Below are 119,555 nucleotides of genomic sequence, written 5' to 3' on the forward strand. Positions count from 1 at the left end.
GTCTCTGTTCAGTAGCTGAAGCTGGTGTCTTGTAGCCCCCTTTCTCTATTTTTCCAACATACTAACAATCCTTTGGTGTAAGTTATTTCTTTAGCTGAGAGTGGATTAGAATTTAGGTCTCCCCAATTCCTATCCAGGATTTTTGCCAGTAGGCCACAATTGCTCTCAGTACTCTTGACATCATTGCAATCCTTCATCCTTCATATAACCCATCATTACATCATCATAACTGAACACCCTTCACAAATACTACATTTCTGCAGATCAGTTTTTCAATAAGGGCCATTCCTGACACCTTTGCATTCCCCATCAAAGATGTGATTGGCAAGGTTGAAACCTGAAAAGTTGCCCGCATTATGCATCCTAATGCACCGTTCACATTATCTGACAGTTGGTATTTGCTTTTTCCTTGATATGCTTACAGCAAAATACAAAATACAAGTGTGTATAAACAGTTACAGGGTGTTCATTTAGTAGAACTCATCAGATAAACTGTACCATTATGGAAATATAATGGGACATATTGTACAAAATTAGCAATCACACTCACAGTGGTAGACTCTTTTCCAGTTGATTTCAGAAGAGCAATGTAACAAAAGACTCTGGGTGGAAAAGTAATGGAAATGTATTTTATACTAGTACCAAATACCTAGATTATTTTGGTCAAGTGTCCACCACATTAAGTATGGGGAGACATAGATTTGTTTTCACCTTCAGGAAAACTCATTGGATGCCTTTGGGCCAGTCATGCTCTCTCAGATCAGCTTATCCCAGGACTATTGTACTAGGAAAAATATTGGAGAAGATACCATTATCCATGATGCCTTGAGCTCTTGGACAAAAGGCAAGATATAAGCCCAATCAATATTCTTTCTCAGATGATTCATCTTATATGCTCTTTTATTTCTCTTGTATGCTTTTTGATCAAGCAGCTTTGCCTGCACCCAAATTGCTTGTTTACTCCCTATACCTGTTTTAAATGCCAGTTGCACATGGGACTCCATACATGACTTTTTGAGAGCATGTTTTGTGTAGTGGTTAAGGCATCAGGCTAGAAACCAAGAGATTCTAGTCCATCTCGGGCACAGAGCCAGCTGGGTGACCTTGGGCCTGTCACCAGCTGCCTCACTTTCAGCCTTAAGAAGGAGATGGTGGCAAGCTACTTCTGAAATCTTGTCAAGAAAACTGCAGGGACTTGTCAGGCAGTCACAAAGAGTTAACAGGCTACACAAGCACATATACAAAAAGAATATTTATGTACATGTAGGTCCATCCAAATATAAGAGTTTGACTACTGGATCAGCCTATCCTGATGCATTTATTTAAATATCCAGTAATTAACACTTAGGAGTCCTTGGTGCTCTCTGAGCTTGATTGTTTTCTTACACACATTTCATTACCCAACTAGGTAACATCATCAGTGCTAGCAAGAGAGTAACAAGGACCTCATAGTTCAACCCTTAGCTTCAGATATTCTTTTCTATTAGTGAACACCTTCTTATTTGTTAGTCAAGCAGGGTGACTTTTTCAGCAAAAACATTAAGACAAATGCTTCACTTCTGTGCAGAAAGATGGTAGGTGTACATCAGCTCCATCAGATCCCACTAAATTCTGATCTTATGTACTTTTAACATATCTCCCTTTCCTAGCTTGACTCTTCCTTCATATTTTCTTCCATTTTGCTGTTTTAATGAGGGAGGTTACCTTTCCTTCACAAAGAGCCTATGTTAATGACAAAGTAACAGTGCAGACAAGATTATCATTTATTAAATGCCCCACATACACATAGGTGACTTTGAGTGGCTTACATCATTTAATTAATTCCCATCCATCCTATAAGACCTAGAGAGACAAATTTGATGACCATCATTTTATCATTGCAACAGATGTTTAGGGTCAGAGACAGCTTTTCCAAATATCAGTTCATGCTCTTACCTGAGTCTGTACCAGGGGTGAAATCCAGCAGGTTCTGACAGGTTCTGGAGAACTGGTAGCAGAAATTTTGAGTAGTTCAGAGAACCAGCAAATGCCACCTCTGGCTGGTCCCAGAGTGGGATGGGAATGGAGATTTTGCAATATCCTTCCCCCAGGAGTGGGGAGGGAATGAGGATTTTGCAGTATTCTTCCCCTGCCACGCCCACCAAGCCACGCCCACAGAACTGGTAGTAAAAAAATTTGGACTTCACCACTGGTCCGTACTAAAGTGAAGATTGCATTGCCTTTGGAGAAGTTGCTTATTTTCTCAGTGCTGATTTAATTTCCTTTTTTTGCTTCAGAATTTCAAGGCCCATAGCTGGTTAACGAGACAACTTTTTAAAGATATATTTCACAGTTCTTTATGGGGTTTCATATCTTCACAGTGGTTACTTTACAGATGCACTTCAGCATTTGCTTTGCCTGTTTCACAGATTACATCACTGTTTCCTTGCACAATGCAAGGAAGCAACAACAATGAATGGTTTGCACTGTGTATTAGGCTAGCTTTCCAGTGAAATAAATGCTGGTTTCCCCCTCAATTGCTAATGCTACCTGAGTTTTGGATCTGCTGGCTCTCTAGGCATAGCTGCTTCTCTAACTATATTTCTGTACCTCAGCTGGCTTTTACAACAGAGCCAATTGTTTTTCAGATAATTGAGATTTCAAGGGTGATGTAATATTTTTAAAACAATGAAACTGAATTTGATGGGTGCTCATTCTAGAAATGATCTGGAAATTAACTTTGAAAGAAAAGAAGACTGGCAATGCCCATTTATAAGGTTTGGGCTTCTAGGTAGATAGGTAATTTGTTTGACTTGAATATTATCCTAGTAATGCTTTATAAAATATGTACTATGGAGGGGGAAAGGGCACCCTCTGATTGGTATTTTAACTGTTGCCCTTTCCTCCTATTAGCTTTTGGGTCTTCAATGTATATTTTAGAGAGTTCCCATGAGGACATTTCAAAAGAGCCCACCAAGACTACATTGGCCGGGAGATTAAGGAGCCCGCACAGTGATCTTCCAGAAGGACAGAATTTGTGGTAGCAAAGCCAGCCTACCCCACCCTGCACTTAGTTCGCATGTTGCATCCCTCCCTTAATAAACACAACAGATTGCCATTTTTTAAAATGATTAAATATTTATGCTAAGCAGAAAACATTTTGCATGGTTTTTTAAACAGCTATGTCATCTTGCTCTTTTCATTCTCTAATCTTGCAGTTCTGAATCAGAAGTGAAGATTTTTAGCCTATTTACCAAGAAGTAAATATTATGATGGAAACATCAGACAGCTTAGTAGTGACTTTTAAAAAAGGCAGAGAAAGCATTTTCTGGTAGTGTGTTGTCAATTGCAAACATCCCCTGGGCTACTAATGTGCCTAGAATGATTTTGTTCTAGTAGTCTAATCTTAGCGTGTTTCCAAATAATTGGTTCCTAATGCTATCAGTCCAAAAGTATTGTGTGACTCTTTCCATCTTTCCCTCTTAAAGGATTCTTGGGTGGCAAAAGACAATAAAGACCACAAAACATGAGATGGTTTGAAATATGTCATTCTTGAATTCTTTCCATCTTCCCCTGGTAAAATTCCATCCATGAGACAGGACAGAACCTCATCACTTGAATATCTTGAGGATAATTATGTCATTTCCATCCCCTGTTCTTCAAACCCACTTTAAAGATGATCTGTGACCATCATCTCTTTCTACAATAAGGAGAAGGGTGGTATATAAATCTAATAAAAGATAAAGATAAAGAAAGAAATATTGCAGTGCTGAATAAGAGCAAACCTAACAATCCTAACCACATAACATTGAACTGAACTGCTATGGATCCCACAAAAACACCTACTGGACACAAAAAAGATATATGAATTGGTCACACATCCCTTTTTATCATCCCTATTTAATGTTGTATGCATCTGACTGCGTGCAAAAAAAAATTCTGAACAGTTCCTATAAAGGGGAGCTGCAAAGCCAACAAAATGTCTATCCCTTTAAAAGACCTCTTAGGGGACCTGAAGCATAGGAGATGAGCAACTGGAGGAACAGTTTTGCATATAGGTCATATAAAGCCTCTACATTTCAATGAAAAGGGAAATTTTACAGCAGTTTTATATATAATCAAGTGAACCAGAATTCAGTCAGTTTAGCTCTTAGTCATTACAATTGTTATGGGATTGTATAGTTTCAGAGCAGGCTTTGTCCTGTCTTAGAGTGCTTGTGTTTATCTCGTTCTGCTTGCCTATAATCCAAATCTGATAGTAATTGAGCAGTGGGAGAGCTACTACAGTCGTGATCCTTTATCCGCAACTCCAGAAGCTTCGGACTTGCAGAGCTCAACATACAAATGAGAGTTTGCACATTTAGCAAACATCCGAAATCAAAATCAAGGTAATTATTTGTAATGATAATACAAATTATCATTAGATAAGCTATGTTTCAGATCTGATGCTGCAAAGGTGATTTGCAGTGGAAGTTGGTGTACACATTGTATCTGTCAGCACTTCCTTGAAGAAGCGGTGTCTTTTCTTTTGCTTGCCCAGCATCCATACAATTCCAGGAAAATATGACTTTGACTTAAAAAGTGCCAATAGGTGCAACAAGATGCTGCCAGGTCCACTTCAAAACATGTTTTCAGCTCCAGGGCATGTCCATAAGAATACTTTGAAAAGTATTGTGGACCAGCATTACTGATCCACAATAGAAAGCGTCCTCACTCATTGCATTACGGTGTGGTATGCCAGCTTGACAGCCACGGATAGAAAGACAGTACAGAGGGTGGTGAGCACAGCACAAAACATTGTGGGCTGTCCCCTGATACCACTAGACGACATCACTAGGGCTCACTGCCTTAGAAGAGTGAGGAAAATTCTCAGGGACGACTCTCATCCTGGTTACCACTTCTTCATTCTCCTGCCGACGGGAAGGAGATTTAGCAGCATAGGCAACTGCACAAACAGTTTTTATCTGTGGGCTGTCAGGCTTCTGAATGGAAAATAACTTTACAACAACATAGTACAATTGACTTGCGTGGCCGGCGCAATTTCCTTTTTTTCCTGTCTTTCACTGTGATTTGTATTGGGTTGGGCGGGTGCACAAAGGGAGGCTCAATGTGCCAATCACATTGTACACATACAATAAAGGTTTAAATTGGTATGGAATACACAGCCATTTTCTTTCTGCATCTCCATGCAGCACGAAGGTCTATATTTGAAGGATACTTTTAAAAGCTCATTTGCAGGGGCTGAGAAGAGCCATTGGGAAACTATCAGAAGAGAACTGAGGAAGATTTTGGCAGAGGAGACAGATCAAAATAACTGTTTAACTGTGAATTCCCCATTCATAGAGTTAAAACATCAACATTGGGTGGGTACAAAATTAACTATCCCTGGTCTTGGCTCTCATTTTTTCTCCAGCTATTGCTAGAAAGAGACATTGGTCAGGTGGGGAGGGCAATTAATGTAGTAGTCTTGGATCATTCTTGTGAGATGCCATTGCCCTAAGGGTTGAAGACTATGGTAGAGTTCTTTGTGCCCTCACCCCTTGCAGTACATGTCCCTGGTACATGAAATAACTGTGACTGAATCTTTATACAGATAAAAGTACATAAATTGTACTGCAGGAATTCAGCTGAAAGATTGTGTACATGGAAATACCAAGCAAATTTGAGGAAAAAAATACTGCAGACATTTAAAAATAGACATGGGTTAAAAACAAACAAGGAGTAAAGCTGCATGAACATCCTGCCCTAGTTTGAGAGAATAATAAAAAGACTAATTGAACTTCAGGATATGTTATCCTCTTGGATGGATGGATGGATGGATGGATGGATGGATGGATGGATGGATGGATGGATGCAGGGATGCAGGGATGCAGGGATGCATGCATGGATAGATGATAGATAGATAGATAGATAGATAGATAGATAGATAGATAGATAGATAATAAATAGATAAATAGATGATAGATAGATAGATAATAAATAGATAAATAGATAGATGATAGATAGATAGATAGATAATAAATAGATAAATAGATGATAGATAGATAGATAGATAGATGATAGATAGATAGATAGATAGATAGATAGATAATAGATAGATAGATAGATAGATAGATAGATAGATAGATAGATAGATAGATGACAGACAGACAGACAGACAGACAGACAGACAGACAGACATAGACCTTTAGATTTAAGTCTTTTTCAGCTGGCTAGACAATAATTTAAACATGTTTTTTGAACTGGGTAGAGTAGGGAGAACTTTGCAACTACTGGACTTACCCAGAACCTGTGTTTTCAATATAAATATTATAAAACCATATCTGCACATAAAACCTGGCTTTGGTGAGTTTTTGACCATTATTTCTGTGACATCTGTGAATTTATTAATACCTTTTATGTGTAGTACTAGAATAACAGACATAGTAAAGAAGAGGGAGTCTTACACAGAGCCTCACTGCCAATTACAAATCTCTGCCATTCCAAGTTCTTGGAATGTAGTTATTAAGCTCCCTGGTAGAAGCCTTGTCCCTATGCCGCTCTTCTTTTTTGAATTCTTGGTTGCAACAGCTCAGCAAGAGTTAAGCAGGAGTCTTGTTGATATTTCAGAGTTGCTTTGAACCCCTGCAGTCAGAGGGAGGGAGCGCCTTGATTGGCCAAGTTCCTGTTGGTAGTAATAGCGGATCAGATATCAAACTTCTGTCTTTCCTAAGGACCCTTTAGGGATAGTCTGCTCCCTGCTAGACTATGACATCAGTCAGGACACCCGGTGATGTTGCTGATAGTAAACTTTGAGAAAGGAGGGGAGGGGGTGGATAGGAAGGAGGGGTCTGCTTGCTGAAGTTAACTAGCCCAACACAGTGCAAAGGCATGCAGTATGTTTCCGTGGCGGGTTAGTGCTGGATGAGACCAAACTTCCCAAACTCTTCTCCTGCTTTTTGCAGTCATCTATACTCCAAGGAGAGCTAGATGAATTGTGATCCTTTGGTTGTGGTCAGCTGCTCTTTTTGGTGCCGGTTTATGATTTGAACCGAGGGGCTTTCTGACCCTGGGAATTTTCACAAGGCTTCACCATGACACTTCTGGGGTCTGAGCACTCTATGCTGATTCGGAGCAAATTCAGATCAGGTAGGGCTAACACAGCAAGAATTTCTCCTAAAACTTTCCTTTTCAGTGAACCTCAGCTAGAGGCTGTTTCTCATTAAGCAGCATGCAAGTAAAATAACCAAGGAGTTGTAAAGCTGTCATAGGCTTGCTATCACAGAGGCTGTTCAGTAGACGAGGAATGCGTTTCTATCTGTCTTTTTTATCTGCTCCCTCTCTTTCTGTTCTTTCACTGTTTACAATTTATGTCAATAGTCTAGCTTACTAAAAAAAAAAAAAGAATTCAGCTATCATTCTGAAGTCTCCTAATCTAGGAGAAATTATATATATATATATATTGTGTGTGTGTGTGTGTGTGTGTGAGAGAGAGAGAGAGAGAGAGAGAGAGAGAGGGAGGGAGGGAGGGAGAGAGAGAGAGAGAGAGAGAGAGAACTGGATCAGAAATCCATAAGGCTGGTTGTTAAATAAGAGTATCTCCTCCCATCTGTTCAAGTCAGGTGCTGTCCTGTGTATGCCGGCCCTAATGCTTTATTCCAACGTCTAGGCAGCCAGCTTTCTTTCCTTTAGAGTTGTGACTAATTGGACAAACATGAATTGCAGAAAGGCATCATTTTTTTTAGAAGTACAAATAACAAATGGAACATGCAAAATATTTAAAATGACATCACCAGAGAAATAAAGCTAGAGCCAAGCGACCGATTGCCATTTTCTGAAGCTTTGCTACAAAAAACATGTACCAGATCTCCACAGAGCGTTGAAGCCCCATTCAGGGCTTCTTCTTTGCGGACCTACAACAGGAACAAAGGTGAGTGATGGTGAACAAGGACCAGAGACCGTCATTTGACTAAGTAGTAGCATCTGTAAAATAGCATCATGGTGATTTTGAGGGAGCGCATTATCATAGCATACAGGGGAAAGGAAGATTCTTCTGCACACACTTGTCTTGATATTTTGTTTTTATTGGCTGTGACAAAAACTATTACCACTTTTGAAAGCATTCCGTTCTTGCCACCCAAGGATGTCTCTTATGTGTGACCAGTGAATGCACAGCACACTCACATTCTGCATTTGTACGGTGCAATTCATTCCAGAATGTCACCCACTCGATATGGGAAAGGGAGATGGTGGCAGCTGGGTTTGATCTCTGCTACATCAGAGATAACGAGGAGATCAGAAGATTCCTGATGCTAATGCACTCGGGTACTATCAGGACGTGTGAGACAGCTGGGTGGTCAGTTGCAATGTTTGCTTAGAAAATAGAAAATTGGCAGCAGCTTAAAAACTCCAGAGAACTGTGTACAAAAGTAAGAGGCTTTGCCTGGCTCGGTTCTCCATGATTTGGGATCAGTGCTTTGCTGTGGTTTCTCTATCAATGTGATCTTACATTTCATGAGAATAACTCATTCCTCACAATCCATTAGTAGACTGTCTTATGCTAATGGTACAGAGCCATTCACTGAAAAGGAGAAGGCTTGATCTGTAACCCAGGAATCCCAGAGCAACACTGCCATCTTCCTGAAGCAAGCAGGAGAGATGGGGATAAGTCTCTGAGCCACCGCATTCCTCTAGAATGAGCCACTATTGTTTTTAAGAGTCATTTATGTGTTATTTTTAAAAGCGGGGGTGTTGGGGGTATAGAGATTACAGAGCTGATGATAGGATCACAGAACATAGTTTTCAAATGATTCCAGGCTAAAAGTAAACTTTATGACTCTTTGAGACCCATACATTTTGTTCCTTTTAGCTTTTCTAATGGAGTCAGTTTATGGGGCATGGTTCCAATCCAGATTCTCTTTCCAAAAATGTAATTACCCTGTACTTGTTTTAGGACAATGGCATATGCAATGTTGGGGTAACTGTGCCCATCTTATTTTCTGGAGAACTCTTTCTATGAGCTGTACAGACAACACCAATGAGCGTTTCTCCCTAAAGCTAATATTTTAGAAAACTAATGTCACTTAAACATGATGTTGCTGGGTCAGAAATGCTGTAAATGCATTTAGTAGTTTTTGTCATCTAACGTATTGAGGGGAACAATACGTATCTTTTCTTTTATATAAAGCCGAGAGTCAACCACTAGTTGAATCACAGTGCTTAAGAACTTAGCTATGAGGAGTGATTCTCCTCAAACTGAAGGAAAAGTGCTACCGACAGATTGTGGCTTGCTTGTGACATCCAGTTCCTGCCACAGGAAATGTAGTGAAGACACAAAGGTGAATGATGGTTCTTCTTTTACTTTTTTAAAGTGAGCTATAGAACTAAACAACTAGAGAAATTGTTTTCCCTCATCTCGGCTTTCTAAATTTAACAATTATTTGCATTCTTTGTGCCTGATACTGTTTTTATAGAATGATTGCATATCCACATAAATGAAAGAAGTTGTCAATAAGGCAGTTACTTGCTAAGAAAGTGTTTCATTTCTTGAAACCCCAAGTTGCTTATAGCGGCAAACAGCTTTGTCATTAAAACAGATCAACAAGATGGCATCTGTTTGAATGGCCCAGTTCTCCCTGGGGTAGAAGAGGTGTGTCAATGCTATTCAAGGAGGGAAGTTAGTAAAAATCAAATATCTACATCTAGAAATTTCTTTTTTCCTGATATCTAATTTCTAGGCAGACAACATATTACTCTAGGAGAATGCAGGCCAGGCATTGTGCAGAAAAGACATTGTGCTACCATCTCAGTGGTACTAGACTAATGTGAAGCACATAAGGTACACAAAATTAATTCAGTGTTCAGTGCTTGGATTCTTGGGAATCCTGTGATCGTCAGTGAAACTTACAAATCCTTAACTTATTGTAGTAGATATGTAGATGTCTATTATCTTGAGGAAAAAAACCCCACCCTAACCTATATCTGGTTGATTCAAATGAACATTGGATGGTTTTCCATCTGGATAGAAGAATTGTTGAAACATATGTTCCAACTTTACAATTTATATTTTTAATTTGTATATCTCTCTGAAAACTTAGTTTATTGGCTAGATTTAAAATGGCGATAATAAAAACACTCATAATTTATATTCATTACTTACCACATTGTGCTTATAACTGAGCATTTACAAATTCCTGTTTTCTTACCGCTGTCACTTCTCTATTACAGCTAATTAAGACTTCTGAGTTTCATTCATAGTGCTAACAGCTTGCTGGACTGTGCAATATGTTTTCTTATGAGGGAAAAGTAATAAAAATATATTGTAACATCGTACATTTTACAAAACAGTAACGTGTCCTGCTGTCTTATAAAATTTAAAAACAAATTTGTCATTGTTTTAGAGTACATCCTGAGGACATATTGGATTCTTATGATGATTAATTGAAATAATTACAGAATACAGACTTAAGTGTCAATTTTAGGTGGCAACCTCTCATTTTTGTAATTCCCTGTGAGTTCATTAAATTATTTATGCATTCCTTATTTATTTATTTAATAAATAATAGCCTATAATGGCATTCTCCTTTTACATGTGTGGGCAAGTCAGAAGAAGGGACAAATGGTTTTTATTTGACATGCAAGAAGGATATGTCGCCTGTATTTGACTAATTGTACACTTGGTTTTTAGAAAAGCATTCACATAGCAAAAGAAAAATGGCATTTCCATTACTCTAGTTGTTACCATTGTTTAAAAAGGAGTGATATCAAAATAAAAGTCTTGGACTTTTTCTGTCAATAATGTTTTGGCGATGGTCATTTTATCTACTTATGCGACCCCCACTCTGGTACCCTATTTGCTTATGCATTGAAGAATGCATTGGGATAATTATTTATGGGATAGTTCCTTGACACTGTCAATTATTTATGGGATAGTCAGGTTCCTTGACACTGTCTTGGATGTTTTGGTAATCTTTCAGGTGAATCTCTGTAATTATATATGTTATAGGTTGGATACCTCTAGTAGTTGAGAAGCTTCCCCAGCACAGAATGCATCAGTTTGAATTTGGTTGTCCATTCTAAGTAACCTTCCCTGTTTCCAGATCAAATTCAAGGGGTTGATCTTTCTTTTTAAAATCCTAAATAATAGGCAGGCATAACTAAAGAATAATTTTGTTCATAGATTCCCCCGCCTTGTTTTAGAGTCAAATGTAGAAACGCTGATTTAAAAGCCATCCCATACTCAGCTGAAATCATTTTCCCCTAATTGTAGGACTTCCTCTGGAGTAACACCTTATTATAGAATGTTCTCCTGTGACAAGTTCACCTGTCTTGGAAATTGACAGGAATAAATCATATTTTGACAGGCCTGTTGAGCTTTCCTTTGTTTCGCTCTTTGGTTTTTCTAGGACTTCATTCATAATAAGTTTAATTTTAATTGCTTCCTACTTTGATAATATTAACATGAACATTATAAAGCCAAAAATCTCATTACAAATAAATAAATAAAACGATAACGGTAGGTGGAGTTCTGCCAAGCTCATGTCAAGGAAAAAGCAAGCAAGTTTCGCTTACAGTGAGAAGTGCATCAAATGCCATTGGGACAGACTATCCACTGCTCTGAGTGGGGTATCAATCTGAAATGGACTCAGCAGTCTTGCAGGCATGGAGATTTTTTTTCCTGTCCTTCCATTTCCATAAAGTGAAGAAACTACGGTGCATGCTATTTTGTCTATTTTGCCAAAGATAAATAAATAAATTAAAAAACTCTGAGGTCATCCTGACAAATTTCACAGAAACAATGATTCTTTTGGCCTGGCTGCCAGGTTCCAAGTATCAATGTAATTGTATTAAATCAAATGGGACAAACATTAAGTGGTTGGCCCAAGAACCCTCCCCCTAACTGTTTAACTTTTCCTGGAGGTGGAGGGAATCATTCCAGAGAATTGTTGCTCCCAAAAATACATGTTCAGATAGTATCGGACTGCTGCAACTAGACGATGCAACTTGGGAGACTACTTAAGAGTTCATCTCTGATCTGCTAGCTATCACTGAGGGTTCAGGTTGGTGACTGGTGCTTGACTACATGGGAAGTTATGATATTTAGGCTTGCGGGTTCAGCCTTACTGGCTAAAGAATCTTAAGCAGTTGTACTGAAAATGGGTTGATTTGTCAGTGTAGGAAAGGAACATGCGTGTTCCTTTGAATATTGTATTGAGTATTATACTGTATTGAATTGAGCGGGTTTTGAGTACAGAGATAACTTAGTGTGGCACACAATGAAACACTGAAACCTAGATTCATTCAGACTATTTATCTTGTCTCTGCTTTGTTTGGATTCGGTGCTGTCTGAATGTATTTTATGTTCTCTTATGAATGGAGAGCAAACTTTTATCTGTTTTCCTGTCAATAGGTATGAAGCTGGAATCTGCTTTGTATGGAAGTTCAGGTGCTACTTAGAATGAGAGACAAATGAAAGAACTGGACATACTAGATTTATATTTTAACAATGCAGATTTTTGGCAACATGTTAGAAAATCCACCTAATGTGGTAACAAAGAATTGATAAGCTCCTGATGAAAAAAATGTTCAAATTCCAAAGCAAATGTTCTTTTGATTATCCCTCAAAAATTCCCAGAGTTGTGACTGTAGATTGAAATCAACATTGTCTGCTTTATATGCACATTAAATTTCATTAATTACACTTTTCACTGGGACTATTATTATGCCTTCATCAGAAAACAGACGTTTCTCCTGATTTAAATCTCAGATTTATCCTGCCTGCATTTGTTATAGTCTGTGGCATGGTCGTAATTGATCTAAAGAAAAAGGCAAAGAAGAGCAAACTTACAAATATCTGAAACTGTTTATTAATGCAGAAAATGAGCAGGTGTATTTAGTCTCATTGCTTGAATGGTGGTGAGAAAGATGCTTCCGCATTATGGGGAAATATTTAAAACAGACATAATGGAAATATTCATAAGCCGCCCAGAGTTACCCTGGGCGGCCAATAAATTGGATAAAGATATATTGAATTTCGTTATTATTTTTGATAGATTTGATAGATTACATATTTTACCCAGCTTTACCACCAAGTCTACATATGAATAACTACCTGACCAGTTTAGAAAACACCTGAAGAATTATAGTAACTTGTCATTTTAATGATATAGTCATTCAGTAAATCTCTAATCCGGTAAAAGGTTCTTTGTGATAGACTCCGGACATATCAGTTTTTTCACTAGTGAACATGTATTGGGATGGGGGGGTTATAAGAACACTATGCCAAAATTGGACTTCAGGCAGTGCTTTTTTTCCCCTCTGCAAAGATAGTTTCAGCTTTTCTATCTCTAGTGTAACCCAACGCTCTTATCTCAAAAGAAGGGAAGCTCAAGAATTCGGGACCTCGCTCAACAAACTGAATGGGGGGAAAAAAAGAGGAATATGCAGAATAAATTTGCAGCATGTTCATAATGTATAGAAAAAGTATCTTGGAAGGCACAAGAAAGTTTTCCAGATTGGTACAATTTCTGGTATCACCCTCAGAATATCACCCTCTGAAAATGCACAAAGGAGTGTTCACTTTCTAAGTTTAGGTCTTATTGCTAATTTCTGAAACTGAGTTCCATTTCCCTGACAGACAGTATTGGAAGATCTTAGATGGGTGAAATTCATTGGGTAAACAAGATTAATCGGTGCCTTTTTAATGAACTGTGAATAATTAAATACCTGTCCTGCAGTTTTGTTACACTGGAATAAATGTCACCTGTGAATGAACTTCCAAACAGTGCTACCGTTAGTCCCATAATGGGACTGCTATGTTGATTAATATACCATCGGGAGTATGGAACAATTTTCTGAGACTGGGAATTGAAAGTGTATGTGTGTGTGTGTGTGTGTGTGTGTGTGTGTGTGTGTGTGTGTGTGTTGTATGACTTAGATTATGCTTCCCTGGCTGCTCTGCTGCCCTTAAGTACAGGGAGGAGATTCCAAGGTACAACTGCCAGTCTAGCCAATTTTTGAATGTGCTTAAAGGAGGAAGTGCCATCTTCTGTCTTACTGAGACAGAAGGATGTCTTAGGCTATATAGGCTTTTTGGAAAACTGCCTCTATCTGTGTATTTGTAGAGTTATGTTAACTTCCATGGAGAGCTTACGTCTTGTAAACATAGGATAGATTGATGGCCTATCTTGTTCATTGTTCTAGCTAAATAGTTTTTCCTATTTCATGTTTCATCTACTGGTTCTGTAACTAACCAACGATGATGGCAAATTAGCTCAGCCTTTATTCAAACCATCGTTTGAAAGGTAGAGATAAAGTATCTCTAAAACTAAATGAAATGACTGCACAGTTTCTCAGTAGATTTATTTGTTAGTAGAATAGCACATGGTTCGTAAATGAATAGAAATAATAAGTCCATTTTTTTCGCAGATGAGTGATTCACTGTAAATTCTATCTCACAGTCACAGACACTTTTATTTAAAAAAAGAACAAAATATTCATAATACCAGTTGTATTATTCTGATATACACAAGACAAAAGTGGCTTCAATTTGGACTTGTTTATGAACATTTTGGTGTTGATTTTCATAATATATGAGTATTTAAACATTCTATTAGCTAATAATTAGTTGAAACATCATTGTCATTGTTTATGCAGTAATTGAAAGGCAAACAATAAAGAAATATTTCAAAAAAAAATCCCATTGTTATCACAAGAACATCATATCATGTCTTGTGTTTTTAAATTGGCTGTACACCGCCCTGAGTCCTTCGGGAGAAGGGCGGTATAGAAATAAAATAATAATAATAATAATAATAATAATAATAATAATAATAATAATAATAATAATAATAATAATTAAATACTACTATATGCCCAATTAGGAAATAATTAATATTCTGCCTTGACCATTAGTAATTGTATATGGCTATATAGCAACTCTTTTTATTAAAAAAGAGGGGGAAAATGTGTTAGACTTTTTGAATATCCATGGTTGTGATTTTCTGGTCTCCTGTGGGGAAGACTCCCTTTCTCTCCCATACATATGTGCTGAAGATGCAGATCAAGCATTCATACCATTCAAATTAAATAATGTAGATGCATTATAGGACTGCAGAAACTCATCTAATATTTTTTCCAGGATTGGCGCTTTTGAGCTTTGCTGTAAATGGGAAGTATTTTGGCATATCTGCAGTTAAGTTTTCGTGGTGTCAAAGCTTTGCATCTGGTTTCTAAGACCAGATGAAACAGGCCACACTTTCTGAATGTCCAGGTTTTTGGCGGCTGCCTCCCCCAGCTCTCTATCTCTTTCCTCCCATGTTCTCCTGCTGAAATGACTTCTCTGAAGTGGGCAAGTTCCTTGTCTAGTTCTGATTAAAGCAGCATGCAAACAGATGTTTTAATCCCTCTGCAGTGGTAAACCTGAGCAGGCATAAACAAATCATGAGAGCTTTTCAAGAGGGTGCTGGTGCCCCAAGGAAGCCATTTGTCTCCAGATCTCATTTCTTGGAGATTATTTGTGGAAATGGCAAGAGTTTTTTCCCCAGTTCCATCCAAATAAGAACTAGTCCCTGTCAAGAAGACAAAGCTCCATTCCCTTAACAGTTCTGCCATGATTTAAAAATTGAGACTGTTCCCCCCCCCCCAATAGCATTAATGAATTTCTTCACCAAAATAATGGATGTTGATTTTCTGAAGTATTTGAGAAGCCCTGTATGTAATTACAGCAAAAATACTTAACAGAGTTTTGTCTACTTGTTGATATAGCAGTCGTTTTCTTAAAGGTTAAAGGAAAAAAAGTAGATTTTGCAAAAGTGAAAGAGCAACATAATGAATGAATATTACTTGGAAAAAGAGAAGCTTATATATTATACAAGTTTCTAAGAAAATTGTTTCAAAAATTATTATAGGGAGACCTTAATAAAGTGCATGTACATTTGTCTTCAGATGAGTATAAGCTGAGATGAATATAAGAGGTGAAATGAAATTATTCACCATGGCAACCCTTATCTACTCACTTTGGTTTAGTAACTTTTCTGTTATCAATACTGATACAGTATCAATACTGTAATCTCAGATTTCTTGCTAGAATAAAAGGAAAGAAAGAAATTGAGATTTGAAAAAAAAATCTAATGTAAAAGAAAGTGAAGTGGCAAAGGCTTTGAATATTTTACTTTTACTTGACTAAATTGTATTTGGTCAAAACAAATTGGCAAGATTTTATTCTACTGAGTTTTGGATAAGAACTTTCCAAAAACGGCTGATTTCTTCATCAACAGGATGGAAAGAATATAAGATGTTTGAAAGTCTTCATATAGATTCATTTCCTAGTCTTGATTGTTGGTTCATCTTCTCTTGAAGTTTTGTGGATGTTCTCCTACTGCCGTTTGCCAGGCTTACTCACCTGGCAACTCTGTTTTGGATTGAAAATCAGTACAGACCCATCAGTATGTTGAGCAATTTTGAAAGATTTCTGCATAATATTTGTAATATGTAAATTGATTCTTGACTTGCTTCTTTGACAAACGGCTGAAGGTATCACATCTTCCTGTAGCAGAAAAAATATGATTTCTTCACTTAACATTCTCTCTGGTCTGCAGCATTCATTTCTCCTAATTCTTAAAATGTCATAAGTCCAAAATGCCATTGAACTTGATTTTCAATTTGGAAACAAATCTAGTGACTTGGAATTTGAACCTTGATCATTATTAAATGGTTGTTGGAAAGACAATGTAAGCTAAAGTGATGGTGTTCACCTTTTGACCTTCAAGATAAGATTATGTTATGTCAGATGTACCTTGTTATCCATCATGAGTGGAAGAGGAAGGAAGGAAGGAAGGAAGGAAGGAAGGAAGGAAGGAAGGAAGGAAGGAAGGAAGGAGGGAGGGAGGGAGGGAGGGAGGGAGGGAGGGAAGGAAGGTGTTTGCAGGTTTTATAAGTGGACTTTACTCACAAATGAAAGGAAGAACAAGTTGGACTTAATAAATGTCAGAAGTTTCAAGATTATTCAATTATTTATAGTCAAAGGCAGGCCTTCTCTGTAAGATTGCCCATACCTTCCTAGACTCCCTCTCAGTTTTAGCTACATCCATTTATTCAAAAGCCCCAAAAAACAAAACAATGCAAAGAAGAAGAAGAAGACTCCTTTTCATAACATCCTTCAGTAGTAGTTTAAGGCTGCAATCTCACTTACCAGGGAATGAAACTTACTGATTTCTAAATAAGATACATGCACAACACATTAATTTATCTCTCAATTTAATTTGATCTAGTTAGAATTTCAGTCTAGTAAATCCCATTCACGCTCTGTCAGAGAAAGAATAGCTATTGCTTGCATTCTCTTGTCATTCTTCATGTTCTTATCTTACAGATCAAAGTGATCCCATTCCTTTTCTGTATTTTCTGCTTCTTCTTGTAGGCCAACAGAACACCAAGTATCTGTTTGGCCACATATTCCATATGTGAAATAATTTAATTTTGCAGCTGTCATACTTTTCTTTTGTAAACTCGTGAAAATATTTTGTTGTTTTCATCCCTACCTAACATGAAAGGGAGCTCTATGAATCAAAACGGAAGCATTATAAATTTATTAAAATGGCATAATAACAAAAGCTCAATATTTTTGTCTGCCTAGCCAAATTTGTTGCTGTGTTATAAAATTGTCAACCTTTGCATATGGGAGTGAAAGCGGTAGAAGGTGGAGAAAGGATCCTTTGACCAAACCTCAGGTTAATTGGCTTAGTTTTAGAGAATATGAAAAAAAAAACCCGCATTTCAGTAATAGGATGAAGCTGTTGGAATGAGGGAGATTCTTTCTTGCGTGTGATCAAGTCCAGAACTCTTCCTTTGTAGTTGTAGAGTGGAAAATCTGAACAAATGAAAGGTTTGTGGTTATTTGGGCAGAACTTTGAGTTCACTTCTGAAAGGTGCACTCTCTCCTAGTTTTACAGTTGCGGTTACAGCAGCGAAGAAGCCGAGAGCAGCTTGCCAACCAAGGCATCATGCCACGTAAGTACTTTGTTTTGTTCTCCCTACCTATACTGTATCTAGGCAGACTTGGTTGAGGTCTGCCCTGTCCCCTCCACTGTTCCCCTGCTCTCCCAGCCCGGTCCCTGGAGTATTTCATTAGGATAATTACTGATTCAGAGCAGGGAAAGGCCTCTACAGGTGAATTGCTTTAGCATCTCCAGTCTAGAGCTATGCAGTTCCCTTGGAGGAATCAAATTTTTCACAGGGGAGGGTTCAAAAAGGAGTACTGTATAGAAAGATGTTTCCCATAGAAGGTGAATATACCAGTAGTGGGTTTCAATTTAGTTTGCTACCGGTTCGCTCATGAGTGTGCGACGCTTCTGCACATGCGCAGAAGTGTCTGGGCAGGTGGGTGGAGCCTCCTGCCACCACTACCAGTTCACCCGATTCAGGGCGAACCGGTAGCAACCCACCACTGGAAGATACGTGTCCCAGAATAATGTTGCAGGATTCAATCTGAATCAGTCACTGGGACCAGAGGTTTTGCCTTCCAAATGCTGGATCCCATCCTCAGGGAACATCTCTGTTTGGCTTTGGGCTGTTCTATGTGTAGTATTTGAATAGTGGCTGCTGTGTAGCTTCTTAGATGTATATTGGGGGGTTGATGGCTGGCTATCAACAACCCAATAGTCAGGCATCAATGCACAGAAAGACCCAGAGCACACAAAGAAACTCCCTGAGGATGGGCTCCAGATGATTCCAAAAGCTCAGAAGATAAAACCTCTGATCCCAGTGACCGATCGATATTGGATCTTGCAGAAATATCTTTTTTTCTCTACTCCTCATCCTGAGAGGAGTGGTACTCCTATTTTCTGCTGAAGTGATAAGCAGGTAGAAGGAGTTTCCCTGGAAATTATATTTGGGATTATTTTTTTTTAATTGCCAAGAGCAATTGGCAACCAGTTATTGCTGCCATAATAATTAAAATAAGGTATAAAACTTTAACTTGTACTTTTCTACGAATTCTAAAGAGCACTGGGTCCATGGGGGGGTTATATGTGCGGTAGACTAGATTGTATTAATTTGTTGCCAGGTTTGGGATGCCTTGCAAAACAACCCCTCTAAGGTAGGTCATTAGGTCATGATTATTCCAATTTTTTGCAGATGGGGAAACTGAGACTGAGAGAAATAACACCTTGCCCAAGGCCACCCAGTGAGTCCATGGTCAAACTAGGATCTGAATCCAGGTCTCCCAGCCCAAACACTCTATCTGCTGGATCACCCTAACTCTTAGCCACACACACCATTTCTGCAAAATCCGTTGGGTTTAGCATGTGGTTGTTAGCTCTGCTACTGCTTTCTTCTTGAGTCACAACTTGCCAACGGTTCTATGTATTTGGCATGGATCATCTGTCACTTCCCTGCAAATGGCGCATGCAGCAGCTTGGCAGTTTCATAGGGCATTTCAGCCTCTGTAGGACAGGTACAGCATGTAATCACTTCTGAGTGGATCCTCACGGACTGTTTATGCAATGCGTGGCCCAAAGTTCTTGACAGTTTTATTCCTATCCCGCTATCAGGCCAAGCTGGCGTGTTCTACAAAAATGAGGTGTCATTGGTGTTTGCCAACTGTCAAAGGATGCTTTGACACCCCATAAAAGTTCCAGTTTACCTCCCGAAAGGCATTTTCGGTCACAAAGAGAAGAAGGAAGAAAGTGACGGGGAACTAGAAGCAAGAATAATAGTTGTAGGTTATGCTCTCAGGCAAAGAGATCTGTACCACCTCCCAAATGTTCACCATACTGAGGGATAAACCTTGATCTCCCTGTCCTTCATAATCCAAAATGTATCTTCTTCTAGAAGACAGAGCTTGACAGTATCCTTCACATCCACTGAAGAGCAATAGACTTATTCACCCAGTTTTTATAAAAGCAGATAGGAGTGCAGCCATGAACTAAGGCATGGGTTTTGTTAGATTCAGCTAGCCAGATACAAGATAAATGGATTTATGCCACATGTCTTTGGCCAGTTTGTTTTTTCTACCAAAAAAAAAAAAAGTGGATCGGGAAAAATCTGAAACAGCCTTTACAGTAGTCCATTTTAAATAGTAGTCATTTATTATGGCAAGTGATGTCAATTGCCTTTTAATCTGATTATTCGCTTCTTCATTCAGTGATGATTTCTATAGAATAGGCAGGGAAATGGTGACCAAAAATGGTTGGAAATAGCTGCTGAGGCAATAAGATGGATGCTAAGTATATGAATTTGGACAGGAGATTCCTGGAAAACCCACATAGAGGAAGAGCAGAAGTATAAGCCATAATATTCAGCCTTCTTCCTCATTTTCTGTCAGTATTTACTTTATATAAACACTCTGTTTTTTCTCTGTGACTTTTCTTTCTATATTCCTTGCAACATGTTACACAGGCAAAACCCATAACTGAAGACAATGATTTAATTAGTGTTGTTATTTGATTCATTGGTAGAGTATATTTTCAAAAATGTATTTGCCTAAATTCTATTCTTCAAAGCATTTTCATCACCTCCTTAGTTCAGATCACATGTCTGGATAGGCATATTCCTTCTAAAACATCTCAAAGGAGGAAGGTGGTTTTAGATCAGTGAAGTTGGCACGGATCATTTTTACAACTTATTCTGCCTTTTCTCACACATCTTTCTTCAACTGCTGTGGCATTAGAAGATGTTCTATGCTACCTTTTATTTCACTCTTTTTCTTCTTTGTTTAGTTTTTGTGGAGTTGCTGTTTGTGTTTTGAGTGTATATTGGATGCATATATTTCCTGGGTCCTCTTAAATCTAGGGGATAAATAATAAATTAGCTTTTCCAATACATCGATGCAGAACGACTCACTTCTCTGACAACAAATTTCATTTGAAGCAGAGAAGCCATAACTGGCACGTGAAGATTGGATAAATCATTAATTAAGAGAAGTTTTTAACTCTCTTAATTTATTTTTTATAGTGAACGAAAGTAAGAAAAAAAAGGCTTGTGAAATTAAAAAAGCATCGTCTTTGATTTTTCTCATTGCACAGCTTGACTGAACACCTTATCAAATTGTACAAAGAAAGCAAACAATAATTTGACACTTACTAAAACAGGGACCTGAATTTTGCCTGCAAACTTTCTTTTTGGATTCTGGGCCGCACTTCAATTAATGAAATAAACCTCTAGGGGCTTTTGTATAGCTTTGGACTGTAGGAAGTTTTACTCTTTAACCCTTCTCTTCAACCTATAATAAACAGAAATGAAAAGCAAGGCTTAGAAATGGCCCGAAGAATTAGATTGAAGTCAGTCAAGACTTATGTGCCAATGGACCTTCTCTAACCCTCTTAAAATACAGGGGCAGCCTCCCACTTGATGAAAAACAGTTCCAAAAACAAGTTTATGGGGAAGAAATATTTCCTTATGAAAAATTCACTGATGTTTCAAAGAGCCAGATTGGACCACTTGATCAGTATTTATTTAGCTTTTAATCAGCACAGTTTGTCAGGTTTAAGATTTTGCAAAAGAAGATCCCTGCCTTCTATTTTTTCATTTTTAAAAAAAAAAAATGAAAATGGGGAAATATTTCTATCTCCATCTCTCTCTCTCTCTCTCTCTCTCTCTTCTTTCTCATTTTCTCTATCTCCAGTGAGATTACTAGATTAAGGATAAGTGTCAGATCCAGCATAAAATGAGCTCCCTACTGATTAAACCTTATATTCAAGCACTTGCAGTTGCACAAGGCCTCTCTCTCTATCTCACTGTTTGTGTGAACGTCCATTTCAGTAGAGGTCCTTTCCCAGCACAAACAAGGACCAAGGGGGGTAAAAAATACAATGAACCGAAACTCTTACATGCTGGCTTGTCTGCCTGGTTAAGTGAAATGGGATCTTAATTGTCCCAGAGCTCTCTGCAAATAAAAAAAAAAGATAAACTATGAAGAAAACACACACACAAACCCCAAAACACAAGGGAACTTTTTGTTTTTACTGTAGCCTGTTTGGAAGCAAACAGACAATTAGAGCTGGCCTGTTGCCTGTTAACTCTGGTCAATTTCACCCCTGCTCATTTTTCCTAGGCTACAGGACATGCAAGAAGAGTTTCAAGAAAGAGTAGAGGGGGGAAAAATCAGAAGCAAGCATTTTATGTTATGAAAAATCAGAAGAGATGGGAGATGGAAAAACAGATATTTCTGAAGTGCCCCTTGCCAGCAATTAATTTATTTTCAAAATATATTCTTGAATTTATACTCCACTTTTCTGTTTATTCCAGCATTTCAAGTGACTTACAGTAGCTTTAGTATTTTTTCATACTATAGCAGTGTTTTTCAACCTCGGCAACTTAAGATGTGTGGACTTCAATGCCCAGAATTTCCTAGTCAACAGGGGGAATTGAAATCCATACATTTTAAAGTTGCCAGAGTTGAAAAAACCTGCATTATAGCATAATCGGAATTGGATTCCATGTGAAGGACCTGCAGAGAAAACGAAATGATTGGATACACAATACTGGGAAAATTGAGGAAGCAGTTTCTGCCTCACACACTACAATTTCCCTGTCTGTTCTCCTGAATAAATATGTAGTTGCTGTTCACTGCTGGCACACAAAATGTTTTCAAAAGAACATTGCCCAAATCTGCCTTTTTCCATTGATTCTGGCTGGGCAACTTGATGGTCCCAAGAGGCTATGCAAGATACAACCCCCCCTCCATTATAATAATTTGGCATTTTTTTCCGATATATTTTGTTGTTGGCTTCTTAAAATGGTTTTTAAGCTGCCTGCTAAAATAAGCATTCTAAAATGGTTCGTAAAAGAAACACAACTGGGAAAATTGGAATTTAATGGATAACTAGCAGCCCTCTAAATTGAAAAAAGATAAAATAAAATGGGGGGGGGGGAGAACACATTTTTCCTTTTATTGATTTCTTAAGTGCTGATGCCAGGTGATGAAATATAGCTCAAGTGTTGCTAAAGGGAGACATTCATTAGCAGTCCAGTTTACAGCTAGATCTTCTCTGACTGATCATGCGGAATTCTCCACCGCAATCTGAGAAGCATGACCTCATGTAACAGTATTTAGAATTAATGTGCAAGATTATGAATGCATCTTTTAGACTGTTTCAGAGAAAATGCCCAGATCCTGGATAAGCTGTGCTTTTGTGTTAGCCTCCCTCACACCAAAATATCCACCACAAGAGGATCTCCTGCTTAGATGACATCTGTCTCTTTGCTCAGCTCCACCCTCCACCATTTTTCATGCCACCACCCGATCTATGATAAAGACGAGTGATTTCTATAAAATTGCAGATGTTAGTGCTACTGTTGTGATTATTATTGTTATTATTATGAAGAATGTGGAGCTGAATGTATGCTCTATGCATATTGGATTCACTGGGCTTCTGTCTGTTTCTGTTTGCAGCACTGAAAAGCCCTTCTCCCTTCCATGAGCAAAAGAAGAGCTTGGAGAGAACCAAGGTAACATTGGGGAGGCATTTGAGTGGGTAGATGGTGATGGCATCATTCTGGATAACAATCTTTTTAGGACTTAGAAAATCCCTCTGCGAAGCTGTGGCTGAAAAAAAAAAGCTTAATGACATATCTCAATGAAGGCAACTGTGCTGAACACATTGATGGAATGTTCAGCTTAGGCATTGGCACATAGCCATAGGAAAATGAATATTTGAACTCTGTAAGATGGAAAAGGTATTCAAGTTAGCTACACTTGATCATGCGAACCAAAGGGGTTGTGGGGAAATCCCAGAAGGAAAGCTTGAAAGCTTTTACTTGCCATGTACCACATTGTTCTTCAATTCTTATAACAATGTAAGGTTCCGTTGAGCTGGTGACCACCGGTGCTCTGTGTCTTGTTGTCAACAGCCCTTGAAGTGAGATTAGGCATTGTAAATCAAAGCTGGTGGAAAAGCCAAGATGGAAGAGCCAATGCCAAAAAAATTGCAATATATTCTCATATTTATCTTACTACAGATAGGCTCATTGGTTAAGCCAGATTCCTATTATGAAAACAGATTGACTTGTTTGGTAGCTGTTCACAGGCTTGGATAATAGAAACACCAATACTGCAGCAGGGTTGGAATTTTAATAATTTTGCTCACTGCCCACTTGCAAATAAATTATTTTGGGGAAAAAGTTTATCTTATGTACATTGGATTAAGGATTTCTTGTGTTTACTGGCAATTCAACTTGTCCTCCCACTCCCAACTGGGGTAGGTTCTCCTATTTTCAAAGACCAAAGTATCACCTGTCCTGCAACAATATCAACAGAACGATGTTCACTCCATACTGTTTGCGAAATACCTGATAGAAACAATTCTTTTGTTCAGACAAGATTCCATTTCTCTGTGCAGATATAATATGATAATATGGAGGTCTTTGTCTGCATGGAACAGGCTGTTTTTAAGAGATCTAGACCAACTAAGCCTTTTTTAAAAAAAAATAAATAAATGCATAAGAAGAACTATAATCCCACTGGAAAAAAAGATTTGTTTGTTTGTGACTGTAGGTTCAATGTCCTATATTTCTAATTTATAGAACATGACAGAATGGCTGGAAAGTCCTTGACCACCATAAATAATGCTAGGTTGTGGCCAATAGCATAGAAACGTTTTGTAAGATCCTAGAAATGTCCAGTGGTTTGAAATGCTTAGGAATTAGCAATAGGAATAGTAATATATACTGCCCCAGAGTGTTTTACAGCACTCTCTGGGTGGTTTACAATGTCAGCATGTTGCCCCCAACAATCTGGGTCTTCATTTTACCTCAGAAGATTGGAAGGCCAGTCAGATCAATCTCCAGAGTTAGCCTGCCATACTACATTCTGAGCACTAGAGCTCTTTGTACTTATAGCCACCATAACACAATATATGTGTTATTTCTCTGTTCATGGAACAGTAGGATACTGGGTCTCATGCAGACAGGAGAACCAAATGATTGGCTCCATTCTAGTAGTTCTGGAGAAATATACCCACTAGTTTCAAAATGATGCCAAGAAGATGATGGGGGAGATTACATTATTTTACATGTGTCTTGCAAAAAGTCATGGCTAATGTAAAGAAGGATCTGTAGCCCATTGTGAAAAATTAATGTGCTTGGGAGACTTCAAGCAGTCTGAAGTATCTTTGAAGTGTTGTGTACTTTCAGACATAGGTTAATATCTCACTGTCTCTTCAAAAGCTTCTACTGGCTGATTGCCTAGAAGGAAAAAAGGATTATATGAGTCAAAGGACCTAAACTGGATCCATTTGGAAAGCCAAAATAGACTCACAAATACCGTACATTCTCAACCTTTATTGAAAGTACTGGGTTCTTAATTGAAAGTACTGAGTGAGAAATTTACAGTAGTATATTTCTTAGGTAGCTAGAGAATGGTTGTTTGCTGGGAGGTCTGTATGAACTTTTTTTCACACATGACCTGAAACAACATTAGTTTGGATGACTGAGAATTTCCAGAGACAACATTAGTTTAATTATATTAATTTAAACAAATGCAGCAGTGGTTACATGGACAAAAAACAACACATGAAATTTATTTAAATGAAGTCAGTGAATTTGCTTTAGTCCAAGTATATGTTGTAGGCAGTTGTAGTCTTTGTTACAAAAACTGAACTGTTTTGAATTTAATAGCCTGGTGGCGCAGCAGACTAAAGCACTGTTATTAACATCAAGCTGTCTGCAATTACTGTAAGTTCAAATCTCACCAGGCTCAAGGTTGACTCAGCCTTCCATCCTTTCTAAGGTAGGTAAAATGAGGACCCAGATTGTGGGGGCAATAAGCTGACTTTGTATAAATATACAAAAGTATGAAGGCTATTGCTTAACGCATTGTAAGCTGCCCTGAGTCTCTGGAGAAGGGCGGCATATAAATCAATTTTTTTAAAAAAAATACATGTTCTAAATTGCTGTTTCATGTCACCAGTCCATTGTGTCAGCTATCAGTAATTTGTGTTCTAAGAGATATTAATGGAGATTTTAACACATCGAAATCTAACTAAAAATTTGGTATCCAGATTAGAAATTGTTGTAAGCAGATCATGTTTTAAGTCTAGAGCAAAATAGAGAGTGTCTACTCAAATAGTACAGTTTCCTCATTATAATGAAATACCTAATATCTTAAGTTAATAGCAATAGCACTTAGACTTATATACCGCTTCACAGTGCTTTACAGCCCTCTCTAAGTGGTTTACAAAGTCAGCATATTGCCCCCAACATTCTCGGTCCTCATTTTACTGACCTCAGAAGGATGGAAGGCTTAATCAAACTTGAGCCTGGTGAGATTCAAGCTGCCGAACTGCAGTCAGCTAGCAGTCAGCAGAAGTAACCTGCAGTACTGCATTCTAAACACTGCGCCACCGTGGGTCTTAAATTAAGCTAGTGAGGTAACAATCTCTGCTCTTATGTTCTACAGACTGAAGATTATTTTAAGCACAAGATCCGAAACAGACCTGAGCATTCTGAACTGCTTGATATGCACCTTGTTCAAGGTAAGACTGGCTGAGTTGTTCTCTATTGTAAAAAAAAAAAATCCATTTAATAAGTAAATTAAGTCTTAATACTCCCTCCAACTATGTGCCATTCCATCTATGGATAGTACCATTTATCCACTAGTCCAAAAGTTTTGCATTTCTCTTTTAGCTTAAGAGATGTGGTTTTTTAAAAAATGGGAGCATATAAATGATTTTATCCAGATATGATTTACATAATTCTACATAAGAATTTACATAACTCTAGTCTATTTACACTAAGAACTCACTCGTAACAATTCCTAGTCTACTGAGATAGAGGCAGTGTTGTGGGAAATGCTCATATGAATGGAAAAGAATATTAGTTGAAAACCAAATACACTACAGGTAATACTTTTTGTACATTAAACCAACCCTGTAAGAAAGTCCTTTCCAACTGTTATGTTCTGTGATTCTGTGATGTTAGATACCTATCTAACGTCAATCTAATTATTTTTACTGCATATGACTAGTTGGCTATGCTTTCTTGTCATGCTTGCTAGAGTTTATTTTAGTATGCTTTGCTGAACAAGCCAGTAATAAAGCAAATAAACCATGCAGTTGAATAAATTTTTATGATAGTGTGAATATTTCTAATAGGTAGTAACAATCAATGAGCCAATCACTAGCCATACTGTGTTTCCCTGAAAATAAGACCCTGTCTTATATTTTTTTGAACCCTGAAATAAGCACTTGGCCTTATTGCCATGGGTTCCAAAGCCCAATTGGGCTTATTATCAGGGGATGTCTTATTTTGGGGAAAACAGGGTATTTTGAAATCATGATTTCCTTTCCAAAAATAGGTTATGATTTACTGACTGACCTTATTGACATATCACACTAAGCTACAAACACACCACTTTATGATTATAACATAACGTAATGTAATGTAATGTAACATAGTGCAGCGCAGCACTGCACTGCACTGTGTTGCATTATATTATATATAATATGTATTCTACAAAGTTATAGTTATAAGAAGATAGGTAATAGGAAAGATGACAATAATAATAGAATGAATAATATAATATGCACAATAGAAGAATTATTCTTCTCATCTTTCCTATTACCTATCTTCTTATTTTCTTATAACTATAACTTTGTTGCTTGTATCTTACAGTTTATATTGTTTACTTAGTATCGTAGTATGATTTATGTTTATTGCTTATTTAGTATCCTATGACTATCACTAAGTGTTGTATCTTATGATTTATGATGAATGTATTTTTACAATGACTATGATCATGATTTATCATTTATTGCTTGTATGGACACTGAGAGCTTATGCACCGGAGACAAATTCTTTGTGTGTCCAATCACACTTGGCCAATAAAAATTCTATTCTATTCTATTCTATTCTATTCTATTCTATTCTATTCTATTCTATTCTATTCTATTCTATTCTATTCTACTCTACTCTACTCTACTCTACTCTACTCTACTCTACTCTACTCTACTCTACTCTACTCTATTACAATGTGAAACCCAAGTGTATTCTGGTTAAACGCTTTTTGTTACAATTGCATCCATGCCAAGGGACCTGCATATTTTCTCTTTAAAGAAACTGTTCTAACATGACATATAGCATGCTGTGCTTGTTGAGCTTTTTTCTAAGCAGGAAAAGAAAATTTCATTTGGTATAAGACTTGATCATTTTTACCACTTACTTGACAGATTCAACTGCAGAAGAATCCGTTCAAGCTAGTCAGATGAAACTAAAACGAGCCCGTCTTGCAGACAATCTGAATGAAAAAATTGCTCTTAGACCAGGACCTCTGGAGCTGGTGGAGAAGAATATCATTCCCATTGACTCAGCTGTGAAAGAGGCCATCAAAGGTAATTTTAATAGGTACTTGCTCAGGTTTTCATAGGTAATGGTTCAGGTACATTTTTGTACCCAGCACACCAGAGGAGGAAGGCACATTCCACTATAATGGAGAAACTCCTTTGGGGTTGCCTTTGGAGTGATTCCTCTGAAGGAGCATGGATGCATGTTGATGAGCAACCAGAATTTAAGTATTCCTGAATGGTTTATTCCCTATTGGCATGTCCCTTCTGCATCCAACATATCTCTTTGCTAGCTAAGCAGGAAGACACTTGATCAAAGCCAGACTCGGCCCTGCAAAGATTACAGGGCATAGAAGGAATCTTCTTTTCTTTCACTGTCTTCCAGCCTTTCGGGGGCTTTGTGATAGAGCCTGTCTTTCCCAGCACTTTACTTATCAGTAGAAGCCAAGGGTCAAGCGCTTTTGCCTGCTAGATGACGGGATATTGCACGGGAACACTTTCCAGAACTCCTCCAGTCTGCTGAGTGGCAGAGAAGCAGCATCTGGCAGGAGTCATACTGAGTCTTGAGGAAGCAAAACCGACAACGCAAAAAAAAAAAGTGTCCTCATTGTGTTCCTCTAAGGAAACTGTTACATTTTAGATTTTTGATGTTTGTTGAGCAGAGATTGGGCAACACAATCTTGGGGACTTCCTTGAATATGTTTTCTCTCCCAGGATGAACTATGTTTTGCCAGCAGTTCTATCCATTTTTAAGATAGGAGGGGAATAATTTGTCCTGAAAGAATAGATAGCAGTGAAATTCTGGAATAAAAATAAGGATCTGAATCTAATGAGGCTACTTGGATTAGTGTACAATTGGCAGAAACTTCCAAAAGTCCATTATGTTGAACCCAATTTGTGTTGAACACGTGGCGAAGTCCTGCCTTGACTCACCTTCAGTGACAATCCACAGCTATTCCAGAGGTACTCAGATGATATTGCAGATCCTGTCTGTCCACTGTTATCTGTTATCTTTCCATTCCATATTTATTTTTATTTTATTTATTTTATTAGTCATATTTCTATGCCGCCCACTCTCCAAGGACTATGGGCGGTTTATACCAAAGACAGTATACTAGATAGCATATTGCCCCCAACAATCTGGGTCCTCGTTTTACCCACCTCGGAAGGATGGAAGGCTGAGTCAACCATGAGCTGGTGAGATTTGATCCGCTGATCTGCTGAACTAGCAGTCAGCTGAAGTAGCTGCAGTACTGCACTCTAACCCCTGCGCCACCTCGGCTCTTATTCCATATCTTTCCATTCCATATTGTAATTTTCAGTACAGAATAACAGAAGAGTTCTTGGAAGTCTTCTAATCCAACTCCCTGCTAATGCAGGAGACCATATACCATTCCAGGTAAATGTCTGTCCAATCTCTTCTCCTACAGAAGAAGAAATTGATGACATGATCACAGAATAATTGTATTTTATTGCAGTTAAGGTTAAATATAAATTAAATGAAATCAGATTTAGATTTTGTCCATTTTTGCAGTGCTGATCCAGTATGAGATTTCAAGGTCCAGTATAGCTTTTGCCCTAGAAAAATTGTACAGGAACTGATGGGAGTAGTTTAGCAACTTACATGGAAACAAATTGTGTACAAATTGTACATTATAATACCTCCATTAAAATCAAATATATATTTCCAAAACCCAGAATAGAAAATAATGGCCCTTATTGCTTTAAGAAATATCTTGAATATATACATACAAGGTCTGCTAAAAGAAAAAAAGAAACACTTGATAGAAATTCCAGCAGTCTAAGTTTATAGCTTGTGTATTCAGCATAATTTTATCTGTGATGATGAAATATACACTGAGTTTTACAGCCAGATCAGAGTATATTTCTGAAATAAATAAAGTATTCTCTTGCAATTATAAAGCTCAATTTCTATTTTATCAATTTACAGTGATGGTTTTCATCAACTGAACACCATCATGGGTTGACCATTGCTTTATTTTGAGGTTCTTGGAATTTATTTGGGGGGCAGGGGGGAATTGATTATTTATATCTTATTTTGATTTGTTTTATTACTGGTCTACAGTTAGATAAGCCTTTGCTATTGCAGTTTTGCTTATCGATGATTGCTAAATAGAGATCAGGATATGGTACATGCATAATCATCCTATATGTAATTTTGATCTTGTTTTTTGTTATGTGACATGTGTGCAAAATGGATGGTCATTTTGAACACATTCTTGTAATACATGCTGTGTTTAAAATTTATATAGCAATAGCACTTAGACTTATATACTGCTTCCCAGTGCTTTGCAGCCCTCTCTAAGTGGTTTTACAGAGTCAGCATATTACCGCCAACAATCTGGGTCCTCATTTTACCAACCTTGGAAGGATGGAAGGCTGAGTCAACCTTGAGCCAGTGAGAATCGAACTGCCGAACTGCAGGCAGCCGGCAGTCAACAGAAGTAGCCTGCAGTATTACATTCTAACCACTGCGCCACCATGGCCCTATTTGTTACAAATATCAAATTTACATCTATGGCAATCTTTTTTAAGGATACAAGTAGATCATCTGGGCAGTGTACTTCCTAGTTTGGTGGATCAGACTGGTTCTGAGGCTTCATATGGATTTCCTATGGCAACAGACTTCTTTGCAGTGATTTACTCAGCTGATGATGGTAGTAATATCTCAGTTGCATTATATGACTCATACTAATTTCTCTGCATTCTCTTTCACAATGTTGGGAGAGTATCCTCTTGATTGTGCTGGTGCAGATCATCATAGTTTTGTACCACATTGGCCACTAGAGTTTTCTGTGAGCTGTGCAATGGCTCTTTTGTGATCTTGCTGGATGGGCCTTTCATCAGTGAAGCAACTGCACAGTACTCATGTCTAGCTGTGTCATCAAGAAGCCCCTTCACTGAGATCACAAGGATTGCATATAGCAGAAATGCCTGTGCAAGTCACAGGAGACAACTGTAGCTACTTCTTCCATTATCAGTCAAGCAAGTTCTCTAAAGAAGAAGGCCAGCTTACTTGGGAAGTCATATGGAGCCTTGCAAAAAAATTGACTCAGTCAGATCTGCCAAGAGGTACATTGACATCAGTGGAAGAACAAAACAAGAAATGCTGTACAGAAGGCAAATGACAATCAAAGGCTTTGGAAACTAATCCCTCGCATCCCCCTCATAGCTGTGAGCTCAGTTGTACTCGCTGTATACACATGACTGCATATCCTCTGATCCATCCAACATCATAATAAAGTTTGCAGATGGCACGACGGTGCTGAGTCTTATAACTGGAAGGGACAAATCAGCATACAGGGAAGAAGTCCAGAAGCTATCCACATGGTGTTCAAAAAACAACCTACATCTAAACACTAGCAAGGAGATGGTGCTGGATTTCCAGAAGCAAAGAGAGGAACCTGCCCCACTGTATGTCAGGAGGGGAGGGCGTGTGGAGAGCATTTCCTTTTATAAATTCTTGGGAGTGCTCATTAGCCAAGACCTCACCTGGAAAAACAACATGTCCCTGGTGGTTAGTAAGGCTCAACAGACAATTCATTTCTTTAGAGGCCTGCGGAAAAATCAGGTGGAACAACGGCTGATGATTTCTTTTTATCGGTCCATGATAGAAAGTGTCCTCACATACCGTATAACAGTATGGTATACTATTTTAACAACCGCAGACAGGATGGCGCTACAGAGAGTGATTAATTCAGCACAAGAAACCATTGGTTACCCCCTAACACCACTGGATGACATTGCCAGTCTTGCTGTTTCAGCAGAGTAAGGAAGATACTTAGGGATGATTCACACCTGGCCAGTGTCTCTTTTCACTTTTACCATCGGGCAGAAGACACAGAAGTATAGCCAGCTGGACAAACAGGTTTAAAAACAGCTTTTACCCATAGACTGTCAGACTACTAAGCACAATATAGCACCACAAATAGATTAATATGATGAATTTCACTGGTGCTAGCGTAGTGTGTAATATGTATATACCATGATATAAGATCATACACCAGAGTAATATACATGTTGCACAGAATATGACATACATATGGAAACGTATGACTAGTTTTTTTCCCCTAACTACTTGTATAAGGATTATTCTTTATATTATTCACGTTGTCTTGCAATCTTGTATGGACTGCACCAGTAGAGGCTAAACCAATTTTGTTGTGTACATGATGTACGATGACAATAAAGGCTTTGAATTGAATCAGTTCCCATAAACTCAAGTTCTTTATTATTCACAGTTTTGTGGTCCTCATTTTAATATTAAAATGAAACATCCCCCTCCAGTATATGATGCTATGTATACTGTAATACCAAGTACGGACATTTCCCACTTGCAATTTTTTTTTCTTGCACATTCATTCAATGCCCATTGCCATTCACAACAAAGTCATTATAACTTATTACTGAGTTCATCTACCTTCCTAGGTACCCAAGGAAACTTCACTAAATCTTCAGATGCCTTTGCTTTTGAAGAAGATAGCAGCAATGATGGGATGTCCCCAGAGCAAGTTAAAAGTGAGGATTCTCAAGGGTCTACAGAATTGGCAACAAGAATCAAAATACCTGAAGCAACATTTCCTTCCGTGTCTGGGACAACTCAGGTAAAATAATATTTGGTGCAGATGTTTCAAGTCTCATCTCCTATTAAATAACAACAGGTTATTATTTTTTAAAAAACTTACAGGAATGTTATTCTTAGAGTGTGTGAAAGCAAACAAAAAGGGGGGGGTCTGGTTGAGAAAATGAGGTTTGAAGGTTCGGTAATAGTTAACCTTTGACTTAGAGAAACTTCATAGCTTAGAACCTGTTTAGAAGTGTACCTCAAGAATGTGTATCATGCCTCTTTAAATAAAGTCATTCTTTGCAAGCATCTTTGGCCCCAGCACTCTTGTGTGAGAAAATTGTTTTGCCTCTCACCCCTAGAGGCAGGTTTTTAAGAGAGTGTTTAGGTAAAATAGGGGGAAATCTTGAAGGGCAGTTTTAATGAAAAGCTCTGGGATGGGGAGTCCAACCCAAAGTCCAGCCAACAAAGTACTTTTGTTGTTGTCTATAAAATGGGTGGATACATTTTAATTCTAGGGCCCAAATATAGCTTGGAAAATGATTGGAATTCTTTCCAAATTTGAGGAAAATAACTGGATCATATCTAGCTTAACAAAAAAATGAGCCTGGAATTGTTTGACCAATCTGTAGACAGCTTTGTACACTGCAGTAGTGCTGTTGACATGGAATGTTCTAAGCTTTGACAGTATAATGAGTCTAGAGTGAGCTCACTTTCCCTTTCTTTGTGATGACAGAGCCTTGGGATGACTGGTTTGCCACCTGGTAAGACCCACAGTGCAGGAGAGGCTGAGTTAGTAATACATGGCTATTAGCTTCCCATTACACTTCCCTCAGTTTCCTGTCTCTCATCTCTTGGAAACCATGGTCATAATGGTTTATCTCCATATCACTATGGTCATCATGCTAATTTCACTGTTTGGTTATTTATTATATATATATAATAATATATTATTATATTATTATATATGCAAGGTGTGCAAGCAGAAGGCAGTATTTCCCCCTCTCCAATTTAGCATGAGGAAAAACTGTACTTGTAACTCCAGCTTTCTATTTTCTCTGTGTTAGAAAAAGCCTAAAAGCCTCAGATTAAATAAAAACAGTTTTGCTCAGAAGAAAATTCCATGAAGTGACTGTAAGGTATATAACAGTTGCAGGTAAACTGTTAGGTTGATATATGACTTCTATGAATTTGCTTTGCTCTGATTTTGGTAGAATATACAGGTTCTAGTATACACTCGGTCAAATAATCATTTTTAATATTTGAATTTCAGCTGTACTGCCTGAGTTTTTGTTTAACTAAGAAGAAGGGGTTAGTAGACTGTCATTTTATGCAACATGAATTGTCATGGTTTACTTGTCAAATTGACAGTTACTTGTACTTGCTAGATTAAAATTGATCTGATGTGACAAATATATTCTTAGATACATTATTAGCTATTTTAATCACCTACTGCAGGTTAGATTGCAGACACTTGTGAATATTATGTTCAATCACATCACAGTTTGGAATTTGTCTTGCTCAGTAGTAAGAGAACAAAAATCCCATTCAATTTACTATCCCATTGAGAGGATTAATTAGATTGCATAACGTATTACTTCTTACATGAGAAGTTGTTTTGCCCATTTTGCTGAATTACTGGCCTGTCATCTCAAATTACTCTATAGCTGATGGCCTTTGTTGGCAGTCTTGGATGATCTCAAAAAGCTAATAATATTGGTTAATATTCAGATGGGATTCTATCTGGGGATGTGAAGAATGTTGATGACTAGGAAATGGAAAAACATCCTGGGAAAAGGCAATGGCAAAGCATTTCCATATTGCTGCTAGGAAAATCACACAGAAACGTCCATGAAGTCACCAAGAGTAGAGTTTAACACAAAGGAAATCTTCCTTTGAGACAGTGCATAGCTAATATCTGTGTAGCTATGCATTGTTCCCAGCAGTACTCTTAAATCTGGTTTGGGAAGAAAAGATACCTTACAACCAATATAGTAAGGATATTTCTCATCAGCCCCATTGTTATATATTTTCGTAATTTGCCTTCATTCTAAAATAGCATTCATAATTAGCTATTTGATTCTAATCCTCAGAAGAGGAATAATTTCTCCTTTCTCAGGCAAATACAATCAAGGTATGGGTGTAAAGGTGCAGTACATGTCAAAATTCTCTAAGGGCACTATAGCCTGTGCAGGAAGTCATCCGTAAGGTCAGTCTTTGGTGGTTACATAAAATATGGGGGTGTCCTGCAAAGGATCCCAAGCCACTGTTAACCTGAACACGACATATTCTTGGCTAGTGCTGCTCTTCTTCATTCCAACAGCTTTGTTACACAGTGTACTTGGCATGGGGCATCTCCATTTTCCAAGCACTTATGGCAGGGAGCCCAATGATCTTCCATTTGGTTTCCTAATAACACCAGCCTGATAAATGTGATTGGTCTTAGTACACATACTTATAGGAATAGTTTAACAGGCCATCCAAAGTCATCTGCAAAAGGTATGGATTATGGTGAAAATCCCAAAAATGTTGTTTGTTCGTACACTTGTATATGTGAATCATATGGCGGCATGGATTTACTTAACCGTATGCAAGCTAAAAGATTATCAGACTTCCACAGTATACCTCATCACTCACACAGGTTGTCATGCATATCTGCCTAAGCTTCAGACCACTCTACTTATTGCTTAATTTTGATGCAAGACTGCTTTTATTGTGACTCATCATAAGGATTTTCCTAATTGTACAGAGAGTTTCTAAACTGATACATAATCCATGTGATATGCTGCATGGAGAATTACCAAATAAAAGTATCCCTCAAGGAGGTAAGATAATGTATAGATTCAGCTACACATATCAGATTCGAACTGCGAGGTACAATGGTTAAACACAGACTGTTTAATCAAGTCCCTTATAGTGAACATATTTGTATTTGCAGAACTCCAGCTATCGAAGATACAGCACACATATTATTTGAGTGTCAACTATATAAGAAAGAGAGAGACTGGCGTCTTGGACCACATATCAGACAAACAAATTATTGGGATCCTCATATTAGAACTACATATCTCATATGCGGTCAGAACTCAAAAATCACATACAACACAACCCTTTATCTGAATAAAACAGTTTAGTTGGGATCTACATAAGTGGGTCTGATTGGGGTAAATTGTAGAGATGATTCAATAACCTAATATTTTATTCCTTAGTTTATCCTTATTTAACTTGTTTCTCGTATTCTACTTTTATATATGGTTCTATTGTGTCATGTATTATGTTTTATTCTGTATTTTAATATGTCCCATAAGCTAATATATAGATTCAGCCCTTACTACAATTTTAAAAAATGGAACAAAGACAAGGTAACCAGCTGTCAATCCAACTAGTGTAGCTCACTGATATATGCCTTCATAAATTGCCTGCCTTCACCAATCTTCATGAAACTATCTACATTAATGGCATAATTGTCACAAGTATTTTCAATGTTTGTTTGTTTTTTTTGTTTCAGGGCCATTCCCATAGTTCTGAAAATGATATGACTGATTCGTCATCTCTGCAAAATAGTCAGCCAGAAAGTCCAAAACAGCTCAATGGGCCGCAGACACCTCCTATTCCTATTCCTACATCTGTGAAGGTATGTTAGTATCTTTCATAATTTAGACAAAAGGAGACAAGTGTTGACCAACTAGAGCATAACCATGGTTGCTCTGAAAGATAAATGCTGGTTTTAAAAGTAACTGGAATATTTCTGAAATTAGAGCCCACAAATATGACTACTAAGGTAATTTTGCATAATTAATTAAGTGGAGCCATTAATCAGAAAGGCAGGGATGGTAGTTAGTGTTATATAGATGCATCTTTTTTGCCCTGCTGTCATTTATGAAGCGGGCAGATTTAAGTTAGGATGTTCAAATTTAGCTATTTAAGGATACTTTGATTTTTAAATATTATACTAAATATCTGCACTAAAATGCAAGGGTTCTTTGCCATTTTGAATTATTTTTCATGTCTTCTTAAATGGCAGCAGGTGGAAAATCAGAATATTTGAAAGGAACGTGCACCTAGTACTATGTGAACATGATGCCAGTTGTTTTATGCGCTGAACTGCATATAAAAGGAGGAAGAGTGAATCAGGTTTCTCTTATATTTCTCACCCATCATTTTGAGGCTCAAAGGCTTTTGAGGGTACTGAATATCAGGGGTAGTCCTCCAGAAAATTCAGATTTAGCAAGAAATGGGTTAATTAGATAGGCCATTCAAAAGCTCTGGGTTTCAACTGACCTTCCTGATATTTTTTTTTTTTTTTTTTTGTGCAGAACACACAGTCAAAATCTTCAAGTGATGGCAAGAATCGCCACAAAAAACCTAAGGAGATGAAGCCCAAAGTGAAGAAACTAAAGTATCACCAATACATTCCACCAGACCAGAAGGCAGAGAAGTCTCCTCCTCCCATGGACTCTGCCTACGCCAGGCTACTGCAACAACAGCAGCTCTTCCTGCAGCTCCAGATCCTTAGCCAGCAACAGCAGCATCGACACCAGCAGCAGTTCAATTACCCTGGGTCACATTCCTCTCAGCTAAAGTGAGTTGCTGGTGGAAATGTTTTTCTGTCTTTCTGAGGGACCATGTGTAACCATTTCTGAGGGACCATGTGGAAGCTATGCCACCATTTGATGGTGTGGCTGATTAGCATCCTTTAAATACTATACTTCCATGTTTCAAATATTCCTACTATGTCCGCTGGGTGTGGGGCTTGCACACTGGGAATGAAGGATCAATATATATCCAGTAGGCTTGGGTGCCCTTGCTACAGAAAATGAGAAGAGTTTGGGGCTTAGGACTTGAGCAGCTAAACTAGGAATTCTTCTCTAACTTGGGAGACCTTGAAATAAACCTTTTAAGGAGAGCACTACAAGCCTGTACTGGGCCAAAGTATCTCTCAGTTTGAAATTCTGTTAAAGTACTACTATTTTGTACTGAAATCTCAGGATTAAAATGATAGTGAATGCATAATAAAACTAGGATCAAAACTGATACATTGACAATTGACATTGATTTAGAAACAAAAGAAGAAATCACAGTAACAAATGTTGCTCCTGTTTTTTAGACAACCAAATGAGCCTAAAATCTCAGGCTCTTCCCCTACGACAATCACCAATAATCCTCTTTCTCCAGTGAAGGGAACCTTTTCTGGGCCATCTTGCATTTCATCCCTCAAACCAGGTCCTCTCCCATCCAATCTGGATGACCTCAAAGTGAGTATTATGCGCAGAGTATGGTGCAACAATGTTAGAAGACATGGCAAGTTATAGAAGGTTTAATTATTGTTTATTGAATCAGTTGCAATGGCCCTCATTTGCCAAAGGCTAAACCAGAAACTGCAACTTACTGTATATACCAGATTGCTAAACCACAGCCAAGAAACATCATCTGCACCACACCCTCACCCCAATACATATCCAAGTATATTTTGCTGATATGGGGCAAAATGGCAGTAAGAGTCTTTTTTTAAAAAAAGGTATTAGAAAGGTTAAAAGACCTTTGGTCCCGGTGACCAACCCAAATTGGATCCTGCAACATTATCCTGGGACACATATATTTGCCTTCATTTTTGTGTTAGAAAGGCTCTTCCTACTCCAAAGGCAATTTCCAAAATTATCGTATTGGGAGTCAATTTCAGTCCTTCAGGGGGATTCCCCCCATCCTGAAGTGGGGACTGGAAGCTTCTGAAAACCAGCCCATTTCCTTCTTACCCTTCAAACCTTCAGATGCAGGTTTTGAGTGATTGTGGTGTACATTATATGTTTAAAGTGGAATTAGGATTGTTTTGATTGTTCTCAGTGGCTTTTTCCCATCCTAAAAATCCCCAAAAGAGGGACAAACATATTCACTGTCACTCCAATGAGATTACCTTCTGAGGCTCTTGGAAAAGGGAGACAGCTGAATTGAGGCCCCTTAACTGCCACACACTGCACATTACTTTACATTGGATGAAGATCACTTACAGTTCGATGCTTTATGTAACCTGTCTTGCAAGTGTGTTGTTTGCTAACCCAAGCAATTTAACCAACATGAAAAAGTTTTCCTAAGTAGTGCAACACTTAATTAAAACTTCCATTATTTTCAAAATTAAAATTACAGCACTTTAACATGCAGTATTTGGCAAATTGTGATTTTGTGTGTAATCTAAGATGGATGACAATTAAGACCATACAACAGGTGTGGGAAACTGTGGCCCTTTTACAACCTCTGGACTTCAACTCCCAGAATTCCTGAGCCAGATTGGCTGTCTCAGGAATTCTGGGAGTTGAAGTCCACAGGTTGTAAAAGGGCCACAGGTGCTCACCCCTGCCATACAATGATGTGGATGTCAACCCTGAAGCCATTTTGGAGGGTCTTCAGGGCTGCCACAACAAGACTGGTTGGAGCTGTGGGAATGGCAGGGGGAAGTAGAGATAGCTGGGGATTTGTAGCCAAAATAAAAATTCTTTCTCCTGGGAATCAAGGACGTTCCCACCAGGTGCTGGGGAAACGTGGACTGAACCCAACTGGAGTGGGGACTGTGATGTGGTTGGACCATGTGATGTACATGTGGACTGGGGGAAGGAACTTTGAAATTAATTTGGGTGGGGAAAACCCTGGGACCTTCAGAGTTGAGTTTTCACCAGGTGTGCCAATATGACATGCCTAATAAATTTGGGCTTTGAGGAATGCCTTGGCCTCCAGAGTTTTGATTGCATTGGGTCTGTTACTTGGAACCCTGACAGTGGATTTGAAGAAGAAAAGGTGGTTTGGCATACAGTACATATGTCAAATCACCTTCTGGTCACATGTAAGCAACTACTTAAAGGTACCATATCTTTTCCTGGGCTTATATGTGACTCCTGGAAAAAGTACACCTGATTTTGACTCTGGATCTTTGCACAGTCTTAGAATCAATGAACTTATCTGAATTCTGAGGCAACTTATCGGAATTCTGGTTACCTCAGCTAAACCACCTTGACATGACTTCTTTGATCCACATTCTGCTTTTCTTTTACATAAATTGGTTGATGTATATCTGGAAACTCTGCATTAGAATCATCCTGACATATGTGAATAATAACATAGGCTGAATTTAGACAAATATTTAGAAACAAAGGGCCTAGTGGCTCAGCAGACTGATAGCATTGTGATTATCACCAGCTGTCTGCAATTACTGTAAGTTCGAATCTCACCAGGCTCAAGGTTGACTCAGCCTTCCATCCTTTCTAAGGTAGGTAAATTGAGGACCCAGTTTCTGGGGGCAATAAGCTGACTTTGTATAAATATACAAAAGTATGAAGGCTATTGCTTAACACATTGTAAGCTGCCCTGAGTCTCCGGAGAAGGGCGGCATATAGATCAAATTAAAAAAAAATAAATCTGTAAGACAAAGGCATTCTTAATTCAAACTCATTACTGTACAGTATAATTTAATTATTCCAAATAATCCCAGGGTTATAGAAATCTGTTAGAAATGACAATGTTGTACAAGGTACCCCAGTTTAGAGTTAACAGTTAATAGGAGTTTCTCTGAAGGCTAGATAATAATAAGATCACTATGTCAGCACAAATGATTCTAGATTTAGCTTTTATTTGGCTAAAACAGTTTGATTAAAAGAAGTTTCTTTTTCAACAGTAAACATGCAATAAAGTAAAAACTGAGGTTGATACTAATGAAGCCATTTTATCACAGGTGTCAGAATTAAGACAGCAACTCCGAATAAGGGGACTTCCTGTGTCAGGTACAAAAACCGCCTTGATGGAACGTCTTAGACCTTTTCAAGAGTGCAGTGGGAATTCAGTGGCTTCTTTCAATGAAATAACCACTGTTACTTTCCCAGTAACCCCAACAAGCTCTCTCTCCAGTTATCCATCACAGTCTTCTACCAGTCTGTTATCCAATGGCTTTTACCATTTTGGCAGCACTAGTTCCACTCCACCCATCTCTCCAGCTTCCTCCGACCTTTCAGTGAGTGGCTCCTTGCCAGACAGTTTCAATGAAGGACCAATGTCTTCCCCACAGTTTGTCTTGCACCCTTCACCTGTGCAAGGTGGTTGCGAGGAGAACCTGGTGGGAAGCATCAACGGAGTTGGCATCCAGCATGATGTTGAAAGGGTTGACACAGAGAAAGACAAAATGTTAGTGGAAAAGCAAAAAGTAATCAATGAGCTGACTTGGAAATTGCAACAGGAGCAGAGGCAAGTGGAAGAGTTGAGAATGCAGCTCCAGAAGCGCAAAAGAAGCCATGGACTGGAAGATAAGCAGCCCCCAGCACATGTATTTGGTTTTCCAGTCAAGCAGGAGAATGCAGTGTCCAGCTGCCCATTTGCCTCTAAGCAAGCTGCCTTGAAAGGTAAAGCTAGCAATTCTGAGGCATTAAGTAACTGTGGGACACCTCAGATGCCTCATCTTGTAAATAGCCATTGTATGGAACCTTCCGGACAAAATGGCATACTGTCCTCCACATTCCTAAGCCCACAGTGCTCTCCTCAACATTCTCCACTAGAGGCAGCGAAGAGTCCTCAACATATTAGCCTTCCGCCCTCACCAAACAGCCATTACCTTCTCTCCATGTCTCCTAGCCATCAGGGAGAAGGACGCAGCAGTTCTCCACAACCCAGCCGCCATTTGTGCACAACTCTGGTAAGAAAATACACATATTTTGCTCTTGCAATTTACTCATCGGCCTTAAAATAGTCAGTACAAGCAATCCAGTAATAAGAGTCATATTTTAAAAGGAAGTATTTCTGGGGGAAAAGTCAGGGAACCATAACCACCATCACTATTTCCAGTGACGTTAGATGTAAAGAAACAGCTGCTTAGATATACTTATAATACTTGGACAACTGTTTACAAAATCTCTCAAAATAGGCAGATCCCAGGTTGTTTGGGGCTTTAAAATATAAACATGACACTTTGAGTTCAGTCTGAAAATAAATTGGGAGTTAGTGCAGATATTTTTAAACTGGTGAGATGGGTTCCAGGCATTGTTTCAGCACCAAATAGAACCTCCATTATTGAATGCCTTCCTTGGATCATTTGGAAATGGAGTTGGCTTTATGGGTTACGTAAGGGTGAAAACTAAACAAAGTTTCCTTTGCATCACTTCAGTAAGATTGTATCAGCGTGTAAAAAATATTTTTGGCAAAGATCTGGGTTCATTTTTTTTTCTTTCCTTGAGGTTGCATTAAGCTATGATTGACACCAATATGTAAGAAGTTTTAGCTTAGGGGACTTCAGATGCAGCTGCCGAGGAACAGAGATTCGATTGGATTCCTACCGTTGATTTTGCTTCCATGTAGATGCCGACACAAGCAGGCCCAAAGTATTCCGTTCTCTCTGCCAGCTTTTGTAAATCCAGTGCTGCTCTCCCAGAGGGAAAACAGCCTCCACCTTATGCTGATGCTGTAAAACAGGTAATGGTCTGGGATCAGGGGTGGGTTCTACTTACCTTTACTACTGGTTTGTAGCAGGGCCGCGCGCATGCGCTTGCTTCGTTTGCACACATGCACAGAAGCGTTTTGATGATGTTGGGGTCTGTGGCTGGAGCCTCCCACCGGTTTTACTACCGGTTCTATAGAACCGGTGCGAACTGGGGGCAACCCACCACTGTCCGGGATGGTATTTTAGGACTGTGCTTGGCTACAGGTAGTTATTAGTATTGTACCGTTTCATCACAAAACACAATCTGTTGCAAGGATTCGTAACCTTTTTAAGAGTCTGATCCTTAAATAAAGGAGTCCTTTTATTTTGAATGGATAAAACAAATACATGGATTTACTGTGTAATATAAAGGAAATCAACTGTGCTCAAATACAGCTATCAAATTATTAAATATGTAATTCAGAAATATATGTTTTTATTAATCCATTAAATTAATAACACAATACTCTTTTTTAGTTTTAATACTTTTAGCTAGTGAGATTTCTTGAAGTCAAGAAATTTTATTGCAGTCTAGAAGTCATAGATTACTTTGTTGTCAACGTAGAAGCTAGTAAAAATAAAATTGTAATATTTTCCAATTCAGAGGAAATCTAACCATGAACTGAGCAGGAAAGAATCCACAAATCCCAGGTTAAAAGTATCTGATTATGTGGCCCAGGCAGAGTGGGGGGGGGGGATCAAATAATGACAAACCTGAAAATCTGAGACACATGCTCACGTTGAGCATTGAGTCTGGGCTAGCATTGAATTTACTAAAGGAAAAGTGATTCTTCCTCTGGAGTTGCAGGATTATTAACTTTAATTTATTTGATCAATTAAGTACAGACAATTGGAGCCATTCCTTTTCAGTCCTTCTAGGCTTCTTATTTCATCTAGCTTCCAAATCCCAGCTCTATGGTAATGCTGGTATCTAGTTATCTAGTTGGTCTGGATCCAGCTTGTCATAGTGTGACATTGCAATTTACAAAATTAAAATAAAATACAAACCAAGGAATTAAGCCAACTTTTTTTTAAGAGAGGTGAAGTAGCCCTGGATTGCATTCACTTGAGTCATCTAGACTCCTTCCTTCCTTCCTTCCCCCCTCCCTCTCTCGCAGAGAGGTTACAACCCAAACAAGTAAGAACTGTAAATCTGCTGGAATTATTTCTTAGTAAATATGAAAAGGATGAGGTTGAATATCTTAGGGAATCCAGGTAGGGGGTTTTCATTCTTGTTTAATATTTGAAAAAATGGGGCATTAAATAATACATCTTAGAGCATATTAACCCCGGGTCACATGGGCAAAACTATTATTAACATTTTAACATTCATAGAGTTGGCTGAGGGTTGTAGGACAAGTGAGACCAAGTCGTACAAAATGGTTCCCTGGTGTTTCTCATTTTTAAACCCTTTCAGTTTCACATTACATTGTTCATGTGGTCTCCAAGTCAAAAGGATACTGCTAGTTTTTAGCAGTTATGGTCAGCTCTGTCTCCAAGACCAGCAAAAGGAGACACAGGAAACCACCTGCAACCTTGGGAGTCACAGATTACTCATCTGTGCATTCTGTGCACTAAAAACTGCTGATAGTTGTGGGGAATTAGCTTGTTATGTCAGGTTTTTAATGCCAGCAAAAACACTACAGAACTATGATATCTCAATCCCTTAAGAGTGATTTCTTTTACAATAAAAATATGTGATCCATTTCCTCACTTCCACATTTCTTCTTCTTTTCTTGCTGCAGCAAATGACTCAAAGTCAGCAGATGGATGAACTATTAGATGTGCTTATTGAAACTGGAGGTAGGTGATGCCAGTAGAATGAGGGTTTTGGTTCTAACCTAGCAATATAAAGGATATAAACCTCAGGCTACCCACAGCAGCTATTCTGTACTTATCAGGTATGGAGAGGGCTGAAATCCATCATGGATTCCATCCACTTCCTGAAGAAATATGTAAATAGCTGTTGCCTAATTAATTATCCTAAGCAGCATTCAATCTAAGCACTCCCAGGATCTGCCTACTAGAATAGCCATTGACCATTATAGAAAGCTGATAGGTTTTGCTACATTTATATGAAGTGATTAAGAAGAAAGAAGCAATTCTGGAAGCTTAGCTGTTTTTAGCAATTCCCAGGAATTGGTCATAGAAACCATTGTGGTTTATCTTGTCAATTTGTATCTCAACTTTCCAAGATTGAATAAAGGGATTTGAAATCAGTGACAACCAAAACATCATTAGAAATACAAACACATTCAACAACAATACAAATATTGAGAACTTGTATGCAAGAATAAAAATAATGCTGAATAAAATCAGGGGAAAACCAAACTGTAGGTGAGAGCTGGCACTTTGTAGACCAAGAGAGAAGATGCTACAAAGGGCAAAGGAAGCCACCAAGCTCTCTGAAAAATCACATTGGCATGGTCCTGTGCATGGGCATCCATGTGTCTTCTGGTTCTTCCTTTGGTGCACAACAGGCTCCCTATTCTAGAATACCTGATTTTTCAAAAGAATTATTTAAAAAAACCTGAAAGAAGTGGGCATACTGTGCAGATTTCTTTTGGTAGAATTTTTTATATAGACCTATAGAATTTTTTTTTTAAAATAACCAGTGGGTGGCTGCTGCTCACTGCTTTGCTTCAAAGTATGCCCCCAAAGGAAAACACAGCACCAAAAGAGGCAATGCATTGTGGATGGGAACATTCTGTGAGGAACACTGGAAGCATTTCCTTCTGTTTGCCTTCTGTTGTGAGCACTTTATGATGTGAATGTGTAAGCCTCTCTATCAGCCTTAGGCATTTTGGGAGAGAACCACAAAATACTAGACTCCACAATCAAACCTTTGTAAATGTTTTTCCTCACTAGCTTCTGTCTGCTGCAGTGAATCACATACACAACTTTAATGCCTTCATGCCTAATTTAAATGTTTTAACAATTTCTTACCCTTTGCATGCTCGAGCATGTGTGCACATATCTGTATGATCAGTCCTTATTCTAATAATTCTTTACATCAGCTTTTTCGTTGATTCTAGGCAGGCATTATAAACACCACTTATAACAACTTTGTCTTATATTAACACAGCTTCATCACTACTTTCAATTGCAGGCATTTTATATGATCTCCATGTTCCTCTCACCATCCCTTTTGTACCTCTTTGAGCTAGTATAGCATCAAGTAAGATTTTATTCAGCCAGAACAAAAGGTTGGAATGTGTCATTGCAATGGCAGATGCTGTTGGGAAGTCCTATTGCACAAGCAGAAGGGTGTTCACTTAACATTGGAAGTAGACCCAAAGAGGTTTTGCTCTTGACTTATCATATTTGGTTTGCAAACAGAAATGCCTGCAAATGCTAAAGAGGACCGCCCTTGTCTTCAGAAGGTACCTCAGATAACAGTGTCTTCAGGAACTTCTGGAACACCCTTGTTACTAAAGGCATCCACTGCATTTGAGCAAAACACCTCAAATCAGCTCCCCTTTGAACGCTGCTCGAGCAATGACAGTCATTTGGAAATCTTGTTAAATTCCCACAGTCCTCTTGGGCGGTCAAGTGAAGTCACCCTTCTGAAATTGGGTACCGAGGAACCTCACTTTGATGGAGCAATGGAAGGATTTTCTAGCAAGGCTGCCGATGAATTAGTCTCACCCCATGAGATCCTGCCAACTCCCCTCTCGCCCATGGAGACTCAGTTGTCTCCTTCATCTGGTGAAGGAACTGGTTTGCACATGAGCTTCACAGAGTCTCCCTGGGAAACAATGGAATGGCTGGACCTCACACCACCAAGCTCAGCCAATGGTTTTGGTTCCCTGACCACTACAGGGCCCAGCATCTTCAACATCGATTTCTTAGATGTTACTGATCTCAACTTGAATGGCACTATGGATCTGCACTTACAACAGTGGTGATCAAAGTAAACCTTAAGGATGGGGAGGAAACATACCACAAGTAATTTCTATGGAAAGAATTAAAAGACTATTTTAGAATGTTTTGGAATAATGCAGAGAGAGCAAAAGGAACTGGAGTCATTTCCCCCAGGACATAATTTATCTTTTCACTATCAGTGGATTCAAAAAATGATTATTCCCTTTCCCTGCTACACTCAAAATAAGGAATCCTTCATTTCTAACACAAATTCCTCCCTACCCTTTGTAAGCAAATCCAGTTGCTCACCATCAGTTTCAACCTCTTCCAGAAGGAGATTCTCTATGCAAGACAACTGTACATTGCCCAAACTTGTCAGTATTGACTCTAACAGGTTTATCAAACTATATGACTCTGTTATGGGCATATTTGTAGATCCCATACACTGCTCCTTGGGAACCTTTGCCCTTCATGCTTATCATATATATGAGCAGTTTTACTGGGGATTTCCCTGCCCCCCTCTTTTCAAGTCATCTTGATCTGATGTATCAAGAGATCATCAACCTTTTACTATCTATTTTCAAAACTGAAATAATCTTCCAGTGTTTCCCTGAATATTTTTCTCTTTTTAAGTTTATTTATTCCTTTTGTTTTCTCAGTTTTAAAGATACATGCAGCAGACCTGAAGTAATATGATTTATTTTGTAGTGGGCACTCTCCTTGGAAAAGATTTCAAAATGGAACAACAAGAAAATGTAGAAATAAGAGGTCTTTAATTGAGTGTAATTGGAAGAGCGCCTCCATGGCCTCACCAATATTCTGCTTTAAAGGTACATTCCTCCTTTAATAAGTACTTATCTCATTTTTTTATTTTTTTATTAAATTAAAATGTAAACATATATATGTATGTATATAATTTGAGATACATAAAAATTATAACAGATCAGCACGTAACCAGTATTAATCCATCATTCAAAATCTTTTAAACATTTAACATTTTGAACATAAATTTTGTTCGTGATCATTAGGTAGAAATTCCAAATATCCATATCATCAAGAATAAATTCACCATAAGCAATAGCGTCTTCACCCCTTATAAGAAATAGAAGACGGGGAAGATAAAACCTTTGAATTCAGAAATCTCTATTCTTCTTCAGATCTATTTTTATTGGGTTGCCATATCTTTATGAATGTGTCAAATAGTTTTATTCAGTAAGTCCCAATGTTTGTTGAATTGCCCTCTTGCTTCAGTCTCTTTTCTTTTGAATTATTTGCATATATTATTTTTGCTGCCACTATGGGGCAAAATAGCAACCATGTCCTAGCCTTTTGATACCACAGCTCCTTGAAACAATACTAAAAGCACAGGAATCGAATATTTTGTTGTTGTTCTTGTTTTCTCCTTTTAATTCATTTTTCCCTGAGAGGTGCTTAAGATGAGATGTGTTCTGTATAAGTGGAAAAGCAGCCTTGCTGAATTTCTTTGATTTCCTCAATCTATTGCAATTTCCCATGTTTCATATCTGTTGCCATTCTAGGGGATCCATCAACCCTTAAAAATGCATCTCTGTGGGTTAATAGCAAGTAAGGGAATAAAATCAGAAAAGCAGCAGTCTGGAAGTAAAGTTCCTTTTGGTTTTATCTGGATCCAAAGCTGTTATATTAATACTACAATTAATTTCTAAGTTTTCTAAGAGAATGATCTTGCTGTTGTCAGGATTATAAAACAGTGGATTGTCCACATCTTCAGAAATCTTTATAGCTAGGTTTGAAAAGAGATGACTGAAGCAGTATTTTTGCTTTTCACTAAGTAATAAAAACAGCTCCAAAAACCCTTTCAATAAACAAATTGTTCTCCCATGATTAGTGAAAGGCGTTGCTTCTAAGTTCTTCTTCAAACCAGCATTTATATTATGAATTTTAAATCTTATCATACCTAGCCGTGACAGGCAAAGGTTGCAGGTTATTCATATTTAGCAAATTCTGAATTAAGGGTAACAGATAGCATATAAATTGGATTGTTTCCTATATCTATTCAAAAGCATCCAAATCTTTAGATAACACAGCCTCACTTTGTGTATATGCGTAGTTTCTGATGGTTTGGGTCCAGGGGATTCCAACCTTTCCTGTTTTCCATCCCATTTTCCTGTCCTGGCTGACATCTTCAAAGTAGTCATTCTTCCAGTACAGACTGTCTTACTCCATAGCATTTCTCTACCCGTAATCGCCAGAAATCAATCAAATCATTCCTTGCCGCCTTCTTATGGTTCAGAAATCTTATATTTATCACTTTCGCATAAAAGACAATAATAAATAAAATCTCTCATTACTGCTATTTTTCAATAAGGCTATGCAATAAAAATGTAACTGATTTGAACAATGGCAACCCCTGATAAGCTATAACTTTTGTTTTGACATGTACCCATTTCTTTTTAATCCCTGTTTTATTTTAATTTAACTTTTATATAGTACGAAAGTGGGAAGAGGGGAATCTTGACTGGAAAGAAACCTGTTTTAATTATTGTTGCTTGTCTTGCTTAGACTTCAGTGAAAATAATTTAGTTTAGGCAACGCTCCATTATAGCCTATGATATGGCAACCACATATCTACATTTCAGTATTTCTTCTAAAAAAAAAAGATCTGTATATGTGATATAATTTTTGAAGCAACAACATCAAAAGCCGTTCGTAATCTAATCACTATCTCTAGATTACATTTAATACCTTTCAATAATAGTTCCAAATATAAATTCAGTTTGGAGGATAGAGATAGCTTTCTGTCATGCGTTAATCCAAATTGGGCAGTTTCTCATGAATGAAAAGTTTATCTTCCATTATTTCCTTAAATTCTTATTTTTGTGAATGCAATAATATTGAATGCAAATTTCCCTGCATTCAAGATTTGATAGGTTTGTTTTCAGAACTTTTTCATAAGTGTCCCTGTCAGTTGAGAACTGGAAAAAAATATTGAAACATCTCTAGGTTTGAATAATTGGACACATGGGTGTCCTGCATTTTTATAAACAAATCATCCGAAAGACATATCTTTCAGAATTAACTTTAAAATAAGTTGCAATTTGTTCCACCATTTCTCCCTATAAATGTCATCTATCACTACCCTAGGACTTCACTCTATTTCAGTTATGCTTATTCTCTTGTAAATGGATATTAGCTATTAAGCTATTATGTCATTTAAAACTCTACACTTGCTTTTTCAACCAATTACATTACTGAACTATAGACCAGCTGTGCAAATTCATTCTTCAGTGGATTTTTTTAAAATGTTTAAAAATCAGGTTACTTTGATTTTTTATTCCAAAAAGGAGTCTTGCTAATTCAGCCTGATTCGTCCTACATCCCTTGACATTTAAAGCATGCATCGTAGAATAAGTTGTACAGTCTTAATAGCTGATATTCATTATTTAAAGAATTTTTGCTCACCATCTTAGCTGTCTGCCAAACATATCTTTTCTTTCTTTCTTTTTCTTCTATTTAATTTTTTAAAAAGTGGCCAGACTATTACTGTTTTCCTGCAAAAGGCTAAAATGTCTTTGGTAATGGCATTTCCTTTAACAATTTGGTACTAAATATATCTTGTTAACTTAAATGTTTTAATTTAAATATTAATTCATAAATAAATAAATAAGAAATGTATACATAGGCAATGATGGATAATATATGGAAGAAATATTTAAGGAAATGTCAGTTTAAGAAATTCCTATGAATTTGGAGGACCAATTATTATAATGTAATTATAATAGCTACATTATTATATTGTGTTTATAATAATGTAACAGAACATAATAAGTTCAATAAGGTGATTTATTCTCCACATAAATAAGATAGCCAGTGTGGCCCATGGACTTAAGAAGTTGGGCTGGAAACAAAGAGACCGAGGCTGTACTCTACCTTCAACCACTGATGCTTCCTGGGTGACTTAGAACCATCACTGTCTCTTAGCCCAACTGGTTTCATGGGATTGTTGCTGTAAAGGGGCGGGGGGGGGGGGGGAATGAATGCTAGTGCTATACCTCCCTCAAGATGTATCCATCTTGAACTGCTGTATAAATGGCAGGCTACACATCTAATAAATAACAAGAACAAATGAGAATGAAAAAGCTACAAAACCAATTCACTAAATAAAGTGTTTTTTCTCTGGTGGGACTGGTTTATCAGGGCAACCTGGTTTACCCAATAATGGGATGGAGCATATGGCTTCTGTTTTCGCCTTTCAGCCCCAAACCCAATCCAGGGCCTTCGCAGGCAGTCGCTTTCACGACAAACTATTTTTTGTTAAATTTATGTTTTACTGACAAATTTTCTTTCTCACTTTATTTGTCAGTAAAACTGGGGTGCACTTTATTTAGATCATTTCCTCAGCAACTCTTTTTGAGTGTCTGCTAATAGTTTCCCTATCTACATATTTAAAATAACTTAAATATGGAAGGAAAAACAGATTGATAGGGCTATCCTATCTGGTCTGCAACCAGTGAGACTACCACTATTTAGCTAGTGGGCACAGGGAGAAATAGGCTGCAATCCCAGGAATTTTGCAGTGTTCCCCACTGACTGAGTGAATGAGTAAACTTAATTCACTACAGTTCTAATACCAGCACCAAACAGCTACGAAAGGAGCAATCCTACTTTTTATATTTTTAAAAAAGTCTAACATTCAGCTCAGTCCTTCCAAATGCCTACCAAGTGTCACCCAAAGCTTGAGACATACCCAACGTAGCTGCTCTGGCACTTCTGTCCAATCCAATAGGCTTGGAATGATAGCCCTAAGGATATCTACTGGGCATGGTGTAAAAAAAGATAAAAAAGGGGGAAGCCATGTTAACTTTTTTGACCACATCCTGCAGACACCTCTGGATGAGTCCATCTTTGCTTTGCCTCTTCCCCATCTGGAGTACAAGTGGAGCGAGAGTGCTAATATTCACTTTCTACTTTGAGATAGTAGCACAAAAATAAGTGTAAGTTCCAACACCAGTTCCTTTTCCCTACGACAAAGCAACATTTTTAATTCCTAGTTACAAGTGGTAGGAGTATATGTATATGTAGAGAGAGTGAAAGAGAAAGATATGTATCTTTCAGTAAAATTGTGTTGAAGATTTCTGATATTTAGTAAGAATATGCAAGACATTTGGGAAGTATTTTAGCAACAGAAACAATTGTCAATAAAACAAGTGAACTTTCCTAACCACCAAGATGTTGGTTTGTGTATCTCATACATTCTTTCTTTAGCAGAGGTAGCAAAATAGGCAAATACCATGTGAAACGATTGCAGAATTTAAAGCAGTATTAAATAAGGTTGTGCACTGAAAACTATCAATTTGCATTAGCATGTAGACATTAGGAGAAGACAGATGAGCCAGGACTTTTCCCATACAAACTCAATTTTAAGCACCATGAGCGATGAGTGATGCTTATGAGCGATGCTATTTAAATTCAGAAAATAAAATGTGCATGTTAGATAATGACACATTAGTCTGTGAATGCAACTTGATACAATAAATCTGTACGCAGCATCACTGAGCTATCTCTAGAATATTACATGTGTCAATAGGGCAAAACCTAGAAAATAGTAAGACAGATAAAAAAAAAAAAAAGCTAGGACAAGTCTGGGCTAAATAGACTGAACCTTAGGAGGCCTAGCTAGAATTTCCAGGACCAAAATTTAACAAAAGTACCAGCAAATAAAAACAATGTTCTTTGCACTCATGAAAAATGTCAAGAAGTTTCAAGGCATAATGAAGTGGATGTATCTTAAGCATTAGCATAAGCAACATTTTTAAACCAAGCAATACTTGGTATTGATAGAAAAGCAAAATCCAAAACAAAACTTTCCACACTTACTTTAATTTAAAAAAATCATTTTTTCCTACTTCTTTCCTAAGTCTTCTCATCCATCACTCAAAGTATATTTGGAGCTACATGAAAACAAGAGTTTTGCAGGGTAAAACCACTTTAGCATCAACACTTGGCATTTTTCTATCCCAATCCACTTTGAACTATTTAATTCAGTTTTCTTTGAAGTTGTCACATGCTTTATTCCCTGTAACAATACACCTTCTAATATCTTTCTTCTGTTTTCTTACATGCGTCATTCATTTTAGCAAGGTGAAGGTATCCTTTTCCTATTTAGTTTTTCCTACTATTAGACCATGTGCAGAATGATTATGCATAAGAAACAAAATATAAGACAAAGATAAGGACATTCAATTTTGTCCAATAATTGCATTATGTTAAGAATAATGGAAGTAATGAATCAAAACTCCAGATAGAACTTTAAATGGTCGATTTGGCTCTAGTCCACCTCCCCTTTCACATGATTTCATCGACTGCGAAGGCAAATTTTATTTTATGTCAGTCAGTAACAGTCTTGATGTAAAATTCATAGCTTTTCTTAAAAATCATTTTGTTTCAAATCAAGTAATCAGTTGACCAGTATTGCCACGAGACAGGCTTAAAAGTCTCAAGAATACCTCAAAAATCTTGATTGTCTTAAACCCAGACAAAAGCTAGATAAGTCCCCACTCAAGCAGCACAATCCCATGTGTTTCTCTTTGGATGTATGGAATTATAGAAGCAAGGATATTTCTACCATCCTTTATAGGTTTAAGTTTTATGCTACTTTTTCAAAAGCAGTTAGATACCAATCAAGTGAACCGATAATCACCACAGGCGGCTTTAGAAAAATAGGTGCAATAGGCAGTTATATGTGCTTCAACAATGCAAAAGACTTGCTCATTTCTTGTCTTGAGTGAAAATGTTTGTCACAACTCTTCTTGTTATGTGGATTCTCTGGTGGGAAAAACTAAGGCCTTCACAGGATGAGGTACTGTACATACCCTGCATAGAATTAATTATTCATATTGAGTGAATAGCATAGATGATTTCCAAATGCAGTCAGAGCTGGCCATCTCTTCTTCCTGGCTGATTTTTAAAGTCTTTAAATAGCAAACAGGGACTTATTTTTAAACCACAAGACATTGGCCACTGGCATAGTGCTTCGTACCTCAAAGAACTAACTTTGAAAATAAGGTAAACAAAGCCTATTCCTCACCCTTAAAACATTCTGATGTGTTCCTGAACTATAAGTTTACTAGGTTTCAAGCAATTGGAGATATTTGTAGAGAAATACATTTATCAAGAAATCCAATCCAATCCTTACTAGGTCTTTAAATGACCTTTCTTACTAGAATCCAGTAAGCACTCTTTTGCTGTAATATCTGTGCAGGTTTTTTTTTTTTTTTACTGATTTTCTGTAACTGAGCAGAATAGGATAAGATATAGCATTTTTGTGACAGATGGAGTGGTGGTGGTGTTATTCCACTACTAATAGATATGTAGGTGGAGATGGGATATGGTACATACATGTGTAAAATGTGTACTTAAAATAGTGTTTTAATCTTGGTGCTATTAGGTATGTGATAACTTTTAAGAATATATATAAACCTCTTAAAGAATCAGCATCACTAATTGATACCCATAGTGATAGATTTGTCAAGGGAAATGGAAAGCATCAGGGAAATAGATATTTAAAATAAATACATGTGTATATTTATTAAATAACTATAAAACAGTTCAATCAAACAAAGCAATCCCATGCTTAAAATAGAGTGGAATGCTAAAGTATCTTACAAATTCATTCAAGGCATCTATGAAAAATGCTGTGCTCACAAACTGTTGCATGTCTATGACAGCTTTGGTTTAATTTGTATGGGTTCACAGAGGCTTCCTCCAATGTGATCATCAAATGGAATGAAGAATTTATTTCCACTTCAGTATGTAAATGTCATTACATTTAACCTTAAAAGAGGAGCTCAGAATGAACACTGGATAACTGCTAAAGAAAGAGATATCCAAGCTCTAGATTCCTATTTATCTTTGTGTTTTGACAAATTACTTAAGCCACTATTCCTGGTATGCAAATTGTTAAGAAGCCAGGACTGACATCACGATTTCTGGTTTACTCCTCCTGTTAGATTTATAAGAGGAAGAAAAGAGGAAATATTTTCTATATTTTATTGCGATGAGTTAGAAAATCCCGTTTAGGGTATTTTAGAGGAAGTATGTGTGAATCCACACATGAAAAGGAACAGTTCACTAGATATCTTGCAATACTAATCATCAATTACTATTTTGGTTTTTCTCATAAATCTAGAAAAAGAATTAATTTATATTTGTCATTACTATTTCCTGAAGCTTTCTAAAAATTAGGTTTGGAACCTAAAATTCATTATGTTTACCAAATGAGTGTACCTACTATCGGATTTGTTTGGAAATCACAAACAAATTTTGTGTGTGTGTGTGTGTGTGTGTGTGTATCATCAGCATATAAAGGACTGTGTGCCAACAATATCTTCATGAGGAAGATTAGCAGAAGAACTGTTTGGAGACCTCAGTATCCATAAAACTACGGCCCTCTTAAGATGACCAACTTCAGTGGCTGAAATAGGAAAAAAGTTAACAGTTGCTGCATGTTAAAAATGTTAACTATCTGTAAAAATCACTATTTAACGCATGGGTTTTCGATTGTACAAATGTTCACAATGCACTAGTATCCAGAATATTCTTTCACGTGCTTATTTTTTTTTAGTTTTTAATGTTAATATGCAAAGAAGTTTGAAGCCATTCCAATGAGACTTTTTAAATAGCACTTGAATCCAGAAGTTTTAGGTGCTACACTGTTGTGCGGTACAGAACTTTAATGCCAGCTTTATCCTTATTTAAAAGGATGCTGTTAAACTACGAAAAAACCACACTGTAAATAAATACACTGCTTACCTCTCTGAACAGCACTGCTGTACTTATTAAAAGAATCCTGTGATGTCACACTGAGCTTGTGTTTTAATGTTATTTTGTCATGTCAAGTCTTATAGTACGTGCCGTTCAATTTCCATACAATATTAATTTCTTCTGTATCCTATCCAAATGACTCAGAATGGATTTTTATATTCACCTTGAAGGAAGACAGCCATGTTTACTGCTGTTAAAAAGATTGGACTGGAAAAACCCTCATCTGACTCCTCTGTTATTTTGTTAGTGAATCTTAAGAAAAACTACACATTTAATGAAAAGTTGTTCAGAAAAAACAAAACAAACAAACTTCTGTGATCTTAGTATAGTCCTAACTGGCAGGCTAGTCACACCAGCTTCTATTCTCTGAATGCTAAAGGAAAACTAGAAATGTGGTTAATTCCTTCACAATTTTTATTTTTATTTTTTCCTCTTTCCCTGCCCTCCTCCCAATTCCTCATATAATATAACCTAGGCTTGGATAAATGAATTAAAATTTCAGTGCCTTTTTTGAAAGAAACACAAAGTCCCATCAGATATTGACAGATGGAATGGTAGTGGAAAAACAGGTTATAGTACTATCACCAATACCACAAATGGAATTTTGATATTAAAGGGTAAATCACACAAATAAAACGGAGTAAATGGACTTTACTCACAATGGTGGGATGTAAATAGTGCTGACTTAGGATGTTTATAAATTATATGGAATTGGGTGTCAAAATGGTAAAAACTTCAGGTGGTAAACAAAAAATAAGCAACTGCAGAGTTCCATATTAGGGAGTAGGCATCTAAACAGCAGATGTCATTCAGTATGGGCAAGTTATACATGCTGATGCCAAAAATCCCAACTATGCATACAAATTAATAGGACGAGAGCGAGCAGTGACAATGAATATGTTGACATAGTGGCATCAGGAAGGGCATCCGACTAGTAAACACTCTACACCATATAGTTGCCCCAACTCTCCCTGAATTAGCAATAGTGCTTAGATTTATATACGACTTCCCATTGCTTTAACCACCTCTAAGTGGTTTACAGAGTCAGCATATTGCCCCCAACAATCTGGGTCCTCATTTTACTGACCCTTCTCTAAAGTATTAGAACCAGAGATCACCCAATGAGATTGAATCCTGGAAGAATCAGGAAATATGGAAAAGGGAAAACATTTTTTACACAATGCATGATTCAATTTGGAATTCACTCCAATGCTGGCTACCAGCTTGACTGGCTTCAAAAAAGGATTGGATTCAAGAAAATCATGGGGATCAATGGTGAGTAGCCTCGGTTGCCTCTGAAGCCCACCAACTGGAAGACCAGTGAGCTTTTCTTGGGCAGTTGGTTGGCCACCATGAGAACAGACTGCTGATGGGCCAGAAGTCCAAAATAGGAGTACACAGCTCATGCTTTTATGATGCCACTACTGAAACAGTGAAGTTTTGAGATACATTAAAAATATGTGTAAGAAATGAATAGACCATTCAAGCAATACTCCAGGTCTCAGTTGCAATAGTAGTTAAGTAATCATGATTATTTAGGTGATGCAGAAGTGGTTCATGAGGCAAGGACAAATATACCTGTTTAAAATGTATCAATGATCAAATAGTTTATATTTTTTGTTTAAGATGGGAAAAGAATCACCTTAATTCCACCATCTATTTTAATTCTTTTTTTTTTCAATAAATAGGGGAAACTTGCCAGAGAAAGGTGGCATTTATTGATTTCCCCATTGCATACCTGACCTTATAACAAAAATTAACAAGGTCTACGTTGCATCCTTGATTTATTACAACTGACCTGCAGGCGAAAAAAAATAGAACTATTACATTAAACACTTTGATTCCATGTAGAATATCTTAAATAGAACAGGAAGTCAATTCAGGAAAAGATAAAATAGTTGGAAGCTCTTAAAAGCCATCATGTTGTGAAACTCCATTTTACTTACAGACGATTAGGCAATATCCCTGCACATCAGCTTATCAATAAACTTTTATACATTTTTTTTGCTATAGTACAAGAAGAAAAAAAAATAACCAGAGCTCACAATGTACAGTTCTTACACTATTTTCACAGCTTCTGAACACTATACATCTTTATAAACATACACTGTAATATAAATGCTGCACCCTTAATAGTATATTATAACAATCTATGATTAATATGCTAGAACTTCCATCGCACTGAGTCTGCGTTGGAAGCTACCTCCATTTTCTGATCAACTGCATGGAAATATTCTGCTTATATAAACAAATAATAGAATCGGGAAATGGGTCTCTATAACTATTATTTTTTCTTTTTTGGCGAAGACAAGGAAGAGCCAACAGAAAACTGATATGTAAGGCTGGGAGGCTCTGTACTTCTTTTGCCTGAAAGGACTAAAAAGAAGAATTATTGCATTATTAAAGGCCAAATTCGATTCAAACAATATCTCATTTGTTATTCCATATGTTCTTGCATGGGCAAAGGTTCCTGTTTAGACTGTTTTTCCTCTTGAAAGTTTATTAACCAATTGGTAAACTAGAAATATAAGAGTTAAGTGGCTACAGCAATAAGATCTTGTTTCCGTTGTGTTGTGTCTTACAAGGGTCACTTCTTTTCCGCTGTCAGTTAGAAATGAGTATTTCATCAAATATAGCAGAAAAAATTAATACCATTTTAATTTTATATGGCTTTTTTTCTTGGATTGACAATATTAAAATTCCTTGTTCTGTATTCTGTCCTTTGAAGAATTTAACACATTCTCTTATATTATCAATATTGACTATGTGCCATCAGATTGGTGTTGGCTCAGCAATTTTCTCCATAATATATATCAATAAGCCATCATAAAAACTGAATTCCATTTTCAGAATAGTTCAGTGGAAATTGAACTCATCATCCAAAAATACATCAAATTAATTAGCACCATTTTGCTGTGATTTTGGAAGTACAGGTTATCTAACTGAAAAGGAGGAAGGAAGCTTATCTTCTTTGATATTGGATATCAGACAGGAAGCAGAGATCCAAATCACACCTGGAGTTCTTTAATAAGGTAAATACAGCTATTCACAACTGCAGGTCATCCAGTGTCCTTTCCAAATGTGAAAGTTAGCCAGCTAATCACCAGGTTACAGTTAGAAATCAGGGGTCACAAGCCAGTTAAATTCCACTGAATAGTTTAATAATTCCTCAGTTCAAAATTTTATGTCATTGGTTAACAGTTTGTAGGATACCTAATTCTGCTGAAGACTGGTTTCCATGGAAAGTGAAAGAATACATTATTCTTCCTCTCTTATAAGTTGAATTGTTAGCTCTTTCAACACACTGAATGTTTTTTGGTAAAGAAATAATCCATTTTACATGATCACTCTTTCCTCCCCCAACATTATGAAGTTCTGCTGAGCCACACTGTTTTAAAAAATATACACTGTGGCTGAAAAGCAACAGAATTTCAACTCAATCTATTGCACTTTGTGAAGAAAAATATATTTATATATATATATTTATATATTATCCCCCGTTTGCCTTTGCTAGCTCCAGAAGGTAAAAGTAGCTCCATTTGGCTGCACAAGTTACTGTCTCCCAGGCAGTATTATTATTTTCTTATGTTTCGAATCAGACAGACCAACAACTAACTTCCTTTCCTTTAAATTATTTGTAGCAGTTGGAAGAATTTGAGAATAAAATCCCTCCAGTCGCTGCTGAGAAGTTTCTGAGTTTAGAACTTAACTTTTAGGTGCTATCCAATCATGATCAACAAATAAAATGTTACTTATTTCCACATTTTATGTATATGTCCACAAAAAGAGCAAAACAAAGTCTCTCTTTGATTTGACACTAACACTGTGAGTTCGGGTATTACATGGATGCACTTGGTAAGTGACAATGATATACAGACAGAATGGAGGAGAAACACCAACATTATTGCACATGGTGTCTGGGCGAGCATTAAAACACTGCAATATGGGGTGAAGATTCTGTACATCTTGCTTTCTCTCAGCACTTGCACTAGAGTTTTGATATAGCAGCAGTATCAATCAACATACATTGGTGAGCTGGGAGTTGTTGGCATTTGATCCAGGATTTTACAAACATAGCATGCAACATCCACTGTTCGTTCCTCATACATTAGAATGAAGGGATGTTTCTGGAAAGAAAAAAGGAACAAAACAGTCTGTCAGTATATGTAATCACAAAAAGTATCTATAGGACATAAAAGTATTCAATGTCTCTATGTACTTTAAATTCCATGAAATTTATTTACTTATTAGGAAAAACAATCCTCACATGGTTTAAAATAGCCATAAAACCTTCAGAAAAAGCATTTGTAAATAAGACATGATTTGACTGAAGCCCTTCAAATGAAATCTTCAAGTTATTTACAATAAATTGCCATGCAAGTCTATTATCCAGGCACAGAATTTCAATTTTATAATCCAAACCTGGGGAAAAAAACTGGTTTGCACTCAATGCACCATAGAGGGAAGCAACCATCACTTAATTCTATGTAAGTGCAATATAGGAGATATTCTACAGCGTGAAAAATACCAATGTTTCCATTACAGAACATCAATCATTCTTCATGACAGGAATCACCTAAACCTTCAATTAAATCTTGCTGATAGGTTCATACTCCATACTCACCAGAAGCTCCTTATACTTTGGCCTTTTGGATTCATCCTTTGTAAGGCTAAAAAGATTAATAAAAAGATTACAGATTAAAATGATTGCAGAAAGGCATTTGAGTTAATTCTTGGACAGCACAAGTTAAAGGAATTATCAGAAACTGGTAATTCTAATGTATTTGGGCACATATTCATTTTTCTGTGAAATTGCTATAACCTACAGACTACTACTTGTTTTCAAATTCTCTACCTACAATGTACAAGCTTTAAATCTATAGCACTTATTTATCTATGCTTCCTTTTTCCTGCCTTCCAAGCTGTTCTAACCCCTTAGAAAAAGTTTTCTAAAAAGACATCTAATATATTAACTTATCCTGTCAAAATAGCAATAATTAATAATTGATCAATAACAAGACAGAACATAGCTGGAAGATAGGGAACAATCACAGCTTCTTTTTAAAAGTAAAACTTAGACTTTCCCAATGCTACAAAATAAATAATATCACTTTGTTAAAGCTTTCCTATGAATCAACTCCTACAGCCCATTAAGAGTAGATGTATTCTGAAAACAACATTTAGATGAAAACCAGCAGGGAGATTCATTCTACCCAGACTGAAACATCTGAGTTTAATAAACTAAGCTACTAAAAAACTCTCTTTCTGTGAGCTGCTCCTTCATGGCAGCAAAGAAACTAGGGAATTATAGCCGACTTTTAGCTTTCTGTAACACCCAAAGTGATAAAGGATTGCCAATGGATTTCAACAAATATGAACTTGTGATTGACAAGTGATTGTGATTAATGTATTCATTCAATTACAAGATTTATAGACCTCTCCAGTCCACCAACTCTGAGCAGTGCATAGGTCCTCAATATTGGAGATTAAAATCATACAACTATATCCTACATTCCTACGGAACTGTAAATCCTGAATAAATACAGTAACAGATTTTCATCAATTTTCTAAAAGCCAGGAGGGTCAATTGTGTATCTGGGGAGTACAGTTCCAAGGGAGGATTTGCAACCCAAAAGACATGTGTATGTGGCCCCTGATATTGACAATCTTCTATCAAGGGGACAGCAGTGAGCCTATCCTACTGAATCCTATCGGATGGGCAAATATTACGGATTTCTGGGAAATGGTGGTCCCACAAACCATGAAGGATTTGATGACAATCCGCATCTTGAATTGCAACTGGAAGCAAAGTAAGTAATCCAGTGCAATTCTTGGAGTAGAAGTGGGAATGGTAATGGAATGAGAAAATGTTAAGGGAAGAATCTTAGAAAAGATTATTTCGTTCTGAGAAAGCGTAGGAAATTCAAAACAGCCCTGTCTTGATTTTGTTTAGTGTAAGGTAGAGCATAGAGAAACTGCTACAAAAAATAGCATCCATATTCTGGTTTATTTGAAAGCCACTAAACAAAGTTCCAGTTTGGACATAAGGGGAGCCTATAATTTAACTGCAGATTCCTAGTTTTTGCCTTGTGTGTGCAAAAGGATAGTGAAATGGTTTCAAAAAAACGGTTTAAATATTGCTTATTAAGGCATAAACTGATGGTCAAAATGTGCTTTATAGAGTGTTTGAAACATTAACAAAAAAACAGACTGACCAAATTTCCAAACAAACCATAAAACCTATTTCTGTACTGTTGTCAAGAGACTGACATGGATATTTCCATGAAATCATCAAGAGTTGAGCATGTCTCAAAGGAAATTTATTAGTTTACTACTAAAGTTACATTAACCAGAAAGTTCATTAAGCTTATTAATCTTTCTGCTTTTCTTTTTACATAATTGAAAGTTCTAAAGCAATTTCTTTTATCCTTGTTACTTTTACGCGTCTGAATTCCTGTTTGGTTTGTTGGTAGATTGGATAATGTTTCCCATCTGGCATAATAATTTAAATGAGACTCAGGAACCATTCATTTTATCTCCAATATAATATAACAAATGCATTGCAAAGTTGCAAATACAACCAGTAGAAGTCTATCAATTCTTGTCAGTAATTATTATAGCAAGGGTAGGCAGTCCAATGTCAACCAAAATATTTTGATTAACCTCTGTCGATCTCAGTGAGCAGAGTTACTGACTTGGGACTATGAAAAAAATCTGGATGGTATCCAGTTGCCTACTCCCATCAGAACGATGATGTGAATCCAGCTGAATGCAATCAGCACCATATTACGCCAAGGGCTCGATTACCTTTGAGTTCATTCCCAAATGAGCAATCTTACTTCTTAGAAAATTTTAGGGCCAGATGTAGGATAATAGCATACTATGGGTAAAAACAACTATCTCCATTCACTTCTATTTAGTATATTGTCTCAATCATAATCTTAGATATGACACACCAATTCATACTTAAAGCAAAAAAAGTACCAGGACCCTCTATGAAAGGAGAGGGAAATATCTACTCAATCATAGCAGATACAGATATCAATTCTGTAGTTCAATTAGCACATATCATTCTGTTTATTCAGGATTTACCAATAAGTTATAATAATTTGAGTCATTTAATCTTAAAACTATATTTATGGTCATACTGTGAATTTCCTTCTTGTATTTTATGATTTTTTTAAAAATGTAATTTTACAAGTTTTCGTCTCCCGTTGCATTTAAAAAATTCCATACCTTTTTTAAAATTAGCTTTACAGGAAAAATATTTTACAAAGTTACATAAAAATGTCACAATAAATAAAGACTAGTATTAATTTAAAATCTGAAACTTAATTGTCTGAAGTGATTGATACACGTTCCTAAGAAAGGCTTATTAAATAAGCTATGGTTGACTAGTTCTCATTATCATGCTTTAAGTGTAAGGCATAAACCATGTTAAGCAAAAAAACAGAATGGTTGGATTTACTTTGGAAAAACAAAACAAAAAGATCTTATTTTACCTTAGCATGTTATACAAATTTATTTATATAGATTTTATAGACATATACCCTAAACTGGTGGTTCTCACCTTTTCTTCACCATGGACCCCCTTTAAATAACTCTGTACCCATAGGCCATGGCCACAGATCCCCAAGACTTAATTCAAGATTTACATTTCTTCAAGCCCGCATGAATCCCTATGAGAATCTCCTAAACAGAATAAGATCAAAATGAGACATACTCACCACAAGTTGACAAAGTTGATAAAACTTTGGGAGAATTCCCGTTCCTCTGAGTTGCTCAGTTGTGGTGGGTCTCCTTTGACCACTTGTGTCAGCTGATCAAATACACTATTCCATTTAGGATAAGGAAACCGTCCTGTGGCTAACTCATACTGCAGCAAAGAGATCAGCACAAAACACACAGGTTGAATTATTCAACACGAAGTTCACAAAAATAGAAACAGTTATTGCTGCTATTATATATTATTCTTCCTTCTGAAGGAGCCAGGTGCAGGATATAGTGTAATACAATAATTCTATAACAATGATAAAATGTAAATCAAGGCATTCCAACTGAGACAGTAAATGAACTGCAGATCTAACGCTCCTAAATAGTTAAGAGTAAAGATCCAGGCAATTATATCTACTAGGCATGGGGAAACAAGTATTTTAAGCATTGTGTTAGGCTTAGCCATTTGAGAGCTACCTTCCTGGGAAAGAAATTCAATAATTCACTATAAATAAGTCTCTACCTTAGATCATCTTAAAGCAGCAGTAGTTGCATTATTAGTGTTAACTACAGATTATCACAAAATACATCTATGGAGATTCTCAGTCATCCATGTCATGGTTGTCTCAAAGGTGCTTTTTCAAGAGGAAAGTCCAGAAAGTCCAGTTGCCTCTTGAAAAAGCACCTTTGGGATCACAAACTATGGTAAATCAGTACAAGAGAGATGAACTTTTAATAGTTTACATTCTAAATTATTGAGGATATGATATACAAGTAGTAATCCCTTCATTTGTGCCTGGGAGATCATACTTGGCTATTCCCATTAAAATGTGTGCATTCTGTATAAACTGTAGCTTCGCACAAAGCACATAGCCTCAATCCAAGAAAAGCCAGGACTAATCATTTGAAGCTAAACAGAAGCATACATTTATTTCCCATGGCCAAGGATACATATAGAAAAATTGATATTAACATTGAAAAGGTTAATGCTGCATGCTCCCTCAAATCTGTAACAAGAAATCTGGAACAGATTTGTATGAAACAGTACTTCACTTCATTGGTGCTGACCAATGATTTAAAACTTTACGCTAAAAAAAAAGCATGACTTTCTACTTGAAGCGAAGTATTCTTTACACAAGCAATGCTTTTATACATCCACTAGGGGGAAGCACCACATGGTACAATAAAACTGAAAAAAGTGAACAAAGAAGCCCAAACTATGTACTTCTGAGAAATTCAGATGGGCAGATATTTTATGTTTATAAAAGCAACACCTCTCTAACTTTTACATTTCCCAAATCCTTTTATCACTTCATAAGCAGATTTAAGAACTTCTCTTCAGCAACACTCACTATTTCTTACCAATGTAATCCCTAAGCTCCAGACATCAGAACGTACATCATATCCTTGCCTAGATGCACTGGGGTCTATCCTCTCTGGCTGAAATAAGATAAAAAAAAATAGGTATACAAGGGAAACATCAAATATATCAAGAAATGGTATAAAGATTACACAGTGAGTTGGAGGTAAGACTTTAGGTAACACCAACATTTCCCTCATCAAGCATCACTTTCATAAAGAGCAAAAACCAACAAGAACACTACAATCTGGTTAGCAATTTCTGGGCTCTGTATGAATTGTGCCAGTTAAGCATAATACGATCTATCGTTTATACATCAAACAATCTGACACGTCTAAGCATACTTCAGCCTAAGTACATGTCAAGGATTTCTTAAAACTGGTGCTTAAATTGAGTCTCTTTGCTTGTATAATACAAGTTGCTTGTATAATTTACAAGACAACCTGAAGGGGTGATCATGGTAAGAAACCAATGTGCTTTTAATTCCGATCAGGAGCATGCTCTCAAAACGGAGTGTGAAGCTGCTTTTTGTCCAAAGCAAATTTAGGCACATTTTTAAGAGAGCTTTACTATCATACTATAGTTTAGAATTCAAGGCCTCCACTCTTTTTCCACAGTAAACCTGAATTCTAATTTTCAAACCTATTTCAATGATCCTTTTTCTCTTAAGGAAAAGCAAAGATTCCAATGATAATGAAATGTGTCTCCAAAACTGTATTTCATGGAAATCATCATTTCCCGCCTTCTTTTTTTCATTGTAGAAAGCTTTTTCTAGGAACTCTCCAACTTCGACTAAGTTAGACATTTATTCCTCCTGCAAATTGTTCCTTGATCTGTCTAATATTAGAGAATCCAGATTATTAAAGATTATTAAAATATGTGCATGATTTGTTGTGCATCCAAAGCTACTTAGCATGAGCATCCAGGGATGTGATGTTTTACAATGAGACTGAAAATTATATATTAAAAGTTATAAACTACAGGACAGGAATAGCTTGTTGAGGACAAGTGCTGTATTTTATTATTGTTATAATTTTAAGAATTTTTCTACTGGTTCTGTTCCGGTTCTCCTTCTGTTTTTATGATAATAATTCTAGGTCTATTCTAGGTTCTGTTTTTATAGTTGTCTGATTTTAGAACTGGAGATCATTTTGAAAATCTTCAAAAAAAAGGGGGGGGGAGAAATAAATTAAATAATCACATAAATGTATACAGTTTATTTATCCACTAGATCCATTTTGAATACATTTAGGAAGTGAGAGGGTCTCAATACTTCTGAGTCTCTTAGTCTATTAGACCATGTCTGGGTAGCAGGTCACACAAGAATGTGGCAAACAATGGACTTAACAACAATAAAACCAGGTAATAGTTTTGCCTACTGGCAAGAATAAGATAAGCAAACTTGAAGATAGGAGGCTGAAACAAGGCCTCAAGAATCCAGAAATCAAGGACAAATGAAATGAATGCCTTCAGTCAGTCGTTCTCAACTGGTAGTCCATATAATCCAGCTACACTAGAAATGGTGTGGATGAGATTCAAGAGGAGTTAATAAAAACTTTAATTTGGTTTTTAAATATATATCTTCTCAGAAATACTGGGTCTTTTTATTATCAGCTCGAAAGCCAGATTCTTTGCTATAACAAGTAACAGAACTGAAAATATGAGGCATATTTCAAGCAAAGCCAAGGATACCCATTTTGCTCCTTATCTCCCCAAAATGTACCAAAAAAATCCCTAATATTTGATTCCCTCCACTCTCATGGTTATAAAATAGAAGGTGCTGGGCTACATGTGATGTCTAGGCTGTATTTTTTACATTTCTAGCTCCATGACTTGCCTTGTATATTCCTTTCCCCGTCAAATGTGCCAACAGTTCCAAGTTATCTATCCATCAATTTAGGCAATTAAAACTGATCCACGGGATTGATCCTGGATATTTAGTATTATTCTATACTGTATATTAGGATTGTGGGGGGGTGGGGGGGAAAGGGGGGGGTTCATTCTTATTCCCATCTCAGCAACTCAATTTTCCAATCCCACTTACTGCCATATATGGCCGGCATCCAGCATCTCTGGTTTTGGCAATGGAGTCTACAAGTTGTCCACTAATGCCAAAATCACAGAGTTTAATATTTCCATTTCTATCCAGAAGAATATTGGAAGGTTTTATATCTGAAAGAAATAAGAACAAAGACATACTTATGAGGGCAAATTTCAGTTACGATACTTTTATTTCAATCTACTGAAAGCTCCCAAACAACAAGAAACAAGATCAAGATCTTGTTTGCATCTTTGCTGGAGAAACCTGATGTTCTCTATCCTTTTCCCCACCATACTTAATCAATAGTGGTGCACCAAACATTTGGAATTTGCAACAGGTATTTCAAAGTTGATATAAATTCTTCTAATCTCAACGTAAGTTTTTCAATTCTTCTTTGGCCTTACCAAAAGTGTTCTGAGCTCCGAGTGAAACATTCCAAATGTGGAATGTTTACAATTAAACTAATTCATCAACTCTGATAAAATGTGGACAAAAACACATTATTCATTGTTTGTGGCTAGGGGCAAGCTGCAAAAACTAAGAGTGATAAAGAGAATTTACTAATACCTGTTTTCCTAAATCCTTTTTATATTTAATAAATATGATATAAGGAATGTATCCAGTAATGTTCACCCAAACATCCATGTTTCTTTGGTCTACACATAGAGATTTCACTGGCACATTCTATAAGTAATTGATCAGCTATGGGCATACTGTGATACAGTTTCTTCTCATTTGGACTTTCTCAAACACATATACATATACAAACTGAGATTATCGCTTTTAATGAAAATTATGCAGCATAAAGGCAAAATATAACCTGATGTACTGTACATCAGGAATTACTAGGTAATATTTTTAACCCACGTATGAAGACACATTGTGAATTTGAAGGTCAACATTAATTCCACTAAGTGATAGGTAAAGTATCTGCATTTTTTTCATCAACTAAAATTTGTTCTGAACATATGAGTCTGGTGATAAATTGTAAAAGCAAAGAAAAGGAGATTAAATTAAATTAAATTCACAACGCCTGGCATGGGGGCGCAGTGGTTAGAACACAGTACTGCAGATTAACTCACTGCTCACTCCAGGAATTTGATTTTGAGTGGCTCAAGGTTGACTCAGCCTTCCATCCTTCTGAGGTTGGTAAAATGAGGACTCGGGTTGTTGGGGAAAATATGCTGACTCTGTAAACCACTTAGAGAAGGCTATAAAGCACTATGAAGCAGTATTTAAGCCTAAGTGCTATTGCTATTATTTCTTTAACCACAGAAATTAGATTAGTACTTTTTGCAGCTCAAGCTAGCACAATAAGCACTAGAGAATGCTGGGAGTTTTAATCTAGACTGGTAATTTGCAAGGTCCTTGTCTTTACTTCAAGCTGTATTTTAACCTTTCTGGGGGCAGTGAATCATCCAGATTTCCCAAGGGTGAAAGAAGGAACTTCTATTATTTTAGTTGGTCATTTTGGTGTTTTTTACCTCTGTGCATGCGCAGAGGGTCTGCGCGTGCATGTGATGCGTGCACTTCTGAACCGGTAAGAAAGGTAAGTAGATTTCACCCCTGCTTTCAATATAAAGACCTTCAATTTTATTGTACATGGACTTTAATTACTAATAATTATTACTATAACTAGTTGATGTGGAAAATTACAATGTTAAAAATTCAAATAATTCATAGTAATTTAAAGCAAAAAAAAAACAAAAATCAATTATAAGTCACTGTTTGGGACCTGGAACTTCCTTCCCTGCATTTGTAGGAAAGAAAGCAGTGGGCAGTTTTCTCCATTTCCTGAAAGTTCCCTCCAAAAATGATTCCTCGCTGTTCCAAATGCCTTACTCTTTAGTTCTCAATTTTTTTTTTTTTTTTTTTTTTTTTTTTGTAATTGCTGATCATGGAGGCAGGAATGAGCAAATATGCCCATCTTTACTAGTGGAATCATCATTTGGGGGAAATAAAACTGAAGGTATATTCCTGCAAATGATGTTAAGTAATGATCCACACCAATACAAAAGAGAGGATAGCAAATTAAAGAATAAAACAAATTAGAAATGATAGTAGATTAAAAAATTGAAATCAAGAGGCTTTTAAAATTATAAAGATAAATTGTGACATAATTAAATGTCTATAGACACATGCAAAGTCTCTGAATGGTTCCATGTTTGAGATATGTTTCCAAAGATCCAGTTTGAAAAGTTAGATAAATTATTTGTATAATAAAGACATACCCAGATAGGCCTACCTCTGTGAATGATTTTCAAGTTTTCTTTTAAGTGGTTTAATGCTTTCACAGTCTAAGAGAGAAGACGAAAGTTTTATGGAGTTCTATTGAAGCCCTATTAATATCACAATTCCAAATCAACAAATGCTTTCTAGAATATATTTCAGGAAAATTATAAAGCAGAAATCCAAAAGTATCATTTCAAAGTCTTAACAATATTTTTTTACAACATAGTTGATTAAAAAAAAGATAATTGGAAAGGAGTTCAATAGTACCAGTAAAGGAAGAAGAAAGATGAGCACAGGTAGTCCTTGGGTTATGATCCTAATTAGGATTGGAATTTCCATTGTTACACAAAACCCTATACATATTTGCTTTTCCAGAGTAGACACAGTTAAAATCTCAATATAGCTTGTTTTTCTCAAGTTCATTTAGCTGGTCAAGGGAGATTTAAACAGTTGTGATGGGAATCCATAATGTATGGAATGACTCCCCTTCCTACTTAAATAACATGGTTTAAGAAACAGTAGCAGCATGGTTGTGATGGTTTGTAGAATTTCATTCTATGCATCTTTTTCACCATCCCAATGAACATCATTCAACCTGCCCAGCTGTTTGGATCCCTTTCTGTGTCAATCAAGAGAGTGTTAAGTAGTGGGCTCAGAATTGCTATGTTTGAAACTGGGTTTTATCCTTTCTACAAGATTCTCTGCATTACAATTCTGCAGTCAACCAAACAGCTGACTGAGTTGAAGCAGGTTAGAAAGTCCACACATACATACCATACCCTACACACCTACATATCATACTCACATTTGGTAGGGCACAAATACATACCATATTCACAGTTCATCCAGTGAATTACAAATATTTTTTTTTCTTAGCAAACAAAATAAGCCATTTTTTAAAAAGTCAGCAAAACATCAGTTTTTCTTCAGTAATAAGTCTTAAATAAATCAATCTCAATGCTGTCTAGAAGCTGGTTTGGGAAAGCAAAGCAAAGTAAATCAGAAGCCTGCACAAAAAGAGGAGCTTTCAAAGAAAACTTACAGCTAAAGTGATTTTGCCTAGAATTTCTTCCGGAATAACATCATCTAATACACTATATACATATTTGTAAAATTTATCAAACGAGGTAGACATGAGCTCCATACAGATCCAACAGTCACCCTAAACAAAGAAAGGAAAAGGGTTATTATTTTTATTGTTAAAATGAAAAAAATGTTTTGGATGTTGTGTTAACTAAAATAAGCAATGAAAATCTTCTCACATACATTACTTCACATTCTATTATCCATGCTAAGCAAGCAAAAATAACATTCTTCAAATGTACTTTTTGAACAAATTCAAAATTCATCTACTTCTTATAAAGGAAAAAGTATTATTTTTTAAAAATTATATATTGACTACCTGATGGGTTAATGGGTGCACTGTATATTTAAATGACATCCTTTAGTTAGAAAAACCCGATCAATTTCATTATATGAAGACAATTATATTTGATTCATGAGTGGGTTAAATTTTAATTTATTTCATGAAAAAGAGATGTTTTCTACTTAATGTGGCCTGTTGACTGAATGAAATGAGAATGTTATACTTTATGACTTTGTGTCCTAAACTTATATGTGATATAATATCAACAATAACATTATGTTCCTTGGGCTTCGGATCTGCTCCATAGAAGGAGGTCATTATCAATAAGCAAGCTTTTGTAAAAAGGCAAGGTTGCACAGCTGATCAAACTACTTCTCTAAGGTGCTATTAGAAGGTGAACATTGGACATATATCCTTTTTGGTACACGGAGTGGTCAAAAAGCTCAATAACTATGAGTTCAATGCCCTGCCCAAAACACGTCCTCCACAAAATGAAAATAAAGGACTCAAGCATTCTTTGGTGGACTAGCTAGAATAATGTAGCAAATCAGGACCAGGATGGTTGGGTTTCAAGTCACCACTGATCCAGGAACCTCATAAATAACACTGAACTAGTTACAGTAAAAACTCTTTGTCTAAACTATCCTGTAGGATTATTATGAATGTGAAAGTATGTCACATTTGGAAGGATGATTTGCTTAATATGTAATTAAGAAAATAAAGTTTGAAAAATGAGCATAAACTCATAATGGCCTTTTTTTGTCAAACACCAAAACAAAATCATATTATGAAGCTTTCTTACGTTCAACTGTTAGAACTACTCCTGATAATATTTCTATTGCAGGTACCCCACTTCATGCAATGTTATCCAGAAAACTTTCTATCTTGCCCTTCAATTATTACCCATTAAACCTTCTGAAAATACCTAAACGTTTGGAGGCAAATTAAGCAAATTCTGAGTGCCAACCTCTCTGAAGAGTGCTCCATAAAACTGAACAATATACGGGCAGTCACTACTTCTCATTACTACATCCAGATCCATTAAAAGCTGTTTCTGTTCCTTTTCATCCACTGTTGACCGAATTCTCTGAAAGAACGATAAGGACAAATCATTAAACTCAAGTCATAGTAGACAGATTTTTTAAATATAAATGGACGTTATCAATCTGAAATATTTTAGAATGGGAGAAAGTACTAGTTTGGCAAAGACTTAAAATTGAACAGAAAAAAATTAAACCAGTTATTAAATTTAATCATACAGAATACATCTGTAATCATACAGAATACATCTGTAATCATACAGAATACAATAGAGAGAGAGAGAAAAACAAACACACACCAGAGATAAAAGCTAACATAGGTCAGAACTTATGTTGATGCTAATATGGCTTGTTATCTGCAGCAGTAGTTTCCCTGCAACACACACACTTCTATGTCCAGTGCCCATCTTCCAGTGGGCTCCTCCAATATATCCTTCCCAATAAGCTTTTAGTCATATTGTATTTCTTGAAATAAGGAAAATGGAAGCCAGGAGGTGCTATTTCTTGTGAAAACCCTTTCCTTATAATTAAAGCATGCACTATTCTTCTCAAACTGCAGAAACTACTGAAGATGGAACTTTTTAGAATAGTATTCAGTTCAATAGTTTGTTGCCATCACCTTTAATTTACTTTGAATTACTTACAAAGATATAATTGATGTATATTTGATTCATCATCACTCTTATTAAAATCTATCTTGACTAATTGTAGTTCTGAGTAGCTATTCATGATTTTAAATTAATTTAATATTGATCTTTAATGTTTTAATGTATGTTTTTGGTGATTTTTTCCTCAAGATGCGGTAAATCAATAGAGATTCAGAAGTATATAAATAGAACAAATAAATGAATTTTAAGCTCAAAGTTTTGAATTTGAAATAATTTGACTACTAATATTGCAACCTATGCATTTATTCTGAATGTTGTTCTCTGCTCATAATGGCTGTGCAGACAATTAATTCCATTCAGGCAGAGAAACAAAATTCCAAGGACCAATAAGTGACAAAGAGATAAATGTTGCAAATTTCTGAACATAGAGAAAATATTTTCATAGGTACGCTGGATTTTGCCTATTAAACATCTTCTGACCACTCTATAGCATTTAAAAAGAACATTTAAAAGTATTGTGTATAAATATATTATATACAATAATGGTATTTTTATGCAATTTAAAAGACATGCTGAATTTCTACATTTCCCTTTTAAGGGAAATGTTTGTAAATAAATAAATTTAAATACACACAAAAAAGATATAGCTGATGCAAATCATTCAGAAATCTATTTTTTTACTAGCTGTATCTTGGGCTGTTGGACAACCTATAAGGTATGATGAAAGCAAAGGCACCATTAGCTCAAGGGAGAGAATTCTTGACTTGTAATTCATACTACTAAAAGTCCTTGGATTGTATTTGACCAAAAAGAAAAAAGAAAAAGCATGTTATCAACCATTGGTTAGCAGGATTTCTGCATATCGCTCTGTATGATATTCTTGTTCTAATTGACGCCAATGTTTTTCATCTGTTTTTTCAAATTTGTTATTGCGCTTTGAAAACCATTATTTACAATATTTACAAGAATGAAGGAACTGACAGTTTTCATCTGGTGAACAGCAGTTTTCGTAAGAAATTGTGGAAGACAAATATTTTAATCATGCAAGTAGGCAAAGAAATATGACCCTATGGAGACAAAAGGACTAATTATCCTTTGAGGCAATGAACCAAACTTGACAAGCTAAAAAAGGTTTCCAATTATGTATCAGATGGATTTTCTATTATGACAGGAATAATTTCTAAAACAATATTACATCTCAGCACAATTGTTTGTAATAACTGGAATAATTGGAAAAATGTCATTGCCTGAACAGTGAAAGTAAGAGTACAAACAAGCTAATTACTGTATTAAAGTAATATTGCATTAACCTATAGTAAAAGTAAAAGCACCAAGTCCAAAATAGTTCTTCACAATTTCTTCCTATTAACGAAAGCTTTGAAAAGCTAAATATCATTGAATTTCAAGGTATCCGACCCCTATAAATATTACAAAACCATCTAAAGGAAACAATGTCAGTGTTTTTTCTGAGGTACACAGAGTACAGTACAGAGTACAGTAGTCTCAAAATGAATATTCATAGAAAGACATGGGATTAATAAAATGAATGAGGACTGTTCAAGCATTACCAATGACACTACTACACTATTAATCTCACCTGAATCATGATTTTTTAAAAAATATTTAAAAGCAATAACTTTATCCTAAATTGGTAGCAAGGATACCAAACTACACTAGAATCTTCTTACATCTATACTGAGATCTGCAATAAACAAAACAGCACCACAACTTTGGTGAAATGAGTAGATGCCTTATTTTTTGTTTGTTTTTTGTTTTACTTGGCTAAAGAATCATCATCTACCTTCAAATTGTTGGATGGAAGCCATCTGACAATCAAATACTAAATTATATCCAATAAAAAATGCCAAACTATGTCCTGGATTAACATTAGCTAATCTGTTTAGAACTGGTTCACTAAACTAAAACCATCTCAGCCTCAAATCATCTCAGGTCTGCATAGCTTGTCTTCTTCTCATTGAACTTCCTCAACCTTGTTTACTTCAATTACTATTTGCAGCAAATGCTACGAAGTGGTTTTTCAGAAGGGGATTTAATCCTCTTTCACAAAGGTGCTCCATGGACATCCCTCTTTCACAGTTCTAAAGCAATTTTTTAAAACAATTGTAAACAAACTAATTTAAAACTATGCATGTCACTGAGTTATAGCCTAAAGCCCTAAGCAATCATATCTTACACAAAAAAAATCTTTATAGCAACAATAGTCTACTCATATTATGGATCTTCACTGAAATATAAAATATCCCCAGTGCCTCTCCAAGGAATAGTTTCCCAACCTACACAACCCACAAAATAGCAGACACAGAAAAGTTTTGCTTTATTCCAGAGATATGCTACATGTTTTCTGGGCAAATTATTCCAGAGCTATCTATCATTCTGCATTCCAGAAATCAATAAGCAAAAAATTCATCTCTTTATTCGGACGTTATGGATATTGAAGGTATTGCCTATTATCAGAAAATGAAGTCTTGATTATAAAATGCATTGGAAAACAGATGAATAATAAATAATGTGGACAAAAATGCCAAATGCAGTCTAAACATATGGCTGGTTTTTTTTTTATCCTAGCTTTTTTTCCCCCCAGTCCAGGGTCTATATTTTCAGATCAGCCAAATGTTGATCTATTCATTGTGTCTTGAATTGACTGATTGGCTTATTGCCCTGGTCAGATTTCATTGGATCAAAGTGAGTGACCACCCTAAAGTCATCCAGAAGGCTTTCATGCCTAAGAGGGGATTAGAACTCACAATCTCATTGTTTTAGTCTGGTGTCTTAAACTACTAGACCAAACTGGCTCTTTTTTCCAAAATTGATTTCACGTTTATTTTATTCTAGTAGTCTCTTTAACTCAAGCAATATCCATTATTTATGGCACTAAATAAGCCATCAGTTCCCTTAACCTTCATCGTTTTTCTTTAGATCTAATAATTTCTAGAATGTTAAGGTCTCCTATGACCTAAGTACAGGCCTGACACCATCTGTAAAGTAGTTCTTTTGTGTATTTCTTGAATCATTAATGTGCTAAGTGGCAATCTACTCGCCCCAACTCTTGAGTTTGTTCCTTTTAAAAAATTTCTCTTGTTTTACGAACATTTTTTTCCTTGAACAGCTGAATTCACTTTGGCATTTTATTGCCATTTCTCGTAGAAATTCAGAAGGAAGTCTTTTTTGAATGGCTGGCCTTTCATCTCAAAATTAGCTTATGCTTAACCTCTCTGGCAGAGCTCTAAGAACTACATAAGTTTTTTCCAGAAAACATACCAGATGGTTATTATAAGCAGAACTCATATACTATTCACTCATATAATGTCTCCAAAAAGCATAATGGAAGAAAAATATATATAATTATAGCGTACCAAAGATGGACACTTTTAAACGACAAACTTTATTTTTTATATTCTTTTTTATTTATTAAATTTACATGCCATTTATCTCACTGTTGAAGTGACTTAGGACAAGTTACAAAATGATAAAAGATCAATATAAAAACAGTTAAAATTTGTAAGAATTAAATATCGAGACTAAAAATTAAGGGGATGAACAGCACAGGAAGGAGTCTTCTCTCTTACCCCGTCAACTATCTCCAACATAGAGCATCCTCACTGGGGCCCCAGGCCGGCTTAGCAGAACGAGGTTTTAAGGCTCTTCTGGAAAACTAAGGGGATGGAGGCGGATCTCACTCAAGGGCAGAATGTTCCAAAGGGCAGGGACCACAGGGAAAAGACTCTTAGACTCCCACCAACCAATATTCCTTGGCAGACAAGGGCCATAATAAGCCCTTTCTGCTGAAACAAGTGAGGTGGGTCCATCCCACTAGGGTGAGACATAACTTCAAATACCCTTCATACAGGTAGTTCTCGACTTACAACCACAATTGAGCCCAATATTTCTGTTGTTAAGTGAGACATTTGTCAACTGAGTTTTGCCATAATTGTTGAGTGAATCACTGCAGTTGATAAGTTAGTAAACTAGTTGTTAAATGAACATGGCTTCCCCATTAACTTTGCTTCTCAAAAGATTGCAAAAGGTGATCACATGACCTTGGGACACAGCAACTGTCATAAGTATGAACCAGTTGCCAAGCATCTGAATTTTGATCACATGACTATAGGAATGCTGCAATGGTCATAAGTGTAAAAACGGTCATAAATCACTTTTTTCAATGCCATTGTAACTTTGAATGGTCGTTAAATGAACTATTGTAAGGCGAAGACTACCTGTATTAAGTGAGGGGTGGACTATCAAAGTCTTTACAATAAACCAATGATGTGTTAAGTAATGATCCACACCAATACAACAGAGATGGCAAACAAAAATAAGACACCCCCCTCATTTACGATCTTATTCAAGAGGGGGGAGCAGACCTGGCGGGTATTACTGGCGGGTATTACGGAGACCTGGTTGGGCCCGGAGGGAGGGGTCCCTCTGGTTGAGATGTGCCCACCAGGCTTCAGAGGATTCCATCAGCCGAGGGCCCAGGGGAGGGGCGGGATGTGGCGATTATTAAGGTCCTGGTCCGAGGGAGACCACTGTGTCACAGATTGCCGGATGTGAGTCCCTCTTTGTGAAATGGGGTCATGGGGTTCAGATGGGCTTGCTGCTTACGTACCTGCTCCCTGCCTCGTGGCAACGGCCCTGCCCGAGCTACTCGACGTGATAGCCACAGTAGCAGTTGATACACCCAGGCTTATGGTCATGGGTGATTTCAACTTGCCGTCCGTTGGTGAAACGTCGGAGATGGCTCGGGAATTCATGGCTTCCATGACGGCCATGGACCTGACCCAGTTAGTTCATGGCCCCACTCTCGGGGGGGGGGACACACTCTGGACTTGATTTTTGTCTCTGGCCAGTGGTTGAGTGGTCTTATTATAGGGGATATAGACATGAAACCCTTGTCATGGTCAGATCACTCACTCCTTCATCTGGACCTTCGAACCACTACATCCCGCCGCAGGGAGGCGGAGCCAATTAGGTGGGTCCGCCCCAGGCGCCTGATGGATCCTGATAGGTTCCAGATGGAGCTTGGGCCATTTCCTGAAGATCTGGCACACGACTCGGCCGAGGACCTGGTAGTTGCCTGGGATCGGGCAGCTGGTGGGGCCTTGGATCGAGTTGTGCCTTTGCGGCCTCTGACCCGGTGTCGATCCCTCACGGCTCCTTGGTTCACTGAGGAGCTGAGGGAGATGAAACGCCGGAAAAGATGCCTAGAGAGCGGTTGGAGGGCCAGTCTCACTGAATCTGACCGAACACTGGTAAGGTCGCATATTAAGACCTACTTAGGGGCGATAAAAGCGGCAAAGTTTAATTACTTTTCCGCTCTTATTGCATCATCAGAGAATCGTCCGGCCGCCCTGTTCAGGGTGAGCCGCTCCCTGCTCCACTCGGGAGCGCGGGAGGACCCCCTGGAAGGCAGGGCTGAGGATTTTGGACAATATCTGTATGACAAAATCGCTCAGATCCGGGGGGACTTGGACTCTGACTGGGTAGATTCGGGCAGGGTGGCGAGGAATAATCTTGAGAACGTTATCTGGGAAGAGTTTGACTCTGTGACCCCTGAATGACGTGGACAAGATTCTGGGGAGACTTAGTGTGGCTACATGTTTACTGGATGCCTCCTGGTTAGTACTGGCTTCCCGGGAGGTTACACGAGGCTGACTCCAGGGAATTATTAACTTCATTGAGTGAGGGTTACTTCCCCATGGCCTTGAAAGAGGCAGTGGTGAGGCCTCTCCTCAAGAAGCCTTCCCTGGACCCGGCAGTATTAGCCAACTATCGTCCTGTCTCCAATCTTCGCTTTGTGGCGAAGGTTGTCGAGAGTGTGGTCGCACGACAGTTTCCGCAATACCTGGAGGAAACGTCTTATCTAGATCCGTTCCAGTCGGGTTTCAGGCCCGGGCACAGCACGGAAACGGCATTGGTCGCGTTGGTAGATGATCTCTGGAGGGCTCGGGACAGGGGTTGCTCCTCTGTTCTGGCCCTGTTAGACCTCTCAGCGGCTTTTGATACCATCGACCATGGTATCATGCTGCACCGGTTGGAAGAGTTGGGGATGGGGGGCACCGTGTTACGGTGGTTCTCCTCCTTTCTCTCAGACCGGTAGCAGTTCGTGTTGGCAGGGGGGCAGAGGTCGACCTCGAGGCCTCTTATATGCCTCAGGGGTCGGTCCTCTCGCCCCTTCTGTTCAACATTTATGTGAAGCCGCTGGGCGAGATCATCCGTGGCTTTGGGATGAAGTACCATCAGTACGCTGATGACACCCAGTTGTACATCTCCACCCAAGGCCACCCCAACGATACCCTTGAAGTGATGTCCCGGTGCCTGGAGGCTGTGCGGATCTGGATGGGGAGACACAAGCTCAACCCTTCCAAGACTGAGTGGCTGTGGTTCCCGGCATCCCGATATAGTCAGTTGACTCCATCACTGACTATTGGGGGCGAGTCTTTGGCCCCCTCGGAGAGGGCTTGTAATCTGGGAGTCCTCCTGGATACGCAGCTGTCCTTGGAGGAACATCTGACAGCTGTTGCCACGGGGACTTTTGGTCAGGTTCGCCTGATCCGCCAGTTGCGGCCCTTTCTTGATCGGGATTCCCTGTGCACAGTCACTTATGCTCTCGTCACCTCTTGCCTGGACTACTGCAACGCTCTCTACATGGGGCTCCCCTTGAACAGCACCCGGAGGCTCCAACTGGTCCAGAATGCGGCCGCGCGGGTAGTCACGGGAGCTGCATGGTGCTCCCATACAACATCTCTCCTGCGTGAGCTGCACTGGCTCCCAGTGGTCTTCCGGGTGTGCTTCAAGGTGTTGGTTATCACCTTTAAAGCGCTCCATGGCATAGGACCTAGTTATCTTCGAGACTGCCTGCTGCTACCGACGGCCTCCCATTGACCTGTGTGCTCCCACAGAGGGGGCCTCCTCGGGATGCCATCAGCCAAACAATGTAGGCTGGTGACCCCCAGGGGGAGGGCCTTCTCTGTAGGGGTACCTATCCTCTGGAATCAGCTGCCCCCAGAGATAAGGAGAATCCAAGACCTCGGTGCCTTCCGCCGTGCCCTTAAAACTTTCTTTTTCCAGCAAGCCGGGCTGGCCTAACACTTTTTAAAATGTTTTTAATTGCTTGTTATTGTTTTTAATCATGGGGACAAATTTACATATATCTTTTTAATTGTATTTTAATGTTTGTAGTTTATGTTTTTATTTGGCTGTTCACCGCCCTGAGTCCTCAGGGAGAAGGGCAGTATACAAATTTAAAAATAAAAAAATAATAATAAAAAAAAATGGCTGTAACGCTTTCACGCAAATTTATACTCTTTAGTGATTCAGGTCTTATTTTCAAAAGTGAATAAGACACAGCCTCAGCTAAGTTTCTTCTAATTATTTTTCTAAAATAAAATATGATTTAATAAAATTGCATCCCCCTATTAAGAATAAATTACATAAATTTAGGGCAAAAGATGATAATGTCATTCCATGCTCTTTCAACTTCTTGAAGACTGATCAGCGGGACATAGCAAAATAACTGCCTACTGATAAGTGAGTGTATTGCTGCTTTTAAATCTCTGCTGTGGAAAAATCTAAAGGTTTATGACTAATAGAACTATCGTCTCTGCATTTATATTGTACTTTTTTCAATGCAAAAGTATAGTTTGCACTGTGAAAATGTATTAATATACAGATAATTTATACAGATGATGTATCTATGTAATTAAACTTTCAAATGATCAAATGTAAAACATTACTAGTTTAGCTTTTCAACACTTGAAATGTAAAACAGGCATTGTGCATGCATTAAGTCTCAAACTAATAACCAAACTAATGTATTTTTGCTGTTATTATATTCGTAGGGTCAATTCATGTATAATAAATAAATACACTTCTACTGCTTTTTGCTGATCTCAGGGCTGTAGCTGTGAAAACAAGCTGCAAAATGCATGTTTAACTGCTGCTTCTACAGTTAGCTACTGGAATTTTAAAACATTTTTTTAAAAGTTTCCCATACATTTTCCACCCAGGCTTTTATTGCTACAGAATGAAAAATCAGGCAACAAGGGAGAAAGCAATACTCAACAATCCCTCAAACCATATCAAGTTATTTTGGATAACTAACCACTTAAAGTGTAGTGACCATATTAGGATCAGAGTTCAGATCAAAATATTTTGATTTCACTCATACTCCTAAAACAGTGGAATAGGAATAAGGTGTAATTTAAAAGACATCTACAGTGCTGCTGGAGAAAAGCTGTGGAGAATATGTAAAATTCCATAAACACATTGGTTTAAATCAGTGGTTCCCAACACATGGTCCACCGACCCTGGAGGGTTGCACGATATATTCACAGGGGGTCTGCTAATTAAGTCTTGGTGGTCCATGGCCATGGTCTATGACCATAAAAGTTATTTAAAGGTTAAGAAAAGGTTGAGAACCACTGGTTTAAACTAATGATCTGTCCATGAAAAAATATTCTATGTGTATCACAACAACTTTTCAACATTTTTTAATCCCATGTTATGCATATGCTGACATATTTTTAAAGAAAGAATGGATTTTCTTCAAACTTTACATGTCACATCAGATTAAACTAGTAATAATACAGTTCTCTCTGCTAATACCGCACTTACTGTATAAAGTGCTATATAAACAACAGACATTTGTTGAGTGTTAGATGGATGAACGTTAAATTCTCCATCATGTTTGGCCCTACTGTTGGAAGTACAAATAATTATGGACATCACCTACTTTAACAGCCATAATTTGCCCACTTGGTTTGTGGACCATTTTGTTGACAGAACCATAAGCGCCTCGTCCAATTTCTCCAAGGTCTTTCAAGTCCTCTGCAGTAAAATCCCAATGTTGTTCAGGGGAAATCTTCAATTTTCCTGATGATTCAATGCTGTGTGTTCTCAGTCTCTCTCTGTTAAAAAATTTGGGAGGAATTTTTCCACATTTTAAATAGTTTAAAACTTTTTTCAGCAGCACCAATCAAAAGCATTTATATAGAGGAATGTACACATAGCTAATGCAAGAAGATAAATTCCAAGAAGGAGTTGGATGGGGCAACATACTAACTTAATTGTAATTACTACAAAGAAAACAAAAATGTTATTTTCTTACATTATATCAATTTTCCTTGAGGATATTTATAAATTCCTGGCTAAGAATTTATTCCTGCTAGGAAATATTTTATAATTTGTCCTTTAGAATAATTATATGGCAATAATGATCTTTTTTATTATCTATATTAATATCATTAAAAATTTATATCTGTAGTCATTGCATTTTTATAAGAATTGGTTGATCTTAACACAAAACCCCAAATTAGAACGGGTTTATCTGTTCATTTACAGATAAACCGAAATTCATTATAAAGCAACTATTTTAGTTATATTTGTGAAGTAAATTAAAAGCCACAAAATGACTGCTGCTTATTTTTATCCCTAAAGGAAGGAAGTGTATGAAAATATTTTTGTGGCAAGAGTGCCAAATAAAAACATTTTTTTAATCTAATAGATATAAAAGAGATATGAACTGCTAACACTAACCTCCTTAATTCCCACTGTGGAAATATATCAGAGTTACATTTCAAAGCTCTCCCAACACCATTAAATATGATCGTCTTTGCAAAGAAACCTTACTTTTTAGTTCTTAGATGTAGCTCTTTTCAGGAATGATGCTAAGGTTTGGAATTGTATGAATAAGTCCCTACATACTGTTGCATATTGTCTTTTATGGTAAACTAGTATGTGGTTGTATTTGAACAGCGCAAGTCATAGTATGATTGCAAATCAAATAGATATATATAGTTTTCCAACTATAAATTGACTGAAAGATATGCAGACAAGGGAAAAACAAACATTATATATTAACATCATTACACATAAATACCAATTTCCTGAGGCTTCCGATCCTCCCCCCCACCATTTCAATATTTTAGGGGACATAAACTACACAGAATGTAGCATTAATGGAGGACTGAGAGGCACAGAATGAGGAAGGCCATATGTGGTTGGATTTTTTTTTTTTTTTGGAAAGGTTATTTTTTTTGCTGTAATTGTGATACAATATTTTAGAGTTAATTATATTTTTCATGTTTCCACCACAAAATGACAGGAAACTGTATGGCTTGTCTTCAAAAATCATCCCAAAGAGTTTCAAATGGTACAGAAAAGAACCAAGGAGTGGAAGAGATTACTAACCTATGGGACACAGAAAATATACAATTCTCTATAATTAATATGTACCTAGATGTTCAACGCAGCTATGCTTTCTAACATAATTAAGTGAATAAATTAAAAAAAATTGAAATAAAAAGTTGAGTGGAATTGAAGTTTAAGGAACACAAATTTCAAGCTTTGCCATGTCACTCCTAAAAACAATCAGCCAACAATTAAAAGACCATCATACTAATGCTGGCATACTGCAAATTACCAGTAAAATTAAAGTGCTCGCATTTCAGGAGAAACTTGAGGTGGGGAAAAGAGTCAAGTCCACTACTGAGGAAAACAGAACTAGATATCTCAATTCCTAGAGGAAAACACTCGGATTCCATAGTAATTGCCCTCTGCAGCCCATATTGCTGAACTTGTAGAACAGGAGTGGGGAACTATAGCCCTTTTACGATCTGTGAACTGGCTGGCTCAGGAATTCTGGGAGTTGAAGTTCATAGATCGTAAAAGGGCCATAGTTCCCCATCCCTGGTGTAGAATATACAGCTGTCTGTTCCAGGGCACTGATGATTCAGATCAAGAATTTAACTAACAATAACTAACTAACTATATATATTCACACCCATACTTCCCTCCCCCCATAGTCTATTGGCCCTTTATATACATCTTATACATCTTAGGCAGGTGATAAGAATATAGCTCATGATATAGCACCTGAGGTGTCACAATTTTACTAGGATTCAGAGCAGAGGTGAAATGCTCCCGGTTCGGACCGGCTCGGGCGAGTAGGTAGCGATGGTGGCGGCCAGTTGGGAGAACCGGTAGCAAAAATCCCTATCCCTGCCCCCGCCCCCCATGCCCAGCTGAGCCGCATGATCATCAGAGGCTTTTTTTCTTTTAAATGCCTCTGACGAGCCAAGCTCTGACAATCCAAGCTCTGACGATCCAAGCTGAGTTGCCTGCCAATCAGGCAACTCAGCTGGGATCGTCAGAGCCTTTTGAAAGCATTTTTTTACATGGTTTTACATGTAAAAAATGGTTTTAAAAGTAAAAAACAAATTGGCCATGCCCACCGTCACATTACCCCACCAAGCCACGCCCACAGAACCGGTCAGATTTCACCGCTGACTCAGAGTTATAGTTTTCCTACCTTCACCTTGCAAATACTCACTGCCCTCGCTACTTAACTAGTTCCTTCTTAGTATAATACAGACTTGCAATGAATAAAAAAAATGTTAGTGGAAATTAAGTTTTTTAATTTAAAATCAAATACTCATCTTTGTTGTTCAAAAAAAAAAAATGTCTCTGTTTAACATAAGTAGTTACTTCTTTTCTATCCAACCTAACATTAACATCATCATAATCTAATTTATTCAGATTATAGTTCATAACAATTTATTAAAAATAAAAAAAATCCGTATTACAAGCATTTGAAATTAACTCAAAGGCATGACCATTAAGAAGAAATGAAAGATATAGGTTAAAGCAGGATTCAAAGTATATAATCCAATATATGTCAATATAGATTTTTGAAACTGTATTAAATGTGTTAATACATTTTAATTTTTGATAAGCACTTAGAAAAAAAATGTTTATTATTTACAGAAATTATTTACAAACTACGTTATCAGTCCAAGAGAACAAAAGACAAACAGAAGGAGCAATTCCCAATCCTCATCGTCACTGATCCAAAACTAAGGACACTTGAGAATAAATCTCAGTAAACAAGAGGCTCTTGTGTGCTCGGAGTTGGACCATTTGAAATTAAACACATTTTGTCTTTATCAATTACCTACTTATGATAGAGGTTAAACTAACACCCACATAAAAACTATTTTGCAGCAATAATGGAAATAAATGTTATTTCTGTATAACTGACATTTTCAGTTATTTCATAAAATGACTCTGTTAGTGTTATTGTTCCAATCTTTTTTTCCCCATTTGATGGAGTTTTGTGTATCTAAGTAGAAATGCTTAACTATGGAAAATAGTTCCTATTTTCATCAAGAACTATTTTATATCCATAGTAACTCTGTTAGTGTTTCCCTGCAACCTCACTGTCTACAAGAGAACATCCACAATTGGATGAGGAACTGGAATTCTGCATTAGTATTTCATGTATCGTATCCTTTAGCATTTATGAGGGTCTTTAGTACTCTCTCGAGTTTGGTTGGGTTTTTTTTGCAGACTTTTCATTACCCAAACTAATTGACATCATCAGTACTAGTAAGGAATGGGGCTTGTTTTCAGTTTATATTCTAGTGTTGATGGGGATGGTTTTAGAGGTTCTTTGACTGGGTTGTTTACTGTTGGCTTGTTTGGCAGTTTCTTGATTGGATACTGCTTACTTCTTGATTGTTGGTCTGATGTTAATTTTGGAGTAAATCTATGCTCATCTCGCTGCTGATTATTGATGGAGGGGTGCTAAGGTCAAAAAGACCTAAGCACCTCTCCACCAGCAATGAGCACCCAGATGAACACAGATTAAAAATGTATGATCTTGTGGGGCCACACTGATAACTGTTGAGGGCTGCATGTAGCCCATGTATCAGACACACGTGTTTTAGAGCAATAGTTTGTTTTAATCAGAGTTGGTGAACAAGCCAGGGGTAGAGAAGTCTGAAAGTACACAATTCCTGCCCGTCCCTTTTAACTTCTAGACCTTTAGGGTGGGTCATTCCTAAATTTCTTTGACTGCAGGTTTGAATTGCAGGTTCTTGCTTTCCCTTTCTTCAAAGTTATCTATGAATTTCATTATACAAAGAAATAGCTTGTTCAGACAATCTCTCCAAAGTGGGGGAGGGGGGAAGAGTTCAGTAACAGCACAACATATAACTGATCGTAATGGCGAACATGACTGACAGAAATGCTGCAAAGGTCATAAATGGTAGGCATTGGTCACAAAATTCTTTTCATCACCACTGTAACTTCAACGCAGTCACTAATCAAGGTCTACTCTTATATTTTTTGGCTGCCTTTAAGGGCAAAACCCCACCAAAAGCAACTTATAAACAAGAAATTTATACTATAATATACTAGTTACTATTGCCACTACTACTACTCCGTTTGCAAAATACTGCAAAGTGCTCTAGTCTGAAATAAGGTCCTCCTACCCCGCTGAGCTCCAGGTATTCCTTATCCTGGTGTTTCAAAAGGCTTTGAAGATCTGGCAAGGGTAGTAGGTCTGCTGCCTGGTTTTTGTCATCTTTTGTCCCTTGTTTTTTACTTATATTGTTTTATTGGATTTTTGTTTTTGTTTTAACTTGTAAACCTTCTAGAGTTACAGGGAATCAGGCAGTGTACAAGCTTAATCAATAAATAAATACTATTAATAATAACAGCAGCAGCTAGTTACTAGTATCTGCTAGTGCAAGCTCTGGCACTAGAATAAAGGGAAAACCCTATTCAGGGAAAGTTTATTGCTTAGCACATTGTAAGCCGCCCTGAGTCTCCGGAGAAGGGCGGCATATAAATTAAAATTAAAAAAAAAAAAAGTAAATAAATGAATCTTTAGGGCTTTCTTTAAAAATGGCAGTGATGAGACTTCAATAAATCCTAGGTAGATGATGATTGACCAAAATAACCACTTTCAAAGATTTTAATTTTTTTAAAAACAGTCAAAGCTCTATATCTGATCTTAAATCACAAACAGGTTGACATGGGTAAAGGAAATCCCAAATTGTTTCTGTGCTTTAAATATTGGAACCAATATTTTGAAATAGTTTACAAATAATGAAGTTGATGCCATATAGTTTTCACATGTTTTCTCTGTCTCATTCCTACCAACTTACATATACAGACAATTTTCAAAGGCTACTTCACCACATTGAATTCTTGCCTGCAGGTGTTATTACTTTAAATTATTAGTTTTCAAGAAATAAGCTTTTGGAATTGAAATCTTTAATCATACCATATGCTAGAGCAAACATTATGCCCAATTAAGCTTTGCCTCTTCAACCGAATGATTACTGGGTCTGAAGATTTTTCACTTCACCACCTTCTCTCACTAATTTATAAACAGGATCAATCTTACTACTTTCACAACTTCTCTTCCTGCAGTATTTCTACTTTTACTCAATCAAATAAATCCATCTTATATATTCATAATGATTCATTTCCCAAAAGTATGCTCAAATAGACTAATGCTTAAACTATGCATCTGAAGCAGAATTTTTTAAAAAACAGATATTCCTCAATCATTTATTTTTGGATAACCAAGTAGCCCAATCACTTTTTCTGTACTGTCTCATTTCAATCCATCCACTCATGTTACTTAATAGTCTTTTTCCATATGACATTCATTTGAGTCGCTGTAAGCGGCTATATAAATTTTATAAATAAATAAATGTGGATTCTTGTGCAATTTCCCAGTACTCATCCTTGATCCTTACATTACCGACGTATAACATCGGACATCTCCAACTATGTAGTCTTACTTTCATTTGAAACTACAACAAATATAATCCTAACCCATACTTTCCAACATACTTAATGTACTCATCTCACTTCGATATCAAATTACCTGTATTTAAGTCTATTACATCGGTTTCCTTTCTTTTTCTTAATTTCATAAGCAAACTCCGTATCTATTTTTCTCATGAATTCATTTCCTTAACATTAACTCTTCTTCCATTGTATGTCTCGGAGTGGTCATCAATTAAGCCCAGAGATATTTATCTCTGACCAGGGCCTTGGCCAATCAAGGACTTTGTACAATGTTTTTTAATAAATGAACACTAGGTAATCAGCCTTAGTTATACCTGTACCATAAGTAGCATTCTCTCCTAAAAACAATGGTACTGGCCAGTTTTGTTCCAATTGAATGCCAGAAATGCAACTGAAGTTTACTTTTATCTCAGGTTTGCTAGTGCTATTTTAGTCAAGTCAAGGTTTGCTGCCTATGTCTGGAGGTACAGGCCATGTAACGACACATTCAGGAAATAGAGTATTATTTAAGTATATACCTTAACCTATTATATAGAAAAGTAAATATATTCAAAGATTTCTCCAATTGTTAGAAAAGAATACACACACACACACACACACACACACACACACACACACACACACGAATAGATAATACAGATAGTGTCTGGATTACACCACCAATTGGAACCACAATTGCTATTCCTAAACACCGCAGTCATAAAACACATGACTTACTAACAGCAATTCTTAAAGTCCTGCTTCTGATTGTTAAACAAAGATAGTGTGGGTTATTAAGCAAGGACCTCATGTAATTACACTTCGACTTTGTTCTGGGGAAGTCAGCGGGAAACATTAGAAATTGTGATCACACGAATGCGGGAACACAACAGCTGGAACTCTAAGGACCCTTCAGAAATCTCCATTGTTGTTCAGTGCCATCACAAGTTTGAATGGATGCTAAATGACTGATCATAACCTGAGGACCATATCAGTGGTGGGTTGCCTCCGGTTCGGGCCGGTTCGCAAGAACGGGTAGTAAAACTGGCAGGAGCTCCGCCCACCAACCAGGACATCATCAGAAAGTTTCTGCACATGTGCGTGGTCCCGTTGCGAACCGGTAGTAAAGGAAAGTAGAACCCACCCCTGGACCATATGCATAATTAAATCCATAACAATAACAGCAACAACAACTCATTAACGATCTTCATATTAAGGAATCCAATTTCTAGCAAAAGAAAGACTGGTGTAGACTTTAAAACTTATTCTTAAAATGTGTGTAATGTTTAGTAATGCACTTACTAAAATATTAGTCATAATTTAGAGTTTTACAGGAAATGTCAGAGTCCTAGTAAAGGTAACAGAAATCACATCATAGTCATGAGAACACCAACATTTAACAGACGAAGACAATCTTTCTCAGAGACAAAATAAGAGGTAAAAAAATTGCTTAAATATGAGAGAAAGCTCCTGTACTCTTGAATTTTGCTTCTTTTTTTCTAGGTCTACTTTAAATTCCTCCTTTCAATAATATCAAAAAGCAATAAAAGACTGGTAAAAGACAGCTATAGGGAAAGAGAAAACAAAGAATTGTCTACCATTCTTTCTCATTCTATTATAACAATATATCATATGATATACTGAATATATCAATACATATAGCATATTAATATTAATTAAAAATACCCCCAAAAAAATCCCTAAGCAGTAACTAAGGCCATTTCACTATCTTGGCATATGCTTTAGACACTACTACTAGTTCTCGGTTCCTGGGCATGAACATCTGCAAAAGTTATACATGAGCAGTTTCTTTTCTGTAGAATCTACCAAAGCATGGTAGGTCAGGTCTCTGAAACTGCTCTCTGGTTATTGTATGGAGCTCCATTACATCTGATTAATACACAAAGCAAATGTATACCAGAACTACAACACAACATTATAATAATAAACTGATCTAGGCAGAGGTTCATCTATCTTCTGGCTTTTGGGAAACAATTCATAAAATGAAATAAATGTTATCAGGATTATGTATGTACTAAGATTAATTATCCTTTGACAAATATTTTAAGAGAAGAGTTTATAATTGGAATATTTTATGGAACTTCAAGTCACCTCTGAAATAGGAAATTATTTTATTTATCTAATGTATAGAATCAACTGCTTTCTTGGTAGGATGGGGAACTAGAATTTTTTTATTTTTCTGACTGTCTAAAGAACAACTAGCACAATTATATTGATTCTTTAGTTCCACATTATCCAAGATATGTAGAATTAGGAAATTGTAGTTTTTCCTGGTAATGCTCAAGTCTCAGCAGCCTCAATGAGTGTTGTAATTGTGAAGTACATTGGAAGGTAGTGTAGCAATATCTGTGGGGCCACAGGTACTTCACCTCTGTTGTATAATATAAATGATTCAGAATCATATGTATTATTGGAAAACATATTCAGGGAAAATTTCACACACTGCAGTTCTTTCTTTTCATAATCTATAAATGTATTTAGCAGACACATCTTACATTTTCACTCATCCATCGTTTTCTAAACTTGATAATTTTACAAAATTATGAGTAATCTATCTGTAGCTCCTATTCTAAGATAGATATTTGTTCATAAGTTTTAGAGGAATTTTTTTGAATATATAATTATTATTTATAGATTTAATTTGGTATTATGCTTAACATTAGCGTTAATATTTAAACACTTTATTTTAGTTCTTCTGATAATCTGAATCTTAGAAATTGACCTATCATTTAAATAAAGTTAAAATATCTATTTTAGATATTTTGAGCCACAGTAGTACACTAGTTAGAGTGCAGTACTGCAGGCTACTTCTGCTGACTGCCAGCTACCTGCAAATCTCACCAGGCTCAAGGTTGACTCAGCCTTCCATCCTTCTGAGGTGGGTAAAATGAGGACCCAAATTGTTGGGGGCAATATGCTGATTCTGTAAAACTGCTGAGAAGGTTGTAAAGCAATATATAAGTCTAAGTGTTATTGTATTTGAAAAATATTTTTTAATAGTTAAAAGTGTATTCCAGGAGAATGAAGTCTGTTTGTTTGAAGCACATTGAACTCACTCATTTGCCATTTAAAATTTTATCAAATAAATACGAAGTTTATTCAATATTTCTCTATATTTATTTATCAAATTATATGCATATCCAGACCTCTGTATTGTATGTTTTTAAATGAACTAAGCATGAATTGAAAACTATAAAACTCCTTTTATTCTCTTGTCATATTTGGTAATTTTAAAACAATCACATCTTTTTCTCCTCTATATCCTTTGCAACAATCCACTTTTAATAATGAACATGATCGCTTAAGGATGCATTATTATGAAATATACAATGATTTTGAAAAGGGCAGGCAAGATCTGCAAGTGAAGGTTTACAATCTGCAAAGTATTTACATTGATGTTAGGCTCAGCCGTCAAAGAAAACTATTTTTTTGAGCACCACCTGTTGGCATTAAAGAAAAAATGAACTGAATTCCATCAAAATTTAATCTTATAAGTAAAATAAATTACTGAGTTATATATCTAACTCTCACACAACTGCTTTTAAGTAACTAATATTACGCAAAGTACAGACAAGGAATAATATGGCAAATAAATTAAAGGAATGTGATGAAAAGAAAATGTAAGTAAGTCTAGTTTACCAACATCATTCACTGTACCTCTCAATCTTTTTATTTTTGCAAATCATCCTTGCTTTTATCACATCTATGCACTGCTTCATATACTGTTTTTTGTCCTTTAAATGTCTTGCCTTTAATTGTGTTTAATTTTAAAAGGCTGTTGTAATTCAATAAAAAGTAATTTTGAAAAATACTATTATTTTTACAATAATAATCATTTTAATGCCAGTAAAAGTTAAACGGGACAGAGACAGTACTGTAGATATGAACACAACAGTAAGTTCATTCATATACAGATAAAAATGAATATATAAATTGAGCTATTTGCTTCATTTTACAGCTGTATTAATTCATTCATGATATGAAAAATTCCTGCAAGGTACTATAATTGTGCTGATGATCTCTTTTTGGCTATTATTAACATATTATGGGCTAACACACAGTTATGCTTACTGTAGCCTGCTGGAAAGTTTCACGATCATCTCCGCCTCTCTCCTTTTGAAGGTGAAGGGGGCAATGTGATTACTACCCATTGTTGCTTGAGTATCACTTCAGCCAGGAAAAGGATTATAAAAATGACAGGAAAACACAGTGCTGTTACCATATAATGCAAGAACATGCATAGATAGTCACTGAGAAGAAAGCCTGCTTCAGACAAAATATACACATTATTTATCTTCTTTATCCTTCCACTTGAAAAATAAAAAGACACTATAGTATATAAGTTAATTTGAAAGCCTTGTTAAAATCAATGTACATTAAACTGCACTGCGTTAAATAAAAGCAGAATGTTACAATTTGAGGCTTACTTGAAAGTAAGTCATATGAAATCTATTGAACTTCTAAGCAAATTCATTACATTTTAATTTCCAGTGAAGTACTTTTAGTTATCATATGAATGAACTACAATTGAAGTGTTTGTGAACTGATAAACTATCTTAATGACATATTGTATTTTTTCACATTGTTTTGATCTCACTGTTTATGTCTTGGATCGATCAATCAATAGTAACTATAATTTGATTTTTAGGGTGGAATGTGTTTAATTCATTGTGAAACACTGAAGAAGTTAGAGGTATCTTCACTGCTCATTCAATGGTTTTTTGAGGAACAAATAAGTATTTCCAGATTCTATTCTTTTATTGATATTTTCAGATAAGAAATCACCTATAACTCTAATATTCTCTAATGAAGGAGCTGGAATAAACTTTTGGAGGGGGGTATTAAGAATCCTTCCATAGAAATAGACAGGACATAATGCACATTGAAATGACTATATCAAAATCTCCTGAGCCTTCTGCTTAGTAAGTATAAAAAGGTAGCTAATGCTTCTTTTTATATTTTTTGAAAATATTTTATATTAGTCATATTGGGAATTTTAACAGGAGGAGAGTGTGTGGGAGATTCTAACGATCCCTTCTGGAAATTTTTTAAAATATATATGGAAAACTCAATTTTGACGCAACCTGTCCAAAGATAAACTAAAGATTACTACAGCAAGATTGATACATCATCTAGAGATAGAGTCATCACAATTCCTAAAATGACACATTTGAATCTGTCCTTTCAAATACTGAAATATAGGTACTTATATATGGCACTACACATGGATTCATGAAATATAGTAATTAATTTGCCTAACCCTGCATTCTCAACTGTTTAATTCAAAGTAATCTACTTTAATTGTTTCAGCAGTAATTATTTTAATATGATAATTTCATATAATTCTTTAAAGGAATTTACTGCAAATATATTTTTCAGACACGATAGAAGATTTCACTTTATTCCTCACTTATTATCATCAGTTTTAAAAAGTGGGAATATAGTTGCTTGAATCCTTGAAATGTGCACAAGTTATTACAATTATTTTTTTCCCCTTTCATGAGAAAAATAATGCCCATTCTCTAGTTAGAGTTCCAGAATATTTTAACATAATTCTACAGCACACCTCAATACAGATACTGAGCCAACAAGTGGGACTCCAAAGCAATGCTGAAAAATTACAAGGTTATCAGTAACCTATTTTTATTTTAGATATAAAAATATTAGGTATGGCCCAGATTAATGCCACATCTCACCTGTTAATAGCTTAATGAAAGCAGAGTCACTTCTAATTTGAACTGCAAGAAGAGGATCTAAAGGGATTATTAACGTCTGAGAATTCCTACAGCATCTTGCTGCCAATAATCAAGAACCCTTGTACTTTTTCATTACAATTATTTATTGTTTTGATATATTAGACTGACCAAATTAATTTTATTTTAGCAAGCCAACACTAATTAGGGGTTAACATTTCTTTCTATAAAGCTATTGCCCTTGGATAATCTGACCAACTCTGTATCTGAAGAGAAACTAATAGCTTTTAGAAAAAAGCTCAAAAGTTGGCACTTACAAACAAGTTTAAATTACTACATCATCTCTTGACCTCTTTTACTATGATTAGTTCAATAGTGTTAAGCAAAAATAGAAAACATAAATGACTTAATAGCAATTATGAAATGATAATCGAAAATAAATTTTGAAGGAATGCAGCCAAACCAAAAATCTAATGAATTCTAAAGACCAGAGATTCAATTTAGATAGTGCTAGACCACAATACATAAGATGAAGCCACCTTGAAAGAAAGGTGCATAAATATTTCCGTGGATTTCCGGCACGGTTCTGCAAATAGCTACATAGTATGTTTCTAGAACCCACCTCTGAATTTATGCTGAAATTAAGGGCTTTATGCCCTATGCTTTAAAATTCAATAGCAATGCAATAGAAAGCAAAGAGCATAATTTGTATTTCCATATTGTTTTCAATCTAATTCATCATAGCTTCTTAAATTACCAATAGTAAAGGTATAAAGGAATTTTCTGTCACAAGCTCATATCACAATATGTTAGTGTAGTTTCCTTTTTTCTATATATATATTCTAAACATTGTTTTCTGTATGTAATATTGTATATTGATCTACTATCTGTCCAGTCTTCAAACAGTTAGTATATTTTATTAAAGACTGATTATAAATCTATCTGTATCTAAGTATTGCAGCCATGCAACAGATGCAAAATATATATAAATATGAGAAATGATACTAATGTAATACAGACCTTATATGAATCCTCACATAGTGGAGGATTGCCTATATTAAGATTGCATGGTGAAACTAGCAATGGAAAAGTAAATTATATTTAAAGAACATGAACTGTCAAACCATACCGCCCAGGGGAAAAAAAAAAGATCTACTCTAGATACTATATAAACTAATTCAGAAAATCTAACACAGAATGACTCTGAGCACATGCTAATAATCACAATTGAAAAATATTTAAATATAATAAATTATAATAATAAAAAAGCTTTCTGTCAAAGTCAGATTCTAGAATCAATACAGATATACTGTATATATGTTATATAGCATTATAATTACAAAGACAACAAATAAAGTAACATTTTCAACGCAAAACAAAATATAACTTCTCAAGATGGAACAAAAAATAACATGCTAGTCATGTTTACTGACAGTCAAATTTAATAAGATTTTTAAATAATGACCTTTAAAAAAAATATATTTCTATATATAAAAATGATTTTTAATAGAAAATTTATCCATGCCTCCTAAGAAGATCCAGATTTTGCAACTAAGAAAATATATCTACAATTTTTTTAAGAATATACACATCACTAAATACTTCCTTTTCCATTATCCTGAAAGAAACAAATATTAACACTTTAAACTTCCAAAATGGTGCAGCTAGACACAAACCCCCTACCTCATAGAAGGAACCATTCTATCTGAGCTTTCCTATAAATGGGATGACACATTATTTCACAAGAGTTATCAACATAGTTGTGTGGAACTGAAGTTCAGTTTAGAATCAATAGGAGCAATTAATTGTTTAAAGAAAATCTAGAAGACTGGAAAGAAAATACATTTAAACTAGTTACCGTCTTGGTCTCTCTGTCCATAGGTCTTTTATACTATATACTAATCTGAATAATCAACTTAAAACAGTTCAAGAATACTAACCATAAAGGTTTTCAAAAGGTATGTGAAAATTTTCTAGATGAAAATGTCTTATTTGTTAACTTATGGTATCCTAAAAATAAAGGTAAATGATGAACATATGACAAAAGTATTTAACCTTGAAGACTTCAGTGCAATTATACAAATATATACACAGAAGCAGGCGCACTGAATTCAGTGGAACTTGTTATCAGATAATTGTAATTTGTAACCTAAATTTCTCAAAGTAGGGGAATCTATAAGGCAAGAAAAAAATGATACAATGGGTCTGATTATTACCCAACACAATTTATATCATACAAACTGTCATAGATTGTGGAATAGATCTATTCACTGAAAAGGAATAACAATGCTGTATTTATGTCAAGCACCAGCTATACAGGAATTGGATTGGAACAATCTGAAATTCACTATAGTCTTCGAAAATTGATTACTACAGAAAAAGCTTTTTTTCCATTTTCTATTTTGATAATGCCATTTAGCTTTAAGAACATAGCAATATTTCCAGCAGCATAAGTGAAATTAAGGATGCCAGGATTTGAACCTAGGAGCTGTTATGACAAAAGCCACTATCACAAAGAGAAATTCCAATTTGGAAGTCACTGGATGAAAACATCATTGGTAAAGAAAATCTCTAGAAGTGATGGATGCCTACTATAAATAATTTCTTGTAAAGAAAAAGGTTATCAAAAAGAGAAGAAGCACACTGTGAAAAAGGCACAGGAAATTGGAAAATATGAGGCCAGTGTGAAAAGACTGAAGCCTGGAGATTTCACATATTTTATTGTAGGAAGTAAATCTTGAAAAAAAAAATTGACAGACAAATCTAAAAGAGAAATTTGAAATTCTTTAAGATTTTTTTTTTAGAATCATGTTTTCTAACTTTTGGATCTCATCATTTAAATATATCCTTATGTCGACTTCATTATGAGGAATACATCCTTTCCACACCTGTTATTACTTTAGCAGTAATAGTAATGTTATTACGTGACTAAATATAGATCGACAGATATCTATTCAGTTCTAGATATAGAACTGAAACAAGGCAGAACAATAAAATTGCTGTTTGTGGAAAATGAAAAACTCTGAACTATAGGGGGAAAAAGCATCAATTCATTCAGCAAAACACAAGCATTTCATATTGCACACTAAAACACTTGAGGGAATTAAAATATATAAAGATTCTTACAAACTTCATCAATAAACTTCTGAATTCTTAAAATAAAATGTAAAGAATTCCAGATTTTACTACACTTGCAGCCTGAGGAAACAGATCAGATTTCAAGATATGTCCTACTATATTAAATGTCCAACTGTTTTATACATCTGTCAACTTTACTTATGAACATAAGGCTATTCTGGTAGCTCTTTCTTGAAAACTTAATGAATCTAGTAATTCCTGGAAATCTAGAAATTTTATCAAGGTTATTTTTTAAAGATTTTTTTTTTTTAGGAATGAAATGCCTCAGCTGTATCTTTCATAAATATATGTAGAAAGTAAGAATATAATGAATTTGAAAAATAGAAGCATAAATTAGTTTATTCAGTTAATGAAATAAGGGAATATTCCAATGAAAAATAACATGGGTTTTTATGTACATTCCTAAACAATAATTTGAATTTAAGTAAGGGTAAAGCAGTATATTCTTAATTTCTCAAAATACATGGTAGGTAGACAGATTTAAAATCTCGGTCCAAATAAATGTTTTTGTGATTTGAATTAAATATATGTGAGACAATAGTTCTAGTTTGTAGAACTTCTGACTTTATACTCACATGTGTGGATTCTGAAAAGGAACTCCAGGGTTCAAAGTAAATCGTGCAGTGGATTTGAAAGGTGGGTTTGCAAAATTCAGCTTCAGTGCTCTGCGCTTACCTGAGGAATAAACACAAACTCTGGTCGGGAAGAGAACACAGATTACTATATTAAAAACATTAGAATAAAACAGGAAGCATAATAACCTCTTCCTTGCAACATTTTGGATTAGCACTAAACAATTTTATGACATCACTCACAAAAACAGTAGGGTTCTCATATTTAGCATCAGGTTATGTGCTCAAAACAAATCCGCACCTGATAAATAACTTGATTGCTCCAGATTATCTTTCATTGGGGTATTAAATAAATTTCATTTTTTCAGAAGTGAATAGTAAAGGTATTCAATTTGGATTTTCAATAATATGATTATAATGTATCAACTATATATAAAAACCAAACACCAATTGCTTGAAATTATGAGATGTAGGATGTAGAACATATGAGAGCAAATTAAAAAAAAATAGATCACAAGTGAATTACAAATATTTTGAGCAATCAATCACAAAACCTGACTGAGATTTCTGGCAAAGGAGAAGAACATTCTGTTGCCATTTCCTGATGGGTAGCATGGGATTCAAAAAAACAAGAAAAAGTGTGTATGTTATAAAGAGTGTGTTACAGGTAAAATATACATGATAAATCATAATTTAATCACAGTTTATTGAACAAAGCACAATTTGTTCCTTTTACCTAAAATGCCTAGGCCATAAATTATGATTCATAAATCACAAAATTCCAAACCCAAACCAGATAAATGTAGTGTTTTGTGGGAGTTACTAATATCTATAATTACTAAGAAAACAAATGTGAATATGCCAGGTTGTTGTTCTCGTGGCCAATTAATACACGAAATGTGAAATTCCAGAGTAAAATAAAAAAAAATTACAGTATTTCTGACTTAAAAGCTAGGTCTTGTATGAAGAACTTCTCAAACTTGGCTGTGCATGCGTGTGGATATGCAAAAGACCCTTCCATTGGGATTGCTGCAAAAATGGAGTTTTTACCACAGCTGTGAAGAATTTAGTGCCATAACATTTTAATCAGTGGCCTTGAACATGAACCAAATGTTCATACAAAACATGGCATAATATAATATAATACATGGCATGTAATTCCTGGCATAGTAATATCTATTATGAGCATAGTCAAGTGCCTGGTGCAGTTGCTAAAATTGAATGTACATGTTCCTTGAGAGAGATTTAAATCCACAGTAACATTAAACATGCCCATAAAACACTTTACTGCCATATACTTTTTAATGAAATATAGGTAATCCTTGACTTAGGACAATTGAGCCCCAAATTTCCATCACTAAGCAAGACAAGCAAGTTGTGAATTTTGCTCCATTTTGCCACAGTAGTTAAAGTGAAACACTGCAATTGTTAAGTTACTAACATGGTTGTAAAGTGAATCTGGCTTCCCCATTGTCTTTTCAGAATTGATGAAACTAGTAGATCCCTCACTGTAGAGGATCAGAAATATTGAAATATGAGGAATATATAAAAATGCAAAAGGATTCAAAAACTTTTAAGTACTACTGTACATTTTATTGCATCGGTCCTTAGAAAAATCTCTGAAGAGCCAGAACAAATGTATGATGTAACTGGGAACACTCAGCAGGTGCAAATAATACTATCTCTTCTTTACAGATGAACCAGTAAATAACACATGAAATAGCAGGAAGAACAGTAACAAATGGGAGCCATGGGGCAGAATAAAAGGAAGATAACATGAATCTTGCAGAACTAACGTATATTGAATTAATGGAAAAAGCCAGGTATATTACATTTCCGAAGAAACCTCTACCAAGATTTTTATAATGTTCATAGTTCATTGTTCATAGTGACTGACTGAACAAAGGAAGAAGTGAGCAAACTAGCATTCATTAGTATGGTTAAATGTTTGCTTTAACTGCATGTCTTTCTCTTGCCTTATGCTCATATGACATAACAGAACTACGGAACATGGTTTATTTGTTATATATTTCTAAACAAAACTTTTCCCTGCAATCCTTCCCTTTTTGTAATAAGGGAAAAATTTGGGCCTGCTAGCATACAGAAATTGTAACAAAATACAAAAAAATTGGGTTTAATAATATGCGTATGTGTGTGGGTTAATAACGTGTGTGTGTGTGTGTGACTGTACAGAAACATAATCTCCATCAAAAAATAATCTGGAAAAAGAAGAGACATCCTTTCCATGTTTAAACTGGATTTTTATAAAACTTTAGCAGGAGATGAAAAATTATGTTTTAATAAGCAAACTGATTAGAATTAGGATGCTACTTTGAAGTTTTTTTCCAGTGCACCAGGAAATATCCTCCAACTATTTACATATTTTAAATGAATATACCTTTATCTTTAATCTTTTTCTGTTTTTACTTAAAACGCTGCCTTGATGGCGCAGCAGATTAAAGTGCTGTTAAGTAGCACTTAGCTGCCAGCTGCCTGCAATTACTGCAAGTTCAAATCTCACCAGGCTCAAGGTTGACTCGGCCTTCCATCCTTCCAAGGTAGGTAAAATGAGAACCCGGATTGTGGGGGCAATAAGCTGACTTTGTATAAAAAGAACACCGCTTAGGGGAGGCCAAAAGCCCTACTAAGCAGGTATATACAAAAGTATGAAGGCTATTGCTTAACGCATTGTAAGCCGCCCTGAGACTCCAGAGAAGGGCAGCATATAAATCGAACCAATAAATAAAATAAATAATTTTTATGATGTACTATGTATTGTTTTTATATACTATATGCCACCCAGAATCATGTTTTGTGACACAGCTATATAAATTTGTTAAATAAATAAATTTGAGGAAATGGTTGTATATGATGTCCCCTTCTCAAATGAAATATTGATAAAATTTCAGTGTTTCATCCTTTGTTTTTTTGTGGTTAACCTTGAATTTGAAAGGATTACACCATTTTGATCTCTTTCCAGAAAAAAATCACAAAGGCTACTGTATTTAAATGGAATGATGTTCTATTTAACTGGTTTAGCCAAATTTCTAAAGCTGTTTGGAAATGGTACATTTATTCCACACACTATAGAATATTTTAGTATATAAACAGAATAAATTGCACAAAAAAACTGAAAAAAGGTGTAAAATACCCACAAAACACTATTTCATGGCCAGACAGATCATACATAATTGATGAGCTTTCTTAACTATGCAAGCTCTTGCTATGTAAATTATATTCCCAAATATAATTTAATAATTCATATTATTTAGTCCTCATTCCTTCCTTCTGGTGAACAATAATACCAATGCTAATGTCATTTTCAACGTCTTACTCCTAAGAACAGGACACCCATATAAATCAGACTGACAACTGTGGGGAAAAAACCTATGGTGGTATACAAACATTATGTCAATATAGAACATAATAACCAGAAAATAAAGAGAAAGATTGCATCTGAAAGTCTTATTTTATACTAATATCTTATTGGAAGGAGCTACAACTTAATGCTAAAATTCAATGTTTCTAGCATAGATAATAATAAGAAATAGGAAAGGGCAGAGGAACTCATATCAGGTGCAACAGAGGAAATTTGTCTTTAAACATTTGTTTAAATGGAGCCTAAAGCTGCTACTTTTACCAAGAGGGAAACCCCTCTCAAAACAAACTGTGGCCAAATCCTTTTGTTCATTTCTCTTGCTCTAAACAAAGATTGTAGCACAAGCAATAGGTCAAAAATTGTCCATACCATGGCCCCAAATCTTGATCTTGGACCATGTGGTTCCCATTTACTTTAAAGAACTATTCAGACAATTACCAGCTACATCGATTATGCTTTCCATAAAAGTTGTCTTAAGAACTCGGGTTTGTTATCCATGTAGACATCGCAGTTTGCAAGAAGGCCAAGAGGAAAACAGCATTCCATAGAACAATGGTTGTCTTGTTGGAACAGAAAACAACGTAACACACACACACACACACACACCACAAACACTATGCAAATTCTCTTAACACTTTACTTCAGTGTTTCTACTTTCTTCTGCAGCAGCATCTTTTCCATATCCTGCATCTCAAACTAATTAACTAAAGGAAACCCAGTACGATCATGAGTAATAATCTAATTTATTGGTTTAAAGATGCTTTATTAGTCTTCGTACTTCTTGCCTATAATGAAAGATCCTCTTCAGAAATCTCAGAGATAAAATTCTGTCACAAATTCCTGAACATCCACAATTATTACAGAAGCATTTATCACTTCTAATTTAAATAGGCATATTTATTAGCTTAAAAAAACATATAAATTAAATGCAGGATGAATATGTTTAAGTAAGTTTACCCAACAGAAAAAAATTATGTTCTTCAACAGAGTTCCCACTACATCATGGCAGGCAATTATAAAGATATAATGTACATAGCAATTAAAAATGAAAGCCATAAGAGGATGAAAAAATGAAAAAAAAAATGGTGCAGAGCTTCCATTAATCATCCAAATGCAATCTGACAAGGACTGATTAAAATGTCTAAGCTTTATAGACATTTCAGACTCATGGCATACACTCAGTAGTGTTTCCACATTATTCTGAGGTAGATAAAAAGCGATATAAATGATAATATTTTCTCATCTTCACACAATTTTTGAATATTGGGAGATTATATTCATATTAAAGGATAGTATAGATGAGCAAGGTAGATCCTTTTATTGTTGGCTACATACATACACATACACAGCAAATGTTCATACTGGAAATCCTGCTCTCTACTCTCTCTAAATCCTGCTCTCTCAAATATGGGCTCTTGGAATGCAACAACTTCTGTCAAATGGAAAGTTTTTATAAACAGAGGAAATTGTGCTCTACAAATGATGGGTGATATGAAAAGGGAAGCTTGAATGTGCTTAAGAGGTTTAAGGTAAAACCTTAACTAAGAAAAGAGAGTTATGACTTAAATGTCTAGCACATATTCTTTAGATACGTGATGGCGAACCTATGGCACTCGTGCCCGAAGTGGCACACAGAGCCATATTGCCCGGCCCGCATGGCCTCGCCCATTGCTCTTCCAGGTTTCTGGCTGCATGTGCATGGGATGATCAGGTGGCCTTCGTGCGTGGGACAGTGCCAAAAACTGGAAGAACTGGTCTTCTGTTTTCCGGTGCACGCATGCGCGCCAGAAACCAGAAGAGGAGCAGCCTGGTGTGCATGCGTGCGCCAGAAACCGAAGCTCTTCCAGTTCGCGTCCCCAATGAGCGTGCATGCACTCCCTTTTCAGCACTCATGCCCAACATTTCCAATCAAAGAGTCTCATGTAGCAGCAGTGGTAAATTGCATCTTATGAGACGCTGGTGAGTTGCTGGTCAATATTAAACTGATAATCTAACCAAATATGTTAGTCCATATATAACTTGATATCTGAAGGGAGAGCCCTAATTTGCTGAATATCAGATCCTTACTGAAATAATCAGTTTAGTGTTTAAATAGTTTCCTTAAATACTTACATCTACAAATCATATGAAAATAAGTATTTTTATATTACACAGAATTTAAATACACTTTTAGTTTGCAAAAGACAAAAATCTTACATATATTTTAAGCTATTTACTGTGGGAACAATTATCATTATCCAAGATAAATAACAAATTAAAGATTTAAAAAATAGAATACCATTTTGGAAAATGAAAAATGGAAGCACTGTCATTGTATTAATGCATGGCCTGTTAGTTAGATCAACAGTGAACACATTCCCAATACCAAGAATGATTTAAAAATAAATTAAAATAGCAGAATACTATAAAACATGTATCTTACTTTGTGCTTTTTCACAGAAGTTTATCTGAAAGCCTAAAGCAAAAAAGATAAGTTCTAGTTCATTTACTGGAAATTACAGATGTTCATAACCTTTAAAATCACATTTAATGTTCATTTAAAAAAAACTTAAGAGACCAAATAACAGGTTTAACATAGGTAAAGTAATATCTGAATTGCAAAGAACAAATTCCAATAATTGATTTTCTTGTTGGTATCAATTGCAATCTCCTTAGGATACTCCTGCAACCTATACTGAGAATATAATTTTTAGAATGGCAATGGAATTTGAAGTTCCAGAGAATCTGAAGTGCCTTAGCTTAGAAAAAGCTTATCTATTAAAAAACAGTTGAACTATTCTATCCAAAATGTTTGTAAAGGATCACATGAACATCCGGATCAGATCAACTGATAGAGGTTGCATATTAGTTGTTAATTTAAAAACAGAAAGTTAAAAATAAATAGCTAGTGAGGTTTCCATATGATGACTTCTGTGGCAACATTCTGAAATTTACAAATACAGTTTTGAAAATAGTTTTTTCCAGGTCAGCTTAGGTTTCATTGTAATGCATGGGTGAGAAACTTTTTTTGAATTAATGACTGCACTCAGACTCAAAGGCACAATAATCACAGAGTACTCTTGAGTGTGGAAGCCAGACTATGTGCTGGTAGATGCTAAGATTTCCAATTTAAAGCACAAGAAAAAAAAGATAATCTGCATAGTAGCAGATGCCACATCCTTCTATATACAAAGAAAGTGGAAATACTCTCTTTTTTCTCCCTATTATTAACACAAACAAATCAGGAGAAGTAAATTTGGGGCAACGTAATTATGAGTGGCAAATAAATGCCACAGCTTATTGCCAGACAGCACAGAAAGCAAAATGTGGGTGACAATAGAAGTCACCAAGGACAGCAACAAGAAACAAGCTATGGATATTAGCAGCAAATTTGGGGAGAAAGACTTCTCAAAGTTGTGGACAGAAATGGACATGAAGTTAGAAGACAGATTGAATAGAGAAGACGTATCAATAAATGTTAGTAGCAAACTGCTACAAATATGCAACTCACAGATTATTCCCCATGGCTTTAAAACAGGGCTAGGGAACGATGACCCTTTTTATGAATTGTGGACTTCAACTCCCAGAATTGGCTGGTATCGCTGGCTCAAGAATTCAGGGAATTGAAGTCCACAAGTTATAAAAGGGCCATCGTTCCCCACCCCTGCTTTAAAGGATAGGGACTGCCATTTCTATATAAAAAGGTACAGTTCCCTGCCATTCAATAGTTGTGTAATTCATATAACCAGAATTATATTTTGCATAAATTCCAATTCTGTTTCTTCAGCCTTTATGAAACTAGGCAGATATTGATTTTTGCTTTGTTTGGTTATTTTCCCAAACTGCTTTATGTTATTTTTGTTGGTTTGAAGAATGATTAGCTTTCCTTGAATTACCAAAATTTCTCTTAAGCATCCTCTGCATGTTTTTAAGGCTACCTTCGCAGATATTCTAACCCTCAGATAAATCTGGTCCCGAGTAGAATTCTCTACCCAGGTCCAATCTCGCTTGTCAATGAACTGAGACTACTAAATTCTCTTAAAATAATGCTTTATTTATTTCTAAGATTTCTATCTCACCTTTTCTTTGGTAGCTCAAAGCATAAAACATGGTACAAGGTAATAGCCACTATTTTGCCATTTTAAGATTGAGAATTAAAATTGTAATAACTTGCAATTATAGAATTCCAAGATATTTTAATGACAAATTCAACTCTAATTCTTAGTGTACTGCAATATTCAAAGGCAAGCAGTTACTTGAGGATATTTTTACAGTAGTGTAGATACAGATATGAGAATTTTGATGACTCTTATGACCTCAGTTATCATCATTTAATAAAATGTTTGAAAATGTGTTAGCTTTGAAACAGCACCAAATGACCCTACAAAATTCAGAAGCAAAACTTTAATATAACAATCAAAGATACTGTAAAAAGCCTTTAATCAAGAAGCTCTATTTAGCTATGGACTATTCTATCTTTATTATTAAATATAATTTCAGGTTACACTTAATGAACTACTGGTGTAAGGAATAAATATAATCAACATTACGGACAGCTTCTGATTCAGTAACAGCTCAAGAGTTGTAACATAACAAATGGGGTTGGGTTGCCTCAAATTGTATCAGGTTATTTTATTTACTATTACTGTAATCTGACAAGTTGAAGATTTGAACTAGCCTTTCTATTGTATAATCACAGTGAAGGGTTCAATCTGAAGGGAAATTTATACCATATTATATAAATTCATGTCAGCCAATTGCAGGAGCAAGAAAGTACACCACCTGATATTTGACAATGTGCATCCCTGTGTATGCACAATCTGAAAATTCTATGTAAACTCATAGGTGCAGTTAAGTGTTCCATTCATGTTATTACATGAATTATAATTAATAGTAACAGAAAACATTTGCTCCCAACAGTTTCAGAAACTGGTTCACAATAAATCTCCATAATTAGTTTTCTAAAAACCTATATGCAAAATACTTGATTGCAAATAGAAAACAAGGGATCTAGAAACATGAGCAAATCAAAAGGAAAGAATCATTTCTCAGCTATGACCACCAGTTAGAAACATATCAAGCTGCTCATAGTTAATATCTTTTTTAATTTGAAACATGAAAATTTATACTCTTTGAAGTTCAACCAAGCTAAGCGAGACATAAAGAGTACCAGTGATGAAATTCAAATAATATGCTAAGAGAAGAGAGCACAAGGCAGAGAGGCAGGGAGAGGCAGAAATATAGCTGTAAATAAAGAACACAAAGACAATTACAATAGTGTCATTCTATAGTACTTTAAACTCTATAATTACTATAAGTTTAATAGATCCATGCCATGAACATAATGATCTTGGGGGCATGCCATGAACATAGTGATCTTAGCAAAGCATTTGATAAAGTCTCTCATTATAACTTTATTCATAAAATGTTAAAAACATGAACCAGATTATACAACTGTTAGATGGATTCATAACTGCCTGAATATCCATTGCTAGAAAAGACTAATAAATGGTTCCCTAGCTTGTGGGAGAGTAGCATCAAATGGAAAGGCAGAGCTCTATCCTAAACCCAATATTGTTCACCATGTTTATTAATCACCTAGATTGATGGCTATGGGAATGATTATAAAATACAGGTTTGGAGAGTAGGCTAAAACAAACAAGAACAAGGAGAAATATGAAGTCTTGGATCTGGGGAGAAAATATTGGATGGGGGAGATCTAGCTTGCCAATAGTTCACATAAAAAGGATTTTTGTTTTAGTAGGTCACAAGCTGAATAAGAGCAATGTGCTACAGCTGCTAAAATGCTAAATGTTATTTTGGGATGTATTAACAGAAGCACAGATTCAGCATCACAGTAAGTTACTGTCACACTCTACCAGGAGTGGGATTCTGCCAGTTCGGACCTGTTCGGATGTACCGGTAGCTCCGATGATCAGCTGAGAGCGAACCAGTTCGCTCCGACAATCAGCTGGGCCCGTCTGCCCCTGCGCTATACCTACCTTTATTTCCTTTGTTTGAAGCCCAGCTGATTGGCGTGGCAGCGTGGATTGCCATGCCTCAGCTGTTTTGTTTATTGGAACTGCAGTAGAAGGCACTGTTTTCAAATATACTGCATGCGCACAGATCGCCTGTTTGGCGCGCATGCGAGCTAAGCACGCATGCATGCACAAAGCACGTGCGAAGCAAACCGGTTGTTACACCGGTTGAATCCCACCACTGCACTTATGTAACACTAAAGGTGCTTTCAGGATTGATCCAGCCATCCCATTTAGGCACTTTGGTTCTGAGAGGCCAATAGCTGCTAGAAAATTAGGTCCCTTTGCTGCTGCCACCACACCCCTTTATTATAGTCAGTGTTGCCCTTCCCACCAGCTGAGGACTATAGGGGAAATCCTTACCCCATCCTGAGTCAGGCTGAACTATGGTATGGGGAAACCAAACAAAACTTTGGAAGTCTATAGCTTAGCCAAGCTCAGCCAGGTGATAGCAGGCCACGACTAGTTAACTGAAAATGAAAATCAACTTTATTAGGGGTGCCAAAAGATACGGTTCTACACAAAGTTAAAAGAGATGAAAATGTTTAAAAGCTATCCCCAGAAACATAAATCTGGTTTGTTATTTAAAAGGCCAGTTGTTGCCCATCACAGATAAAATGGATGCAGGCTACAAACAAAGTGAGAGGACTGAAAACTGAGTTCAATGAGAAAAGGTTAAAGGAAGTCAGTATGGTAAGCCTGGAAAAGAAAAGAGACAAAACATAATAGTAGTCTTTAGATATCTAAAAAGGACCATTTTGCAGATGAGGGAGTATACTTGTTCAGTTGCCCCAGAGGACAAGACAAGAACCAATTCACTGAAAACACAAAGAAGTAGATGCAGGTTAGATATATATTTTTAAAAATCTCCCACTTCTTGCATATGAAGCTTCCCAGGTCTACAAGGAGGCATGTTAAACACTGCTGACTAGGGCAGAATATTTAACTATGTTCAAATTTTATAACAGATTACAATAAAGTACATTTTGCATTATTGTAACTTATATTTTAGTGATATTAAGGGATCATTCCTAGAAGAAATTAATTTGCTCTTTTTTATATTAAATTACTTCTCTTCTAGCCCTGTGCAAAGATCCAGAGACAAAGGACAAAATGTGATTTGGAAGCCTCACAGTTGGTAAGCCTGTTGGAAAAGTATTGAATTAACAGTTTCTTTCTCTTGGGCTTCCACACCTGATACAAGATCCCAGAAAAATATGCTTTTGGCTTAAAGACAGGTGCTATGCTTATACTGTCTAAATTCTGGATCATATTCTGTTCTACGAATTTTGATTTATTTATAATTAAAATTTATAAAGCTGCCCAAGTCTATAAGATTATAGGCAATGTAATTTTAAAACATTACATTGCCTAAAACAAACAAAAAGAGAATGTAACAGGCATAGCAAGGATGAACAAACATATCCTAGCCAAACAGACACTGCACATCAAATGGGTACATCCTGACCTATCCCAGGACTTGCGGGAGGGGGTTGAGAGGTGGAATCATGTTTTTCAAAGACTTTTTAATGGTCTACAAGATCAGGTTAGTCCAAACCTTAGGGACAGGGAGATGTTATTCTAAGGAGCAAATGATGTGATAGAGAAAGTCTACCTCATAAATCCTATTAGAAGATTTTGCTTAATGGAAGAATATGAAGCACACCAACTCTGTTAGATCTAGGGATAGGAGAGAAGTGGCCCCACAAATAGCCAAGCCCTATGCCATAAAGCGCCAATAGGTGATAACCAAGCTCTGGAATTATACTTAAAGCTTAATCAATGCAACTCATGTAGTAGGGGTATAACTGCTTGCACTGCTACATTCTGGAACAGCTGAAGTTTCTGAGTGGCTTTCAAGAGGAGCTACAGTAATGTACAGCATGTGGCAGTACTGCACACATAAGGTGACCAAGGAATACATAACTGTGAGAAAGTGGAAATCACATGGCTGGTACACTAGCTGAACCTATAAGAAGCCCGTCCTGGCCACAGCTGCCACCTGATCTTTGAGTAGGATCTGTGAATCCAGAAAGATTCTCAAATTTTAAACGGTTTTTAATGTTTGTATTATGTGTATTTTACTTTTTTGGCTGTTCACCGCCCTGAGTCCTTCGGGAGTAGGGCAGTATATAAATTTAATTATAAATAAATAAATAAATAAAAATTGTGCATTAGTTCTGTATCTTCCCCAGAAGATCCATGCACCTATTAGGCATTCATTTTTGTCAATGCTAAGCATATTCTTCCTCAGCCAGATCCAAACAGCTTCCAGGAAATGAAACAAGCCCCAACAGAATAACTTGGACAACTCAGTACAGGTTGATGCATGAACTCAGTAAGCTGAACAAACGTAGATGTTAAAACAACGGAGACTAGAAAATCAAATCCTGAGGCACCCTGGTTTGTTATGGGCTGAATTTCTCCCTCCTTCCCTCCCATATCTACTGGAACCAGTCACAGAAAACGAGTCACACTACAGCATCAACATGGCCCTAAAAATCCTCCTTCACCTCCAACTACCAAACTCCATATCCAATCTAGAGAGATTCCAGGATCAGTGGTATCTACAGTTGTTAAGAACCAGGATGCTGGTATCACCTCAACTGGTTCTGTCAAAATTCATTGGCAAGCATAATCAATTTTGTCCCTGTATCATGTCCCAGCCTGAAACTCAATACAAATAGGTCTAGATAATCCACTTCTTCCAGAGCCCTCAGCAATCTTATCCAATGGAGGCTGGACAAAAATCAGTAATAAATGTAGGATCCAGCAATGGCTTCTTGAGGGACATATCACCATCTTTTATGTATGGGACACACTCATTACACAGCTCTATTCTTTTCCTTTGTGAGAAATTAATCATTCTTGGTTCATTCTGAAAGCTACCTAAACTTATCTAGGGTGTGCATGTGTTGATCACAACTTGAATACAGGGAGGGAAAAGAAACATATTAAATCCTCTCCAAAAGAGGCAACAACCAAGACAAGTCTATACTTGTTATAGTAGAATCATTTAGTATAGTGGGAGATCAGCAGAATGATTTTTGACCTTGTACCACAAGTTATGACTTGCATCCAAGGATCTGTAAGAGCTATCAAGCATTCAGGCTTCCTTACTCACATGAGTTATTAATATATACCTTGTATCCAACTATATGTTACCTACCATTGAAATAAGTGGGAGAAATGTACTTTTGTACATTTGTGAGCTGGTATAGTTATTGAAGCACCAAAAATCTCACAAACATTCAGAGACTAAAAAGAAAATTGATCTCTTAATATTTGGTCAAATCTAGAATGAGAGTATAAAACTTATGTAGACAATGAAATTATTTGATTCCTGTATTAAGAACTATCTAAATTTGCTTTTTCTACTCAAGCTTACCATCTATTATAATGTATATAAATTATGCATACTTAACATAATTTAAAAACTGGGGAATCACTCTATCAATAAATTTTAGAAGGTATATAACTTTCAGTGAAAATATAGTTTCTCCTATAAAGTAGTCGGGACTTGCAAATGAAGCAGAATCAAATCAATTATTTAAACAAGGGTTGATAATCATGATAATTCAATTTATTGACCAATCAGTCCCTATCAACAAAATAGAAGGAATGGAGCATTCTTCCAATTTACAACTGGAGAGCCTGTGGAGTAGACTGAAGGAAAGGAATATGGCAGGTTTCCAGAAGAAGTAACACATGGAAAGTCTTCTTGCATGAAGTTGGATTTTTCCCAATTATTTTAAAATAGTAATTTAATGCAGTTTAATTTTCATTAATCACGGCTGGCTATACTGTACTGTGTGATGAGCACCATCTTGTTTTTAATGTTAAATGTCTTGAGAGATTCAGTTCTAGTCCCACCTTAGGCGCAAAGCCAGCTGGGTGACCTTGTGCTAGTAGTCTCTCTCATCCCTAGGAAGGAGGCAATCACAAGCCACTCCTGAAAAATCTTGGCAAGAAAACTGCAGGGACCTATCCAGGCAGTCTCCAAGAAACAAATATGATTGAATGGAAGAGAAATAAAGACAGCAATATACAAGTATTGAGAACTTAGTCCGCCCACCTCCCCTCAGAAGCAGCCAGCTAGAACAGTGTGTCTTTGGATAATTTATTTGAAGCAATACAAGACTAAGAGCTTCCAATTTGATTACAATGTCTTTCAGACAAATATAGAAATTGTTAAAGTACAGAATGCCTCACAATAAACTATTAGTTACAATAAGCAGATTTTGAAAACAACTTTAAACAAGATGTTTTCCCAATTTAATATATTATAAATCAAAAAGTCCTATCAATTCAACACATTGTTTCTAATATCCAGGGGCAGTAATCTTTACTATGAAACAAAACATGGAAGTAACTAAAACATAAATGCTACAAAGTAATTGTTTTCTAAAACATCCACATGCTGAGAAATTGGTTCAAATCAAATACTGGGATTCTCAAAGTCCTTTTTCTGCTATAAAAAACAGAATATTCCTACAGTTCTCTTCATGTCAGTGTCTGAGACTACCAGAAATAAAAATAACATTTTATAAGGAAGTGAATATTAGTCTGCTGTTTAAACTTACACTAAGATTCTAAATAAAAGATACTGCAATAAAAAGCTCTTGCATGGTAAGAAATTCCCTCAATTTGCTTGTTGATATACCATTTCTAGAAATTAAGACTAAGTAAATGGAAATTTGGCTACACATGGTAACCAGATACCATACTATTCTTACATAGGTTAATCAGAGGTGGCAACCTGTGGCACTCCAGATGTTATTAAATTACAACTCCTAGCATTTCTAGGAAGCACAGTCAATGTATTTATACTATGATAAGGATTTGTGAGACAAAATTGTCATATAATTTAATCATGAGTAAGACTATCCAGAACAAAATTTAATTAATGCACTGTATTAGTGCATTACTCCATCTAGTACAGCTTCTAAAATAAACTAATGTGTTCAAAATTAAATTTTACAATACAGATAGTTGCTGAAATAGTATATTACATATTCCTCCTTCAAATAGGTTTTGAATACCATCTTGACCTTAAATATGTTACTTTGATAATTCTTATATTTCAGCATACAGTTGTATACTGCTTCAAACACAAAATGTGTATATTAAACAGAATATACTATATTATCTGATAGTTGCAAAAACATTTTTGTGCATTTTTAATGTAAGGAAAAGTCAATCACAGTTTTCTAGCATCTGATGAGCACTATATGTAATTAATTCAGTCAACCACTGGCTTGAACAATTTAACATCATCAATATCCCAATAGCAGCTACTCTTCTAGGCTCATAGCCCTGGCATTAGAGATCCCCTGAAATAGAAATACTAGGTATTAAAACCAAGATCTTTAATATGCTTTACAAAACATAGCACTCTTTTCATAGAAGTGGTTCCAAAGCAGCAGTTGCATTATTAAAAACTACCTGCCCAAAATCTACTAGTGATCAATTGGCTTGCAGGAAAATGCATATTTTGCAATCTCAGTACCGTAGTACTAAACTAAACTCAACTCATATTTATTATCATAGTGTCTTGACATGCTAACATATTTCCACATACTGAATTGATAAGAAATAACCATTAAGAAACACAAGATAGAATGATACAATAGTGAAAATATGCTTCTACCTCTATACTGTATTTCAGAACGGTTTTCCTAATACAGATGCCATAGTGAATCTAAATCATTATGTGAACGGAAAGAGTGTATTTCTGGATTTAACCAGAAATTCACAATGGCAACCTCAGGCATACACAGATCCTGAAAAAGGGAGCTCTCAGAGTTTTACACTGCATTTTACGCATTATTGCAATCAATAATAATCCTCTTTCCTGTCCTATGCAGAGGAATGCTCAGAATCGACTTCTTTTGCCTTTTACATTCCACTTACCGTACCTATCTTCGAATTTAAGGGAACGCCTCGCGGCTTTATTCATTTCGCCCTCTTAAAGCTACATCACCGCTTCCTCCTCCATGACTCCACACAAACACGCCTTACTACTTAGTGAGCTTTATACTGCTGCACAACTCACCGAAGACCTGCTGTAACCCTTCCCCCCCCCCACAACCCTTCACACCTACACACAGCAATAACCTCCCCCCCCACACACACACACACTGCGGCCTCTCGGTTTGTTCCGTCTTCTGCACCAGATTCTAGTTGTCTCCGGGGATTTAAGCTCCCCGAATTTACCTCGCGGGGTGGGTTAACAAAAAAAAACAAAAAAAAAGCTCCACTTCTCACATTCCCGAAAATTTACACATCGGTTTGTTTCAGAGGTCCGATTTGCTGGTGATCGTCTGCTTTCGATTCCAAACGGCGTTTTGTTTTGATTGTTTGCACGCATATTTGTATATACCCGCTCCCCCTCCCCTCCTCCAATACTGTACACACGTACTATATAGTTGGTTCATTCCCTCGTTCTCGGGGCCCATAAACTCCTCTCGCCTTGCGCCTCTTTAACACTGCCCACCACCACCCCCGTTTCGTCTCCCTGCATGCACACCACACCCCCTCCACCACCACCACCCCAAAAAAATTCACACTCCGTAAAGCTTGGGGAGAGGGGGGGGGTCTTCCCGGATTCGCCAGAGAAGAAGTCAAGCCTCCACCTCCTGCCCGGGACGCGCTTCTAGGCCTATCATCCTCCAGAGAGGCCTGGTCCTCCTTTACCCAGCTCTGGCGCTCCCTCCTGTCCCTACAGGCAGGCAGGCAAGCAAGCAAGCAGGCGAGCGAGCGAGCGAGTCCAAGGCGAAGGCCGGCGGGGGTGGCGGTGGCGGGGGTGGAAGCGCGGCCTATAGAGCCTTTGGATCGTCGCTCGGGGGGGGGGGGGAGGCAGGGCCGCTCCCGAGGCGCGCTCCCTTACCCTGCATGCTGCTGACTGTCGTCTGCGCCGCCTGCGACCCGGGGCCGGAGCCAGAGCCGGGACCAGGGCTGGGAGCCGCCATTGTACAGCGCGCCAGACGCGGAGGGAGGGAGAGATGGACGGACGGCGGGGAGGGAAGGAGGCTGCAATGCAGCAGAAGCAGCGCAGCGGACCGGCCCCCTCCCCGTCCCGCGCGCCCGCCCGCCCCCGGCTCCTCGCGCACGCCCGCCTCGGCCCCAGGCAGCTGGCGGGACACCCAGACTCCCCGACTCGGGACGACAGGCGCCAGCCTCCCGGGCCCCGACCGACCCAAACCGTCGCTGCTCCTCTCCTCTCCTCTCCTCGCTGTTGGGGCTCCCGTTTTTCCTTCTTTTTTTTTTTTCTTCCGTCGCTCCCTCCCACCTCCGCGGCACAAGTATAACCCCTCCCAGGCAGCGGGCGGAACGGATGATGCCTCTGAGTCCTTCGCCCAAACAGAGGAGCCGGAGGAAGGACGGAGGAAAGGGAAGGAGCCGCGGGGCGCGCAAGGTCTCAGCCTTAGCCGGGCATGTCGCGCTCCCCTTCAAATGGGAGCGCCTTAAGAGATTATCCTTAGAGAGGGTGGGGGTGGGAGATGGCGCAGAGCGAAAGGGCTGCTTGCAGAAAGAAGCTTTTGCCGACCTCAAAAGCGTGAAGGGCTCTGCTTCAAACCTGCCTCTTAAACCAGGAGCGGGTTGCCATGGAAGGCACAAGCCTCTCCGCCTCGCCTCGTCTTTTGGTTGCAAACGCCTGGGTGGGTATACAAAACGGTTTAAACCGGATGGCGTGAGGAGGAGGAGGAAGGGAAGATCGCTCCTTGACGGAATCTGTAACTAGATCTCTTAAGAGATCCCAGAGAACATAATCAGTTCCGGTTCTGCAGGAATCGAGCCTGTGAATGATCCTGCCCTGCCTTGCCTTAATTAAAGGTGGTCCTGCGCTTCCAATAAGATATTACACTGGGAAATGTATCCTGGTGAGCAAAGTGTTTTAAGGAACCTTATTCTCGTATTTTGTTATCAGCTTCTTCGGTGTTGATATTTACAGAGTTGCAAATTAATTAACAGGACACGCCTAAAAAAATGTATGGTGTACTACTTGTCCACCTAGGGGTTCAATATTACAAATATCAGAAACCCTTAGAGTACAACCATTCTTGTAACTTAAAATGGAACCTTAAAACAATAGAACACAAAACAATTGTAATAAATACCGTCTTAAAATATTTATAAAATTATGTAAATTATGTAAATTATGTAAATAAAATATGTATTTATTTATTTAAAACTTATTATTCAACCCCCCCTCAAAAGACAGATTAAATGGGAAAGTTTAAAAACTTCCCATTTAAAAAAAGGCTAATGAGAAAATCCAAAGGGCTTCTTTGAACGTTTTTCTAGCCTTTGCCTTGTATTATAAACTTATTGCTCACTGTATTCCCAACATATGCAGTCTTTCAAGTAGGCATTTTTATTATTTTCCAATGATTAGATACTTCCTTTTACCCTGTTCAAGAAAACTATTTGGATTTATTTACAGGTAGTCCTCAACATACGACCCCAAATATAATTGAGCCCCAAATATATGTTGTTAAGTGAGACATTTAAGTGAGTTTTGCCCCATTTTATGACCTTTCTTGCCACAGTTGTTAAGTGAATCACTGCAGTTGTTAAGATAGTAACGCAGTAAATCTGGCTTCCCTGTTGACATTCTTGTCAGGTCACTAAAGAGGGTCACATGACTCAGGGACACTAACTGTCACAAATAAGAATCAGTTGCCAAGCATTGAGTTTTTTTTTTTTTTATTGCAAAAGTTTTACAATTACATTTTCACCCCTTTTTTTCACCCCCCCACCTCCCTCCCCAAACTTCCCGTCCTCCCTAACCCTCCCTAATCCTCCCCCCCCAGACTTCCCTATTATGTACTCATAACTAATAACACTGATATATAAACCTGAACCCATCCCTCCCCCTATATAATTTTTCCTCTTTTTCTCTTTACATTAAGATATTTCTAATACATTATTTTCAAATAAAAGCTATTTGATACTTTCTAGTTTGGTATTTGTTCTGAACATATTCTATCCACCTTTTCCATTCCCATTCATAAGTCTCTTGTGAACAATCCTTTAAGTATGCTGAAATCTTCGCCATCTCTGCAAAACTAGCCATCTTCAAAGTCCATTCCTCGATAGTAGGCAAAGCTTCATTCTTCCAATATTTACCTATCAACAATCTTGCTGCAGTTATCATATACAATATTAGTTTTATTTCACCCCGTGTAAAACCCTTAACTATACCCAATAAAAACAATTGTGGAGAGAATTGAATTTTTTTCTTCAAAACATTCTGCATAACCCACCATATTTTTATCCAAAAAGCCTTAACTTTCCTACAGGTCCACCAAACATGATAATACGTAGCATCCAAACATTCGCATCTCCAACATTTTGGCTGAACATTAGGGTACATACATGACAACTTTTTAGGATCTAAATGCCATCTATAAAACATTTTATAAAAGTTTTCCCTCAGGTTCTGCGACTGTGTAAATTTAACATTCTGAACCCAAATTTTTTCCCATGTTTCCAACATCACTGGTTCTTCAAAATTTTGTGCCCACTTAATCATACAATCTTTAACTAATTCAGTTTCTGAATCCCTTTCTAGCAAAACATTATAAAGCCTTTTAATATGCATTGGACCTTTCTCTCTTATATGTCTAACCAATTCTTCCTCATGCAACATAATACCAGTTTTTTGGTCCTCTTTCCATCTCAATTGTAGTTGATTATATTGTAACCAAGTTAAATTAATTCCTTCATCCAACAGTGTCTGTAATGTCTTCAGCTGCCATCTGCCCGCATCTGTAAAAAGAACCTCTTTATATAAAAACCCCCCGAGTGACATTATATTTGTATTCCACATAGTATGACCAAGATCCAGCCATAACGGTATTTTGTAATCCCATTTGAGTCGGTGCTTCTTCCAAACTCTCATCAAAGATTCTCTAAGTATATGACTTTTAAATACTTTGTCTACTTTATCGTCATAGAATAAATAAGCATGCCATCCAAATTCAAGATCAAAACTTTCTGCATTCAGTATTCCAGTCTTTTTACTTCCAAACCAATCACTTGTTAAAGTTAAAGCTGCTGCATCATAATATAACTGTAGGTTTGGGAGTTTAAGGCCTCCTCTTTCTGGAACATCTTGCATAATTTTCAATTTCACTCTCGGCTTCTTCTCATTCCAGACAAACTTATTCACACCAGACTGCCAAACTTTCAGTTGTTTGTCACTTTTAAGCACCGGAATCATTTGAAACAAAAACAGAAATCTTGGCAAAATGTTCATCTTAACTGCTGCTATTCTTCCAAGTAAAGACAGTTGCAGCTTTTTCCAAGTCTCCATGTCTTTCTGGACCTCTCGCCACAACACCTCATAATTATTTTGGAACAATTTCATGTTTGATTCTGCAACCTGAACTCCAAGATATTTTACCTTAGGTACAATTTCAAAACCTGCCCTCCTTTCAAACTCATGTTTACGATCTTGTGTCATATTTTTAACTATCATTTTAGTCTTTTTTGAATTCAGTCTGAAACCTGAAACTCTACCATAGTCTTGTATAATGTCGTTCATCAAGATTATTGATTCCATTGGTTGTGATAGGGTAACCACCAGATCATCTGCAAATGCCTTTATTCTATAATCCTCTTGCCTTATCATTATACCTTTCAAAATTTTAGAGTCCCGTATTGTATTTAGCAAGACTTCCAATGTTAAAATAAATAAAAGTGGGGACAACGGACATCCCTGTCTTGTTCCTTTTTCAATTTTAAACTCCGTCGTCAGACTTCCATTAATAATAATCTGTGCTTTTTGCTCTTGATAAATTGCTGAAATCGCCTGTATAAATTGGTCCCCAAAGCCCATCTTTTTTAAAGTCTTTAGTAGAAAATTCCAATCCACTCTATCAAAGGCCTTCTCTGCATCCAGAAAAACCAGCACTGCAGGGATCTGTTTATTCTTATCAAGATATTCCAATAAGTCTATTACTTGCCTTACATTGTCCTTCCTATATCTGCCCTCAATAAATCCCGCTTGGTCCTCATGAATCACCTTTTGAATTACTGGCATCAACCTGTTGGCTAATACCTTCGCATAAATTTTATAGTCTGTGTTCAAAAGAGATATTGGTCTGTAATTCTCTGGTTTTTTAGGACCAACTTGTTCTTTTGGTATCAAAGATATATAAGCAGTTGTCCAAGATGGGGGTATTTTACCCCCTTGTTGAATATTGCAAAATAAATCTCTAAGTTGTCCCACCATTTCAGCTTGTAAAGTTTTATAATACACTGCAGTCAAACCATCCGTGCCAGGAGCTTTGGCTGTTTTTAACTGTTTAATTGCTGCTGTTATCTCCTCCTCTGTTATAGGATAATTCATTCTTTCCTTTTGTTGATCAGTAATTTTTGTAACTCTCTTATCATTTAAATATTTTTCTATAAGTCCATTCTGCACCTCTTCTTTGGCATATAGTTTAGTATAATAGTCCACAAAAGCTTCTTTAATTAAATTTTGTTGAAAAAATTCTTTCCCTCCAATATCAATACTATCAATAGTCCGTGTACTTTGTTTTTTCTTCAATGTATAAGCCAACCATCTGCCCGGTTTGTTAGCGTTGCAAAATGTATTATGCTTCGCGTATTGTAGGCTTGTTGCAACTTGTTCCGCCATAAGCATTTGAAATTGATCTTTCAAAAGTTTTATAGCACTTCGTATTCTTTCATCTGTTGGATTTTTAATAAGTAACTGTTCTTTATTCTTTATTTCCATTTCCAACTCAGATCTTTTCTTTTGTCGGAACAGTCTATGTTTAGAATTCATGTAGATAAGTACCCCTCTCATATAAGCTTTACTTGCGTCCCAAACAATTTCAATTGGGGTACCTTTATTCAAATTTATTTCAAAAAATTCTTTCAAATGCTTTTTAAGTTCTATTGTATTTTTTTCATATCTAAACAAGTTCTCATTTAATCTCCAAGAACGTCTCTCAACCTTGTCCATCTCAATTTCTATCCATACAGGGCTATGGTCAGTCAAAGTTCTTGGAAAAATCTTTGTTCTTTTTGTTTTAACAAGTAGATCATTTGACAACAGGATAAAATCAATCCTAGAAAAGGATCTGTGTCTATCAGAAAAGAAAGTGTAATCCAATTCATTTGGATTATGTATTCTCCAAACATCTTTTAGTTCCATATCTTCTTTCATATCAAAAAAAGTCTGTGGTAGTCTAATTCTAGACTTTGCCAAGCTCTTTTTATCTAGTTTAGAATCAATTACTCCATTCCAGTCTCCCATAATTAAAATAGATCTATAGTCCCATTGCAATATTTTAGTATGTAACATCTTATAAAAATAGTCCTGTTGTTGGTTGGGAGCATAAATTCCAATCAAAAGAATTTGACCATTTGCTGTGAGCAATTCAATTGCTACAAACCTACCATCTTGATCTACTTCTATAACTTTCGCTGTTAATTTTTTATTTACATAAATAACCACACCATTCTTTTTCTGCGAAGTTGAAGATATATAATGTGCTCCTAGTTTTGAGTTTATCAAATATTTTTGATCTTGAGTTGTAATATGCGTTTCTTGTAAACATATTATATCATTATTAAATTGTTTCAAATATGTAAATAATTTCTTCCTTTTCTGTGCTGAATTCAACCCATTGACATTCCAAGATAGACACTTAAAGGTCATCAGCCTCTTTCTGGAGCGCAGAGCAAAATATTTGAAGTTCATCCGAGAGCTTCGATCTCGCTCCTCCCATAGCGCCACTCTCTTGTATGATACTCTTAACTGCCTTCTTGTCTTGTCTTTCCTGTTGTTGTTGTTGCTTTTGTTTAAGTAGCTTGGATTGAGCTCTAGTTATACGTTGATCTTTAACTTCAGTCAACTGAATCAAATCCAGAATTGGAGAAGAATCCAACAAGGGCTCACTCAGAAAACCTCCTTCTGCACCTTGCACTATTTCTAATTCCTGCTTAGACTGTTCTTTCAATTGCCTCTCTTCACTCTCCTTAATCTCCAAGACTGTAGATGTATGTGGAGATGGTGTTCTTTCCTTAAGAATAGTACTGTAAAAGTGTTGTGCCTTCTCCACGGTATTCAACCGATATCCTTCTCCCTTATATCTAAAAATTATCCCAGCTGGTGCGTCCCACCGGAAGGGTATCTGTAAATTTTTCAATTCCTTAACAAGAAAACCAAATTCTTTTCTAGCTTTCAGCATTTTAGGAGGTAATTCTTTAAAAATTTCAAGTCGTGAACCCCCCACTTGTACAGAAGTGTGAAAAGATTTTTGCAGGATATCATTTCTAATTTCTCTATCAGTAAAGTATATGACCACATCTCTGGGCAGTTGTCTTTGTCTGGCCACCCAAGAGTTCACTCTGTATATTTTATCTATTTTATGAAATACCAAATCAGGATTAGCTTGTAAAATCTTAGCCAAGGCTTCAGAGCAAACTTGTCTCAAATCCTGTCTCTCCTCCTCTCGAATTCCCCGAAGCCGTATGGCGAATTCCATCGCCCGGAATTGTATCATAACAATCTCATCTTCAATTCTCTGCATTTTATTGTCAACCTCATCAATTTTATAATCATTGTCTTTCATCTTAACATTAACTTCTGATTTAAATTCTTCAACTTTAAAATCAACTGTCCCAATAAATTCTGCCAGGCCAGACGCCACTTCTGAAATTTTTTTGGTCACCTTATTTTGATTCTGTTTCACCATGTCTTTAACTTCATTAATTTCCTGCATAAATTCCTGATGTGATTTTTGAAGTTTATCATCTATCTCCTGTTGAGATTTTTGAAATTTATCATCCAAAGTTTTAGAAATAAATTCTTTTAAATCTCCCACATCAAATTCTTTTTTCTGAGTTTGTAGCTGTTGAGCAGGGGGAAGTTGCGTTTCATGTTTGTGTGTGGGGGATCCCCCCCCTAATGCCTTCCCTTCCTGCTTCTTTGAAGCCATCCTGGCTCGTGATCTAGTTTTTCTAAAGAGGGAAGTTCCTTTTCCTTTCCCTCCTGCACAAAGACTTCTAAAAAAGTCCCCCAGATTTGATCAAATAAGGGTTAAAATAAAGCAAAGTCCAATATTGAAAAGGGAAAAATTTCCCAGTTGTTTCTCTTATAACAAGCAAGGCAACTTTGTAGCAACTTGGAAACTTTGTAACAAAGCAAAGTAACTTCACCAATCCACACTCGCTGGCTCGTTAACTCTGAGGCTAGGCGCCATATTTTTTCAAAGCACTTTCACTCACTCGCATTTTCTCAGATTAAAAAGTCAACGAAGTGCTAATACTTGCGTTTCCAAATTTCAGGATTCAGTAGTTTCGCTGTTTATTAAAACTGGTTCTTTCGCTTTAAGTTTCCTGCAGCCGGCTTGTTCTGCAAAAGCAGAATCGTCCCACGTCGCCCGGAGTTTCAGCAGGTTGGGAGGGAGCCACGCCTGTTCTCTCCCCAGAAACTTCCCTGGGGGGTTACAGGGGCTCAACCTGTGCCCTGCGATCTCTCCTTCTTCAATCCTATGGATTTAGAAGTTTTCGAGCCGCTTCTTCGTCTCGAAGCGGCTCTACAGGCGGCGGGGCTGGCGGAGCTTCAAAGAGCGCCGCCGTCGCCGAAGACAAGGAAACCGGAAGTCTCGCCAAGCATTGAGTTTTGATCATATGATCATGAGGGTGTGGCAACGGTCGTAAGTGGGAAAAATGTCGCTTTTTTCAGTGCCATTGTAACTTTGGTCACTAAACGAACTGTTGTAAATTGTATATAAAAATATTGGAAGTCACTTCTTTGTATTTCTTTCTTTTCTATTTTTCTTTTTTCTTTCCTTTCAAAGTGAAATTTCATTTCC

The 119,555-nt window shown here is 36.7% G+C and overlaps 2 protein-coding genes across 11 annotated transcripts; one reads left to right on the top strand and one right to left on the bottom strand.

Annotated features, from left to right (window-relative positions):
- The first annotated feature begins 7,009 nt into the window (after positions 1–7,009).
- MYOCD (myocardin) lies at positions 7,010–97,074 on the top strand. 6 transcript variants are annotated; one of them, XR_011600009.1, is made up of 14 exons: positions 7,010–7,107; positions 17,899–17,964; positions 23,348–23,403; positions 26,351–26,426; positions 28,119–28,280; positions 32,682–32,857; positions 36,326–36,451; positions 37,134–37,399; positions 37,925–38,072; positions 40,535–41,485; positions 42,145–42,258; positions 44,011–44,068; positions 46,838–46,959; positions 97,015–97,074. XR_011600009.1 is itself a non-coding variant. In XM_070937483.1 (13 exons), exons 1-13 carry the CDS (start codon positions 7,053–7,055, stop codon positions 54,544–54,546), a joined length of 2,334 nt encoding a protein of 777 aa, XP_070793584.1. In that variant the 5' UTR covers positions 7,010–7,052; the 3' UTR covers positions 54,547–54,954. The 6 variants fall into 6 exon arrangements, 4 of the variants coding, with proteins under 4 accessions (XP_070793584.1, XP_070793588.1, XP_070793585.1 ...); XR_011600008.1 differs by lacking the exon at positions 97,015–97,074 and adding an exon at positions 54,467–54,493; XM_070937483.1 differs by lacking the exons at positions 46,838–46,959; positions 97,015–97,074 and adding an exon at positions 54,467–54,954.
- Positions 56,699–112,114, bottom strand: MAP2K4 (mitogen-activated protein kinase kinase 4). 5 transcript variants are annotated; one of them, XM_070937491.1, is made up of 14 exons: positions 111,605–112,114; positions 101,121–101,153; positions 95,323–95,422; positions 89,988–90,083; positions 80,044–80,218; positions 70,611–70,730; positions 69,320–69,439; positions 68,291–68,342; positions 66,049–66,176; positions 64,007–64,084; positions 62,659–62,807; positions 59,556–59,601; positions 58,958–59,058; positions 56,699–57,307 (listed from the first exon to the last, which is right to left on the bottom strand). In XM_070937491.1, exons 1-14 carry the CDS (start codon positions 111,684–111,686, stop codon positions 57,148–57,150), a joined length of 1,440 nt encoding a protein of 479 aa, XP_070793592.1. In that variant the 5' UTR covers positions 111,687–112,114; the 3' UTR covers positions 56,699–57,147. The 5 variants fall into 5 exon arrangements, with proteins under 5 accessions (XP_070793592.1, XP_070793589.1, XP_070793591.1 ...); XM_070937488.1 differs by lacking the exon at positions 101,121–101,153 and having other exon boundaries at positions 111,605–111,987; XM_070937490.1 differs by lacking the exon at positions 89,988–90,083 and having other exon boundaries at positions 111,605–111,987.
- Between the last annotated feature and the right edge of the window lie 7,441 nt (positions 112,115–119,555).

This window comes from Pituophis catenifer, unplaced genomic scaffold (assembly GCF_029215685.1).
Source record: "Pituophis catenifer annectens isolate HBS135680 unplaced genomic scaffold, rPitCat1.0.hap2 SCAF_2, whole genome shotgun sequence".
Taxonomy (NCBI): domain Eukaryota; kingdom Metazoa; phylum Chordata; class Lepidosauria; order Squamata; family Colubridae; genus Pituophis; species Pituophis catenifer.

Excerpts from the sequence above, each read along its gene's own strand:
- MYOCD (XM_070937487.1), top strand. The coding sequence starts at position 7,053 with ATGACACTTCTGGGGTCTGAGCACTCTATGCTGATTCGGAGCAAATTC. Across the intron at positions 32,858-36,325 it reads CCGTGTCTGGGACAACTCAG|GGCCATTCCCATAGTTCTGA; the intron begins GTAAAATAATAT and ends TTTTTGTTTCAG. Across the intron at positions 36,452-37,133 it reads CTATTCCTACATCTGTGAAG|AACACACAGTCAAAATCTTC; the intron begins GTATGTTAGTAT and ends TTTTTTGTGCAG.
- MAP2K4 (XM_070937491.1), bottom strand. The coding sequence starts at position 111,686 with ATGGCGGCTCCCAGCCCTGGTCCCGGCTCTGGCTCCGGCCCCGGGTCG. Across the intron at positions 90,084-95,322 it reads CCTTTTCAGAATCCACACAT|TGATACTCAAGCAACAATGG; the intron begins GTGAGTATAAAG and ends TCCTGGCTGAAG. Across the intron at positions 70,731-80,043 it reads GGCAAATTATGGCTGTTAAA|AGAATTCGGTCAACAGTGGA; the intron begins GTAGGTGATGTC and ends TCGTTCTTTCAG.